The sequence below is a fragment of the Spermophilus citellus genome, assembly GCF_964194105.1.
Source record: "Spermophilus citellus genome assembly, chromosome: 15".
Taxonomy (NCBI): domain Eukaryota; kingdom Metazoa; phylum Chordata; class Mammalia; order Rodentia; family Sciuridae; genus Spermophilus; species Spermophilus citellus.
The window spans coordinates 44276206-44400266 of NC_138195.1; the positions used below are offsets into that span (position 1 = coordinate 44276206).

Sequence of the window (124061 nt, forward strand, 5' to 3'; positions counted from 1 at the left end):
CAGCCCACGAAGCCTGAGGTTTGGTTTTGATTTCAATACTTAGGAGCTCTGAGACCTCAAGGAAGTGCCTTGGCCTCCATGCTATTCAACTTACCATCTACAAAATGGGGGCGCTGTGGTTGGGTTAGAGGGTCCGTAGCTGCTGTCCACTTTTTTTTTTTTTTTTAAGGGATGGCTATTTTGCCTCAAAACAAAACAACGTTCATGGTGAAGACACAAAAGGGGAAAACTGCTGATGTTGAACAGCACATAAGAAACAGCAAATTCTTTCACAATGAGTTTATTTTCCACAATGTATATCACAGGTAACAGGATCATTGTGGAGAAGAGGAGAAAGGAGGCGATTATGATATTAGAGGTGGAGTCCAAGGGCCACCAGACCACACCATGGACAAAAACAACGCTCCCCCTGGGGGCACTCCAACCAGAAATATGGGCTGCTCCGTCTCTAAAATAGCCGGACTTGGAGACAGAGGTACTGGTGGGGGAGAGTGATCACTCCCCAAACAAAGAGTGATTGAGTACCACCTCTGGCTGGGTGACAGATAAACTCATTTCTCCAAATCACTAAACTTGGGTTTTTCCACCTACATTTATTTGGTTGTTTGCACATGACAACAGCAGCATTTGTTGGTGACCGGATTCAAAGACCCAGGCATTGCAGCTAGCGAGAGAACATAAACAACAGGACACTACAGTCAGTTTAGCAGCTTCGGCTGCTTCGGTGACCACAAGCGCAGGGGAGCCTGTGGCTGATGAGGGCTCCGTGTGGTGTTGGATCAAACTAAGTTAGTATCTTTTACTCAAACTGCTGGTATCCCTTCCATCTCAAACCCTTGGAAGCCTTTGAATGTGATGGAAATATGGCCTCGTGGCCAAAACAGCAGTCTGGAGCCTGTGGCTGGCTGGTTTTATTTTTAGGATACCTCCATCAAGCCTCTTGCTTTTCTGCTGAACCTCAGCTCCCATTGCAGGAAGGAGAGGCTGAGGCAGCTTCAGGGAGTAGCCAAAACCTGAGCTTTATGGAACCAAGACATAAGTCTCAGGCTCAGCACCTCCCAGTTACATGATCTATATGTAATTTGACCTAGCTTTTCCCATCTGTAATGTGGGAATAATAAACACCTACTTATTTCATTGCTTCGCTCATCCAATAGACATTTGTTGAGTGCCTCTTAAGCACCAGGCAACATCCTAGATTTGAGTCCACAAGATGAGGGAAGTGGACACAGCTGCTGTCCACATGAAGCTTCTGTTCCATCACGAGAAAGAAAACGACGCACAAAGCCCTAGTACCATGTCTGGCGCTGAATTTTTTTTTATTTGGCTTTGGTTTTGCCTTTTTGTGGTTGCTGGGGACCCAACCCAGGGCCTGGCACATTTGAGGCCAGTGCCTAACTACTGAGGCCCAACCCCAGCCCCAATAAATGTTTTGAGTTCACCAGAAACTTAATTATCATCTATTAGTGATAGGTGCCTCTTAGATTTAGGGAGAATTTTTGTGCACAAGTCTCTGCAATATAATCATGTTTGAAAAGACGGATTTGAAAACCCTTTATAATAAAAGATAAATGGCCAGCAAACACACAAAAGGATGTCCAGCATCACTAGTTACCAGGGAAACCGATGCTACTCAGTGTTGGCAAGAGTGGGGGACAACTGGATCTGCTGATGAGAGTAAAGAATGGTGGAGCACTTGGAAAATGCTTTGGCAGTTTATTACCCAGACGGCATACTTGCCATCCACCTAGCAGCCTCGCTCTGGGGTATTTACCTAAGGGAGTTGAAAGCATGCATACATAGAAGGACTGGTACATGAATGCTCACACAGCATCCTTCATGATAGTCAAAAACTGGTAATGACCATTAATTGACCAATGGATAAACAAAACATCTTCACACACACACATAGAATGGGATACTGCTTAGCAATAGAAAGCAATGAACTACATGGTACCACATCAGTGAATTTCAGAAACATCCTGCTTAGTGAAAGAAGCCAGACCCAAGAGGCTATCTATAGACATTGATTCCAGGTACAGGACATTCTGAAGTCAGATGGGTGGTTTTCTGGGATCAGGAGTGAGGGGAGAGGATTGACTGTAAATTGACACCAGGAAACTCTTTGGGATGATGGATATATCTGAGCATAGTGGTGACTACACAAATGTAAATAATTGCTAAAACTCTCTGGACATATATTTAAGATGGGTGACTCTTACATGAAAATAATGCCTCAATGAAGCTGTTACAGAAATTGAAAATATATAGATAGAGGTGCATAGAAAACAACTATGCTTATCTTGTAGGATTTAAATGTTTTCAATTTTCTTTTCTGTACTTATCGAAATTCTGTAAAATTTCCACAATGATTATGCAATGTGTTTGTAAATAAATAAGTAAATAACCCACACCAACAATAATTGGGTTATTCAACAAGGAATCTATTTTGACTCAACATTGTTTGCTTGTAAGGAAGCCCATTTGGGTCACCTCTTTCTCATCTATCTTTCCTTGGTGGCATTTCTGAGGGGTGAGCTGAGGAGACGGATGCAGAAAGGTACAGAGCTTAATAGCAATGCCTTGTCCACGCAGCCCTCGTTTTGGCTTTCTCCTTGATTTGGGGATGAATACACAGTAGGTTGGTGATGGGGGGCTCCGGTCGGTCCTCCTTTGCCAACTCCACCCTCCATTCCAACCCAAATCAACTCAAGTGTTCTCCAGGCCCCAAGAGAAGATCCACAGCCCAGGGCTGGGCAGACTGTGGTTTGTGGGGCTGGGGCGGGCCCCGCCTGCAGCTCACACTGGTCAGTTGGGTGCCACGTGATCTTGGGGAAGTCAAGGGGCCATTCATCCGTGGAGACCCGCCATGAGAAGGACCACTCTTGTTACACCATGGTACCACAGGACACGGAGTCCCTCCAAAAGCCCCTCTGGGGTGGGGGCACCGTGTCAACAGGCCTCTGGCCCTGTTCCCCCCTCACATGCTCAGTTCATCCTTGAGCTTTCCTCCGTGAATGGACAGTCACCTCAGGAGACCCGACCAAGCCAAATGTGGAGAGTGGCACGTCAGGGAGCCACATGGCCTGCCCTTGAGTGCCTTGGTTATACAAGTCTCCTGACAGGGCCTACGTGTCGGGACACAGGAATCCAGTGAGAATTAAAAAGGTGTAATTATAAAAAGAGCTTCGTGAAAACATCCTGTGGGGGTCTGGGCTTGTAGCTCAGTGGTAGAGCGCTTGCCTAGCATGTGTGGGGCACTGGGTTCATTCTCAGCACCCCATATAAATAAATGAATAAAACCAACATCAACACCTAAAAAAATATTTTAAAAAATCCCATGGGCAGAACATACAAATTTTTAGCCACTCTAATCAAGAAGCAAAGCCCCATGGGAGCACAGAGCTGTTAGGAAGCTTCTCTCTGTCACACATAAATCCGAAGTTGAGAAAGACCTTGGGGGTCTCTGTCCTTAGGGTTCACACAGACACTATTTTTAGGAAGTACTTGCATTCTCTTAAAGCTCCATACATTCACCAAAGCCAAAAGGTGGAAACAGCCAGTGGCCATTGTTGGGTGAATGGACCCACAAAATGTAGAATATAGATTATGAAGCCTTAGGAAGGAAGGAAGGAAGGAAGGAAGGAAGGAAGGAAGGAAGGAAGGAAGGAAGGATAGGAGGTGGCTCAGTGGTAGAGCACTTGCCTCGCATGAGTGAGGCCCTAGGTTCAATCCCCAGCACTGCAAAATAAGAAGAAAAATTTAAAAAGAAGAAGGGAAATTCCAACACATGCTACAACATGGATGAACCTTAGAATAACATGTTGAGTGAAAGAAATCAGTCAAAAAACGATCAATACTGGAGGAGTCCACTGGTATGAGGTACCTGGAATAATCAAATTCAGAGACAGTGGAATGGGGGGTTTTAGGGGCTGGAGGAAGGGGAGTGGGGAGTTGCTTCATGGGTACTGAGGAGGGAGGCTGAATTCTGGACATGGGGAGTGGTATAGTTATATGGCAGCAGGGATGTACCTAAGGCTGCTGAACTGTACCCTTAAAAATGGCTAAACTGGCAAGATTTATGTTGTGTGTATTTCACCACATTCACAAAGAAACAAACCAATTCCCCATCACTCACAAGGCCCCAGGGCTTCACCAAAGCGTCAGGTTGTGTCATCAGATCCAGTCTCTGGATGGGCAGCCTCTGATAGTTTTAAATAAAAAATACAACAAAATATATGGATTGTGAATGCTGTGTGCAGGAATTTTGTTTTCTTCTGCTGGCAGTCACTACCTCTCAAAACATGGCATCTTTAGGGGAAATAAAGCGAAGAGGCCATGGTGGGAAGGTTGGTTTTTGTGAGTGCCTTGGTTTCTGCCTCCCTCTTCCTCCCTCCCTCCCTCCCTCCCCCCCCCCTCCTTCCATCTCTTCCTCTCTCCCTGTCTCTCTCATACACACTTCTGAGAGAGAAATACACACAATGGCTATGTTTTTGCACTGGAGGAGGCCATACTAAAGGAGGCACACCCTGGAGCAGTGTCTCCAAACAGCTCCAGACAGCCACAGGCACAGCCAGTTGGGGTTTGAGATGGCCCTTTGTTTAGTCTATTTTTAGAGCCTGGCGTCAGAATTCTTCACAGAAACAGCCACCAACTCCCAGGTGTGTATGCTTTTCGGGACACAGATATGGCACAAAAAGTGAAGATCATGCAAGGCACCAGCTAAGGCCACTGAGGGGCAAGACCCCCTTCCATCATTCCTAAACTTTTGGAACGGGACAGGGTCATAAGGGATCTCGGCAGCTTGCTCAACACATGGGTCATAGATCTTATACACAGAACAAGTCAGGCCGGAAATTACAAGAGCAAACACAATAGATTCATTTCCCAGCCCAAGATCTTGGGCACCAGGATTCTACTCCGTGGGCTTTCTGTTTCATTATTAGACAGAAAGTCTTTGGGGGAATTTCCAGCTCTCCTTCCTGCCATGCTTATAACCTTCCCTGAAAGGCAGGAAGCTGTATAGGAAGAACAGTCAGAAGATGTGTCCTCACACAAACCCCGCTCCTTGGCCCTTAAGAGCTCACTTTTAAAATGTCAATACCAGTATCACCAACCTTGTTTGTGTGAATGAAATAACACAGTCAGTGTTTGGGGACCTGTTTAGACAACCACTTGGCATTTTCTTCTGTCCCTGTTCCCAGTGCTTAGAATGGAATAAACAGGGTTAAGTCATTGTTATTAAGGAAACAATCAGAGCCTCAGAGCCCTGACCTCGGGAAATGTTTCCTTTTCATTCACTCTGTTTTTAGCAAAAGCAGTAATGGATTGAGGGGGGAAAATGTCTGGTCAACTGCAGATTTTTTGCAGGTGTGCCTGAGGCAACCTAGTTCCTCCCACCTGCTGGAGAGAAGGCGCACTCTTGAGGTGGCACAAGCCACTGATTGAGAGCTGAAGAGAACAGAGGATCTCCTGGCTCCCATTGTTTGAGAGTACATGAGTCATCCATGTGGGGAGGGGTTCAGGAGTCCCCCAGGAGAGCTCAGCTGCAGAGTCAGCCGGCCAGTGTCTATATCCCAGGATGAGTGAGGAAAGGCCTCCATGCTTGGCACTTGCAGCCTCCACATGGGTTTCCAAAGGTGGACAGCAGGAACAGTGCTCTCCCTTCCCCTTTGTCCAGTAGTAAATAAACACACCTCCACCTGGCTTCCCAGCCCCTGCATTGGGTCTGCCGGGCTCTGGGAGATGGAGGTGGGAGATGGACTCTTCCTCCCTTCTCTAGGCTCAAGTCTAAAATGCCCTGTAACAAGCAGGCTCCCCAGGGTGACATCCTGAAAGAGAATGGCCCTGGACACTTCCTGGAACAAGACAAAACAACGCACTGGAGCTGGCAGGTGAGGCACACCATAGTCTCCCAGCAAAAGGCCCAAAGAAGTGGCCTGAGCAACAGAACATACAGACTGAAGGACAGGGTTCTGAGCATCAAAGCTCTGCTGGCTTGCTTCCTGTCTCTTCCCAGCTGCCTAGTTGGTTAGGATTTACAGTTTCCCTGTGCTTCCCTTATGGGGTCCTTTTGGAGACAGCTGGAGACAGCAAAACCATTCAGGCACTGGAGCCTGGCAGGTCCAAGTGAGATTTCCAGCTGAGCGATCTTGGGCTAGACACCTCTACTCTCTGGGCCTCTGTTTCTGCATCTGTTGAAGACAAGGTGCTTAAGAATGCCCATTTCCAAAGCGTTGTGGGAATTCAATGAGATGATGGTTGTCAAATCTACCCCATAGGGAGCGTTTGGGGAGAGTAGGTTTCTTCCTCTCCCTGCCATCTGAAGGGAGAGGACATCAAGAGCAGCGAGCAGCAGCCTGTTGCCTTGTTTTTGAGGGGGCATTTTGGCGTCCTCTTCAAACTCCGCCCCAAGCTGCCAAATAAGTGTCCAGGTATCGCAGGTGCAGTTGGGGCCACAGGCAGGGGACTGCCCTTTCTGGACCACCTCAGATGTTCCATGCTGGTACGGTGAGGGGCAGATGGGAGCAGCCAGGTCCCTCCTCGGGTAAGCCCTGGTGGGCGACCCGCCCGTTCCGCAGCGGTGGGCGGCCAGGCCTGGGGGCCCCACTGCTGGCGCCCGACTCCGACGGCAGGCCCGAGTCGCTGGGCTGCACCTCCACCAAGACCCTCCTGCGCAGGAGCCAGCCGGGCCGCTCCGAATAGGTGCCGTGGTGGCGGCCCCACTGCAGAGGGCAGAGCCGGGCGCGGAAGGCGGCCTGGAAGCCGCGGCGGAAGTTCTCGTTGAAGTAGCCGTAGATGATGGGGTTGGCGCTGCTGTTGAAGAAGGCCAGCCAGTGCGCGAAGGGGAAGGCGTAGACCGACAGCAGGTGCAGCTGCGGCTCGCTGAGCTGCCCGTAGTCGATGAGCAGCAGCAGCGCCCAGAGCGGCAGCCAGGACAGCGTGAAGAACAGCGCCACCATGACCAGCATATGCACCACCCGGGCCTTGCGCCGCGACGCGCGCCCGCCCTCGGCCGCCACCTCCGCGTTGTCGCGGGCCGGGCCCGACGCCTTGCAGAGCTTGCGGGCGATGCGGGCGTACATGACCACGATGAGCGCCAGCGGCGCCAGGTAGATGTGCGCGAAGAGCACCGCGGTGTAGACCTTGCGCATGCCCTTCTCGGGCCAGGCCTCCCAGCACGAGTAGAGCGGGTAGGAGCGGTTGCGGGCGTCCACCATGAAGTGGTGCTCCTCGCGCGTGACGGTCAGCGTGATGGCCGAGGGACACATGATGAGCAACGCCAGGGCCCAGATGACCACGATCGTCACCAGCGCCTTCCGCAGGGTCAGCTTCTCGCGGAAAGGATGCACGATGCAGCGGAACCTGTGGCGGGAGTGGGGGAGAGAGGCAGGGATCTGGGAGGGTCCCCAGGGCCCCCATGGCACCTAAGGCAGCTCAGACAACAGCCCAGACGTTGATCAGGTGAGTTTGCAAGCAAATTGGCTTCTCACCTGGGAGGGAGGCTGCCCGGGGAACAAAGGCAGCGTCAAGATTTACGGAGAGCGGGGAGAAGGGAACCGCAGCCTGGGAACAATGAATTAAACCTTCCCTGCGCTTCTGGGGTACACTGATTCGCTGGCAGCCCGCAGAGCCATCAGTCTGAGGTGCACATCCTGCCCTTGAGAAGGCTCACTGGGGGTATCAACAAATACAATTTTTAGCTGTTATGGATTTCCCAGAAAACCCTGGGAGGTCAGATGTGGAGCCTGTGTGGCAGACTGTCCCTCTGTCATCTCAGCCAGGGCCCCTTCATCACTGCCTTCACCACACGAGGATAAGTCTGCACCATTTATTTCCTCATTAGAATCTTTCAGCAGCAATTATTAATACACCCTTAATTTATAGATAAGGAAACTGAACTCAGAGGGATCAAGCAACTGGCTCAGGGTCACACAGCCAGCAAGTACTGGTGACCACCCTTGAACCCAATTTGTCTTGCTTCACTTGGCCACATCACCAGTAGCTGTAGGCCCTTGTTGTGAGTTAGAATTTCCTGAATCCCACACCCAAAACTCAATTTCTCTAGTCAAAGATCCCAATGTAATTAGTCTGGGAAGCTGGAAGGGGTTTTAGCTTGCTTTGTTTGTTTGTTTGTTTGTTTGTTTGTTTTGTTTTGCTTGGAGGTTCCTGGATGGTTCCAGTTTGCAGCCAGGGTTGAGATCTGCTGCTGGAGGTGGAAGAGGTGCCAATGTGTCCTCCATAGGGTGGTTCATCCCAGGACTTCTAGAGTGTGTTCAGATAAATGCATGGAACTACCCAAAGGGCCAACCACGGAAAAAATCTTTCTGGGCCTCAGTTTCTTTATCTGCTAAATGGGGTCCTACTCTGGAAGGCTGTTGTGAAGCTGAAGTGAGGTCACCACCCTTCTGGAGACATTCTGAATGCTTAATCGTGAGAGAAAGGAGGGGCTCCAACTTCCCAGGAAGTCTTTCAAGGGCAGAAAACAGACTCTGAGGAATGTCCAGCGTGCCTCTTTCATGGAGGGGAACCTGGTCCAGATAGGGGAAGAGACTTTCTCAGAAGGTCACTGGCTCCTTGGGGACAGAGCCTGAGCTTGAATACAGGGTGGAGCTGATTTCCAGCCAAGTGCCCTTTCCACTTCACTCACCTGTATCCTGTCCTGCTGCCTATCCCTCTGTCCTGGCCTCAACACCTTTGTCCTCTCCCATGGCCTGACTCAGCCTGGGTGACCTTGACCCACTGGCTTTTCAGTATCATATCCCAAAACTCTGCAGAGAACAAAGGATTCTTAAAGCATATACTTAAGAGGTGGAGGAGAATCCTGGGATAAAAATCCAGGAAGGCTTCCTGGAGGAGGTGGCACTTGAAGAATATTGCAAACACCATTGGGAGACATTGCACATACTCATATCAATAAAGGCTGGTGGAGGGGAGGGACTTCCCACACTCACCCAACTAGTTAGTGGCTTTGTGGAAAGAGGAACCATCTCCATCACACTAGCTACCTACTTTTTTTTTTTTAACTGTGGATTGAACCCAGGGGTGTTTAACCACTGAGCCACACCCCCAGCCTCCCAAGCTGCTGGGATTACAGGCGTGTGCCACTGCACCCGGCCCAGCTGCCTACTTGACTGGGTTATAAAAAGTAGGTTGAGGCCAGGGTTGTGGCTCAGTGATAGAGCACTTGCCTAGCACACATGAGGCACTGGGTTCAATTCCTGGCACCACATAAACATAAACAAATAAAATAAAGGTATTGTGGGAAGAAAAAAGTAGGTTTGGTGGTTGGGGGGGGAGCGGGTAGAAATAGAAAAAAGATGAGATCACTCGAGTCTAGAAAGGGAGGCCTGAGTATTAGCACTGAGGAGAGGACGAAGAGGAGTGTGAGGGTGTACTGAAGAAGTAATGGTCATAGCTGACCTTTGGACCTTGAGCTGGGAACTGTGCCTAAGGTTTTCAGGCAGAAAAGCTTAGTTGTCTGAAAATGGTGGTTGCCATTGTACGGATGAGCCTACATTGTACGGATGAGGCTCAGGTTAGCTGAGTGACCCACCCAACATCACACAGCGAGGCACTAATGAGCGTAAAAACTACCTCCAGCTCATCTGCTTGCCATATTCCCTGGGGAAAGCACCCCGAGGAGCTCTCAGAGCACCGAGATGCTGGGCAGGAAGACAAGCGCCCTGGAATAGGGAGACTTAGGGCTCAGACCGGTTTCCAAGCCTCCCTGACCCCGGGTTCCATTGCACGCCTCCAGCCACATTCACAGAACCACACTTAGCAGAGAATCTGCTGGAATCTGTGGCTGAAAGACCAGAGGTGGTGGGGATGGGCTGGGGTTGGGGACTGATAAGACCCAGACTGCCAGGGACCGGCAAGCAGACAGTGGGGTAGGCTGAGGGGGCGGGGAGAACCCCAACCCCACCCCAGGCACACGGAGCCCACCCCTGAGCTGCTCCCTTAGCGCTGGCTGCCCTGGTTCCCAGTTCGGCAGGCAGGACCCCCAGGCTCCTCACAGACCCCCAGAACTCCTGTCAAGCCTCCCCAGGGCTCTCTCCAAGCCTTCCAGAGGGGGTGGAGTTGTCCTAGAGCAGGTACCCCAGGCCAGAGGGCAACTGGGCCTCCAACCGTCCTCTTTAGAGCTCAGGATTCAGCCCCCCTCCAGCCGAGAGGCCCCGCCTTCCAGCCAGCCCAGTGGTGCGTGGAGACCCCTCCTCAGGCCAGCCCCTCAGGCCAGGGGTGACTCTCACCTTTCCACTGCGATGGCCACCAGCGTGAAAACAGAAGCCGACACAGACATGCCCTGCACCAAGCCGCTCATCTTGCATGTGGCGTTGTCGAAGGGCCATCCTGCAACGACAGAGGCCCCCCTGGCATGAAAGAAGCCCCCCCACCAGGAGTCCAGACTCTGGCCCTCTCAGCCAGGACCCTCTGAAGCTTGGGTCTTCCCTCCTTGTCCTGCCTGGGCTTGCACACTTCCAGGACGGAGGCACCAGGCAGCCCATGTCAACATGCACAGCTCTGACAGGTGGCCTTATGCTGGCCAGTGATTTCTCTCCACCAGCCCTGCCTGGCTTTCTGCTCCCATGTTTCTGCCCCAGATTCTAGGCCATTTCCTCTTTCATAACTACCCTATCATCCCCTATTTACAGAAGCTGGCACATCCCTGTTATCCTAGAAACCCAGTGACTCCAGAGGCTGAGGCAGGAGGATTGCAAGTTCAAGGCCAACCTCAGCAACTTAGTGAGACCCTGTCTCAAAATAAAAAATAAAAAGGACTGTCAATGTAGCTTAGTGGTAAAGTGCCCCTGGGTTTGATCCTCAATACCAAAAATGTGTGTGTGTGTGTGTGTGTGTGTATGTGTGTGTGGGTGTGTGTGCACTATGTAACTCTGTGTTCATATACATATATTTCCTAGCTCTGTCCCTTGAGAAGACCTAGAAGCAGTGACAGCCCAGAAGCAATAAGCACTCCTGCCTCCCTTGTCTTGGTTTCTAAATACTATTTTCCGATTAAAGGAAAAATGCTCCTCAGGGAAAGGGTTAATTCCAGGGCTGATGGTAGTTAGATAACAGATGACCCTGGAACATTTTGTGGTGTCAGAAAGTAAGAAAATACTCAAAAAAGCATGGCAGCAGGTTGGGAGGACACAGAAGTCAACTGCAAATGCTCCCAATAGCTCAATCTGGCCCAATTTAAGTAACAAAATGCATAATGGTAGTATTGGATTAAAACCCAGAATAGAATTCCAATTACTAAATTTAGGAGTGTTCTAAGTGGAAAATCATTGCTAAAGAAACATAACAGCAATAATTATTGCAGGCAGGCACCACCAACGATGCTAAAATCAGTGGATAAATGAATCATGAGAAATAGGACCTTTGCATAGTCTCAAAGTACACCCCTATGAAAGTAATTATTCAGGGAAAAATAATTGCTTTACAGTTGAAAAACCTGAGACACCACTTTAACCAAGTAATCAAAGAAAACACCACCTCTAATAAACATGTGGCTTCTCAGCATGTTTTTTGTGATATTCTTGCCAAAAATGCATAAACTGGATCCAATTATGAGAAAACATCAGGCCAAACCAAACTGCACAACATCCTGTAAAATAATGGATCAGGCCAGGTACAGAATAGGTGCATGCATATAATCTCACCAACTCAGGAGACTGAGGCAGGAAGATTGCAAGTTCAAGGACAGCCTCAGCAACTTAGTGAGGCTCTAAGCAACTTAGGGAGACCCTGTATCCCAAAAAGAAAAAAAAATTGCCAGAGATGTAGCTCTGTGGTAGAGTGCTTCAATTCACAGGACCACACACACACACAAAAGGCTGATCAGTACTATTCCAATGGGTCAAGTTTATGACAATGAAGGCCAAGGAAGGACCTTTAACAAGTTGGAGGAAATTGGGAACACAAATGCACTGTGCAATCCCAGCTTGGATCCTGGGCTAGAAAAGTGATGCTGATTATATTCCTGAGAATCGGTTTTATGAAAGATTAAAATCCATGTTGAAATCCTGAAAGCCCAAAATTTCCAGCAAAGAAAGGGCTCTGTAAGAGGTGGAAAGTGGAATTCTGGGGAAGGGGTGAGAGCGTGGGCAGCTGTCTGCAGGATACTTGTGTCATGTCAGGCACATGAGTACCCAGACACCTGGTCAAACATTATTTTGGGGTATGTCTGTGAGTGTGTTTCCACAGAAGATGAGTATGGATGGGGAGGATCCACCTCACAGGAAATGAATGAATGCAAATCTGAGGACAGCCATGGCCTCACACAACAACAACAACAAAACCAAGCAGCGATTCATTGTGATATAGGACTTCAAAATATAGTAATGTAGTTAATGATCATGAAGGGTCTACCTCCATCCTATAACCCATAATTGCCCATAACCTATCTCTACAATACACTTTTTCATCTGTTTATTTTTATTTTTTTATTATTATCATTATTAGCAGTACTGGGGACTAAACCCAGGGATGCTTTACCACTGTATATCTCCAGAACTTTTTATTTTTTTTTATTTTAAGACAGAGTCTTGCTAAGTTGCTCATGCTGGCCTTCAACTTGAGATTCTCTTGCCTCAGCCTCCTAAGTCTCTGGGATTGCAAGCATACACCACCACACCCAGCTATATTGAATTTTCTTTTTCTTTTCTTTTTTTCTTTAAATTTCTCCCATTATTTAATATTGTCAGCAGTATTCTCTTTTTTTTTTGGGGGGGGGGCGGGTACTGGGGATTGAACTCACGGGCACTCAACCACTGAGCCACATTCCAGTCCAATTTGGTATTTTATGTAGAGAAAGAGTCTCCCTGAGTTGCTTAGCACCTTGCTGTTGCTGAGACTGGCTTTGAACTCGAAATCCTCCTGCCTCAGCCCCCCCACCCGCCCACTACCAGCTGCTGGGATTACAGGCATGCACCACCATGCCCAGCTGTCAGCAGTATTCTTTAAAATTCACTGTGCTATGTATTTCTTCTTCTCATCATTTGCAATACTAGAGGTACACATCATATAGAGAGAGGCTGGGGATGTAGCTCAGTTGGTAGAATATTTGCCTTGCATGCACAAGGCCCTGGATTCAATCCCCAGCACACACACACACACACACACACACACACAAAAAAAAAAAAAAAAAAAAACCTTAGAGAGTTCTGCTTTGTCTTGTGCATTTTTTGCAAATTTGACTCCAAAAAAGCACACCACCACTGTATTGGCTTTGTGTCTAAGCATTACACGTGTACATAAAAACTTTGCAATATCCTCAATAGATGACAAAATGTCCTGTTTGTACACATGCATTTGTGAAAGATAAATTTCTCAAGATCTCTTTGGGCAGCTGCATGTATTCTGGTGATGCATCATGATTGCAGTTATAAAGCTGGGTGCACATAATTACCAATCTTAGTGGTATGTGTTTATAATTTCTCTTTTTGACTGATTTCTTTATGAATATGATTCATGTGCTCAAAACTATTATACCCTGTGACTGCCATTAGTGAACCTTAGTTTTTGTGTGCCTATTATTATTGCCTATTTATTGTGTAAAGTGGCATTTGATGTGGTCTGCAGTGTTTTTATGTTTCTCAAATAAATTTGCCTTTAAAATTGCAAACAAAATGTATATTAAAGAAATTTTTAAATTAATTTTTTCAAAATTGGATTTTCTAGATTTTGCTCTTGGGGGATTTCAGGCTTTAGAAATCTTTTGGGATTCCAATATTCAGGGTTATGGGTGGCTCAAATCCCTAGAAAAGGACATCTGTGGGAAAACTAGTGAAATTCAAATGAAGTTTAAAGATCAGTTAATAGTATATAAATGTTATTTCCTCGTTTGTATTATTATATTATGGTTATTTAGGAATATTAAATATCCTAAATAAAAGGTGGATAAAGGGTACCTGGAACCTTTCTGTACTAGTTTTGCAAATTTTCTTTAAATCTAAAGATATTTCAAAATAAAAGGAAAAGAGCCAGATGGCACACACCTATAACACCAGCAGCTCTGAAGGTTGAGGCAGAAGAATTGCAAGTTCAAAGCCAGCCTCAGCAACTTAGCAAGGCCCAAAACAACACAATGAGATCCTGTCTTTAAATAAAAAACAAAAAAGGGGGCTGGGGTTATAGCTCAGTGGTAGAGCATTTGCTTTGCATGCATGAGGCACTGGGTTCGATCCTCAGCACCACATAAAAATAAACAAATAAATAAAATAAAGATATTGTGTCCATCTACAGCATATACACACACACACACACACACACACACACACACACACATTTTTTTAAATACAAAAAAGATCTGGGGATGTGGCTCAGTGGTTTTACATCCCTGGTACCAAAAAGTAAGAAAATAAATAAATAAAAATAAAAGGAAAACAAAACAAAAGCCCACTAGGTTCAAAAGCTTATGTATTGTATGAGTCTATTTATATGACCTCCTTGCAAAAGCCAAACTGTATTTTCTGTCCCTACAAAAACTGATTGCTGATTCCAGGGAATGGGGGGGGGATACAAAGGAACATGGGTGCTTCTTGGGCTGACAAAATTTTTCCATATATTGATTGTGATGGTAACTATGACTGTTTTCATCAAAACTTGTGGAACTCTTCCCCAAAGGGTGGATTTTGTCATATGTTAAATTATATCTTTAAAAATAATTTAAATGTGAATACTTTTTTTGGGGGGGGGGTACCAGGGATTGAATTAGGGGCACTCAACCCCTGAGCCATATCCCCAGCCCTATTTTTATAATTTATTTAGTGACAAGGTCTCGCTGAGTTGCTAAGACTGACTTTGAACTCATGATCTTCCTGCCTCAGCCTCCCAAGTGGCTGAAATTAGAGGAGTACACCATGGGGCCCTGCTAAGAATGTATAAAAATAAAGACAAATTAAAGACAATAGGATGACATTCCATGGATCAGAGAAGGGAGATGTAGTGGGATATGAATAATGAAGGGAACAAATAAATAAACAAAATATAAATGAGGAACTTCACAACAAAGTGAAGTCACATGGTGCTATGAACTGTGGCACCAACGTCAGCCCTCTGCACAGAAAGGAAGGAAAGAGGGAAGAGAGGGTGGGAGGGAGGGAGGGGAAGGGAAGGAAAAACTGAAGTTTTACTTAATTGTAGAAGATTCTACTAGAATCAACCTAGATACCATAAAAAATATGCCACGCAATTCTTATCAGTTGTAAAAAAGAATGAGAAACTCTTTTATTTATTAGTATGAAATATTAACATGTAAATTGGTTTAATGGTTCTTATTTACAACAAACATGATCCAGTTTTAAGTAGGGGTGGGGAAAAAGGCATAAAACTGAACGGAAATGTACCCTTTCTTTTTTTCTTTTCTTCAGTACTGGAGATTGAACCCATCTCTTCTTATTTTTTGAGACAGGGTGTCACAAAGTTGCCCAGGCTGGTGTTGAATTTGGGATCCTCTTGCCTCAGCCTCTTGAGTATCTGGGATTACAGGTGTGCACCACCATGCCCGGCTTCATTTCTTTAATTTACTCGTATTTACAAAAAAAAAAAAATACTTTTGGAAAGAAACCCATAAACTGGTCACTTCCTCCCAGGAGAGGAGGCCTGGCTGGAGGACAGGGGTGGAAGGGAGATTTTTCTCTGGTCACCTTTGGGAGCTTCTGATTTATTGAATCATGTGAATGTTTGGCTTATTCTAGCAATTTTTTTTAAATGTAGTTGTGTGAAAAGGACTGGAAGACACCAGCTTCACCAACTGGTAGCCTCACTATGTTGCTGTCGACAGGTGTGTGAGTTTATGGTGCGCGCACCTGTGCGCATAAGCGCACGTGTATGTTTGTGGGGGCCGGATGCAGAGTTAATGTTCAGCATCCCTGAAGGAATCTGGGACTCAGCAGTGAATCAAGGTTCCACCAGGAAGAACCAGGACTCTGCCCTGGCTCCACTTCCTGGGGCTCAGAAGCCACAGAAACTCAAGCTGCGGCTCCCTCCGTGCATCACTCCAAGCAGGGGGGATCTGGAACTGGAGCTCCTGGGAGCGCTGGCTCAAGCAACTGTAGGCTCTGACCTGCAGGGGTCGCCACAGCTCTGGAAAGCAATCCCTCCCCATCTGGAGTCCCAAGGAACCGATTCTAAAACAAGACGAGCCTAGGATAGACAGCAGAATACATCAGACACTAGAATGGCAATATGTAAATCAATGGAAGTGTAACTGATGTGATACAGCAATCTGTATATGGGGTAAAAATGGGAGTTCATAACCCACTTGAATCAAACTGTGAAATATGATATATTAAGAACTATGTAATGTTTTGAAAGACCAACAATAAAAAAAAAAAAAGACGAGCCAATCACAAGAGAGAGTGTGTGCTGGTGGAGGCTTTCAGACATCTGCCGGACACACAGGCAAGAATTTAGAAGCCATATTTCTGCTTATTGCCTTCTACAGATCCCTCCGCAGTGCCTAGCCAGTCCCTAGACACTCCCAGCAACAGGGAGTTCATTACCTACATGACAGGACCCTCTTTTGGGGAGAATCACTCAAATAAGCAGAATTTTAGGTCCTTGTTCAGGGGAAACCTGCTCCCTACCATTTCTTCTCATTAGTTCTATTTCTGCCCGTGGGAGCTTCTTAGGGGTGTGAGGAGGTGGGCTATGACACTTATTAGTTTTGTAACTACAAACCAATCTCTTAACCATTCGGGGAATGCTTCCCCCATCCATAAAATGAGGATAATCACAAAGCACGCTTGGTTGAATTGCTGTGGGGATTAATTAAGATAATGCATGAAGCATATGTAACATAATGCCTGGCACAAAGAAAAATGATTAATCCATTGTATCTATTATTTCTAGTCTAATCCCTCAGCCACAAAACCATCTTGAGAATTTGAGACAATGGCATCTTAGCCAAGAGGCCAGCCCAGCAGAGATCTGTCTTCCATGCATTTGTTTCAGGCTTTAGCTGAAGTTGGGGGCAGGGGACACTCCCACAGCCCCTTGTCCACACTCACCCGTGATGAGGTTGTCCACAAGGGTGGTGGGCATGCAGAAGATGCCCACCAGCAGGTCGCTGACGGCCAGGTTGAGGATGAACATGTTGGTGACGGTGCGCATGTGCCTGTTCTTGAGCACAGTGAAGCAGACCAGGGCGTTGCCCACCATGCAGAGGAGGAAGATGAGTACGTAGGCCACGATGAACATGGCCGCCACCGGTGAAGAGTGCTGGTAGTAGGAGGAGAAGGTGAGGTTGGCAGCCGGGGTGACCTCAGCTTCACTCCCATTCTGACTTTGGGGCCAGCTGCCATTGGGAGGTGGGGAGGGCTCCCCTAGGACCAAAGGAACAGAGGAGTCAGGCTACAGAGGTGAACCTCACTTTATGGATGAGTACCCACCTGTGTGCCTCACCCTGGGCAGGCCCTGGTGCCCTGGTCACATGCTCCACACCAGTGGCGACTGGCAGCACCAATGCCCAGCTTCCAACACACTGATCTCATACTGTCTTGCCCAAGACTTACTCCCCAATATTGGTTATCCTCCATCAAAACTCTCCCCACCCCTCTGGAGGCTCCATCCTTCTGGGCCTTGCTCTGTGCTTCAGGACTCAAGTTAAGGACTGCCTCACCCAGGTTCTCTTGCCCTCTGGCTTCTGGCTGGGTTCAGCCAGTGGCAAGTGCTGAAGGAGATGGAAGGGCAGGAGGAGAGAGAGGTATTAGTCTTCTGGCTCCCTCCTGCCTGCCCCAATTCTGCCAGCAACTGTTTTTTTTTGTGTGTGTGTGTGTGTGTGTGGTTTTTCTCCTAAGAGGGACAACTCAATCCTGTTGGTTGACTCCTTGATGTCGTCTGAATGTTTCTTTTCAAAGTCCATGTGTTGGAATCTAAATCCCCCACATCCTATGTTCAGGGTGTTTGGAGGTGGGGCCTGTGGGAGGTAATTGGGATTAGATGAGGTCACAAGTGGGGCCCCCATGATGGAATTCATGCTATACGGGAAGAGAAAGAGAGAGCCGAGCCAGTAAACTTGCTCTATCTTATGAGCCCTCACCCTATAATGATGCAGCAAGAAGGCCTTACCAGATGCTGGTCCGATGCTCTTGGACTTCCCAGCCTCCAGAACCGTGAGCTAAAAACCTCTAATTTTTTTTATAAATTACTTCATCTTGGGCTTTTTGTTATTGCAACAGAAAATGGACTTAGATGTCCTCTTCTGTGGCTTTAGCACTTGCCAGTGGCATTGTTCCCTCTCCTTGTACCAATAGGCGAGCAAGGTGGGAACCGTACGTATCCTGTGTTCCTGGTCCCACAGTGACATGCAGCCCAGGTGGTCCTGCTCTGTGTTTCTGACTGTGGACCAGGCTTGAGCTGGTGTCTCCCCAGCCATGTTTTGAAGGGAGCGGCTCAGTGTCCAACCACAGATCTTCTGGGAAGTCATTAGCTGTGGTGACTCACGATGTTGTTTCACAGACTCTCCTCCTGCCTTCCTCTGGGACTGAATGTGGCCCATTCTAGGGGACAGAGAGTCTCTGAGGAGTCTTTTTCCTGACACACCCAGAGCTTAACCACTGGCTGGCAGGCCCATTGGAGGTTTGCGACCTGGGAGCTAGAGATACCTGGGAGAGTAGGGACAATGAGCTGGCACAATCAGGGCTACAGGGACCAGAGGGGATCACAGGGGATCCTCTGGTGGGGTTGGAGGAGGAAAAGCCAGAAAGTTCCAGCTCATGGTGAGAGGGGATCACACTGCCCTGTGTAGGCCTTGTAGGATTTCCAGTTGCACCGAAACATCTTTATTATAGAAAATATCGAATATGTACAAGAGAAACTATTACCGTGAACAAACCCTGCAGTATGAACTTTAATGAGCCATTACAAGAGAGGATAGTATAAAGAATTCTCATGTGTACATCATCTACTTTCAACAATGACCAACGCCAACCTTGTTTTATCCATATTCCCACTTTTTGGATGATTTTGAAGTACGTACCGGACATCATTCCTTTTCATCCACAAACATTTCCATTTCTGAAAAGTAAGGCCCCTAAAAAAAATTCTTTGAAAGCCATGATCACACCATTATCAAACCTGACAAAATTAACAATCACATTATGATTGTCCAACATTGTTGTCCTAGTGTCCAACATTCAAAACTCCCTGATTGATTCATAATTTTTTAAGTAGTTTGAGTGAGGGTTCAAACAAGATTCCTTTTTCTATTACCTATTATTATGTGGTGAAGCACCCTCATATTTAGTGGTATGGCACCTTGGCTTGACATCTGGGGGGTTCTTCTGCAGGTCTCTGTCGGGATCCCTCATGTAAGCTGCAGCCATCGGATAGCTTAACTGGGGCTGGAGGGTCCAGGATGACCTCCCTCATGGGTTGGCGGTTAGTGCTGGCTATGGGCTGGGGAGTCTCAGCCCTCCAATGGCCTCTCCTCCTCCAAGAGGTTAGACAGGACTCCTTCAGAGAAGGGTGCTCTCAGGAGTCCAAGAAAGCAAACAAAGAAGCTCTAGGCTGGAATTTTCATATCACTTGTGCCATATTCAACTGGCCAAAGCAAATTTCAAGGGCAGCCCAGATTCAAGCCAGTGGAGAAACAGTTTCTACCCTCTTGATAGGAAGAACAGCAACATTAGGTTGTAAAAGGGTTTAGACCTGACAGGGTGATTCATGAAGGTCTATTATTATAAAATCTGCCAACATCCTCACATTGTACTTGGTTGTTGTCCTCCTAAATCTCTTTTGATTGACAGACCCCCCCCTTTTCCCTTCTGCTATTTATTGGTCATAAAGATTAGATCTGTAGAGTTTCTTGCAGACTGGCTTTTGCTGATTGTTCCCTCATGATGACATTTTACATGCTGTGCTTTCTGCACCTGTATTTTCTGTAATCAGGAGTTAGATCTAGAGGCTTGAACGGATTATGTCTGCTGGTCTCTCACTTGGTGATGCTAAGCTTCAGTGGTTTCAGATGATGTCAGCCTAATCCTCCATTGTCAAGGTCCCCATAAGCTTTTTACTTAACATGTTCAGCAGTCACTAATGAGCATCACCTAGATTCCTGGTTGCATTTTAAATAGGACCTACACTCTTCACCACGGCCTCTAATACACTGCGTGGTCTAATCCCTGTTGACATCTCAGGCGTGGCCACACTCCCCTTGCCCATTCGCTCTGCCACTCCGACCTTCTCTAGGTTCCGGCACACTCTTGCTTTTCCTAACCCCAGGGCCTTTGTTCTTCCTCTCCTTTAACTTTCAGCTTAAACACTTTCTTCCTGGAGAAGTCCCACCTGATCATCTACTCAGAGCAGGTGCCTCACTATTATTTCTTACAGTTCTGTTTATGTTCTTCAATATTTTTTGTCTTTGTTTTCAGGACGGTTGTCTTTTTGCCTGCACTTAAAAGTCAGCTTCCTGTCTTGGCGGCAGCGTTCCTGGTATATTGTGAGTGCCCCACCACAGTCAAGAGTTCAATAAACAGAGGGGATTCCAACATGGCGGCGGGCGCGGAGAGATCAAGTCTCTGACCTCTTCAGCAGTGCAGGCATAGGGAGTCGTAAACAACCTAAATCTGTTTGCTCAGGATCACTAGGCAATGCTGAGCTGACGTGGATCTGGGGCGAACAGTCTGGGCCTCTCAGAACACACACTGAGCCCGGATCGGCTGAATTCAAGCTCCCGTTCGCCTGCTTCCCACAGACAAACAGCTGTGACTCAGCACTAATCCATCCGGCTGAAACAACTGGTCAGCCCTTCTGATCCTACGGAGGTAAATGCCTACCGAGCCTTCATAGGTAGTGGCCACAGGTTTGAAACGGGGCTTGGGAGAGACAGTAAGGACCCACCCGTTGCATTGGTCGCCCAGCAAAGGGAAACAAACTGTTGCCATTTGCAAGAGACACCACTATGGCAGAGAACTGACGTCATCAGACTGTGGCGGAGGAGATAACTTCATTGAAACCTGCGGCTACAGGTGTGTAATTCCCTAGCCTTCCCTCTCCACACATCGGGGAAACCTTAAGGGCCCCTCCCAGCTCTCCCGTGAGCGCGATAGCCAGCCCGAGGGAATCAGAGGTGGCGCGGGACCCGCGGCGCGGAACTACCGCTCCCACCAGGGCTGACTGCTGAGGCCTCTTGCACCAGCTACAGGGGGCGTGGCTACCGGAGGGCAAGTAAAATTTGCTGAGGATTTTCAGCCCCAAGCTCTACAAACTTAGGGTCTGAGGAAATGGCAAACTGGAAGAGTGTGCCCAGTCGTTCATGAAAACAGGGCTCCCGGGAGCAGCAGACCTGGCGTGTAGCCAGTATTGTGGTGAGCGGCACCCATGAGAGGGGCCTGGCTAGAGGAAAAGTGGGAAGTGACTAGACACAAGAGGAGGCCCTAGGCACTCAGGATTGGAGACTCGCCCAGTCTGGGAGGAGCTGCTGCACAGTGATTGGTTCCCGCGTATTGACAGGAGAAACTTGACCTGGTGGGCACAGCGCCACCTACTGGAAGAGAAGTTAATCAAACTCTAAGACTGCATTTATTAGTTTTTTTTTTCTTTTCTCTTTTTTTTTTTTTTTTGATTTGGGTTTTTCTTTCATTTTCATTTTTCTTTCTTGTTTTTTTAATTTTTTTTTACAATTTTTTAAAAATTTGTTTTCTTCTAATTTTAATTTTAATTTTTTTATTATTTTTATTATTATTTTTTCTTTTTTTATTTCCTATTTTTTTTCTTCTTTTGTCTTTTCATTTCTCTTATCCCCCCTTCCTTGAATTCTACCTGCTTACTCTCATTCTCTTTAGTGACTTCTTCCCTTCCCTTCTAATACCTTTCCTCCCAAGCATCAAATAAATTTATAGGAGTATACAGTAACTCAGCAGTCAAACAGAACAAGAAGTAACATGAGCAGCTTCAAAAAGCAAGGAAGAAAAGGAGTACAAACAATGCAGGACAGCCTAAATATTCAGGAGGACCTAGAGTCATCAGAAAAATGGTCATATAAAGAACTCAAGGAACACCTTAGACAGATGGAATGGAACCTTAAAGAGGATACAAGACAGCAAATGCAAGCAGCGAAAGAACACATTGAGAATGAATTACATAAACAGATAAAAGAAGAAGTTATGCATCTTTATCAGGAGATAGAGATTATAAAAAATAATCAAACAATAATTCTAGAAATGAAGGAAATGATAAACCAAATTAAAAACTCAATTGAGAGTATCACTAACAGAGTGGAGCAAGTAGAAGCCAGAAAGTCAGATAATGAAGACAAAATATATCATCTTGAAAACAGTCTAGCCAACTCAGAAAGGCTGGTAAAAAATCACGAGAAAAACATCCAAGAGTTATGGGATAACATAAAAAAACAAAACTTACGAGTCATCGGGATAGAAGAAGGTACAGAGATTCAAACCAAGGGAATGAGTAACCTGCTGAATGAAATAATTACAGAAAACTTTCCAGAAATAAAAAAGGAAACAGATATACAAATTAAAGATGCATACAGGACACCGAGCACACAAAATCACAGTAGACCAACGCCAAGACACATTGTTATGAAGATATCCAATATACAGAACAAAGAGAAAATATTAAAAGCTACAAGAGAAAGGAGACAGATTACATTCAGGGGTAAACCAATAAGGTTAACAACGGATTTTTCATCACAGACACTGAAAGCAAGAAGGTCATGGAACAATGTATTTCAAACACTGAAAGACAATGGATGCCAACCAAGAATTCTGTATCCAGCAAAATTAAGCTTCAGGTATGACAACGAAATAAAAATCTTTCATGATAAACAAAAGTTAAAAGAATTTTCAGCCAGAAAAACAGCATTGCAAAGCATTCTGAGCAAAACACTACACGAGGAAGAAATGAAAAACAATAACCAAAACCATCAGTGGGAAGTGCCTCAGTAAAGACAGAGGGTGAGGGGAAAGATAATCATGGAGAAACAAACTAAATTTTTTTAAAAAAGGATAAATAATCAAACATGGATGGAAGTACAAACCATATATCAATAGTAACTCTGAATGTTAATGACTTAAACTTTCCAATAAAGCGACATAGGCTGGTATCATGGATTTAAAAAACAAATCCAACAATATGCTGCCTCCAGGAGACACATCTGATTGGAAAAGACATACACAGGCTGAAGGTGAAAGGATGGGAAAAAATATCCCACACACACGGTCCTCATAAGCAAGCAGGGGTGGCCATCCTCATATCGAATAAAATCGACTTCAAGACTAAGTTAATCAAAAGGGATAAAGAAGGTCATTATATACTGTTAAAAGGAACCATTCACCAACAAGACATAACAATTATCAATATTTATGCACCAAATAATGGTGCTGCGACGTTCATAAAACAAATTCTCCTCAAGTTCAAGAATCAAATAGACCACAACACAATAATTATGGGTGACTTCAACACACCTCTCTCACCATTGGACAGATCCTCCAAACAAAAGTTGAATAAAGAAACTATAGAACTCAATATCACAATCAATAACCTAGACTTAACTGACATATATAGAATATATCAACCATCATCAAATGGATATACTTTTTTTCTCAGCAGCACATGGATCCTTCTCAAAAATAGACCATATATTATGCCATAGGGCAACCCTCAGTAAATATAAAGGGGTGGAGATAATACCTTGCATTTTATCTGATCATAATGGAATGAAACTGGAAATCAATGATAAAAGAAGGAAGGAAAAATCCTACATCACATGGAAAATGAACAATATGTTACTGAATGATCAATGGGTTACAGAAGACATAAAGGAGGAAATCAAAAAATTCTTAGAGATAAATGAAAATACAGACACAACATATCGGAATCTATGGGACACAATGAAAGCAGTTTTAAGAGGAAAATTCATCGCCTGGTGGTCATTCCTCAAAAAAAGAAAAAAAACAAAAAATAAATGAGCTCACACTTCATCTCAAAGCCCTAGAAAAGGAAGAGCAAAACAACAGCAAATGTAGCAGAAGGCAAGAAATAATTAAAATCAGAGCGGAAATCAATGAAATTGAAACAAAAGAAACTATTGAAAAAATTAACAAAACTAAAAGTTGGTTCTTCGAAAAAATAAATAAGATCGACAGACCTTTAGCCATGCTAACGAAGAGAAGAAGAGAGAGAACTCAAATTACTAACATACGGGATGAAAAAGGCAATATCACAACAGATGCTACAGAAATACAGAAGACAATTAGAAATTATTTTGAAAACCTATATTCCAATAAAATAGAAGATAGTGAAGACATCGATAAATTTCTTAAGTCATATGATTTGCCCAGACTGAGTCAGGAGGATACACACAATTTGAACAGACCAATATCAATGGATGAAATTGAAGAAGCCATCAAAAGACTACCAACCAAGAAAAGCCCAGGACCGGATGGGTATACAGCGGAGTTTTACAAAACCTTTAAAGAAGAACTAATACCAATACTTTTCAAGTTATTTCAGGAAATAGAAAAAGAGGGAGCTCTTCCAAATTCATTCTATGAGGCCAACATCACCCTGATTCCGAAACCAGACAAAGACACCTCAAAGAAAGAAAACTACAGACCAATGTCTCTAATGAACCTAGATGCAAAAATCCTCAATAAAATTCTGGCGAATCGAATACAAAAATACATCAAAAAAATTGTGCACCATGATCAAGTAGGATTCATCCCTGGGATGCAAGGATGGTTCAATATACGGAAATCAATAAATGTTATTCACCACATCAATAGACTTAAAGATAAGAACCATATGATCATCTCGATAGATGCAGAGAAAGCATTCGACAAAGTACAGCATCGCTTTATGTTCAAAACATTAGAAAAACTAGGGATAACAGGAACTTACCTTGACATTGTAAAAGCTATCTATGCTAAGCCTCAGGCTAGCATCATTCTGAATGGACAAAAGTTAAAGGCATTCCCTCTAAAATCCGGAACAAGACAGGGATGCCCTCTATCACCACTTCTATTCAATATAGTTCTCGAAACACTGGCCAGAGCAATTAGACAGACGAAAGAAATTAAAGGCATAAAAATTGGAAAAGAAGAAATTAAATTATCACTATTTGCAGATGACATGATTCTATACCTAGAAGACCCAAAAGGGTCTACAAAGAAACTACTAGAACTAATAAATGAATTCAGCAAAGTGGCAGGATATAAAATCAACACGCATAAATCAAAGGCATTTCTGTATATCAGCGACAAAACTTCTGAAACGGAAATGAAGAAAAACACTCCATTCACAATATCCTCAAAAAAAATAAAATACTTGGGAATCAACCTAACAAAAGACGTGAAAGATTTATACAATGAAAACTACAGAACCCTAAAGAGAGAAGTAGAAGAAGATCTTAGAAGATGGAAAAATATACCCTGTTCATGGATAGGCAGAACTAACATCATCAAAATGGCGATATTACCAAAAGTTCTCTATAGGTTTAATGCAATGCCAATCAAAATCCCAATGGCATTTCTTGTAGAAATAGATAAAGCAACCATGAAATTCATATGGAAAAATAAAAGACCCAGAATAGCAAAAGCAATTCTAAGCAGGAAGTGTGAATCAGGTGGTATAGCGATACCAGATTTCAAACTATATTACAGAGCAATAGTGACAAAAACAGCATGGTACTGGTACCAAAACAGGCAGGTGGACCAATGGTACAGAATAGAGGACACAGAGACTAATCCACAAAGCTACAACTATCTTATATTTGATAAAGGAGCTAAAAGCATGCAATGGAGGAAGGATAGCATCTTCAACAAATGGTGTTGGGAAAACTGGAAATCCATATGCAACAAAATGAAACTGAATCCCTTTCTCTCGCCATGCACAAAAGTTAACTCAAAATGGATCAAGGAGCTTGATATCAAATCAGAGACTCTCCGTCTGATAGAAGAAAAAGTTGGCTCCGATCTACATATTGTGGGGTCAGGCTCCAAATTCCTTAATAGGACACCCATAGCACAAGAGTTAATAACAAGAATCAACAAATGGGACTTAATTAAACTGAAAAGTTTTTTCTCAGCAAGAGAAACAATAAGAGAGGTAAATAGGGAGCCTACATCATGGGAACAAATTTTTACTCCTCACACTTCAGATAGAGCCCTAATATCCAGAGTATACAAAGAACTCAAAAAATTAGACAATAAGATAACAAATAACCCAATCAACAAATGGGCCAAGGACCTGAACAGACACTTCTCAGAGGAGGACATACAATCCATCAACAAGTACATGAAAAAATGCTCACCATCTCTAGCAGTCAGAGAAATGCAAATCAAAACCACCCTAAGATACCATCTCACTCCAGTAAGATTGGCAGCCACTATGAAGTCAAACAACAACAAGTGCTGGCGAGGATGTGGAGAAAAGGGTACACCTGTACATTGCTGGTGGGGCTGCAAACTGGTGCGGCCAATTTGGAAAGCAGTTTGGAGATTCCTGGGAAAGCTGGGAATGGAACCACCATTTGACCCTACTATTGCCCTTCTCAGACTATTCCCTGAAGACCTTAAAAGAGCATGCTACAGGGATACTGCCACATCGATGTTCATAGCAGCACAATTCACAATAGCTAGACTGTGGAACCAACCCAGATGCCCTTCAATAGGTGAATGGATAAAAAAAATGTGGCATCTATACACAATGGAGTACTATGCAGCACTAAAAAATGACAAAATCATGGAATTTGCAGGGAAATGGATGGCACTAGAGCAGATTATGCTTAGTGAAGCTAGCCAATCCCTAAAAAACAAATACCAAATGTCTTCTTTGATATAATGAGAGCACCTATGAACAGAGCAGGTAGGAAGAGTAGGAAGAAAAGATTAACATTAAACAGAGACATGAGTGGGAGGGAAAGGGAGAGAAAAGGGAAATTGCATGGAAATGAAGGGAGACCCTCATTGCTATACAAAATTACATATAAGAGGTTGTGAGGGGAATGGGAAAATAAACAAGGAGAGAAATGAATTACAGTAGATGGGGTAGAGAGAGAAGATGGGAGGGGAGGGGAGGGGGGATAGTAGGGGATAGGAAAGGTAGCAGAATACAACAATTACTAATAGGGCATTATGTAAAATTGTGGATGTGTAACCGACGTGATTCTGCAATCTGCATTTGGGGTAAAATTGGGGGTTCATAACCCACTTCAATCTAATGTATGAAATATGATATGTCAAGAGCTTTGTAATGTTGTGAACAACCAATAAAAAAAAATTTTAAAAAAAAGAGTTCAATAAACAATCAACAATAATGGAATGAATACATATTTATAGGAAGCAGAAAGGGAAGAGAGGGTGGGTCCTGACCTCAGGCGACAGGGTGCTGCCTGCAGCAGGCAATGCTACATTGGAAGGCCTTCTCCAGGCCCCTCCAGAAAGAACCCCAGGAGAGGCCTTTGGGACCCTTCCTAGGCAGCTCACCGGGCTGAGCCTCAACCCTGAATCAGTCCCTATGACTAGGGAACGTCTGTGGGTGTGGATAAGCAGAGAACATTGCCAGAACCTTTCAGACTAGACCCCAGCCTGTCCTGCCCCCCACCACCCTGCTTCCTTTGGCTCTCAAATGAGCTCATTTTCCAAAGCCTGTCCCTGGGAAGTGTCTGGGAGCCATCCTGGCCATCTCCAGTGCCTCTGCTGAGCTTGGACATCTGTCTCTAGACCTAGCCCAGCTCCCAGCACTGCACACTGATCCATTCTCAAGGAGGAAAATCTCCCTATTCCTGGCAAAGCCCTGCCTGCCTCCACCCCACTTGAGCTCCGTGCCAGTAGCCAGAAGCTCATTAACATCCTGGACTTATCCGTCCGGAGATCTGACAAGTGCCCTTGTGGTTACATACTGTGAAATTTTCATCCCCTGAACCCAATTAAGCCGTTCCCCTACAGGTGGAGCTTCCTGGAGGTCTCAGGATGTTATGATGGTTGTGTCCAGGGTACTCTGATGACCTTAGAGAGCAAGCTCTAGGCCACTGAAGGCTGGTTTGGCGAGGTCAGGTCACAGAGGTTCTCAAAGCATGCCCCTCCCCAACCAGCAGCATCAGTACCACCTGGGACTTGTTAGAAACAGACATCTTGGCTTCATCCTTGACCTAGGGAACCGAAAACCCAGACAGCTGGAGCTCAGTTGTCTTTGTTTTAAATTTTAAAGCTTTGGCTGGAGGTGCAGCTGGGTGATAGAGTGGTTGCCTAGCAGGCACAAGGCCCTGGACTACAAAAAAAAAAAAAAAAAAAGTATTTTTAAAAAAGTATCCTCCAGGTGATTCAGATCCCCGCACCAGCTTTGAGAACCACAGCAGGACTTGGACCAACACCTGGCAGTGAATCCAACACACGTGGGGATATCCCTGCCCTCCTTCCTGTTTCCTCACCTCTGGGGGAACTTGGTGTCTCATCTTTAAAATAGAAATACAACATTACCTGGCTATGACCTAGGGCAGGTCGTGCCGCCTCTCTGAAATCCAGATTCCTCATGTTAAAACCAAAAGGGTAAGAGCACCACCCCCGGGCACTCACTACAGATCCGCCTAGCAGCAGTCCTGAGAACCATTACACAATGGATGTGGGTGTAGTATTTTTATAAACCTAGTTTGGGGCCCCCAGAAGCCTGAAGGATGCCTGTGAGAGAAAGCAACTCCCCATAAAGGAGCTTAGCAATCATGAAATTCATCTGGAAAAACAAAAGACCCAGAAGAGCAAAAGCAATGCTAAGCAGGAAGTGTGAATCAGGCGGTATAGTGATACCAGATTTCAAACTATACTACAGAGCAATAGTGACAAAAACAGCATGGTACTGGTACCAAAACAGGCAGGTGGACCAATGGTACAGAATAGAGGACACAGAGACTAATCCACAAAGCTACAACTATCTTATATTTGATAAAGGAGCTAAAAACATGCAATGGAGAAAGGATAGCATCTTCAACAAATGGTGTTGGGAAAACTGGAAATCCATATGCAACAAAATGAAACTGAATCCCCTCCTCTCGCCATGCACAAAAGTCAAGTCAAAGTGGATCAAGGAGCTTGATATCAAATCAGAGACTCTCCGTCTGATAGAAGAAAAAGTTGGCTCCGATCTACATATTGTGGGGTCAGGCTCCAAATTCCTTAATAGGACACCCATAGCACAAGAGTTAATAACAAGAATCAACAAATGGGACTTAATTAAACTGAAAAGTTTTTTCTCAGCAAGAGAAACAATAAGAGAGGTAAATAGGGAGCCTACATCCTGGGAACAAATCTTTACTCCTCACACTTCAGATAGAGCCCTAATATCCAGAGTATACAAAGAACTCAAAAAATTAGACAATAAGATAACAAATAACCCAATCAACAAATAGGCCAAGGACCTGAACAGACACTTCTCAGAGGAGGACATACAATCCATCAACAAGTACATGAAAAAATGCTCACCATCTCTAGCAATCAGAGAAATGCAAATCAAAACCACCCTAAGATACCACCTCACCCCAGTAAGATTGGCAGCCACTATGAAGTCAAACAACAACAAGTGCTGGCGAGGATGTGGAGAAAAGGGTACTCTTGTACACTGCTGGTAGGACTGCAAATTGGTGCAGCCAACTTGGAAAGCAGTATGGAGATTCCTGGGAAAGCTGGGAATGGAACCACCATTTGACCCAGCTATTGCCCTTCTCGGACTATTCCCTGAAGACCTTAAAAGAGCACACTACAGGGATACTGCCACATCGATGTTCATAGCAGGACAATTCACAATTGCTAGACTGTGGAATCAACCCAGATGCCCTTCAATAGATGAATGGATAAAAAAAAATGTGGCATCTATACACCATGGAGTATTACACAGCACTAAAAAATGACAAAATCATGGAATTTGCAGGGAAATGGATGGCACTAGAGCAGATTATGCTCAGTGAAGCTAGCCAATCCCTAAAAAACAAATACCAAATGTCTTCTTTGATATAATGAGAGCAACTAAGAACAGAGCAGGGAGGAAGAGCAGGAAGAAAAGATTAACATTAAACAGAGACATGCGGTGGGAGGGAAAGGGAGAGAAAAGGGAAATTACATGGAAATGGAGGGAGACCCTCATTGTTATACAAAATTACATATAAGAGGTTGTGAGGGGAATGGGATAACAAACATGGAGGGAAATGAATTACAGTAGATGGGGTAGAGAGAGAAGATGGGAGGGGAGGGGAGGGGGGATAGTAGAGGATAGGAAAGGTAGCAGAATACAACAGTCACTAATATGGCAGTATGTAAAAATGTCGATGTGTAACCGATGTGATTGTGCAATCTGTATTTGGGGTAAAAATGGGAGTTCATAACCCACTTGATTCTAATGTTTGAAATATGATATGTCAAGAGCTTTGTAATGTTGTGAACAACCAATAAAAAATAAATAAATAAAGGAGCTTAGTCCAGAACAGGTTTCGGTGTGTCCCTGGGCGCTCAGCCCTAGCACTCAGAACGTCATCGTTGCTGCCACCTGCTGGTTTGTCTTGGTAACGCATCAGAGCTCAGCTACAGACCAAAGACAGGTTCACCCATTCTGGCCAGGCCAACTCCTGAGAGCCTGCAGCTAAACACAGGCACTGGATCCATTGAAGAATGCCACACTAGGGCTGCCAAGGGCCCAAAGCTCAAAATAGGACACATGGATAAGAATCACATGAAACAAAAAGTTCATTGGTAACGTAAGACGTGCCATTTAGAAAAGAACATCAGGGTAACCTTTTCATCAATCAGATTGGCAAAGATGAAAAGCGCTGAGGGAGGGCTGGCATGTGGCTCTGCACAGCAGGGGGAACAACAACCAGCTGAGCCTCCACTGCAGAGGCACATCCATCCAGCACCCTGGCAAGGGACCTGCTCCCAGACCCCGTCATTCCACGTCTAGAGATTTATCCTAAGGACGTCTAGAGACACGGGGGAAAATGTTGACGGTGGGTTGTAATGGTCACAGAATAGTGTACACATGCACTGTGAGTCCTTATTCCATATAAAAGTGTGCATGTGTTCGTGTGAACTGTAGATGAACTTTTAAAAATTAACAGTGTTTGTTCAGAGGGTGCTTCATCAAGTGATTTTTATTTTCCTTTTTCCTAGCTTGCATTTGAATTACCTCATCCAAAAGAAACTCTGATATATGGGATCAAACACTAAGTCAGTGGTTCTCAGCTTTGATTCATATCATAATTACCTGGAATATCACAATGCAGATTCCCTCCCCGACCCACACCCATCGTGAATGAATCAGAATTTCTTGGAGTGGTATTTAAGCATTGGTATTTTAAAAAATTCTCCACTGGTGATATCCATGTACAAATATGAAAACCACTGAATGTATGGTCTCTCCCCACCCAAGGTCCAAGGTTTGAGGGGGTTAACATTTTAGAGGTCACCAAACTCTCGGAGATCAATGCCTTTTCATTCATGAGCAGAGACTTTACTCTTCATACACTGTGGAATGGTCCCTGTCCAGAGGACAGCGCTGGATCCTCTCCCAGAAAGAGTATTCAGCGTCTGACACACTCTTTCAGGCAGCAGTGAGCACTGGAGACCTGGCTCACTGTAGCCATTGCTGTTCTTTCTAGCATTGTGACTTTTCCCTTGGGAAGCCAGTCCTCCTTCATGCTGCTCTTGTCAATCAGGAGTTTGGACCTACGCTTGGCTAAAGGATGCCCAATTGGACTTCTTTTGCTTTGAACTTCTTTTTTTATTGGGGGGGGATACCTGGGATTGAACCCAGAGGTGCTTAACCACTGATCCACCATCCCCTACCCTTTTAAAATTTTTTGGGGGGATGGGTACCAGGGATTGAATTTGGGGCATTCGACCACTGAGCCACATCCCCAGCCCTATTTTGTATTTTTATTTAGAGACAGGGTCTCACTGAGCTATTTAGGTCCTAATCAAGTTGCCCAGGCCAGCCTTGAACTTGCGCTCCTTCTGCCTCAGCCTTCTGAGCCACTGGGATTACAGGTGTGTGCCACTGTGCCCAGCCCTCTTTTGCTTTGAATTTGAATCTGGGTCCTGGCAACCCATCTTTTCCTCTCATTGGATGACCTACCTGATCCCTTCCAATAAATTTCCATTGTTGCTGAAACTACCCAGCCCCAATTTTTGTTGCTTGTAACCCCCGTGCCTTGGCTCGTACAAAGTGATTAAATCAATCATCCTTGGCCCTCCTAGGGATTTGCACAGTTCAGGGTCAGAATCCCAAGGATGAGCCAGGCGTGGTGGTGCACATCTGTAATCCTAGCAGTTTGGGAGCCTGAGGCAGGAGAATCGCAAGTTCAAAGCCAGCTTCAGCAACTTAGTGGGGCCCTAAGCAACTTAGTGAGAACTTGCCTGTAAATAAAATATAGAAAAGGGTTAGGGATGTGGCTCAGTGGTTAAGCGCCTCTGAGTTTAATCCTGGTACCTCTGTCCACACCCCCATAAAAAAAATGACAGTGGAAGAAGGGTTAGGCAGAAATTGTGCCATAGGACCCTAAGGCTTCTGCTCCCCCACTCTTAACAAGTCCTGTGGGCTTCTGTGGACACAGGGCTGCACAGAGAGGCAAGCACCCTGACCTGGAAAGCGTGGCCTGCAGGGCCATCCTAATGATTGCCACTGGCAAGGCCAAGAATTCAGTTTGAAGGAGAAGCTTGGGACTCTTTGTCTTGAAGCTGCTTTTGTACAGTTTAGATAGAGAGACTTTGTGTGTGAGTGTGGTGTGTACACACATCCCTGGGGTTGGTGATGGGGGCTCTAACCCCTCTTCGTACTCGTGTGTGAAGTGGGGAGATCCAGTTCATCCCTGTGTGCTCCTTAGCTCTCAAATGTAGATGCCCGGCGCGTCTCACCTTTTCCCCGCTGTGGGCTCAGAGAGACATCAGACTCTAAAGGGCCTCACAGACCAGGGGCTCTTTCTTGACCGCATTAACTATCTGCCAGGCAGCCATGAGGGAACTGAGGGGCCTTGGTGCTGTGTCAGTTCTTTTGGGTCAGTTCCCAAGGTAGTGAGCTGGGCTGGGTCCGTGTGGGGGGCTGCTTGAGAGAGTGAAAGGCGCAGGGGGACACACAAGGAAGGAGGCCTCTTGAGGCCACAGCCTCCTCCTGCCCTGCCAGAGCCCAGACACTCACACAGCAGCATGGATTTTGTAGGCCTGGTCCCTTCTTGGTAAGTAGGAGCAAGTGGGGCTTCCAAGAATCGTCTAGGTCAGCAAAGGCCAAAGAGTTGAGGGTCAAGTTGCTGGGGAAGCTGATAGGAGCCCCAAACAAGCCGTGTGTGTGTGTGTGTGTGTGTGTGTGTGTGTGTGTGTGTTGTGTGTGTGGTGTGTGCGTGTGTGTGGTTTGTGCGTGTGTGTGGTGTGTGTGTGTGTGTAGTATGTGGTGTGTGTGTGTGTGCGTGTGTGTGTGTGGTATGTGTGTGTGTGTAGTGTGCGTGTGTGTGTGGTGTGTGTGTGTGTAGTGTGTGGTGTGTGTGGTGTGTGCGTGTGTGTGGTGTGTGTGTGTGCATGTGTGTGTGGTGTGTACTGTGTGTGTGTGGTATGTGTGTGTGTGGTATGTGTGTGTGTGGTATGTGTGTGTGTGGTATGTGTGTGTGTGTGTGGTGTGTACACATCACACATGTGCTTTCCCTTGTCTTCTCTGAAGCCTTTTCATTTTTCTTCACTTCCTCCAAGAGTTCTGTGATTTTCTCCATGTTACCCATGAAAACCTATATTCAGAAAAGATTCTGGTTCAAGTCCTTTAGCTCTCAGGGAAAATCGAATTGCCTTTATCACATATTAATTAAGTCTATACTCTCAGTCCATTGAAGGAATTCTGAACCTTAGAAAGTGGGAAGAGGGGTACAAGAGATTTAAGGGGCCACAGGCAAGAGTGCATGCCTGTAATCTCATTCACTGGAGAGGCTGAGAGAGGAGGATTGCAAGTTTGAGGCCACCCTCAACAATTCAGTGAGACCCTGTCTCAAAATTTTAAAAAATTAAAGGGCTGGGGATGTAGGTCAGTGGTAAAGTACCCATGGGTTCAATGCCCAGTACAAGGAGAAGGAGGAGGAGGAGGAGGAGGAGGAGGAGGAGGAGGAGGAGGAAGGGAGAAGGAGAAAAAGAAGGAGAAGAGGAAGAGGAAGAGGAAGAGGAAGAAGGCGGTAGCAAAGGAGGAGGAAAAGGAGAAGATGACATAAAGGAGGAGAGGAAGAGAAAGAAAAGGGGATGAAGGACACAGGATTACCTCTTTCTTGCTCTTGGTAAAGCCAAGTACATCCCCAGAGCTCCCTCTCTGTGTTCTGTGACTGTCTACTACATCTACCTGTAGAGCTACTCACATTTCACTTCTCTTCACTTCTCCCCCCACCCTCCCAGCCATTTTTCCCCCCAGGGCCAACATCTGAACTCAGGGCCTTGTGTATGCCAGGCAAGAGCTCTGCCACTGAGCCAAATCCCCAACCTCAGCATTTCACTTCTTACTTCAGCTGGGCATAGAGGGTTTTCCCTCTAAGTTATACATGCCTTAGGGATAGAAGCCATGCTTCATTCACCACAGAATTGACCCACAGACAAATGGCCTAGAACACAGAGATGATCAATGAGTGTTGATAATTACCACAGGTTCTGAAGGCTATGAATTTTCCTCCAAGAACTGCTTTAGCTGTATCACACAGGCTCTGATTCATATATTGTTTTCATTACTATTAAAATACATTTTGTACAGCACCAAGCTATCTCTGACAAGGACAGGAGAAATATTGTCATTTCACAGAAAATCAAAGCACAAAGACAAAATAAAATAAACATATAAAAAAAACTTGTCAAAATGCAGGGTGTGCAGTAGTGGTGGAGTCCTAGATTTTACTTGACTCCAGATTTCAGGGTCCTCGAACTCTGCATCTGCCATATCCTACCATTTTTACATCCTCTCTGAGTGCCATTAGTCACCTCTAAAGCCTTCCAGTGCCCATTAGCAGCCACAAGGGAACCTTGATTTGGAGAGGACCTTGTCTTGCTGAGCATCCTGCTACAAAGGAAATGCCATGAATACTATATGTATCATTTAAAACTTTGCCTGCAGACAAAGGAATACAGTGGCCACAGGGAGAACCAGAGCTACTGTGGGCTTATTTGAGGAATAATCAAAGAGGACACCTAAGCCCTTTGAGATCCATTCTTCCTCCACCAAGTACTTCCCAATAGGCATCACTGCCCCAAATCTCAGCATCCCTGTCCCGAGTTACTTATGTTCTCTCTCTCCCCATCCTTACTGGGATCTTGTTTAGGAAAGACTGATAAATTTGTTCACATGGATGGGGAAATGACTCACAACAGCTCACAGGGCTGTGTATCTTTTGGCCATTTGAATTTCAAAAGGAGTGAAAACTTCAATCAGAAAATGCAAAGCTCTTGATGCAATTTCAGTTATTAATGAGACAGCAGCAAAAAGCATTTGAGGAGACTGAATTTCTGTCTCTTATGTTTGTATCTTAAGCAGAACTGGTCAAAATGAGCCATATTTTGGGTTCCAGTTATTGTGCCTCAGTTTCCTTACGTATAAAATCAGGGATGAGCAGCCGTTTCCACCGGCCTGTCCTGGTTGTAAGTGCCTGGAGTCTTTGCAGTTGAATGAGCCACACGATGATTCAATGATTGAGCTGAAATACTCAACATCTCCTCAACTCACTGCTAGAAGCAGGACATGGTCATCCCGTAGCCCAGGCCCCAGTGAGAACCCAAACTACACACACCCAGCCTCTGCTTCCCCAGCTGCAGACGATGAGATTCCTCACACCCAGCCAGACAGGAAGGTGCAGGTCTTTAGAGCTGCATGGATGGACTCTGTGGAGGCTGTGGTCCTGGAGTGAGCCCAGGATCTGGGTCATTTGAGCAGAAAGAGTCAGCAGAGCAAGGCAAGCTGTATGTGCTGGGCCTCTGTTTTATCATCTGCTAAAGAGGGACAGTGCTGTCTCCATGCCCTCCTCCCAGACTCGATAGTCAGCTCCAGGGTGATCAAGTGCTTTATGGAAAAGGGGAGGGCACAGTGACTCCAGGAGCAGCATTTCTAAGGGATGTCACATTCCTGGACCTCCAAGAGGCTACTGTGTGCTGAGCTGGAGGGAGACCAGTTGGCTGGCTCCTCTCTCCAGGGGCCCCCTTCCCATGCGTGGTCTGCCTCCCTGCTGGTATGGCCTGGGGCCAGTGTGGGTATACATCTCTCAGTCGCAGAGCTCCCAGGTTGGGTAGGCAGCTGTGGAGGCCACCAGGGGCTTCTAGGAAGCCACTACTACATTGGGGTCAGGATGGGATGGGACTGGGGAGCGGATCTGATTTGCTGTCCTGCTGCCTTACCCATTGCATACACCACAGTCAGGGACAAGCAGAGAAGGTGGAGGTGGGTGGCAGACTCACTGGCCCCAGCTACTCTGCAGGGACCTCAGCAAACTGCAGTGTCTGTCTCCAAGCATTGGGAGAAGGCTTCTGGGCCCTCGGGCATCCGTCTAGGCCACACTTCTGGTACAGCCACCCCAGAGTTTCTCCTCTCCCCAGTCAGTAATCAGACCTCTTTCACACTGGATAATGAGAGTTGGTGAGGAGACAGCTTCTAGGCCAGCTCTGAGTGATGGAAATATCTTCCTGGTGTTGACATGAATTGTTTTGCACGTCAGTTCTTGTTCTGTTCCCTGGAGCTACACAGAACAAGGGGGAGCCCCTGTCCCCAGCACCATTCCCTGAAGCTTACCTTCCCACCCTCACATTCCAGGATCTCCAGCTCCAGAAAGAGGGGCTCCAGACCCATCTCATCATCCACCTTTTTTTTTGGTACCTGAGATTGAGCCCAGGGGCAATTAACTACTGAGCCACATCCACAGCCCTTTCTTATATTTTATTTAGGGACAGGGTCTCACTGAGTTGCTTAGGGCTTTGCTAAGTTGCTGAGGCTGGCTTTGAACTTGTGATCCTCTTGCCTCAGGCTCCCGAGCCCATCATCAACTCATTTTGATCCCCTCCCTCAGTATTTTTTCTCAAGGGCACAAGCCAGAGATCCCTCATGGTAACTGTATACCACTGGCTTTGTGGATCTACACTCAGGACTCCACATTTTCATGTATGTTTTGTACATTTATAGTTTATTTCCTTGCTTTCAACCCAGCATTCCATATATCGTGACTAACTTACATCTTGAATCTGTTGCACTGGGGGAGCTGCGTCTCCTAGCTGCGGATTGGATAAAACATGCCTCTTATTTTCCCTCTAAGGGACCCAGGGACTGCTACCAAATCTTTAATGAAACCCCCATTGTCAGTCCTCCAGCGTCCTTGTCTATCAGTTCACAGGGTTTTCTTGACAGATCTTTGCAGCATCCTGTTAAACTGCTGTAATTCATCTTTTTACCTCTCGGAAACACAGTCTGAAAGGGGAGACTTGGCAGGTTTTGCCTAATTTGTTCTTAGTGAGCTCTGATATAGGCTACTAATGAGCACTATATTATCATCTTTCTTTTTGAAAAGAAGTTGTTTTCTATTTCTTTGGTGCCGGGCATAGAACCCAGGTCTCATGCATGCTAGGCAAGTGCTCTCTCTACCACTGAGTTACAGCCCCAGCTCCGAAAATGTTGGGTTTTGTTTCCTTTTTATTTAAAATGATGAGCTTGTTATAAAACAGTGCTGAGCACAATAAAAGAGAGAGGAAACACCCCTGAAACCTCGCACCCAGAGGTAACCTGGCTGGCTGCTGCGTTTATGATGCTTGGTGCCACCTCCTCTTGGCCCAAAGATTTCAACTGGGGTGGACACTTCCTTGCTCTGCCAATACCCTATCAAGCCTGCACCCCGGGGTCTCTCTGCTTTACTTTTTCTAAAGCCACAAACAGGAATGACGCAGAACTGTAGGAGCAGGGCGACCCTCAACCAACAGGGAGGGACTCATGGCCGGTGACATCTCATTTCACGTGGGGCAAATTACCAGTGCATTCTGTACTTTGCTCAGGGAGTCCCTAGCAAGATGGAGGCCCCAACTGCCACGGCTAAAATTAGTTCATGAATGCACCCATTTCTTTCTTTCCTCCCTTTATTTTATTTATTTATTTATTTTTTCTGTACTTGGGATTGAACCCAGGGGCTTCCATGCACTAGGTAAGTGCTCATCCCTAGCCCTCATACACCTATCCCCTGCTGTTTTCCTTTCCTTTCTCACTCTTTTCATTCCTTCACTTCTGCTTCCCCACATCAGCTCCCAAAGGAACCCCCTGTATCCACATTCTCTTCTTAGGGTATTTTAAAAATAACTTTATTTTACCTATTTTTTTAATGTGGTGCTGAGGATCAAATCCAGTGCTTCACACATGCTAGGCAAGTGCCCTACCACTAAGCCCCAGCCCCAGCCCCAGCCCAAGGGTCTGTTGTTACAAGCAGGAGAATCCAAATGCAGATGTTAGGGACTATCTCTTTGCATGTAAATTCATATTCAGTATAAATTATTCTCTCCAATATAAATTATTCTCTCCAGTAATAAGCCGGTGTAATTTCACATAAAAGGGATCATACATGTGTTCTAAAACCTACTTTTTTAGGACTCTTATTATTTGTACGTCATATAAACTCACATGACATAATCTGTTCCCAGTGGGCAGTGAACATATTTCCATGTCAATAAATAAAATCCAAAGCACATTTAATGTAAGCCATCGTGGATGTGCCTCCTCTTTTATTTAATTTATTTAATTTACAGGCATCTAAATGGCTTCCAATTTTGAACATGCTCAGGCATACGTATTTGCAAGCATGCAGGGCGGCTCCCTTTGAAAAAAATTCTGAGATGTTCGATTGCTTTATTGTCTCCTAAGTGTTCACTCTGTGTCCAATCATTTCTTCTGGAAATTTAATAGAGGTCAATATTAATCTTAGCGCTTTACAGGTTTTTAAAAATACATTATCTTTCCCTCTTTTTTGAAAATCAGGACACTTGCCCATCTTCTGTTTTCAGGCACTTTTTTTATTCACTGTAATTTCCTTTAAGGCAATGATTACATCTGCAAACACCTCTGGCTCTCTGGGATGTCATGTATCTGGGTTTTAAGGGGTGAACTTATTGTAGGTGGCTCAGGGCCCTCTTCCCATCATTCACCGATCTTAGGTTTCAATTTTCTCCTTATGCTCTTCATTTCCCAATGTGAAGGAAAATGGCCTGAGCACTACTCTGCCTGCCCTTTAGCCCCAAGCCCTGAGCAGAGCAGATTCCTTCTTGTCCTTGCTTAGACTGGCAAAGCTCTTTGCTCTGTCCTTTCCAGTTTCCCCCGGTTTCTGTTCACTGGGGCTTCAGTGCCGGTCTTCCAAATCCATCCCTGCATCTATGGTGCGTGCTTTTCAAACCCTAGCTCAATGGAAAGCTACAAGTGCAGCCTTACAGCCTCTTCCATAAAGCCCTCTTCTCACTCTTGACAGCAGTATTTCCAATTACTTATTGGAATGTCAAAATTTTCTTCCTCTTGCAGAGCCTTCTCTTACTGGCATGAATTTGTACAACACATCTTGTCTTATTTTATCCTCACCGCCAACCTGGGAAGCCAGCTGAATGTAAGTTCCTCCATGCAACAGATGGCTCTCCGGTGGCACAGAAAGGTTTAGGCACCATCTCAGAGACACCCTGCAAGCTAGTGGACCAGTGCTCAGTCCTCCAGTTTCTCAGCCTAAATGCAGTTCCCGTCATCCACATGGGCTGAGAGAGGGGTCTAGACCCCACCTGATAAGTTGGAGCCAGCTGCCTGTGCCTTGGGCCACTATCTCCTAAAGTCTGGAGGTTAGGTCCTTACCTCCCCTTCCCCCAGGGAGAGAAATTCTCTCTGCATGGAGGCAATCTCTTCTAGAATGCCATCTCTCCCGCCACCCCCACCCTGCAAACAGGCAAAGTTGGTGACAATTCCCTAAAGCCAATAGCCAAGCTGTCTCAAATGAACCTTTGCTCAGGTATGGGACATTGTGCCCAAGCAGGCAAGCACACGCGCGTGCGCACGCACACACACACACCATAAACACAGAGACACCCCCAGATATCTCTTTCTCTCTCACACACGCATACACATCATGGACACAGAGGCACCCCCAGATCTTTCTCTCTCCCTCTCTATCACTGTCACACAGTGTCACAGTGTCACAGTGTCTGGTTCTGAACAGCCACGGGTGATGAGCTCCCTCATTCCCTTGCCCCCTACTCTTGAATCAATACACCTCCCCACCCTCGCCCCCAGCCCCGGGGTCACTTACCCTCCATGCTTCCCACTCTTGCCTGTTCCGGGACAGTCTCTGATGGAGCCAGGCAGCCGGCAGGGGCAGAGGGTCTCTGCAGGGGCTCGGTTGTCCAGCCCTGCGCGCTGCCTCTGCGCTCCGCGGGTCTGGTCTGGTCCAAGACGGGTGGAGGCGCGCAGGGGGCGCTCGCAGGCCCAGGCCGGTGCCCGCGTCTCGCTCCCCTGGGGTCGGAGCTGACGCTCCCGCGCAGCGCTGCGCTGCTGTCCGCTGGACTCTGCCGCCTGCTGCCCCACGCTTCCCCGGCCAGACGCAAGTGGGGCCGGGGGTGGGGGGGCGGGGGGGACGTGCGGGAGGGGTTCGCGGCGCCGTCGCCATGGCACCCGGCACACGTGTGCCGGCCGAGCGAGGGCGCCCCCGTCCCGCTTCCCCCACGGAACTCTCACCGCAAGGACCAAGCACAACTCCAAAGTATGGGACACACTGCCTACTGCAGCCCTGGCAACCATGCCCAATAACTCCCTCTCCCGTCCCGCGCATCCCAGCCTCGCTCCACTCTTTGTCCGTGCCCCTTTCAGCCTGGCCCAGCCATCTACTCTGGTGTCCAGGATCCTGGGTCCTCCTGAGAAGGTGATGCACCAGAGGTAACTGTGGATACAAGGAGGACTTCAGAGGGGAGATGGCTCCATCAGCTCTGATCACTCCCAGGACAATGGGGATGTCTAGATATGACCCATGGCTTCGGAATTAATCAGCCCAATTAAACAATTAAACACTTGCCAGATGTTTACCCCTGGGCAAGTGTCTTACCTGCACCTGAATCTCAGTTTCTGCATTTTAAAGATGGTTTTGAGGAGAGTAAATGTGTCATTGTAAAAATGTCTGCCCAGCACGCAGTAGATGCTCAGCAAATGTCTCTAATTGTCCATCATCGCCCTCCCTCCATCTCAAGTCCTTGTCAGGCACCCAGCAGATGCCATTTTCTCATGTGAATGAAGATCCCAGGTTCTAGGCAGATGAAATAAAGTGAATGGTCCACTACTTTCTCTAATTAGGAGTCAGGAGTCTGTTCCCTTTTGAAACTTCTTTCATCTCTAGAGACCTGTGGTTCCCAAACCTGGCTCATACATTAGAATCACATGAGGCCAGTTTAAAAAAACAAAATTACCAGTGCTGGGGCTGTGGCTATGGCTCAGTGGTAGAGCGCTCACCTAGCAGTGCAAGGCCCTGGGTTTGATCCTCAGCACCACATATAAATAAAGTTACTGTGTGCAGCTACCACTAAAAAAATAAATAAACATCTTTTAAAAAAAATTACCAGTGCTGAGACTCTTGTGTAGACAAATTGAATCTCACTTGACAATGGGTTCAGACCAATCAAATTGTATCCCTGTGAATAGGGCTTGCGAATTTGTGCGCTTTCAAAATTCCCCAGATGATTCTAATGTGTGAGCAAGGGAGAGAATCACTAGCAGGACATTTCTTGGCTTCTTCCCTTCCACGAGGGTCCTGCCCTCATAGAGCTCATAGTCAAGTGTGGGAGACATGAAGAAAGAGTGAGTGAATGAAGGTTTGCCTTTCCTGTGGCCTGTGCACCGTACCATCCCCAGGAATCTTCCCAAATGTCGTTGTGTCCCTCCCCTGCTTACGGTCCTCTGTGGGTTTCCAGGCGTTTCCTGCTTTAACCCTGACCTCCTCCACACGCCATCCAAGCCACTCAGGACCCAGTCCTACTGCTTCTCCCTCCATCACCAGACACCACACTCCTCCATGAGCATCTCTCTGTCCTGTCTTTTCTTGTGCCCTCTGCCTGAGTACTCCTGTCCACTCCTCTCACCTGCCCATCCATTTGTCCCCTCTCCCATGCTCTGCTCTCTGCTCCCATGTTTTTAGAATAGCTCTTAGGGTGGTGGTTCCCAGACTTTGCTGCACTTTAGAATCATCAGGGAGATTTATATATATACCAGGCAAGCGCCCTACCAGTGAGCCACAACCCGGCTCCTCATCGGGGAGATTTTAACACTCACATTCCCCATGCTCACGTCACAGCCTGGCACAGTTCTACCCACAATTCTGGGGTGGGGTCCAGTTCAGAAAGGGTGTGCCGATCTCCAGTTGCTTCTGGTGTGTGGCAGGGCACGAGAACAGCTGTCTGCCGTGATGCAGTAGTCATTCCTCTTCCTGCGCCTGCCTCCCAGCTAGTGGAGGACCTTCTCCCTTTGTATTCCTCTCATGCGGCTGCTATAACAAATAGCCCAGGCTGGGTGGCTTCATAATTGAAATGTAGTCCATACAGTTCTGGAAGATGGTGAGTCCAAGATAAAGGTTCCAGTCCATTTGTTTTCTGGCAAGGGCTCTTATCCTGACTTGCAGACACCGCCTGTTTCTGTGTCCTCCCGTGGCCTGTCCTTGCTGTGTGTGCATGAGGGAGACACTTTCTGGTATCTTTTATAAGGATGCTAATCCCAGGGAATCAGGGCCCCCACCCTTAAAACCTGATTTATCCTTCATTACTTCCTTCAGGCCCTATCGCCAAATACAGTCACATGGAGGGTAGGTAGGACTTCAACTATCAACTTTGGAAGGACATAAACATTGAGTTCATAGCACCTCCAAGAGCAGAGACCTCTCTCACTGCGGGGTGCCCCATCCCAACATTCTTCCTGGTGTTGACTGAATGTATAGGCCTGTGCCGGCCCCACCCCCACGGTCTTCTCTGAGGAGAGCTGGAGGCCTGTTCTGAGGTACCTGAGAAAGTTGGCAGGTGGCCAGAATAAGGGTTGGCATGAAGCCAAAGAGTGCCCTGTGGGATAGCTCCCCTGTGGTAGGGATGCCAGGCATCTCCCGTGGGAGACTCAGCCTCCTCCTGCTCTGGCTGGAAGTGCACACAGGTCTTTGGGATAAGGAAAGCCATTGGGATAGCAGTCACTTTGAAATGGCTTAGAATCCCGGGGGAAGGGGAAAGGGGTCTTGGGGTGGTAGTCTCTGGGAATCAGATTCACAGCACACTGCCCACAGCATCTCTTTATTGTAGCCCAGACAGGAGTTGGGTCCCTTTCCTGGGAGCAACGAGGTACCTACCCATCACTCTTCTGAAGGAGGCTCTGAGAAGCATTTCCTTCAAAATGTCTTGAAACCCCCCGTACTAGTGAGCTGACCTTGAGAAAGTAGGTTAGAGTCATTATCTGCATTTTTAAATGACAAGGGCACTAATGGCTGACTCACTTCCATGGCACAGCCAGGGGGGCAGTAGCCATGGAGGAGAGGCCAAGAATGCCAAGTAGGGAGCTCCCAAACGCCAGGAACCAGGGAGGGCCAGAGAAAGGCCCGGGGCAGGGAGCCGGGAAACCTGGACCATCGTCTGGGCTCTACCATCAAATCCCAGCATGCTTGGGCAAGTCACTCCATTTCCCTCTGGAACGTTCTGGAATATTCCCTCAGGAACTCGGTGGGAAGAGTGCTCTCACTCTCAGTCTGCCTTATCCTCTGAAGAGTTCAGCTGTAAGGAGTCTTCCTGAGGAGGGGAGGGAGAGACCCTGGAGGACTGGGGGATGCCTGAGGAAGCCCACCTCTCGGCTGGGGTTCACACTCTGGTTGGTTACAGAGCTTCTCAGATGGGCACTAGAAGGACCCAGGCCACTGAGTCAGGAAATACACATCTCTAGGGGTGAGAGAGGAGCCCCTAGGGACAAGGTAGCAGCTCTCTGGGATGGCTGGTCACAGCTCAATGACCTCCTCCAGCTTAGGTGGGGCCTTCTGTAAGCCCCTGCCTGGGCCTAGCACACTGATTCTGAGAGACCAGGACTGTGGTCCAAGCAGTCTTGGGCTTGACATTCAGTCAACACCCAGTGAGGGCCTGCGACCAGGAAGAATGCTGGGATGGGGCACCCTGCAGTGAGAGGGGTCTCTGCTCTTGGAGGTGCTGTGAACTCAACGTTTATGTCCCTTGTTAAAGGGCAGACTACCACCCTGCTAATATCTGACTGTAGCCGGGCCCTCCACCTTCTCCAAGGCTGTCTCTTCACCTGTGCAAAGGAAACAAAAAATGGCAGGGACCTCCCCTTCACTGTGGGGATGAAATGAGCTTGTCACGGGAGAGCACTTAGCCCAAGCACAGACACACCGTGTCCTGGTAGTGGGTATTTTTGTGTTGGCGGCTTTCCACCTCTTCTGATCCTTCTTGTACCTCTGGTTCTTTTCCTTCCCATCAACCTTTGGGTGGCTCCAGTCCTTTCTCTAATAGAAACACTGAGCAGCTGATAAACTTGGTCCTGGGAATGTTAACACTCAAAAGCCACCCTCCTGGGGAAATCTGTTGTCATATGTTTCCCCAAACCTAGAAAAAGAGGCCCAGATGGTGACAGCATGCAGGAAGCACCGTTTAACAGGCCTACCTGTGACAATGTACCGTTGCAATTTCATTTGTTACGATTAACTAAGGGCACAGACTCTGTGAAGTTTCATGTCAACTTGTGATTTGTGTCCAGTAGAAACAATAAGCCCATAGTTGACTGTGCCTAGTAGGACGTTCATGTCCATTAATAATATGTAGGTCTTATTAAAGGGCAGATTCTTAGATTCTATTTTTTTCTTTTCTTTTTTATTGGTACTAGGGACTGAATTCAGGGCCCCCTGCCCTGCTTGCTCAGTGTCCACTCTACCACTGAGCTGCACTCCCAGCCAAGACTCTCCATCTCAAACATACCCCCAGATGCTACTGATGCTGATGGTCTAAGGACCACTTTGAGTAGCAAGGGTCTGGACGAAACTCTTTTTTAGTTGTATATGGACACCATAACTTTATTTCATTTACTTATTTTTATGTGGTGCTGAGGATCAAACCCAGTGCTTCACATGTACCAGGCATGTGCTCTATTCCTGAGCCACAGCTCCAGCCCCTGGTCCAGCCTCTTAACCTTGTCTCTAGAATCCTTGTGTCAATCTTGTCAGGGGCTGAGATGAGATTGCAGGGAGAGGGCAATGCCTGACAACCTCATAATGGTGGGATTTCAGGCTACAAGGCCAGAGGGCAGGGTTGGGGACTGCCTGTCCTCTCTCAGGCCATACCTACTGGATCCTGGCCACTCAGGAAAAGCCATGACTTGCAAGGAAGATTTTCCCCCTAGTTTTTTGCCCTTTTGTGGAAAGTTCAGGTATTTAATGTGGGATCAGAACTTGAGCTGATAGTTCCCATCAGGCAGCAATTCTCTCTGAAGCAGAGGTCTTCAAACATCAGTGGCATTACATTCATTCAGCCAACCAGTAAGTAGACATTGTGTACCTACTATGTGTCACATTGCTCAAGAATTGGAGACACAGCAGAGACCAAGACAAAGATTAAACAGACACGAAGCCACAGAAAAAATTAAGTATGGAGTCTATTAGATAATAAGCACTATGGGTGAAGACAGAGGTGAGCAGTTAAGGGAGATGGAGAGGTGCTGGGGATGGAATGGAGGGTGGCTATGGTTAAGTCTTGATTTGAGCAAAACTTGAAGAGAATAAGGGAGTTGGCCCTGGGACTGTGGGCAAGGAATTTAACGCACAGCCCCTGAGACATGAGTGCTCCTGGGATGTCGGGGGAATGGCTGGGAGCTGGTGTATTTTGCATGCAGGGAAAGAAACCAGAGGGGCAACAGGGGGCAGGTAACAGCGATCCTGGAAAACCACTGTGATGCTTCAGCACTGAAGGAGAGTCATTTGGGACTTGCAGCAGATGATCTGGAATGATCCTCTGCATACTTTGAGTGAAGGTGCAGAGGAACTCTGTAAGTGAAGAGGTATGGGCCTTACAGCAGCGAAGCCATGGAGTCTAACCCAGCCAGAGCTCTGCTCCTTCCTGATGCCTACCTCAGCATCCAGGGCGATGCAGCTGTTTACGGAGGGCTGAGGTAGCTTGGGAATCTGCCTGCAGCTGATCAATCCTCTTACAAATAAATGGTCCAGAGGCAGTAATACCCCTTGCACAGCTTCAGGGGGTCTGTTCTTGTAAATGGCACCCGTTTTGGAGATGGCATTGTGAATGACAACCCCAGAGCTGAACACTAAGGCAGACTCACAAGCCCATCCTGGAAGGCACCTTAACTTAGGTGCTTTCCATTCTACAGGAAGTGAATAAGGTGTGCAGCTGCCTCTGCTGATTTGAGTTTGGATGACTCATGCACCTGGCCTTATCCATTGTCCTGGGAGATTGAACGCGGCTGCGTAGCTATGAGAATGGGACAAGTGGAGAACTGTAATCTCTTATTCCCTCTGGGTCTACATCTCCCATCAGCCCCCAGGGCAATGCAGCATGCAGCTCTGCATTGCCATGAGAGGGGCGAGGCTCTTGGAGGATGCTGAAGGCTGTGCCCACCGAGGGCAGGTGTGGGTGGCCATGAGAGGAGGCTGTCCATGTGTGAAGTGTGTATGTGCTGGTTAACTGGCAGGAGGTGCTGGCATTAGGCATGAGGCACTGTTAGCACCCATTTATAGAGTAGGTTAGGAGAGGCTCAGAGACCTAATCACAGACCCACAACAGAAGAAACAGGGTGTCAGCTGGAGAAAACCATCAGTCACTTATGCTATTCTGGTCGGGCTCTCAAAGGCTGGGCTCAAAGGCCCTGGACTTGCAGCAGCGAAGCCATGGAGTCTAACCCAGCCAGATCTCTGCTGCTTCCTGGTGCCTTGCCAAGCCCCTCAGCCTGGCTCCTCGTCTATTCTGTAGCCATCAAGATGGGTGTTGCTAAAAGTAAGTGAGCGAGATTCAAGTGTCTGCCTAGGCCAGGAAACACTAGGCCCTCCATGAGGGCTCCCCTCTCCCAGGGTTGGGTGGGGCCAGACTGCCAGGCTCTAAGACACCAGTCGGAGCACAGTCTGGCTACTTGTGGGCTGGAGGGTTTTCCTGCCCAGCAGCTCACAGCCCCGCTCTTCTCCTAGGCTGCCCTTCCTGGTGTTGGCAACTCTCCCAGAACCCTGCTGAGGTTCTCTGGGACGGCTGCCAACTCACCCTGCCAAGAACTGCACCCCGCCCCTTGGCTAGCTTTCTGAGAAGGGACAGGCACATTTCAGGTAGGGCAGTTTCAAATCCTGGTTCCAGTGTCCAGTATGGTATTTTGGGGAAACTCACAATCTCCTTTGGCCCCACACAGCTTACTGTCCACATTATATTCCACCAACTTTTTCAACCTAAGTGCACTCTTCCAGGAAACTCTTGCCAGGGAAGTGAAAGTGGTAAATAACTTTATTGTTTGTTCCCAGAGCTTTCTGAAAGAGTCATTTAAAGGAACACCAAGTTGCTGAATTCTCAACAGCACCAAAAGAGTTTACTCCTCAAGACTCTTCCAGCTCTCAGCCTCCAAATCCCTCCTTGCTGTGTCCACTCACCCTAAGCCATGTCATGTTTAGCCAATCCCAATCCAGGTTTCCTCCCTGTGTGGAAAGACCTGTCTAGAACCAGACGTCTGAAGTCTCATCCCCACTTGGACACCCTGGGAAAAACTATGCCACTGGAAATTACCCTATGGCAGGGAGAGGACAGCAGGACTAGCCCTGTTAGATGGAGAGCTTGACCCAGCGATCTTTGTGAACCAGGATTGGACAGGAAACAGCACGTAGGAGTCCTCTCTTTGATCTTTGGGGTAGAGAAGGGCGCATCCACAGGGGACAGTTGTAAATGATAGCAAGACATTCAGAATCTAACAAACAGCGGCCAACAAGTGGTCATGAGATCCTTGGGGATGTCCTAGGGCAGCCATTTCATTTTACAGATGGGCAACAAGGCAAAGGGATTTGTCCAGATTACAAAGCTGGCGGGACTGTTACAGGAACCAGATGAGTTACCATCTGCAATGCACCAGACTCTGCCTGGTACTTGTCTAGCCTCAAATTCAAGGCAAACTCAAGTTGGTCTCAGATTTAAAACACAAAACCTGGCTGGGCACAGTGTCACTTGCTTATAATTCCAGCAACTCAGGAGGCTGAGGCAGGAGGATCACAAGTTTGAGGCCAGCTTCAGCAATGTAGCAAGACCCTTAGACACTTAGCAAGACCCTGTCTCAAAATAAAAAAATGAAAAGGGCTGGGGATGTGGCTCAGTGGTAAAGCACCCCTGGGTTCAAACCCCAATACCCAAAACAAAACAAAACAACAACAAAAAGACAAAAAAACTAACAAAAACCCCTGACTCAAAGCCTTAAGCCCTAGAACAATGGTTCTGACTGCATCAGAACCACCTGGGGCTTGTTCAAACAGGGTACTTAGCCCTCCAATACCTCATCCCTGTGTTTCTGACTACAGGCCTGGGGTGGGGCTGCACATTTGTATTCTTTTCTTCTTTTAAAAATTATTTTTTGGGGGCTGGGGCTGTAGCTCAGTGGTAGAGTGCTTGCCTTGCAGGGTGCAAGGCCCTGGGTTCCATCCTTAGCACCACATAAAAATTAAAAAAAACAAAGATATTGTGTCCATCTATAACAAAAAAAAAATATATATATATATATTTTTAAATTAGTTTTTGTACTAGGGATTGAACCTGGGGTGCTAAGCTACATCTCCAGTCTTCCCCGCCCTCCTCTTTTATGAAACGGTTTCATTACAGTCTCCAACCTGCGATCCTCCTTCCCCAGCCTCCCTAGTCGCTGGGATTACAGGCCTGCACCCTGAGCCTGGCCTGAGGATTTCTATTTCTAAACAGCTCCTTTGTGAGCTCCTGCTGCCTCCCCAGAGACCCTTCTTTGAGAACCATGGACCCAGAGGAATGAATTACTGTGGGCAAAGTGTTTGGCACCACTAAGGGCATCGTGGGGAGAGCAGGTCCCTTCATCCTTCCTCGGGCGAGGCATCCACTTCGCTTGACTGCGCCTCCACCCACACGGGGCTATTCTGAGGGTCCTCATTGAGCTTCCTTTCCCTTGTTTTCACCAGAGGAACAGCCCCTCTTGGCATGGGGGCTGGTGACATTTGGGGTCCTGGTGGTCTGTGTGAGGAGAACCAATCAAACACCACCCAGAGGCAGAGGGAACCAACACATTCTTTATTGCAGACTGAAGCTAAGGGCTCGCTCACACTGTGAGCCTGGATTTGGGAGCTCCTCCAACTGCCCACGCTTCCCCAGAGAGGCAAGGGCATGCTGTCTAAGCAGAGTAGAAGGAACTTCCAGAAGCAGCCTCTCACAGGGCCAGGGATAGGACCTGGAGCAGGCTGCTTGGCATGCAGGGGTAAACCAGAGGTAGGATCCAGATGGCCACGCACACCCAACCCTCATCTCCTGGCGATGCGATCACCCCCTTCAAAGGGAGTGTCGTGCAGACTCTGGAGAGATCCAAGAGGCTACGGGTATCCCAGGGCTGGGTTGAAGGAGGCTGAGCCCCTGGGGGTGGCAGGGGAGAACCGAGAAAGCCTTTGCCCTCCAACCCGAGGACATGCCCAGGGTCACCCCTAGGCCCTCATTTCTCAAACTATAACATACTTGTAGGAATCAGCTGGGAATCTTGTTAAAATTCAGACTCTGCTGCAGGAAGACTGGGGTGGGCCCAGGATCCTGCTTGCAAACAAGCTCCCAGGTGATGCAGCCGTTGCTGGCCCTCAGATCATGCTTCGTGGTGCAAGGCTCTGGCCATGAGATGGCCTCTTCCACCAGGAGAGAGGCTCCAGAGCACGGGGGGGTGGGGGGCAGCCCAGCCCGGGCTGCACTGTAGCCCCCACCTGCCCAGCGTCCACAACTGAACTCAGCAGCCCTGGAAACCCTCTTTCAGAAGGACAGGAAGGCCTTGAGACATGAGCAGAATGGACAAGGTCTCTCTTTTGGGACACTAAATATTCAGTGACCAACAATGTCAGCTCCTTGCCAAGACAGGAGACCGGGAAGGGGGAAGCACATGGGGTGCCTCTGAGACAGGCTACTGCTCTGACAGGTGGTCAGACCTCTGGAGAGCCGGACTGTAGGTGTGGTCAAGTGGCCCAGCTCTGCCCAAGGCCTCAGGGGTCTGCACAGATCCACACCTAGGTGCAGAGCAGGTGGGCTCTGGGGAAGCCCTCGCTCCTCCCACGAGAAAGTGAGATGTAGCCACCTGGGGCATCGGGAAGTCGGGGTTCTCCAAAGCACTGTTTACCAGAAAGCAAGAGCCAGGTGGGGGGGCCTGCCATCTCGACTTGCCCCAGTTTTAGCACTGAAAGCCCCACATCCCAGGAAACCCTCAGTCCCTGACAAGCCAGGATGGCTGGTCACCATACTGCCTGGCCAAACCCTAGACTCCAGGTGAGGACCTCACAATGGCTAGGTCAGCAGGGTGGTAGCTCTGGAGCCAACGATCCGCAGTGTCTTCTGCCCCCAAGGGGCCATGACAAGGGACAGAGACCATGGGGGGGGCAGCTAATTACTCGGACCATAGTCACAGACACAAATGGCATTGTTGTCCCTGGGCCACCTCTCCTGCAGCTCAGGGGTGAGGACCAGGCACAGCTGGAAGTCCTTCCCCCGGGAGGTGTGGAGTGCTCAGAACTTCCTGCCCGCTCAGTGTCCATCACAAGGAAGGACAGAGCTGCCCTGATTTCTCCCCAGGGTCCATCCTCAGGGTACATGGCGTCTGCAGAACGTCTTGCCCTGTTCGAGGCCACGGCCTTCCCGGGTCTCCCGCTCAGGCTCCTGCCGGCCCAGGGAGCCAGGTGGTGGAGGAGGGGCGTGGCGAAAGGCTTCATCCTCAGTTCTCAGGAAGCAGCAGGTGGAGGGTTGTCTTCCACTCCTCTCAGGGAAGCCATTGGCTCTCAGCACTAGAAACAAGGCCTCCAGCCCACGGAGGCTCAGAAGATGTTCAGCTGCACTCATCTGCGGGCTCAGAGGGTGGCTGGTGATTTGAAGCTAAAACCTCCAACGACTCTATAGGAGGCCAAAGCCCTCTGCCAGGATCCCTCCTCCCAAGCAACAAGGCTCAGAGAGGGTAGGGGATCTACCCAAGTTTGCACAGCAGCTGTGTGCCCACTATCCAGGCTCCAGCCCCCACTCAGCCTCCTCCTTCTCAATGCTCTAGGGCCTCTACTGCTCTAAACTAGCTATCCTGGACTCACTGCACCCCACTCCTGCCATACTCTGTTTGGCCTACCTACCCTCAGCCCCCCAGCTTAGCCTCCCATGGGCCTCCCTCCTTTCAGGTGACAGGCCAATGGCCTCTGTCCCTGGGATGGTAATGAGGAGGGTGGTCTAAGGTGGAGGGGCCCGTGCACCCTCTGAAGACATGAGCATATCAAACTTGATGAGTGGCGGGGCGATCACGCGCACCTCGGCATTCAGAGGGTTGGAGCGGAGGTTGACGCTGCGTAGGGCGGGCATGGCGGCCAGCTTCTCCACGGGCACATCTGCTGGGGAGAGAGGGACAGGTCAGAGGGGGTAGGGGCAGGTAGGCGGGGCAGAGGACGGTGCAGCAGCAAGACTCGGACCACATGGTGGTGAGGGGCGGCTCTCCCTGCCCTTGGGGCTCAGCACCTGGTTCCCGCGGGCCATGGAGGGAAGCATCCTTCCAAATAAGAACTGGCTTTCTCAAAGGTTAAACATAGGATTGCTACATAAACCAGCAATCTGACTTCTAGGTGGAACTGAAAGAGTTAAAGACAAGGTCCTCAAAGGCTATTTCGTGAATGTTCATAGCAGCACAATCCATAACAGCCTCATGGAGAAACAAAAATGTGGTATGTGCACGTAATGGAATAACCTCAACCATAAAAAGGGGAAAATTCTGATACATGTCTTATCATGGATGAAACTTGAAAATGTTGTGCTAATGTGTGCTCATGCACACAAAGTGTTAAGTTTTGCTGTGCTTAGCAAAACAAGGAGTTCTGTGAGAAAGTATGAACTCTTTGAACTGTGTCCTTGTTGCTGTCTTAAAAAGATAAAAGAATGATCTGCCAAGTGTAAAATTTTATGTGTGTGTGTGTGTGTGTGTGTGTGTGTGTGTGTTTGCCTGGGAATAACTAACCACAAGTTAATTGATAAGAAACACGGAGCACTGTGACCATAAACAAAGTTTTCCTGAGAATGGAAAAAGCATTCATCCATGCTTGTAAGGATTAAGCTGCCGAAAGGATGTTTTTTCTTTCCCTTTGTTAACAATGCTGTATAAAAGAAGGAGAGAAAAAAGTAAAGATAGTGCTCATTTTCTACTGAATGTGTGTGCGTGTATGCGTGTGTGTGTGTGTGTGTGTGTGTGTGTGTGTGTCTTTCTTAAGCATCTCTGCTGTACCAGGAATTACAAATTGTCAGCGGGTCCGACATGCTAATGAAAGAAGACAAGTGCAGAAGGGCAAATACTGTGTGACTCCACTTATAAGGAATCTAGAATAGCCCAACTCATCAACTCAGAAAGTACAGTCAAGATGACCAGTGGTTGGGAGAAGGAGCAACGGGGAGTGGTTACAATTTCTGTTAAGGTGACAGAAACAGTTTGTAAATGGACAGTGATAATAAGTACCTGGCACCATCAAGATAATTATTACCACTGAGTGACAGGCTTAAAAATGGTTAAAATGGCAAATTTGGGGCTGGGGTCATAGCTCAGTGGTAGAGCGCTTGCCTAGCATGTGTGAAGCACAGGGTTCGATTCTCAGCACCACACATAAATAAAGATCTATTGACAACTAAAAAAATATTTTTTAAGAAAATGGCAAACTTTGTTCTTTATAGTGTCGAAATCTTAAAAATTAACACTGTGCTATGCTACGCCCACTGAACTGTACACTTCAAATGTGTGAAATGTATGGCATGTGAATTACATCTTAGCAGGGCGCAGTGGTGCATGCCAGTAATCCCAGTCATTTGGAGGCTGAGGCAAGAGGATCTCAAATTCAAGGCTAGTCTCTTGCATCTTAGCAAGTCCATCAGCAACTTAGCAAAAACTTGTCTCAAGATAAAAACTAAAAAGGGGGGCTGGGGCTGGGGCTCAGAGGCAGAGCGCTTGCCTAGCATGTGTGAGGCACTGGGTTGATCCTCAGCACTTCATGAAAAATAAGTTAATAAACAAAGATATCGTGTGTCCCTCTACAACTAAAAAAATATTTTAAAAAATGAATAAAATAAAATAAAAAACGCTGGGGATGTAGCTCAGGGATAAAGCACCCCAGTACCAAACAAAAAAGCGAATCATATCTTAACATCTCCAAGAATATTATATGCACGAAGTTAAGAACACTTCTACTGAGAGAAAAGAGGGTGCCTGTGGAAAAAAAATTTAGTCCTTTTTAGTTATAGATAACATTAGGATTCATTTTGACATGGTAATAAAAGCATAGGATATCATTTGCTCTAGGCAAGGGCAAATTCTTATTAACCATGGGAACACCATTCTCTACCACATAATCCGGTCCATTATGCCCCTGAGGAGTCCCCACAGGAGGAGCAAGGGCTAACGTGGCTTCACCAAAGGAAGTCAGTTAAAACTTGGCTTTATCAGGACTCTGGACCCTGGACACCGTGCCCGTCCTATGTCACTGCCCTGTCCAAGCTCTGTGGAAGTTCCCAGCTGGGCCCGGGGGTCAACATCCAAGGGTGAAATGTTCTCTGGAATCAAAACAAACCGATCTCCTGTTACTGCTCCAGTGGAAATCAAGCTTCAAATTGTCGGCCACTCAATTTATGTAAAGATACTAGGGCATTTCTCAAGACTCATCCCAAATGCCACTTGGTAACAAATATAATGATCTGATTAATTCAAGGTCCAACAGACAGATTTCTAAATGAAGAGGCAGCGTAGCATAGGACAGACTCGGAAATTAATAAACCCAACTGAGGCCCCGGCTTTACCAACTCTACCACCCGCCCTGGGTCTTAGTTTCCTAATCTGAAAGATGGAGTCTTTGATTTGGTGTTTGTCATGATGAGATGGGGGGAGGGGGGAGGCATCCTCAGCCTGAAGGACTCAGAGTGGGTGTCCTCCTTGGGACATCACACTGAGGGGCACATGAAGTCCATCTTTAATTTGTGTTCTGATCACTTAGTCAGAGTGGTGCGCGATTTCTCCATTTCTCCACTGCACAATTACTGCTGTTTTCTCCCCCCTCCCCCGCCGCTATCAAGAAGTCTGTGGGAATACTTTCAAGAGCATGTAAATATCCTGCTGCTCACCAACATTTAGCCTCCATTGCCCTGGATTTAGCTTCCACTGCTGATTCTTGCCAATCTGATCTTTATGGTGTTTGCAAAATTATGATCGTTCCCTCACAAACAGAACCTTGACACTCTAAGGAAAGCCAGCCTTCCCTCCTCTATTTATTACCAATATGGAACCCTACGCATCTAGTGATTTACAATTTAACTAGCATTTATTTGGTGCTGAAATTGTCCCAGGCTTGTCCAGTGGGAACCCTGTCAACTTGGGTCCTAGGTCTGTTTTTCCTTCAGTGCTAGGCACTGAACCCAGGGCCCTGTACCTGCCAGGAATACAGTCTACCACTGGCCCTTCCTGTGATTTTGACATGCTTCCAGCATTTGGGGGATATACTTCTTTCCTTCCTTGGTTGATTGACTGTATACTGGGGATTTAACCCAGGGACAATCTACCACTGAGCTATATCCCCAGCCCTTATTATTTTTCATTTTGAGACAGAGTCTCACCAGGTTGCCTAGGGCCTCGGTAAATTGCTGAGGTTGGCCATGAACTTGTGATCCTTCTGTCTCAGCCTCCAGAGCCACTGGGATTACAGGTGTGCACCACCGTGCCTGGCTACTTCATTACTTTCTAGTAAGTCTCACTGTGAGCCTTCCCCTGCGGCAGCCCCAGGGTCAGCCATTTCTCCAATAAGTCCGGGTCCCCTTGGGGGAAGGGTATTCATGCCTGGTATAACAGTGCTGCGTGGTGTCCCATCCAGCCCCAAGGCCCCGTGCACACAGACCGCTGCCTTTGGCTGCTGTTGAATGTCCAATGCAGTGTGTCCCCCTTGCTTCCTCTCGACTGTGCCAGCATGGACACTCAAGGGGCCCCCATCTGTTCCTAAGGACTGGTGTGAGAATGTCTTTACACGTTATGTCCAGGGGCAGAATGGACTGCTCCATCAAAGGATGTGTGTGTACTCTGCCTAACTGGTCTCTAGAATGCCTGCCAAGTCTACTGGGAACCCCAACCACGTTTTCTCTCCAGAGGCTTCCAACAGAGGCCGCCTGGACCTGCCCACCCCCCTCCAGGCCGACGCACACCGAGACCCTGACCTTCAGCATGTTTCTGCAATCTCCTCCCCTCCCCGTGCCTTGTGCACCACGGGAAGGGGTGGTAGTGCCTGGGGCTCCACCACCCAGGAACAGGGTGAGCTCTGCCTTCTATCCTCTGGACAGAGCCCACCTGAAGACAGACACCGTCCTCCTCGCTGGGCTTGGTAACTGGCTGGATGTAGCTACTTGCTACCTCTCCTGGGGGGTAAAGGCAAGGGAAGACACGAGCTCAGGACAGTTTCTCATATCTGCACCCACACTCAGGTTTACGAAGCGCTTCCAGGCTTGATCCTCCACAGCCGTGGGGAGAGCCCCACAGGTGTTCTTCTACCCACTTTACAGACAAGGAGACTGAGGCTGGAAAATCTGTCTCAATGACACACGGCCGTTAAGAAGCAGGGCTGTGCTGTGCTGACACCTAGCTCAGATGATGCTCCACAATGTTCATGATGGACCAGGCGAGGTGAGTGTGGAGGGGAGAGAGCAACCCAAAGGCTTAACCCTGAATGGGCAGGCGGCTCCGTGCCCACGGGGTTCCCATACAGTGGGAGCCTACAGGGCTCTGGGCCTCGGATCTCCTCGGTCAAGTTTTGTTGTTGATGATGGTTTTATAAGTAACGTGTGAGTGCCTGAGTGCGCTCTTTGTGTCAATGAACTTACTGACTCCTCACAAAGGCAGAATGAGGAGCACTGTCATTATCTCCATCTGATAGGTAAGATGAAGGACGGAGAGGTTAAGTGACTTGCCCAAGGGAACACTGCCGGGGGCTAGTGCTGGAAGAGAATGAAGCCAGCCAGGCTGGGCCAGACCCAGGCCCAGTACGCCATCGTCCACGGGTACCCAGCCTGGCATGTGCCACCCTCCTGCAGCCTGAGAACTCTCCAAGGAGTCCCTAGGTTAAGGGAACAGAAAACAGTCTATGGGTCACATGGCATGTCAAAAAATTAAAAAACAAACAAACAACAATAAAAACACAAACCGAAACAGAAAAGAAAGGAAGGAAGGAAGGAAGGAAGGAAGGAAGGAAGAAACCAGTCTGTGTCTAGAGGGTTTCTTGGGCCCAACAAGAGTGTTTGGCTTCCCCAGGCACAGTGGCTCACACCTGTAATCCCAGTGACAGAATGGATAGCTCCATCAAAGGAGCAATGAGTCAGGAGGCTAAGGCAGGAGGATCCTAAGTTTGAGGTCAGCCTCAGCAACTTAGCAAAACTCTGTCTCAAAATAAAAAATAAAAAGGACTAGAGATGTGGCTCAGTGGTAAAGCACCCCTGGGTTCAATCAAAACTCTTGGTTCCTTGGGCCACCTAGCTAGGAACGACCCCCTCCACAGCCCAAGGACATTTTCTCCAAGAGAAGCGAGGACAGCATTACAGGGTCTTAGTTCCCTGTAAGTTCCCAGTTATAGGCATCTCCTGATTTTCCTGGAAATGTACTCAAATTGATTCCAGAATCTTCTGTGCCTCCTTGTTCTGCTCTGGATCCCGGGATAGAACAAATCTGAGCTTTTTTGTCCTGGACACTTTTGCAGCCTGCAGCCTAGTAATACCACTACCTTCTTTGGGCGAGGTGGGGGCTGGGTGGTGGTGAAGATGCATGAGCTGATCTTTGGAGTCCTACAGACTGACTTTTCCAGGACTGAACTGCCTTAAGCAGGGTCTCTGAGCCTGAGGTGTCTCACCTGTAAAATGAGGTCATACTGCCCACTTTGCAGGGAGGCCACTGGAAATCAACAAGATGCCCGTGTGTAGTCGGCCAGCAATAGACATTCAACAAGGGTCAGTTCCTTGCTCCCTGTCACTAGTCTAGGGCCAGCAGAGCAGCACCACCCAAGACCCAAGGGACAAGTCCACAGAGCTGGTCCAGCAACTAGCCTGAGCTGAGCGCTAACGTGAGAAAGAGGAGGGCTAGCCTTGGTTTTCTCCTGGAATTGTCACAGCTCCCTCACCACCACCCACAGGAGGTCAGAGCCCCCGACTGGCCTTGCTGGGATCTGAGAGACCCAGCCAGAGAGTTCCTTGAAGCCCTCATGCTCATGGGCTGTTGCCCGGGGTGCAGAGATCACGAGAGAGACCATCAGAGTTGGGAGGACCCTCAAAGCTGAGGACACTGGGACATGGTGGGAGGAAGCAACTTCTAAAAAATATTTTTTAAAAAAGAGGAACCCCTGGGAACCGATATTTGAGGCCCTATTCTAGGTGGTTCCTCACAGGGATCCACCTTGCAGATAAGAAAACTGAACCTCAGATTCTTGGTGGCCAAGCCAGTGAGGATTGGGGGCAGGAGTTCCTGATCCTAAAACCCATGTGCTCAGCATGCACTCGGAGGGGCCAAGCCAAGGCCAAAGCCTGCTCCTTTCACTGACCTGCAGTCCCCAGAAGGTAATCAGGACAGGCAGGTCGCACCAAGCCACTCAACTTGGGCTGGAGCCTGGCTGAGGGCCTCCTGACCTTGACTTTCAAGACACCCAACCTCAGAGATGGGGGCTTAGCCTGCTTCTCCACTCAGTCTCCTCTTCTGATACTGGGGACTATTTGTCCTGGCTCAGTTTCTCCAGAGGGGGCTGAACCAGGGAGTTGGTAAGGACTCCTCCCCTGCTGGACTCTGGCTCCTCTGTCCCTCAGCCAGGGAGGCCAGCAGCCTGCAGAGTGGCTGGGCTCCTGAGGGCAGGAAAGTTTCCCTGGAATGCTGATGCTGCAGAGCATGGCGCTCAGACCAGGGACAGCCCAGCCTTGGAGCACGCACCACCTGGGTCTCAGCCTCTCTTTCCACATCTACACGGAACTAGCCTCTCCAGGTCCGTGGCATCTTCTGACCCACTCATGCGTCAAAGCTGGCAGTAAGCCCAGGAGGCCAAGAGGGAGTTTCCAGATGAGGCTGAAAGACCACTTATCTTCACAGCATCTCGACAAGAGGGGGCAATGGCTAGAGTGGGGGAGGGGAAGGAGATGATGAGCTGAATTTGGCAGATGGGAAAAGCAAAGTTTGGAGGGATTAAACACCCTCCCCTGGCCACAGAGCACACACAGCAGCCCCATGGTCACAAAGCAGGTCTTTTGGTCTCCACTCTCCCCTCAGTAAGAGGGCCACTCCCAGCCTCAACCACTCATGTCCTGCTGCTCCTCAAATCCCAGCTCAAAGGACCCTTGGTCCACCTCCAACTTCCTAGCACTTTATACCACACTCCAGAGCGGGGCACACGGCAACTCGTGCATGTTTGTTCCCTCTGTGAACGTGATACCTGGGGCAGTGCCCTGGGGTGCTCAGTGCTTACTGGGTGAATGAATGAATGGATGAATGCATGGTCCTACCCCCTAAACTAGACCATGAGTCCCTTCATGCTGGAGACCACCCAGCACCAGGTGCACAGAGGCCTGACCATCACTGCTGCTTCCTCAACTCTGACCACAGCTACGTTCAAGAGTTGGAATCCATCCCCAGTTGGACCCATTCTGTGTACATTTTCCAGACAGGGGCCAGGTCTCAAGGGGCCAAAGTTGTGACAGGACATGGGCCTTTTAGCATTAGTAATCCAACTCAGAGAGTGAGAAAACACTGACGAGCAAAAATAAAGTCACCATGTTCCATTACCTGGAATTAATCGCTGCGAATGTGCTGGTAGGTGGCCTGTCCAAATTTTTTGCGGGGGGCGAGTAGGTACTGGGGATTGAACTCAGGGGCACCCTGAACCACATCCCCAGCCATATTTTGTATTTGATTTAGAGCCAGGGGTCTTGCTGAGTTGTTTAACGTCTTGCTTTTGTTGAGGCTGGCTTTGAATCTGTCTCAGCCTCCCAAGCTGCTGGGATTACAGGTGTGTGCCACTATGCCGGCTCCAACCGTTTAATGTGTTTGTGAGAGTCTATGCACACACATGCGTGCACACACACACACACTTCCAAAATGGCTTCGTGGATACCATGCCATAACATGCTTGTCTTCATAACACGTTGTAATTATCTTTTCAACTTATAAATTGGTGACATTTCTATGGCCCCATCAGATTCATGCTATGGATTGTGCCACCTGCTTCCGCTGTTGGGCAGTGGGCTTGTTTTCAACTTTTCACTAATCCGGATTATGAGAGGCTAGGAGTCCACAAGGCTTCTGGGGTTTGCTCCATCTCTTACAGCCAATGACTACAGAATGTAGAATGTGAGGGTCTAGAATCTTTTTATGAAGCCAGAGGAAGATTCCCTAACTTTCCTGTGGTCCCCAAGTATATGGAGAGGGTGGATAACAAGCTTCCATTCAAAGCCTTGGGTCCTGGGTGAGGACTAAGGCTGAAGACTCACTGTCTCATGGCAAAGAAGAAGGACTGTAACCAGGATAGATGGCACACCTCACTTGACCCTCCTCCCAGTGCAGCCAGCCACCCCGGGCTCCTGTACCTGTGGGAGGCTTAGAGTAATTGATAGGAGCAGGATCGCATGGGCAGTATTTACAGAACACTACTTCCCTGGGAAAAGCCTGACTCCTCTCACTGATCATTAGCAATATTGACTGGTAAACTCGTTTCATGCCAGTGGGACCAGCCAAGAAGCAAGACAAAAATGCTCAGGATGCTGTACTTCATCTGTGGATCCCCAAGGTCCAAGGGGCACTAAGTCTGAGTCTGAGCCCAGGAGAGTGGCAGGAGGTGGTGATCTCCCAGCACAGAGGCCACCTAGCAGAGGTCATCCAGCCTCTGATTCCAACCAGGGCTGACCCGCACCTCAGCCTCAGTGTAATTCTTGGTTCTGGAGACCAAAACCACTAAGATCAAGGATGTCCTGCTGAGCTGAATGACATGGGAAAATGACAAAATGCCACAGGAGACAAACAGGCAAACTATGGTAACCTGGCAGGGACACTTCCGGGCCACACTCATACCACGCATTCCTGGCTGGCCGGGAGCCAGGTAGGGGCAGTGACTAAGCCTCCCCCACCTTCACAGGTCCCTGGACAGAGTACCCCAGTGGGGGTGGGGCAGGAAGTCAACAGAAATAGAAGAGCCCTCAGGGACCACAGAAGATGTGCTGGGCCCCTGATGACCCTGCAAGCTAAGTTCCAGTCTCCAGGGAAAGCTGGGCAGAGACCTGAGCCTACTGCTGAGCAGGCCAGAGCTAGAGACCCAGGCCCCAGGTTGGGTTTGTCATTTAAAGCTTTGCAACCTCAGGCAAGGTTCTGAGCCCCTCTGAAGCTCACCTCTCATCTTTAAGATGGCCCTTCTGCTCACAGGCTGTGGGGACGTGAAGGGGACCCTAGGTTGCTTTCTAAGGAGGATGCGGTTCCCCAGATGCTGAGAGTGTGGTGGGCGGCCCTGCTGAGAGGACAGGAGAGCCCAAGTATTCCAAGGGCCCACTAATGACTCAGAAACACTCTTGTCCCCTGCAGGGCAAGAAAAATGAAGGAGAAAAGCCCCGGCTTGTGCTTCAAAGTTGGGCTGTGGAGCATGGAGTGGGCCTGTCGGCCACGGCCTGCCTTCTGGAGACTCCTCATTTCAGATGTGACATGCAATCAAGGCCCGATCACAACAGTTCCTTTCAGAGACAACAGGGTCTTCTCAGCCTCTCTGGAGACAGCCAAATGAGTAACTCAAATTGCCGGGCCCAGCCCTGGCCGTTAGCTAACCTCCCTCCCTGCACTCCCTTCCTCTGCTGCGCAGCCACACTCTGCCCTCCCGCTGCTGGGAGGCTGGGAGGACTGTGCCCCCCCTCTACCCCAGGCTCTGGCTGACAGACTCTGGGGAGGACCTCAGAAAGAATGAGAATTTTCCTGTCTCTTCTCGAGTGTTTGCCATTCCCCCTCTCACGGCTGATGGTGTGTGTGTGTGTGTGTGTGTGTGTGTGTGTGTGTGTGTTGTGTGCATGCACACACATCTCACCTCAGGATGAGAACCGCCTAATCTGCTGGTGGGTGCCAAGGGCCTGGGTCTGCAGGAGAAGACGGACGCAGGGTGGAGAGGTAACGGCCTCTCCTGGGATGTGGCTGGCTCCTTCCTAAATCCTCTGTGCTCGGGAATTAAAGTTGCTGATTCAATTGTACCAATCTCTCAGAGAAATAAGGCCTCCCTTACAATTGGAAAAAGAAGAAAAGGGCCAGGGTTAACCAGCAGGTGGGATGAGTGCAGGCACCGCCCGGGGACCTGCTCCCAGAAAATAAGATGAGCTGAAGGGGAGACGGGCTGGTGATGGGGGTGCAGACTGAGGGAAGCGGCCAGGACACCAATGACGCCAAGGGTCTGAACCCAGGGCAGGCAGTGAGGAGGACCTAGCCATTGGCACGCTGGCTAATACTTAATAGTCCACTCCTCGGGGAAAAACAAATCAACCCTGATTTGTAGCACTGGTCCATTTTCAATTTCCACAGCCTAAACTGAAGTCACACTCACTGTAGCTGATTTCAAGCAAGTACCACGAGGACCTCTGCACTCCAACGGCTGGGCCAGCTTGTGTAGCCCACCCAGGGAGGGTCGCGGGCCAAAGCTCAGGCTGCTTCCCCTCCACATATGCTGAGATTCTTCGGCATAAACTTATCTACTTGGGGATTGGCCCACGGTTTTGCTATCTGTATTCTTAGCTGTCTTATGTTTAATAATAATCATTCTTCTAGAAATTCCAGGCTATGCTAAGGGGAACTAGGGAAGGGGGTTCTGGGGCCTGGGGCAGCAGAGCACCATGCTTAGGATCCGGGGACAAACAGGTGAAGGAAATAAGAGGCACGTCTTCAGAGCTCAGCTCTGTCACACTTTAGTCAACTGTCAGCTCCCATGGCTGGGCTTGTCACTCTTCTCCAGAGGTAGCTACATGCACACCCCCAGAGACACAGGGGAGCTGGTTTTACAGCGTCTGTGGGGGCTGGAATGAGGTCTGAGCAGTGTATGTTCATGGTACTCCCTCTGGGTAGGTACACCTCCAAGAAAGAGAGACCCTCTGGCTGGGGCAGAAGGTGCTTGTTGATGGAAGATTCTAGTCTAGCTCAGTGGCTGTCTTCCCTGCCCATTGGAATCATGTGGAGGGTTTTAAAGAATCATGAACTCTGAATCCCACCATTAAAGATTCTGATTGAATTAGCATGGGATACGGTCTGGGACATGGTGCTTAAAAGCTTGCCAGATAATTTGAATGTCAGCAATTTGAGCACCACTGATCTCCTCGGTGAAGATTATGAGAGAATCTGGTGAAAATCCTTGCAGAGCATTTTCACCCTGGGATGCTCTACCCCACTAGCTCTCTGTGCACGACTGCATCGCCATGGAGCCTCAGGAAACCTGCCTCATTACCCTCCACCATTTCCTCCACCCCAAGGGAGCCTCCTTCCGACTAGTCACATGCTTCTGTCATAACCTCCCTGTGGCTTTCAATCTTCCTGCAGTTAATGTGTAAAACCCTCCTTTCCCTGCTCAAAGCGCTTGCTGAATAGCTGAGGATCTAGAGTGAGATTGCTTGCGTTGGAATCCTGGCTCTGCCCACACGGCATGACCTTGACCAAGTTCTTTTTTTTTTAAAGAGAGAGAGAATTTTAATATTTATTTTTTAGTTTTCGGCGGACACAACATCTTTGTTTGTATGTGGTGCTGAGGATCGAACCCGGGCCGCACACATGCCAGGCGAGCGCGCTACTGCTTGAGCCACATCCCCAGCCCTTGACCAAGTTCTTTAACTTCCTTGTGCCTCAAGGTGGTAGGGAAGGTTAAACAAGAGCATCCTTGAAGAGAGCTTATAGAGAAAAGCTGAGCATAAACTGGACGGTCACCAAACACCAGCTAGCGTGGCCCCCCTGGTGCCAGGAGCCCTGCAAGAGCAGAGCATGTGCCTTGTTTATCTTTGTGTCTCAGCTCAGTGCCTGGCACCAAGTAGGACCTTCAGCCTGAACCCAGTCTGTGCCTCCGCCAGCCTCTCACATCTGATGAAGCCATCCCTGCCAGGCTGGGCTCAAAGACCCAGAGCGCGAGGCTGCTCTCCAGCAGTCTAGACAGAGCCGAGGCGGGGGTGTCGGAGACTGGCAGGTGAACAGAGCTTGGAAGTGTTTTGTTGTGTTTTAAACAAGTGTCAAAGAATTTCTTACTGTTTGCTGGTGGACTGCCAGCAGACTGCCAACAGGATCCCGGAGAATTGGAAGTTCTGGTTTATCAAGGCTTCACCTCGCCACAGTGGTTGGCACATAGAGTGCCATTTAGGCAGAGACAAAGTATATGAAATGTCTTTTGCCCAGACTGGGATTGCTAGTTCCCTGTGGGTGGATGCATGAAGGGCAGGGGCTGCAAACAGGAGCTGCTCTTGGCCTCAAGCAGGGGGGCTCCGTCTTATTTGTACTCACGGCTGTTGAAGCCTGTCTGCTCTCTCTCAGGGCCCCCTGTGGGCAAGGTCGCACAGCCAGCAGGTGCTCCCAGCACTTATGACCGCCTCCGCCTGAAAGACACTGCACCAATTGTGCACCACCTGTGGGCACAATCCAGCGCTCTGTGGGTGCTGGGCCAGGGACTGCAGTGCAGAGGGGCTGCGTCTGCTGTGACGAAGGAGGCCACCAGCTGGGAGGGCAAGTCATCCTTCCCTGGGAAGTGGGCTGTGCTCAGGGGGAAATGCCAATCCCATGCCCAGGGAGGCGGAGCTGCCTTTCCCCCTCCAAGACAGGAGACCCAGATCAGGGACAGGAGAGAAGTGCTGTGGTTTGGTTTTGTCTTCCAGATGTGCCCGCCCAGAGGGTCCCTGTCTAGTCACATCCTTGCCAGGCTTGGAGGCTGCACCATGGCCACCGCCTCTTCTCAGATACCAAGTGACCATCTCAAGTCCCTTTTACAGATGATGCATGAAAGACCGGGAGGGAAGGAAGAAGGACCCCCACTGAAGGATATGGAAATATCCTTTTAAACACATGTCCCAGACCCCAGGAAAAAAAGGAGGACAATGGGGTTCCAGGGACAGAAGGAAAACATGGGCTCTGGACTCCCTCAATTTCCTGCATCTACAACTGTCCCCCCAACTGCCCAACCGACACATTCTGCTGTGAATTAGTCTCACTAAACCCTATAAAGCTCAGATCCCTGTTGTAACCACTTGCCATTTTCTCTCTTGAAATTGTGCTTAATAAAGCATGGCTGATCTGTCGAGGTCTCTCTCTCTCTCTCTCTCTCTCTCTCTCTCTCTTTCATTTTCCACTAACTGCCAGGTCCTGGCAGCAGACTGCCATTCTGTTTTTTTTTTTTTTTTTTTTTTGCTGTTGTTTTGTTTTTCTGTGGTGCCGGGGATCAAACCCAGGCCCTCACACATTCTAGGTAAGTGCTCTACCACTGCGCTGCACCCAGCCTGCCATTCTGTTCTGCCCCAGCTGCTGGCTTTAATCTTTTACACTGCATCAGGGTCACTGTAGGACCATGGGCAACTCCCTAAGGTCTTTCCCAAGTCTAACAGTCCATGATTCAATTCGGCAGGCCCGGCTCCGACCTGCCCTCCATGTCTCCCCTGTGGTCTGTTATTCTCCCCATTTTCCAGAGGAGGACTGGAGACTCTGAGAGACTGAACACCTTGCTGGAAAAATAAGCCCACACTCCCTTGAGCCTCTGCAGTTAGGATCAGTCAGTCAAAGCTGGAGTGGTGGCAGGTGTGGGTTTCTGCCTCAGTGTCCCAGAGTCACACCCAGCTGCAGCAGCCTCTAGACTCCCCCACCACAGCTCTGCCAAACGTCTCGGCCTCCAATGTTGCCCCATGGCCTCCCGTTCTCTGCCTTCCTGATGACGGGAGTCACTCCCTCCACTGAAGCTTTCCACCGGCGGCTGTCTGAGTAACTGGTGGTCCAGGCTGCAACCCCTGCGATGGCATCGATGCTCTTGTAAGCACCTAAGTCCCCACATATCCCTTTCACTTAAAACTCCACGTGGCTTCTGTTCCCTGGTCTTCCTGAGCAGGTGCCTGGGGGATCAGGCGCAGCACATGGGGAAGGAGCTTTGTAACCAGAAGGCATCACATGTACCTGTGGGGGGTCCTCATAATTATCTATGCAGCCATGACTTAAAGGGCTCCTTTAAACACACACTCACATGGGAAAGAGTTGACAATCTTCTACAAGTTCACAGAAGGACCTGACACTTTATAACAGGGCACTGCCACCACCGTTGGATCCTCTGACAAGGGCGGGGAGGATACAGATGAGGACTATTCTCACTTCTCAGCTGAGGAGGCATTTCCAGTGACAGGACCACATGCGGATACTAAGTGGCAAAGCTGCAACCCGAACATAGATCTTCAGGTCCCCAAGCAGTACCTTTCCCACCATCCCAAAAGTGCCAAGTGGGAAGTCCCTCACCTGTCGATTACCTCCTCAGCAGAGATGATTTGCCTGCCCTCTCTGTGAGCCAAATGGGACCCAAGAGCAACGGCAGAAGTGACAGATCAGCGTGCTTCAAGTTGTGTGTGGCGAGGGGGAGGGGCTGGTGCACAGTTGCACTGGGGCCAGCCACTCACAATCCTTCAGAAGGACAATGGTGGCAAGCTCTCCCTGGCCAGCTCACCCCTGCCCTGTGCCCTGTGGCCCACTGGTCAACCTCCCTGAGCAGCATCTTCTGCCTCCTGTGTCCTGACGCCTAGGCACGAGCAAGAAGTGGTCCAGCAGGCTGGAGGGCAAGGGGTGAGGGAGGCGGCGTGCAGCCAGGATTGGAGTGGGCCAAGTGGCAGGAGGACGGGCACATGGCGGGAGGTGACCACAGCAAACCCTGACCACAGCCCTGAGTCCAGGGGAGGAACCATTGTCCCTGCCTGCAGATGAGACAAGGCAGGCTGGCAGAGATGGGCTGGCCTGTTTGTGCTCATGAATGTGCCTGCTGGGCCTTCAGACCTGGGCCCTTCCTGCTATCGAAGCCCAGGCAGGGAAGGCTCCCGGCAAGCGCTGGCTGTGAAGAGTGGTCAGGGGTGAGTGAAGATGGACGAAGAGGCTTTCGCCCAGCAGGGGCCATAGCTTGTCAGGAGAGGAGCAGAAGGCAGAGGGGAGGGGCCCAGATGTCTGCTTTTGTATCACCATGGGGGGTTGTCTCTCTTTCTGTGCCACCCGGAGAAAAGACAGGCAGGCAGGCCCCGGGGACACACTGACAAGCCTTTTTTACCCATGGCGTAGCTGCCTCGTGGGCCCAGGGGACGTTCTGAGAGCAGCTGGTGCCAACAGATCTTAAGCTACATCCACAGTGGAGCTGAGGCCATGGTGCGGTCTACTTTAACATGACACCTGGGAGGCGGTCTCTCCCACAACACCTTTGACCAAGCAGGACCAGGACTTGGCTAACCCTCAAGCAATACAATGTAGAAAATGGTGCAGCTCAAAAGAGGTGATGAGTCAGATTTCACATGCAGTTTGTTTCACAGTCTGAGCAGAGGCTGCAGACAGAGGAGCTGTAGGTGCCAGAAGCCACAAAGTGTGCCATATGCTAATCCACACTGACCGGACCAGTCGCCTAGGGTGTGGGGGGAGGCAGAGGAGGGCAAGAGAGCAGCGACTCTGCTTTGGCCTTCTTAAGAGCCAACAGCCTGACATGGCAGGCAGCAAGCTATAGGAAGAAGTGTTTGCTTTTGCCAGTGACCCCTCCCCAGCTACCAAGGCCTTGCAGTGTGACCCCTGCCAGGGAGCGCAGCTGTCCCTGCACCTGCAGGACTCTGGCCATCCCTAGAGAGAGTCCATCCCTGTGCACCTGCCAATTTTATGGGGCAAACAGTTGTGAGGAGTCTAGCTGGCATGTGGCTTCGCTCATTCTTCCTTATAGCCACAGAGATTATGATTCAGAAAGTGCGAGAAAGAACCTAAGGATATGCTTTTTTTTTGGTACAGGGGATTAAACTCAGGGGCACTTGACCACTGAGCCACATCCCCAGCCCTATTTTGTACTTTATTTAGAGACAGGGTCTCACTGAGTTGCTTAGTGTCTCACCATTGCTGAGGCTGGCTTTGAACTTGTGATCCTCCTGCCTCAGCCTCCTGAGCTTCTGGGATCCTAGGCGAGGATATGCATTTTAATAGACACTTGGGATCATGGGGTCATGGGGTCATGGGCTCTGAGGAACATGCAGCTGCAAATCTGCACTTAGGAGGAGCAGTTGCGCTTGGGAGGATGAGGAGGCCGTGACCAGTGAGCTGCCTCCAGATGCTGCTGTTTTAGGAAAATGCCCTGAACGAGCTCTTCTGAGTGTCATGCACACAAACGGCCTGCGGATCTTGTTCAGGTGCAGACTCTGATTCAGGAGGCAGAGCCTGAGGTTCTGAATGTCTATCAAACTCCCAAGGGATACCTGGGCTGCTGGATGATACTTTGAAAAGCAAGACCCAAGCAGGGTTTCTCAAACTTCATGCCTCCAAATCCCCACAAGGGAGACGTGGCTTGTTGACAGACCGCTGCTGCACCACCCCTCCCCCCAAGTTTTGGATTGATAGGTTTGGTTTGGGGCCTAAGAATATGCATTTCTAACCTGTTCTCAGCTGCTGCTGCTCTTTTGTGGTCCCCACTTTGAGAAATACAGGCAGGGACAATGAGAAGTGAAACAGTACAAGAGCCAAATGAAGCAAATGCAGCCCAAAACACCCCTTCGCAACACAGAGGCTCTTTCTTTATGTGCTGTTGCTCCAAAAAAAATGTTTTTTTTTTTTGTACCAGGGATTGAACCAGGGGCATTTAACTATTGAGTCACATCCCGGCCCATTTTATTTTTTATTTAGAGACAGGCTCTCACTGTGTTGCTGAGGACCTGGATAAGTGGCTGAGGCTGACTTTGAACTCGCGATCCTCCTGCCTCAGCCTCCTGAGCCACTGGGATTAGAGGGGTATGCCACTGTGCCCAGCTCTGGTAATTAAATTCTTAACTAGAACTTGTTTTCCTATGCTCTTTTGCTCTCTCTGGAACAGGGAGCGTGCATAGAGGAAAGAAAAACAGAGTATCAAGGGCTATGGAAAGTAAAATTCTCATTTAGTCGAAAAAATCTCCTGCTTAGCAAAATGAAGTCTCCCTAATATGTGCTTTTTCTCTTCACTCCCAGTTGTTCCAGGACTGAATTGCTATGTAGCAGCAAGTACTTATGAGCAAGTGGGGAGAACTAATGACTCTCCTGTGCCCACCTTGAAGCATATGGGTCAGCTACTGTGGTGAAAAGGCTGATTTCCCAGTCTTCACAGGATGGGTGACCCATGATGACCCCATGTCATCACTCACAGTCAGACTAAATGCCTCACCTCCTCTGAGACCCTCCCTCATGCTCTGGGGAGCCGCCTCCCACATGGTCACATAGTCAGCCACCCCCTGGCAGGGGCATCCTCTCTCTGGCAGGCCATGGCACATCTCGCCTCCCTGCACTATGACCAGGTCCTCTCTGGTAGCCTCGTATTGCTCACAGTAATGCTGTAAGCACCCTGATGTCAGGACCTGTCACTCTTTGGTCTTTATACCCCTACTTGGACAGAGACTGCCTTTCACCGTGTAGTCTTGTTCATAAATACTTAAAACCTTCCATATATAGTTGGCTCTCAGTCTCTGTGTTCTGCATCCAAGATTGAGCCAACCAGAGATGGAAAATATTCAGAGAAAAACTGCATCAGTACTGACAGGTACAGCTATTTTCCTTGTCATCATTCCCTAGACAGCGCAGTAGGAGAACCACGTATACAGTACTTACGTTGTATGTGCTCCAGAGAGTATTTGAAGTGCACCAGAAGGTATGCCTAGGTTATATGTAAATATTTGCATTTTATATAAGGAAATTGCGTATCTGCAAATGTTGGTAACCTTGGGGGTCCTAGAACCAAACCTGTGGATACCAAGGAATGATTGCACCCTTCTGGTTTGGAAAATAAAAGAACCATCCACATCTCAGAAACTTGTAAGTGGCTATTGTCTGAACTACACTACAAACCCGCTAAGCTACAAACCCTTTTCTCCCTCTTAAGAATGTCCAAACCAGCCAGGTGCAGTGGCCCATGTCTGTAATCTCTGCAGCTCAGGAAGCTGAGGCAGAAGGATCACAAGTTCAAAGCCAGCCTCAGCAACTTAGCAAGGCCCTAAGCAACTCAGAGAGACTCTGTCTCTAAATAAAACATAAAAAAGGGCTGGGGTGTGGCTCAGTGGTCAAGTGCCCCTGAGTTCAATACTCCCCCCCAAAAATGTCCAAAGCAAATAGCCATGTCCTGACAGCCCAGTCTCCAAGATCCCAGGAAGCTGCTCATTCCCATGGGAAGCATCTGCTGCTGGGTGTGTGTCAGGGCGCCAGCTGCAGGAGGTAAGATGCCCCCTGACCTGCTCCATTTCCTGTTCAACTGAACAGCCCCAGACCTTCAGACCAAGAGGATTTGGCCAAAGGTAGAGGGAATGGTAAGACATGAGGAAGGACTTCCAGACAGAGAACACAGGCTATGTGGGGGGGGGGGGCAGGGGACAGGGGTCTGCATAAGTGGTTGGGAGCATGGGCGGGGGAGGACAGGTGGCTTGGCTGGCCAAGAACAGACCCCCACATCTCCGTGAGACAACGTGTAGGAGTACCCTTTGATACTTTTCCGCCATGACCCATAATAAGAAGTACAATTTTTCATCATGACCCAGAATACATACCTGTGAATGCACATAGTAAAACTGAAATTAAAAGGCACAAAATAGTAATTATTATGCTCCGTGTGATGTACCCTGGCATTTTCTATTCTGCTCCATTTAGAAATTGATGGGCTCAGCCCACTAATTTGACATTACAATTCACTCGTGGATCACAACCTGCAACTTGAAATAATCCGCCCTTTTGTGTCCCCACTATTTTAGAGGAGCTTCAGGGCTTTCAACTTCCTGCTCTACGCCATGCTCCCAACCCGCTGAGCACCTGCTATATGCCAGAGGCTCACTGCCGCGGGAACGGGGAACAGGTAGCTCCCGAGAGGAGAGGACATGACCACCCTCACACAGAGAAGGGTCCCACATACAGACCAGAGGGGTGACTGCATGGGTGGCAGCAGCAGAGGCAGCCACATGTCACAAGGACAAGAGACGTGAGGGCACTCAGCCACCCTGAACACCAAGGACACGAGAGAAGTCTGTTCCTTGCACCTGCGGAGGACCCAGCCCTTGTCCCCTCCAGGGAATGAAGCCCTCGATCCTCCTCTTCCCCCCAAATGGCCCAAAGGGTGGAGGAAGATCAGAAGCAGCGCTGTTCAGGAACAGAGGGTGACGGGGCAGGCCCGAGGCTCCTTCAGGAGGTCCCTCGGGTGGAGTCCTTCTGATGGACCTGGGGGATTGCTTCAGAGCCCCCCATCTCTTCTCTACTCTCGGTTCTAAAGCTTTATGACAACTCATATGTCTCAAAGTTTTCTCTCATAAAAATCTGGTTTTATTTTTCCAATGCCCTGAAGACTCAGAAAAGCAAAGCCACTGAAGGCACCCAGGCTGCTGCTGATTATCCTAACGAGATCCTGCAGGAGATCGGGACAACCTGGAAAAGTCCAAAGGGCTTGGCACAGTCCTCACCACTGCTGTGGTTCTAGGCCCCCACCCAGCTGCCCTGCGCTGCTTGCCCCCGTCCATGGGGCTGTGAAGGGTGGAGCGCGGCCCTCTTACTGGTTTGGGAAGAGAGAAGCCACCCAACGAACCAGAACGGATCAGGGAGAGGGGGCAGTGGGGAGAGTCCAACCAGGGGACAGTGACTGCCTCCATATCCCTCTGGGGGCCAAGGGAAAACAACCATGGCCTCCTGCCATGGAGTGGCCTCCCTGGGGTCTGCTGAGCATCTGCTGGACAGGGGCAGCTCCCCCAGCCCTGCCCCTGTTCTGGCATCACCATAGACCCCAGAGCTGGCAGAGACTGGGCTGCAGGAGGCTCGATTACCTGACCAGGTGTGCACAAGCACTTGACCATGAAGGCTGGGTGAATCATCTGTCAAATGGGGGTGATCGCCCTGTAGATGCCCAAGTATGCACAAGCATCGTGGGTAACCTACAAGACGCTTCTGTGAGTAGTCATTACTGTCACTGCAGAAGGCAGGGAGCCAAAGCAGCCTCTCTCTGCTGAGGGGCTGTTGCTCTGTCCTGTGGGAAGGGAAGCAGTAGGAGGTTTGCCCCCCAACCCCACTGCACACTTTGGTGAAAGTCACTTCATGAACTGCAGGCGGCACAGATGCCCACCCCACCTGCTCCCCTGCTGGGGGGACAGTCCCCTTCTCATCTCTGTCCTTCTTGGGGTGGTCTTATCTTTCAAGAGGAAAAATGAGAAGAAACCAAGGCACAGAGAGCTGACGTGAGTCTTCCAAGGCCAGTCGGGAAGTGGGGATGCCCCAGGCCGGGTTCTGTTCCACCCTCCTGTCTGCCAGCCACATGCTCAGCTCTGGCCTTGGCATGGCTACTAAGGCCCTTGCTGGGTTCTGTCCTACTGAGATAAGCAGTGGAAGGAGGCAGAGACACAGGAAGGGCCTTCGTGACAGAGAGGCATGGGAGGGAGGACCCGGCAAGGAGGGCCTGGCCAGAGTGCAGGGGCCAAAGGGCCCAGCAGCCAGAGCCTAGAGGCCAAGAGGGAGCACTTCTGGGCATGCTCCTTCTGCTGCGCAGAGACCCAAGTGACTGGTGAGCTGGCCCAGGCGCAGGCTGCTCAGGGACCCTGGCCTTGGAGCTCAACACTGAACCACAAGTCCCTCCCCAGAGGCTTCCCAGAGGTCAGGCAACAGCCCCGGAACCTCACAGGTCAGCAAGGCCTATGGCCCTGCCCGCAGCATCCCTGACTCACCGCTGGCATGAGGCGCAGGCCACTCCCCACCAGAGAGCCCAGACCCCTTGAAAGGCTCTGCTTTTAATCAAATGACATAATGACTGTAAAAGGACTTAGGAAAACAGGAGCAAAACTGAAGGGGATTAGAATTAACACTGGTGACACGAGAACGGCATTAAAATTAGAGGCAAAATGGGAGGGTGAAAGGGGTCAGGGCAGCTGAAGGAGGGGCCGAGGAGGAGAGGACGTGAGGAGACCCTGCGACCCAGCGGGCGCCCGCTTCTCTCTGGGGAGACTGGCTGCTAGGCGAGAGGACGCTCAGCTCTGCAAGGTCCTGACGAGGCGGCAAGGTGTATAATTGCTGCCGGAGGAGGGAGGCCGCTCCCCTGGCTCAGCAGAACCCAGCCCCCGCGGCTGCTGTTTGCAGAAGGCACACATCAGACACCATGGGTGCCCGATGGTGAGGGCCCTGGGAGGCCGGGCTCAAAGAGGACCGTGGTGTACCCTGGGAGGCTGTTCTGTCCAGTGGTCCCTGTTTCGCAACAGGGAGGAGCTCACTGTGAAGGCGGGAAGGCAGTGGGCGTAAGCGTACAGAGGGCACCAACTGAAGAGTCTTGGAGACATCCAGAGACTCAGAGAGGGACAGCCTGTGGTCCACAGGGGCCCAGCTGGTTCAGGGACACACTGTAGGAAGCTCTGGCTATCTACCTCCCAGTGAAAGCCAATGCCCAAGTCATCACCTGGCAGGTGGCAGGACCACACACTGGTCACCCTCCCAGGTCCACAACTTTTTGCTCAGGTGTCTTGGACCAGTAAGCCCACGCTTCCCCTCATGCCTGTGACAGCCCAACTCCAGAGCCCTGTGCCCTGCAGGGCCTAATGTGGCAACTCCAGGTCAGAGGGTGGCGCCCACTCACCCACGATCTCATTCTCCTCCAGATTGATGGTCTCCAGCGAGGGCAGGGTGGTGAGGTGCTCGGGGAAGTCTTGAAACTGATTCCGAGACAGGTCAATGACCTTGAGGTGCTGCAGGCTGCCCACCTCAGTGGGCAGGCGGTGCAGGAAGTTCCCCTCCAGGTGGAGCTCTACATGGGGGAAAGGAGAGGAGGTGAGAAGGGAGCTGCCCCGACACCGCGGGACTGCTGCCCGGTGGTGGCCTAGGCTCAGCAAGGAAGCCCCAGGCCCCAGAGGAAGTCCACTAATTGGCCCACTCCACGTCTGCTGACCCTGTGGAAAGAGTGATGTTCCACCACTGCCCAGAACCTGCCATCATTCCAGCAGAAGCCACCTGCTTCTGGCTTTAGAATGAAGGCTCTCAGCAGAAGCCCGGGCCTGGACAAAGAGCCAGGATGTGCTGCTTCCCATCAGACAAGGCCTGGATGGGGCGGGTCAGGATGGGCAGCCCCCCTAAGCAACCCCACTCATCAAGACCCTCTCTGCTCCAGGGGCCACCAAGGGTAGCCAGTGTTTCCATGTCATGTGTCCTTGCTCCCTGCCCAGTCACAGGCAATGAGCCTTGGCCGTATTCCTGCCCCAGAGCCGCTGCTGTGAAAGCTGGCCAGCAGCCCATAGTGGAACCTGCGGGAGAGGGGCTGGGCCAGCGGGAGTCCTCCACTGAGAACCTGGCCCAGGCAGTGCTGAGGTGGACCCAGGTGGAGGCTTAAGCGGAAATGTCTGAGACAGAGGCTGGGGAGGCCATAGAGACCCTGTGCAGCAAGCGAGCAGGGTGAGGGGCAAAACCAGGGTCAGTGACACAAAGGGAGGATAATGCAGGGCTACAAGAGGGGGATCCGGAGTCCCCACTGCCTGGGTGCAGACCCCAACTGCGCACGTACAGCCGTTCACGCAGAACGTCACTTGGCCTCAGTTTCCTCATCTGAACAAGGGAGCTGATGCTCATCTCTGCCTGGTAAGGCTGCTGGGCAGGAGTCACAGAGCAGGGGTGAAGAAGCCTCGGGGTGGGGTGTCCCGTGCGCCATCTTGAAAGGCTTCATCATTTTGCCCTGGTAATTTTGTAAGGAGTGCTAGGGTCACAGTGCTGAGCTCAGACCTGGCCTGCCTTCCTGCAACAGGCCCTTGGCAACTGCTCCCCTGTTCCCTGGGGCCCCAGGACCTACCTGGGCTCCCCCTTCCCCTCCCTGCTCTGTGACTCTTGCAACCCACCACTCCCAGCAGGGAAGGTCCAAGTCAGGCCTATAGGTCTGGTGCTATATCTGGGTGGAGCATGGTGACAACTGGTAGCCCCTCCTGTCCAGGGCTCAGGGACAGCAGCACCTCGGTAAGCTTGGTGGGTGACCCGCTGGAGGATGAGTCTTGGACGGAGTGAGCCTCTCACCCACCCTTGACCAGGTCCTAGCAGGTCCTGATTCCCAGGTTTAAAGATCCTTGGAGTTGCCCATCTGCTATGGCTTAGGGTGGGGGGAACTTAGGAAGGGGAGACACCTGGCTCACCTTCCCCAATCACCCCTGGCCAGGGAAAAGAACAGTAATCTAATATCTGGTAGGAGCAAACACCTAGCCACCATCAGATCTGAGCGCAAGTGTACGTGCGGGGAAACGAGCTGAGCACTTGTGAGTCTGCACCAACTCTCTTCCTCCTTCCGCCTCCCTGAGGTCAGTGTCAGTCCCCTTGTTCAGATGAGGAAACTGAGGCCCAACTGGGTCGTGAACAGCTGAGGACGGCACTGCTGGGGTTTGCCCTCAGGCAGCGGGGACTCCCAATCCCCCTCAAGTTGCTCCTTCTGGCCCACTCAAAGCACCCCTGGAAATGAGCCACACAGCACAAGCCGTATAATTTCTTGATTTTACATGCTGGTTAAATGCTCTGAAAAATGCACTTAAAGCCAGCATTCTAAAACACAAAGACGAATGGCAAAAACTCACGCTAAGTTTTTATTTTTCCTGGCTTTGAATGACAGGAGATAGCAAATGGAAAACACCCCAACATTCTAAGGACAGACAGCAGAGAAAGGGAAAAGCTTCCTGTGGACTTTTAAGGCACTTTTCCCGGAACAAGAATCCCGTCTTTGCTCATGCTCACGCAGAGCTCCATGATTAAAGCCTGGCTTGCGGAGTCACTCCGAGGGTTCCCCACAGTGAGCAGAACCCCTGCCTCCTCCCCAGGGCCCCTCCCACCCCCCCCACACACACACGTACAGAGGACAGGCAGGAAGTGCATCTGATTCATCTGGTCCCTACAACCAGCCTCCTGCAGGGTACCTTGAGGTCACTCAGCAAATGTTTGATGAGTCATAACTCTTCTCCCCTCAGGAGGCAAACAGAAGGCGGGGGAGGCCTGGAGTGCCCCCTGCTGTCCCATCCTTGGGGACATCCTGAACTCAAGTTCCATCGGATCACCTAGGTTGCCTTCAGCAGTCAGGTTCTGAGATAACCCCACCCCAATCAGAAAGCACCCCATCCGGGCCACCATCAGAAGGTCCCAGGGGTCGAGGTGACACTGCACAACATCTAGTCTGGTGTTTCCAAGTGTGCCTTTGCCAACAGCATTTCCTTGAGCACTCGTGCAGGCTGCTGCCTCAGAGCCTTGAACTTGAGGTTCCCTCTTTTAAAATGCTCAGGACCTATTTACATACAAGGCTATCTGTTGTGTCTTTACTGATTAAAGACAAGTCGCATCATCTATGTCTTTACTTAAATGTCTCCCTGCTAAATCCCCTGCCCCTGATTGCCGTCCCCTTCCCCTGCAGAACTGACCTCAGCAGTGTCCACTGCTTCCTCTCATATTGACCTGCTTGGACACAGTCTGCCTCCTCCTGGGAACTCAGGCTGCACACACACACCAGGCTTTGCCCCAGTTGTAGAAAAACACAACCCCCGCCCAGTCCACAGAGGGCTCTCCATAAATATTTGATGAGCACACAAATGAACACATCGATGAATTTCAGTACTAAAATTTCTGCCTCACATATACCATCATTCTTCCTTAAATTGATTTGTTCTTTTTTATTTATACAAAAAGAAAAAATTGTTATTGCTTTCTCTAAAAATAATGTTGTTCAGTTCTCACTGGACACTGTTGCTGCCAGAAGCATCTGGGCTCTAGGCAGATGATCCAGGTGGACGGGGGTGAGGAGAGCACATTCCAGGCAGGGGCAGCTGCTCTTCAGAGGCTCTCAGAAACCACTTCCCCTTGAAATGGGCTCTCCATGAGAACAAATCCCGATTTCCTGGCTGGTTGGTGTTTCTTGAAGCTTTCATGTTCTAGGAACATGTGGCCTCCATCTGTGTGGTTTGGCTGCCCACGACACCTCCAATCCCCAGTCCACAACCTGTCTGCCATCGAAGCCTGAAACAGGCCATTTAGGGAGCCAGGCTGGCTCGGCCCGGGCGGCGGTCCTTGGAACTGAACCCAGGGGTACTCAACCACTGAGCCCCATCCCCAGCCCTTTTTATACTTTTTTTTTTTTTTTAAAGAGAGAGTGAGAGAGGAGAGAGAGTGAGAATTTTTTTTTTTAATATTTATTTTTTAGTTTTCGGCGGACACAACATCTCTGTTTGTATGTGGTGCTGAGGATCGAACCTGGGCCGCACGCATGCGAGGCGAGCGCGCTACCGCTTGAGCCATATCCCCAGCCCCCCTTTTTATACTTAATTTAGAGACAGGGTCTCACTGAGTTTCTGAGGGCCTCGCCAAGTTGCTGAGGCTGGCTTTGAACTCGTGATCCTCCTGCCTCAGCCTCTTGAGCCTCTGGGATTCCAGGTGAGCGCCACCGTGCCCAGCTCACAGGGCATTTTTGAAGACAGAATAGAGCTCTGCTTGCAGGTGTTCAGTGCTGCAGACCAGGCAGTAGCCAGTGTCCCCAAATGACCAGGCTTATTTTCATTTCCATATTTGGGAATATCAGCGTGCTTATGTCCCCACACCCTAGCCCTCTCTCCTCCCTCCCCAGAACCTGCTGTGCTCTGCTCGATCTCATCTACTGGCTTCGCAGATGTCCAGGGCACAAGGCCCATGTCCACAAGTGAGGGTGTGACCCCAGGCCCAGGGAGAGAGGCCCCCTGCACCTTCTTCCCAGGGCTCACGGAGAGGGGCTGGACAGCATGGGGGTGACATGCAGGCTCTGGAGCCAGATGTCCTGGGGTTCAAAATCAGACTCTGCCACCTCCTGACTGCGCAGCCTCAGGCGAGTTGTTCATTTATCTTTGCCTCAGTTTCTTCAACGTAAAGGGAGAATGGTAATCGATACAGGGTTGTAGTGCTGTTTAAATGAATTAAGACACAAAAACAGGCTTTCAGAAGGGCTGGCTCACAGTGAAGCAGTAAGCACGCAGAACAGAAAGACAGACGGACAGGCAGGTAGATACGGCCCCTGAGAGAATGAGTAATCTGGTTAGTACTCAGTTACCTACTAGACTCGAATCACTAACTGCCTGAGCTTAGGCTCAGAAGAGAAGAACGTGCTCTTTGCTTGAAGCTTTAGTAAACACCAGGCCACCCTGGGCTGTGTGGGAAAGCCCCTGCAGGGGCCAAGGCACTAGGGAGCAGGGGTTTGCAGTGAGCAGATAAATGTGGCCACACCATTAGCCTGAGGGGTCTCAGAACCTTCTGGCCCAGTCCCCTCAAGAGAAGAGGCCAGACCCCACAGCTCAGGAGGTGACCGGGGGAACTGGTGGATAGTGGGGAGTTTGTTACCTATAATTTTCTGACATGTTCAGAATTCTTATTAAAAAAAAAAAAAAAGATCAGGGTGGCGCATGCCGGTAATCCCAGCTACTCAGGAGACTAAGGCAGGAGGGCCACAAGTTTAAGGCCAGTTTAGCAGTTTAGCAAGAATTTGCTTCAAAATTTAAAAAAAAAAAAAGTTAAAAGGGCTGGGGATATAGCTCAGTGGTAAAGCGCCCTTGGATTCAATCCCCAGCACCAAGAGATAAAGAAGGAAAATAAAACAAAACAAAAAAGATAGCCTTTATCACACGATTCAGGGTTGAGTCTGATCATAACCCCTAAGTGACTCAGTACACAAGCATCTCCTCCCAAAGGTGGACTCCCAGGGCATTACGGGAGCTGCCCGTGGGCCTGGCCTGTACTGTGGGTGTTCCCGAGTACGCGGTGTCTGTTTCCATCCATGGATTTACCTCCCATTGGTTCTGTCTCTCTGGAGAATCCCAGGGTGCTCTATGGAGGTCTCAGCGGCCTGACCAGAAGGTCCAGCAGTGCAGCCTGACCATAAGGACCTGAGGCAGCATCCGGGCTGGGTGGAGCCTCTCTTCTCTCCCAGGGCCTGGGGCAGGAACTTCCTGCCACGGATCAGCACAGGGATGACAGAGGCAGGGCCACCTCATCAGGAAGCTTAGAGCCAAGAGGCTTTGTTCAGTGCTCTGGAGATGAGAACCCGGGTCACAGCCAGTCTAGGAAGGTCCTGGTGTCCCTCAGCTGCTCAGTGGAGCACGTTTGGTCTTCCTTATAACTGTGTTAAAGTCAACGACACTCTCGAGAGGTCTCAGGGTGACCAGAGAGGCTTTCCTGCCTGCAGCTCCAGTGGGTCTGCCTCCTAGGCTGTTCACGTGCAGCTTCAGGGAGGGTGTGAGGCAGGGGACAGGGTGTGTGGCCCTCTGCCTGGCTCCAAAGACCCTAGACAGAAGCCAAGCGAAAGGATCTTTGTCTGTTCCTGCTTGCTACCCACGTCGTCCTCACCTGGGACAGTCTGCTCGCCCCTGGTGTCCCTGAAGGCTCACTGGAGCCCCCACGTTGAGAGGCCTCAGGAGCTGGGTACGGTGGAGCATGGGGGCTCCTTGTTCCCTAGAGCTGCCTTACGCTGACCATCGGTGAGGCCACTGCCCCTCCACCATGGAGACCAGGGAACTGCTGGTTAGCAAGTATCACCCAGAGAGAGCAAGGCAGCTCCCCACCGAGGACAGAGGGCGAAGGACCAGCACTGGGGCAGTGAGAAACAGCGGCCATGTGGGGGTGCTGGATAGGAAGGGTTGACATGGCCCAGCAAAGGGGATAACGGTGCCCCAGGAGGCCCCTGGGCTGGGTTCAGGAAAAGTACGGAAAGATGTCAGGCTTCAGCTCCAAGAAGAAAGACTGAAGCTGCTGTGGATCTAGACCTGGGCCGGATCAGGAGCCCGGGGGTTCAGCTGGGACCCTCCATAGAGAGCCCAGGGCCTGAGGCAGAGTGGGCACTCGGGAGATGTGTGCTTCACAAATGAACAAGTAAACGGGGGGACAAACGAAGGTGACTGACCTTAAACTCCCCAGTTCTCCCTACTGCTCCCGGGTCCAGCACACGGCTAACCCTGCAACAGGCTGTTGTCCTTCCCTGGCAGGGCCAGGCCTTCACCTCCAGGAGAGCTGCCCGCCCCAGCCTTTGAGCATTATCATTTTTAGTACAAGGACACCCCAAATCCGTCGCGGGACATATTCACATTACCAGTCATTCCCTGCTCGTCTGAAATTCCCCTCTAAGTGGGTGTCCTATACTTTCTTTTGTCCCACCTGGGAAGGTGATTCTGGTGGCCCCGCCTTCACGGGCCAACCTGGGGTCGGCCATGCCCTGCTCTCCAGCCCCCAACAATCACTGCAGTCACCGCGCTCCCAGGGAGAACCCCGACCGCGTCGCTGCTTTCCCCCTGCCGTCTCCACCAACCCCACACATGGCCCCCTGGTCTCCAGGACCACATCACCCAGCCTCTCACAGACAAGAGGACGAAGATGTGGGAGGTTCAGTGCTTACGGACAAATCCTGCCACTGCCACTGGAGATCATCACGTGCAGCCCACTTCTCCTTGTGCCATCCCCCAAGACCCCCTCGGCATTAGCCAAACTTCTGGCAACCAGATGGCCCACTTCCCTGGCGAAGAGTTCAAGCCAAGGTCCTGCCTCGTGTCTGCCTGGAGGTGGGTCAGAGAGGTCACTTCTCCCTCTGAGTTTCAGGGTGTCCACTCCCGAAGGCTTGGCCTGGGATCTCGGATTCCCTGGGTGGAGACAGGTCTCTGTGGCTGGCCCTCCTGCTGACGGTCTGGTCAGACTTGTAAACCCCACAGCATCCCCACCATCTCAGCATCGGAACCACCATCACGAGAACCTTCCGCCTGGCACCTTGTGTCCATCAATCCAACCCCACAAGACCCTGGGTGGAATGGGGAGGTGTCTTCCCACACTACGGGTTAGACAATGGTTTGACTATGTCCCCAGAGCTTCCTGCGCTAGAAGGCTAGACCCTAGTGTGGTGATGCTGAGGTGGTGGGACTTTTAAGAGCTGGGTCATGTGCAAGGTAAAGAGGTCATGGGGACACCGCCCTTAGGAAGGATTGATGCTGGTCTTATGGAATGGATCAGTCTTCAAGAGAGTGGGTTATTACAGACTGAGACCACCCTACGCATTTGCCTCCTTCTGCACGCGGTCCATTTCCTTTTGCTTTTCAGCCATGTTGTGACGGGGCTGCAGGCCCTTATCAGGACACCAGCACCATTCTGTTGGATCCTCCAGGTACCAGAATTCTGAGTCAAAAGAACCTCTTTACTTTATAAATTTGTCAGCCTCGGGTATTTCGTTATAGCAACACAAAACAAACTAATATACTCCACTTCTCAGGGAAACTGAGACCTGGTGAGGTCAATCAGATCAACAAGGAGGATGCTGATGAATTTACTTTCTTTTTATCTCCTATGTGGCCTGCCCTGGGCACTTTCTCTGCTGTTTCCATTCAGAGGAAGAACAACAGTGAGGCCCATAGCCTCAGTCACCTGATCATCTCCTGTGCCAACTTCCCAACTGAACACAGGCATAGCAAGGCCTGGTGTTGCTCCTTACCCTGGGGTCATGGCACCCCACCTCCTGCCCAGGGTCTCCCAGCCCTTCTCTTGGGCAGAGAGGGCCAAGGGCCTCAGGTCCCTGGGGCCACATTATGGACTCCCAAGGTTCCTTTCTGCTCTCTTCTTACAAGGTTCACAGTTGAACCAACTGGGCTCTCGGGACGTACCCACGCCATCCCACTGCCACGGTGTCCTGGCCTGAGCCCCAGTCACGGCACGTCCTCATGTCCTACTCCTGCAGGACTGACTTCTCCTTCCCCCAGCCCCCGATTACTGTGCACGTGGGCCTCACCTGCACAGCTGCCAGGCTGGCTCCGAGTGCTGAGGTCCACCTGGACAGAGGGGGGACTCTTGCTGACTCCGTGAGGCGCGGCGAGGCTGGCCTGCGGTGGTCACACAGCCAGTCCTCAGGGACAGTGCAGCTCCAAGCACACCTGCCATCAAGGGCCAATCAGTCCCTCGGCTCTGACCCCGTGTCACCGAGCAATCACGCCCCCACCTCCTGGATCCCCCAGAGGGCAGCATCAGACGTGGAGTCTGGCAGTGAAGGGTCCTTCAAATGGCCCGTGCTTAGTGCAAGAGGACTGCACCCAGAGACACTACTGCCCGCAGGGTCAGCGGGTAACGAGGCAGGAGAGAAGTCCCGAAAGCCACTCTGCTCCACAGTAGGCCTGCAAACACTCCTTTAACTGGGTCAAGGGCGAAAATGAGGCACTGAACATTCTATCTCCAAGAAAACACTACGGCAGCTCTCGCTGTACCAACGTGAGCCAAGATCTAACACATACCACCAAGTCCAAGAAGCAAGACATAAAGCCGTGCAATATCCTACTCCCATGACCAGCCTATCAAAGAGCTCTGGGTCTGGAGCCATAGTCCCGACACCATCTTCGCGTGCTGTGTGACCTTAGGTAAGTTACTCACACTCTCTGTTTCAGTTTCTTTCCTCATATAAAGAGAGATACTAAGAGAATGTACCTGACAGAAGCAAGAAGATTTGAATAATTTTATACTTGTAACGTGACTTCAACGACGCCTGCCCATAGAATGGCAGGCTACAAATGCTAACAGCAAATGCTCGCAGAGGCAGAGGCTATCTCTAGAACTGGCAATGGAGGGTGCCTGGACAGGGAGCTGGACATCTGAGGACAGGACTGAGAGAGCCTTATTTTTCCCGAGTGTCCTTTTCAGCTCTTGGCCTGAATGCGTCTAGTGCCTGTTCAAAACATAAAGAAGTATGCGGGACACACTTTTACAAATGAAGCCGTGGAGCGGGAGGGTATGGCAGGGACGGGAAGGACGGTCCAAAACTGAATGGGCAGTGGCGGGGGGGGGGGGGGCATCCAGACCACAGCGCGCAGCAGGGGAGGCCGGCACTTAGAGCTGGAGGGGGGAGGGAACGGACAGACCATGACTGCAAAACCCTGTGTCACACAGGGTTACGTGAGCTTGGGCCCTGGAGGACAGAGGCATCAGAGTCATGATGTCCCAGTGTCCCAGGCGTGTCCCCTCTCCATGAGCACTGCATGAACCCCCTGCGGGGTGGGCCGTGAGGCTGCCAGGGCCTGTGAGTGTGGCAGGAGTTCCTCTCCAGGCCGCGGCAGCTCCCTCCCAGGGGGACTGAACGCACTCCTCCAGCTCTGCAGCTGGCGGCCTCTGCCCAGCGGTTCTTCAGTTCTCCGCAGCACAGCCTTCTGGCGCTCGTGCCCTCTGACCTCGGTGATCCCACCTCTGGGTTCCAACCTAAAGGTGGGGAGGCCCATGGACTTGGGTCCCTCTAACTCTGCCGGGAGGGCTGACCCCCGGCCCAGAAGCATGCAGGGGCCACGGCTGGGCCTCTGCTGAGGTCATCTAAGTAACCCCAGGGGCCAGACCCCCTTGAGAAGGGATGGCAAAAACTGATGGAGGAGATGGCCCCGTGGCCTTTCCCAAGAGGGCTCCTCGCTCCCCGGCCTTATCTTGTACAGGGGACACCTGCTCCTCATCCCCCCAGAACACCAGGAAAGATGCCCTTCCAGGCCCCTGGTAAGTACCTCCACCGTCCACTGTCCCTCTCGGCCCCTAACACCTCCTAAGATCCCTGACCCGTGTGGACAGTGGCAGCTTGGACAGAACAACACAAGGAAGAGAGGGTCCCGCCTGTCCCATTCTCCCTTGCCTCAGTGACCCCAGCTGCTTCACACTAGTTCCTCCATGCCCTCTGCCCACACCCACTGGGGACACCGGCCATGGAGCAAGGCTGGGGCAGAAATGACCTGCAGCCCTCGGATCCAGGCAGCTTGCCAGAGGGGAAGAGAAAGCCCTCCCACCTGCCCTGCTGGCTGCGGCAAAGAGGAAAATTGCAGTTTTCTCTGGCAACATGCAAAGGAGCCGCTGTGGGAAGAGCCCTGTGGCGAGGTGGGTGGGCTGCCTGGGGAGCAGCAGGGGCCCTCTGCAGACAGGCCTGGCAGGGTGCCCGCCTGCTGCAGGCCCAGAGCCTGGGGAGGATCCTGCGCGTCCTACCCGGGTTGATGGCTGGCTGGCATCTCCTGCCACACACCGAAGGAAACATTGAAAAGGGACCAGAAGCCCGTCACTGCCACAGAATCACAGAGAAGGTGCCACAAGCCCAAGAGAACATCTCAGCTCCACCTGGCCAGAGGTCAGAGTGACTGCAGCCCCCACCCTCTGGGGCCAGCTCTGACCGCTGGGCCTCTGCTGGGCCGGGTTTCCTCCAGCTCCAAGACCCTGGGGTTGGCTGGTCTCCATAGGGGCGCCCAGCCCCACTGCCCAGAACAGCCGGGACTTCGTGCCCACCTGGACCAGCTAGAGCCCTTACAGTGCCCACAGCAGCTCCTCCCCCTGTGAAGGGCAGAGGGGCCTCAGGATCTGGAGGAGGATAAAGCCTGGGGCTGGGCCTCTGAGGCCAGCCATGTCCCCAGCCTTCCTGACCCCGTGCCTTGCTGCCCAAGGCTCCTCCTGTCCTCATGTCACTCTCTGCTTCTTGGCTACCCCAACCATCCCTCCAGGACCCTTCCTGAATGTTCCCCAGGTGGACAGCTCCCAGGGCCAGGCCCTGACAACCCTGTATCCTGCTGGTCTACAACATTCAATCTGGTACCATTTTTTCCAGCTGTTTCCCAAACGCTCCTTTTCTGAAAGATGCTTTGAAAACTCCCCCTTATTTATTCGGCAAACACCTACCCATCTGTCAACCCCGGTGTTCAGCTATTTCCTTGGGAGGCTTTCTGGCTCCCCACTCGCCCCAAACAGAGCCCACTTCGCCTCCTCCGCGCCCACTGTGGCCTCAGCTCTGTCACTCACACCGTCCTGTGCCCCTCACACCTGCCTCCCTGCCAACAGAGGCCCCTCCGGGACCGCGGGCAGCTCTTAGCTGTCTTATCATCTCCAAAGAGTGTGGGCGTTACAAGGATCTAACACCAAGTGTGGGGCTGGGAGGGCCTGGGTATCCTGTCCTCCCTGGAAGGACAACGGCCTGAGGAGTCAGACTGGAGGAATCTGAGGCAGCAAGCCACTGAGGACCCTGTGAGGACCAGCCTGGCTCCACTAATGACTGACAGCTCCCTGATTTCTGTCTCCACTTCCAACCATGCCCCAACCAGAGAACCAACGGGCCCCCAACAGGCATTCAGGATGGCCCACTTCCGAGGAGCCGCTGCCCTCCCCCACACCAGCAGCCACCACTCAGACCCGCAGCCTTCCCTCTCCTCTGCCCGCCTTCATGTCTCTGCCAAGTGCAGGTGAGAGGGGCCGAGCCCAGTGCAGAACAAGAGGCCTCTGTGTTTCCCACTCGGGGGTCTCGGTTCACCTCCACAGCTGTTGTCTCGTATCCTCATGGCCTGGCAGGCCCAGGACCACTCACTCTAAAGAGCTGAGTGACCAGAAAGGAAGTGGGGAGACAGGAGGAGACAGCAGAGCCACAGCTGCACCCCGGGGCCCCTCTGCACAGGGCCCACCTGCCATTCCAGCCAACCTGTCTGGGCCCGGGGCCTCCTTGGTCTTGCTTCTTCCTTCCCTATGGTGGGTCCATCAAGGGGAAGGAATCACTTAACAATGACCCAATCCTGGTGGGGGGACATGAACCTCACAGAGGAGAGTCCCCAGTGAAGCCCTGGGAGCAGGCAGATGGTTCTCTCCTGTGGGGCTGGCGTGGCCTCCCAGGGCCTCCTCTTTACACATAAAAGAAGAGGGTTTTTCTGATCAAAGAGAAACCACAATGAAGACTCAGGCCAGAGCCATCTCGCTGAGAGCAAGTAAGACCCTCGGCTCCATCCCCGCCCTGGCCAGGACGTCCTGCCACCCACAGTGTGGAATCCCATCGGCAGGTGCTCTGGCCACCTTCATATCCCGGTGATGTGGGGGCGTCAGGAGGATGGAGCCCAGTACCCTCCAACAGACTGGACGGCAAGGGGGTCAGGAGACACGTCTCCACAGCGGGTTCTGAGAGGCGTTCCCAAGGCCCTGCCGACCAGGCTGCTGCACAGGCCCCACTGACTGATCCCAGGAGCCACCACCGCAGCCTCAAGTCCCTGGAAAGCTCCTGCCCCACACCCGCCCAGCCACGCCACTCTTAGGGATCGGTCCTCTTCCGGCAGTGGCCTCCCGCACTCCATCCCCACCCGCATCCCAGGCCTCAGAGTCTGTCCTGCCAACCTGGGCTCCTTCGGGGTGACACCCTGGCGTGCTGGCCTTTGTTTCCCTGCTGTAGACCCAGGTGTGGAAGGTGGCAGGTGCTCGAGGGACGGGTAATGGAAGACGGGTAAGCACGGAGGCCCTCTCGTCCTGCCCAAAGGAAGCTCCTGCCTGGCTGAGCTCTTCCTGGGCCCCAAGCACCCCCACCGTTCATTTTCAACCCTCTGTTCTCCTCTGGAGGGCAAAGGTCCGACCCTGCCTTGGCAGATACAGCACTAGAGGACACTCGAGCTGACCCAGGTGGCCCAGAAAGGCAGCGCTGGCCGACAAGGTGAGCAACTGCTCCGAGGCCCTGGACAGGCCCTTCCTCCCTGACTCCTTTCTCTGTCCATGAAGTGTGACGAGAGAGGCCACGCTGATGTAGCACAGGAAATCTTTCAACTGGTGGCCCGTGGGATAAATCTAACTTGCAAATATGTTTTATTGGATTTCACTTTATGCAAAACTTAGGAAAATTCACATAAAATCCTCATTTCCTGCTTCATTAAATAAGCAGAAGTGTGGGCAATGCCAGCCCTTTTCCTCTCATGATGCCCCTGGCTGATGCTGAACAGAGCATGGACTAGTTTGCCATAGTCCCCACCATTCTCTATTGCCACATGCCCAATCCAAGTCACTCAATAAATGCTAACCTCTTAGGTATTTATGTTTATAACCCTTAATTGTGACTGACAGCACTTTAGAATGGCTGGTGCAGGTACTAATGAATGTACTAATGAATGCCTCGGCCCAGGCCCACACAGATATTCTGATTCACCTGATCAAGAAAACAATGTGCCAGGTATGGTGGCTCACACCTATAATCCCAGTGGCTCAGGAGGCTGAGGCAGGAGGATCAAAAGTTTGAGGCCAGCCTCAGCAACTAAGCAAGACCCTGTCTCAAAATATAAAATAAAAAGGGCTGGGGATGTGGCTCAGTGATAAAGAGAACCTGGGTTCAATCCTTAGTACCAAAAAAGAGAGGGAAAATAGATGACAGTATTAACAGAAAAGCTCCTCGTGTGATTCTAATCCCACCAGGAACGTGAACTACCGGTCTGGGGAGCTGGCTGGCTCTGCAGCCCCATCTCTCCTGCGTAAAGCATCAGCTACAGGAAAAGAAAGGAGGGAGGCCAGGCCAGGCGACAGCACCTGTGGGAATCCCTGGGCAGCAAGCCTTGCCAGGGGCCCGCCCCGCCCCAGCCACAGGTGCTTTAGCAATGAGCTCTGTGAGCGTCCCTCAGAAGTGAGGACACAGACGAAGCCCTCCTCCTGGCCCCTCTGTGTGCACCTGGGCAGTGGCCTCTCCAGGTCCTGCCTGGCTCCTGCTGGAGTCCTTGCATAGGCCCCTCCCCTTGCTGAGTCATGTCTGCTGATCCGTGCCTCCCTCTCCCTTGTGGGCTCTGCCCCGTGCCCACGCCTCCCCAAGAAGCTGCCCAGCTCAGCTGGCTGAGACCTGCTTGCTCAAGCGGTTGAGGCAGCACCAGCATTTTGTGTTACTCATTTCTCTAAACAGGTCTCAGACCCTTTCCGTACCCCTCAATGGGGAACTCCAGGACCACCTCTGGCATTTCTCCCGCCCAACAGTTCACAACACACAAGCACCCAGGCTGCGGCTCCACTCCACAGGTGACAGAGGATGGAGGGACTGTCGTCTAGAGACGGGAGGAGGGCCACAGTAGCTGGTGCTCACTGCTCATCCATCCAGAGGAGCCGTTTCAAAAGAAATCACAATGCCCGTCCTGCTAAGCTCCCGCCTAGGTGCCTGGCCAACTGTTCTGTGTGTTCAGAGAAAATGCTCAGAGACATGTGCCAGCTCGCCTGGCCCTCGTCACTCCTGAACCCAGGAAGCAGCTCAGGAGAGCAAGGAGCCTACGGAGGATTAACGCTTCCTGTGCCTCAGAGCAAATGCCCCGTTGGTCTGCTCAGAACAGCAGACCTGGCCGGCAAGACACAGAAGCCGCCCTGGAGATTTCTAGGCTGCAGGGAGGACACAGGCCCCTCCGAAAGCCTTCCCCGGAAAGGACTTCGTGGGTGATTCATGACTGGGGACTGGCTCTAGAGACATCACTCACACAGGGTCAGTCTAAAGGAAGATGGCTGGTCACGCCCTCCTGCTGGGCTGACTGCGGCCTACCTCGGAGCTGACTGAATGTGGTCATGAACTTGCTGGTGAGGGACTTGAGCTCGTTGTTAGCCAGGGTGATGAGGTGGATCTGGTCGGAGACATTCCGCAGGACCTTGTAGATGCCGATGGGGAAGGAAACCAGCTTGCACTCGGCCAGGTCTGCAGCCAGAGGAGAAAGACGACAGTTACCTACCTGGCTGCCCAGGAACGTGCCCCAGACCCACATGGACCCTAAGCCCATCTTCCTGCCCAGCCTCCTCACCTCCGGCCTGTCTCTCCAGGGACAGGCTCCAGACCCCGCCCTCCCTCTCCAGGAGACCCCTCATCAGCATTAACTCACACCTGTCCCTCCTTCACAGACTGAACCTCAGGATTTAGCCGCGCACCTTCTCCACCACACAGACTACTAGCTGCAACACACTGAAGGCCGGACCTGCTGGCACATCGACAATCGGCATTCATAGCCGCGTCCTTCAAACCCTGAAGGACTGAGTTCCTTTGGAATCATCAGACTCAGCAGCGTCTTTGGACCACTTCAGCCAGCTGCTTGACAACATGAAATGCACACAGGCTCCGCGGCCTGACCTTCCAGTCCCATCCCGCTGCATTCAAGCCTCGGATAAGTCGCAAGAGGGAAGCTGCCCCCCAGGACAGCCCGGCAGCTCCCTGGTGTTAAACACGCTCCTACATATCAAGAGAAACGAGGACACATGGCCACGCCACACCACACACAGGTGCTCACACCAGCACCATGCACAGGAGCCTGGAAGTGAAAACGACCCAAGGACCATCAACTGCAGAACAGACCAACAAAACGGGATCGAGCCTCGTTAAGGAATATTATTCAGCAACAAAGACATGAAGCACCAGACACACTGTAATGTGACCAGACCACGGGAAACACGCCATGTCCCAGAAGTCCATCACAAAGCCCATATGCTATATGCTTCCATTCACATGGGATGTCCAGAGCAGGCAAACCTGTGGACAGAAAGTAGGTTAGGGGGCTGGGGCTGGGGCTCAGTGGTGGAGCACTTGCCTAGCATGTGTGAGGCGCTGGGTTCCATCCTAAGGACCACATAAAAAATAAAGTTACTGTGTCCATCTACAACTAAAAATATTTTTAAAAATTGGTACCCTTTAAAGGCAGGAATTATACAGTACATGAATTACATCTCAATAAAGCCAATAAATATATATATATATATATATGTATGTACACATATATATGCATACATACATACAGCAGTAGGGGGGCCCCAACAGCATAGAGGCTCACAAATTAGGCTGTCCAGTTCCTACAAGTCACTTCAATTCCCTGAGCCTCGGTTTCCTCATCTGTAAAATGGGGATATCATCATCTGCCTGGCAAGGCCACTGGGAAGAGTAAATGTAATCAAATGATAAAGTGCCTAGCAGGTACATCGCCATGTCGTCCCTCTCCTCCCAGCCCTCCCCCTCTATCCAAATCCTCTCTATGCTTCCAGGCCAGCTCTCACCCCACCTCTTTCAGAAGCCCTTCAGGGCCACCCATGTTGCTTCCTAGCCCCAGGCCCCAGACCCCTCACCCACTGACGGCACTGTCCCTCTCACTCGGCAATTCTTGACTTTCCCCCCAAAGATGCCAGACTCTCCCAGGCCTCTGGGCCTTTGCAGATTATTCCAAAGCAAATATGCAAAATTCAGTGATATTCTCATTGCTAGCAATGAAATACCAATTTTAAAGGTCCTACTTCTAACACCATAATAAATAAGTATGTGGAAATCCCAGCTGAAGCTCTCACCCTCCTGCCCCAAGAACTTCTCCTCTGGCTCCAAGTCCCTGTTCAAGGTCAGCTCCTCTGGGAGCCTTCTCTGCCTCCTCAGCACGTCTGCTCCAGCCCCTGAGCCTCAATGCAAATAAGACCTCACCTTTGTACACCTCACCTTGCACAGCACTAAACTTGATCTTTTTAAAAAAAATATTTATTTTTTAGTTTTGGTGGACACAACATCTTTATTTTATTTTTTTATGTGGTGCTGAGGATCGAACCCAGTGCCCCCCACATGCCAGGTGAGCGCCTTACCGCTTGAGCCACATCCCCAGCCCCTAAACTTGATCTTGCGTCTGTTTTCCCCCTGGTCTGGGAGGACGCCAGTGCGCGGTGCCAGAAGCCCCGCAGGTTGGAGCAGAGCAGGGGTGCTAGTGACCTCGCTGACACAGTGTGAGAAGGCAAGAGGACAGCTGGCACAGCTGGGAAAGGGTGACAGTTCAAATGGCTGAGGATTCCCGGCCTCCCCCTCTGGACAACACGTTAAGAAGCCTCCTCGGGTCCAGGGCGCCTCAGCCCGCAGGTGTCCAGCGCCAGGCACCGGCTCTTATGTCGGGAAGTGGGGTGGGCAGAAAAGAGCACCACGTCCTTCCAGGGAAGGGCACGTCTCTAAAGGTCAGACTTCAGAAGAGGGATCAGGGCCCGGCTGGCAGCAGACCGGCACCACAGGTCCAGAGTTTGGGGCAGGCTGGGGATTCTAGAGAGGGACACTCTCAAACAATAAACCCGCTTGCGCTTGGTGTCAGGCGTACAAAGGGCCAGAAAGGAGTTTTTATTGTGCTTTTGGGTGGGAGCAGCGGGTGTCATCACACACACCAGAAGCAACACAAGGGAAGGCAGAAGCTTCCCTATAAAAATAAGGAGGCCGTCCATCACCAGTATCCCTGAAGACGGCCTCGAACATTCTGGCCAATGAGCAGAAGGTACAGACACTAGAGCAGACAAGATGATCATGATGCACCAATGAAGTGACCGCAGGACCGTATCAGAAGTGCAAAGCCGTCACTTGAAAAACTATTTGAATTAAAGAGAGCCCAGTAAAGCTGCCAATCAAAATAAACAGGAAAGACAATAATACTCGTATACGTTGGCAATAAAGTCTTAAAAGATCCAATTTCAGACAACAACATAAAGTACTGAGAGACGATCATCGTGGGAAATACAACCAACCAATATGAAGAAAAAGAGAAAAAGCCACAAAGATACTTTTAAAAATGCATTTGTACACCAGACACAGCACACCCCTGCAATCCCAGCAGCTCAGAGGCTGAGGCAGGAGGATTGCAAGTTCAAAGCCAGCCTCAGCAACTCAGCGAGGCTCTAAGCAACTTAAAAAGAAAGACCCTATCTCAAAATGTAAAGGAAACAATGTTAAAGGAAGCCTCACAAATAACTTGGGGAAGGTAAGGATTAATTAAACTATGTCAGAATAACCATTTAACAGTTTTTGGAGAACAAAAAAAAAAAAAAAAAGAGAGAGAGAGAGAAACTCAGTCTAACAATCAAAAGAAATCCTAGGTAGAGCTCAGTGGTAGAGCACTCGCCTAGTGTGTATGAGGCCCTGGGTTCGATTCTCAGCACCACATATAAATAAATTAATTAAATAAAGGTCCATTGACAACTAAAAGGTATTAAAGAAAAGAAAGAAAGAAAGAAAGAAAGACAGACTACATAGAGTTACACTGTGAAGTATTTTTAAAAATCCAACCAAAAATAATCAAAAGTGGTCTTGGGTTGTGGCTCAGTGGCAGAGCACTTGCCTAGCATGTGTGAGGCTCTGGGTTCAATCCTTAGTACCACATATCAATAAATAAAACAAAGGTCCAATGACAACTAAAAAATATATTTTTTAAATAATCAGAAGTACATATACTCAAATATGTGACAATGACTTTCCAAACTCAGGAGCCACAAAAAAACTGCAAAGAAACTAAGTAAGAAATAAACTGCATTAAAAAATAAATAAATAAAACCCTCGGACACCTAAAAACATAAGGTAAGCCAGGTGCAGTGGTGCATACCTAGAGTCCTAGCTACTCTGGAGGCCAAGGCAGGGGGATCTCTGGAGCCGAAGAGTTTGAGGCCAGCCATGACAACAGAGTGAGACCACTGCAAACAAAAAAGTGAGCAATAGATGGTGAAAAAGGATCTGTAAATAGGGTATATGAGTTCCTTTTATTGTTGAAAATGCTTGAAGTAATTGAATAAAGAAAACTGATCAAGATATAAAAAGGACATAAGATATTCACAAGGGAAAAACATAATTAGTAAACAAATATATAGCCCCTTGCTGTTGCTTCTGGTGTGTGTGATGACACCCGCTGCTCCCACCCAAACAGCTTCTTAGAATATTTATGCCAATTTACATACAATCTGCTCAACAAATAATAAGATCATTAGGGAGGAAAAAAAAAAGACCTCTGCTATTATAATCAGGAAAATGACATCCCTTTCTTTAATTTGCAATGATTTCAGTAATGAGACTAATTATATGTATAGTTAATTAATCATTTTTACTCTCCCAGTGGACAATCCTGCTGGTTATAGAGACAGGGTCTCACTGAGTTGCTTAGGGTCTCGCTAAGTTTCTGAGGCTGGCTTTAAACTTGCAATCTACTGCTTCAGCCTCCCAAGCCGCTAGCATAGTTCCAGGGACAGGAATGACCTGCTGGGTAAGCCACACAGCTTATGGGGAGAAAGGCGAAAGGCGTTTTGGCAAGTCACACCCCATCAACCTGTTTACTGCAAGCACCAAACAAGACTCCTCCCGCTGAGCCCTTATCCCTGCCTTTGATGTGTTCCCCTTAAATTGGGGAATGGGGTCCTGTTTTGGTTGGTTAGTTCCAGCTCCTATCAGGACTGGGAGGCCCGCCAGGCGCTGCTCTTTTTATATCTGATCTCTGGCTCTGTCTGTATTTCTTACTGATTATTTCAGACTTTTTATTTTCCCAGGTGGCTCACACCTCCTGGGCAGGAACTTGCCTTATTGGGGTACTGGTCACCTCGACAGGAACTTTCATTGGAAAAAAGCAATCTGGAAAAGTCAAGGAAAATTGAGGGCGGCCAGTTCCATATCAACAAGAGAAACAGAAAAAGAGCTCGTGAGAGAAAGCCAGGGACCCTGATTAGATGGGGATAAAAACTGCAGAATGACACCTGCTGGCCTCAGACATCACTGAAGAGTCACAAAGTGGGCCCCGTCTCCAGAGTGGGGAGAGAAAGAGTAGTAAGGACTCAAAGCCACTGTGACCTCGAAGGTCCCACTGGACTCAAACACAGCCAACAGCACCATTTACAAGGCGCCAGGCACTGCTTCTGTAGTAACTCATTTAATTCCCCCAACCTGCGAGTTAACCTCACGGAAGGAAATGAAGCCCCCGTTGACAGGCGAACTGTCCAAGGCCATTTTGCCAGGAGGACACCAAAGAAAAAATCCAAATGCAAAGATTCCAGACCAAAGGGTCAAGTCAGGTGACCAGCAGGGTAGCTTGCTCAGGGCTCCCCTAATTTAAGCGCTGAGAGTCCCACCTCCTGGGGAAGCCCTCCCCTGGCCTAGGCAAATAGGGATGTTGGGTCACCCTAAATTCAGACTGACGGATGACAGATTTCAACAGAAGAGAGAGGCGGCAACCTGGGGGCGCCCAGGACTTTCTCCTGGGGGCTTCTTACCTTCCTGCCCGCCCCTGCCTTCCACGATCTCCGGAGCGCAGGGAGGAAGGCCCCTGGCACCAGAACGGTGGGGTGTGACCTGGGGTGCTCGTCCACAGACCCCAGCAGGGGCAGGAGAGTGGGGAGGGGAACAAACGGGGGCTCTGCCACCAACACCGGCTGGCAGCTGGACTCCAGCATCTGTCCCCAGCACCTCCAGCTGCTGGTACCAGGCTGCAGCCCAGATCGGAGAGACCCCTGGAGAAGGCACAGGGCATCATTATCCCATAATTACCATCATTGCAAGAGGGCCACACGGCATGCCCCAACCGCTCATTAGAACAGTCCTCTGCGTTCCTGAAGAAGCCTCTTATTCAAAATGCAGGGGTCTTTTATGAATGGCTACCTCATTAATCCTAATGAATGCCTGATGAAAAGGATCGGGCAGAACCCAGCCAGAGCGAGCACCACTCGGGCAGCGAGCACCACTGGGGCCGAGCTCGCGCCTGACTCAGACAAACAAACTCTGACCCCTGCCAGTCCCCCTGGGAGGTAGCCTGGTGGCAGGACCCAACACAGGGGCAGAGAGGGTCATGGGGCCCCAGCCAACAAGACACGGGGCTCAGATGGGCTTGTGGCATGGTCAAGAAAAGAAAGCTGTCAGGGTTACAGGAAGAAACTGGCCAGCGCGGCCACATCCATAAGAAATCTTTCCGCATGTAATCTTAGGATTAGGAGGGGACTAGAGAGCACTTAGCCCAAGTTCCCAAACTCCCAGTAAAAACCCTATGGAGCCAGGCACAGTGGTGCACACCTGTAATCCCAGAGGCTTGGGAGGTTGAGGCAGGAGGATCGTGAGTTCAAAGCCAGCCTCAGGAACTTAGCAAGGCCCTAGGCAACTCAGAGAGACCCTGTCTCCAAATAAAATATAAAAAAGGGATGGGCATGTGGCTCCACGGTATGGTGCCCTGGTTCAATCTCCAGTACCAAAAAAACAACAACAAAAAAATTCCTCTAGAGAGGCTGGTTCTTGCCTTCTCCCCCAGAGATTCAGCGGGTGCGTTGGGGACGTGCCAAGGAATTTGTTAACATGTATCCCCAGATGATTCTCATCAATGGGCAAACCTGAGAAATACCAAATGATGAAGCCTGCAATCTGAGACCTGAGATTCCCCGTCTCCACTGGAGGGCAAAGAGCCCCCCTCCAACACTGCAGACAGGGCGCCACGGCCCTCCACAGAATGGCTCGAGCTGTCAGAGACTCTTCATAAACTACGTTGATAACGGCCCCGGTCTGCGTCAAGTTGCTGTGACTGTAATGAACTCTCTAATACTGGTCCTTGGTATAAAGCAAAGAGGTTCATCAGCCTGCAAGCAGAGACTGAGGGCTCTGGTGCCGGGGAGGCCCTCACGGTGGAGGCATGAGGACAGCAGGAGTGCGCCTGGGGCTGGTAAGGCGGCAAGGCCGGAAGCCAGGGCACGGGGAGAGGAACCACCCTCCTGCTGGAACTAGTCCAGGGCCCCACGAGAACGCAACCCCTTCCCGGGCTCGCCACCAGTGACCCAACGACCTCCCACTGACCCAGCTCTTAAGGGTCCCACCACCTCCCACTGCCACCCTGGGGCTCAAGCCTTCGACACTCGAACCTTTGGGGGAGACACTTCAACCATATTCAAACCAGAGCAGCCACCCCGCCACCATCACCATCTTGCCACCCTCCCCACCCCACACGGTGTATCTGCACCCCCCCCAACGGCAATCCTTTACGCCCATGAGCATGGAGGACATTGTCAACTTTTATCTTTGTTTTTTTGTTTTTTTTTTGTATCAGGAATTGATCCCAGGAGTGCTTAGCCACTGATCCCCATCTTCAGCCCTTTTTACTTTTTATTTTGAGACAGGATCTCACCAAGTTGCTGAGGCTGGCCTCAAACTTTCGATCCTCCTCCCTAAGCTTCCCCATTTGCCGGGATTACAGGCTTGAGCCACCACGCCCAGCCAAACTTTCTTTTCATCTGTGATAAAATACACATAACAAAGATTTAGAATCCTATCAGGCTTTCCAGGGTGGGGGACAGAGGGATGAATAGGCAGAGCAGAGTTTGGGGGGCAGTGAAAATACTCTATGATACTAACATGGTGGACACGTGTCATTACACATTCTCCCAAACCTACCTTAATGTACAACAGCACAGTGACCCTGGACGTAAACCACGGCCTCTGGGTGGCAAGGATGTGTCCAGGCAGGCTCATCACGGCCAGTGTTAATGGCAGGGAAGCTGTGATGTGGAGGTGGGGGTATGGGAACTCGGCACCTTCAGTTTTGCTAGGAATCTGAAACTGCTCTAAAAAAATTGACATCTCCATCTCTTTAAAAAATTACTTCCTTACCATTTTTAAGCATCCTTGTAATATCAATCTCCAAAACTTTTGCATCTGGCAAAAATGAACCTCTACCCTTATTAAACAACCCGTCTCCCCAGCCCCAGCTGCTGGCGCCCACACAACACATAAACTTCTATAGGCAAAAACATTCCAGAGCAGGGCACGGGGATGCATACCTGTCATCCCAGTGGCTCAGGAGGCTGAGGCAGGAGGATCGCAGGTTCAAAGCCAGCCTCAGCCACTTATCCAGGCCCTAAGCAACTCAGCGAGACCCTGTCTCTAAATAAAATATAAAAGGACTGGGGAGGGGGCTCAGGGGTTAAGCACCCCTGGGTTCAATCCCTGGTACAAAAAAATAATAATAATAATCCCAGAACCTTCAATCAGATCCTTCCAGATGCTCCACTTGAGAAGCAAGACCTGCCCAGCTCAGCCAGCAGAGGTCCCTCCTGTGCTCACCTCCGCTCAACATTGACCGCTGCCCCTGCCCACGGATGGCAGCTGGGGGCCAGGGGGCCAGAAACCACACTGCTTCAGACCTATTATTTCCTTGACTCCCTGAAATCACTCTATGAGATCACCACCAGGCTCGTCCCTATCTAACAGACAATGAAACTGAGTTACAGAAAAATGACACAAGTTGCTCAACATGACTTATCCAAGGTCACCCAATGAAATAATAAAGAACGTTTCCAAGGGGCTTCCTGTCTGCAAGTCCCAGCACTCAGCTCATCGACTCCTTATCACCCCAGGAGATGGATCGTCACCATTCCTGTTTTCTCTAGTGACACAGACACAGAGCGGCTGGCCTTGGCTAGTGTGAGGCAGAGCTGGGCCTCAGGGTGTGCCCCTAACCACCGTCTACCCGGCTTCCTGGGGTATGTAACTCTCCGGGGATGGTTTGCTGCTGGCAAAAGAACAAGGGCTCGTGCGTTTCCAACCAGCAGAGGGAGCAGACCGGTCCTCATGCTTCAGGGTGGGGTCCTATGAGCGCTGGCACCCCGCGGTCACCCCGGAGCTGAGCCAAGGACAGACTGAGACTTGAAAGAGCTGGTGAGGACTGTTGGGGTCCTGGCTTTGTCACCGATGGCCCTCGGCCCACAGCTCCATCACAGGCCGGGCTGTAGCCCACTGTTTCAAGATCCCAGTGGCTGCCATTGTGACACGGCCAGGCACTGGAAGGACTGCGGCAGCTGGACCTGATGCCACAGTGTCCCTCCCACAGCAGGGGACTCAGTTAGCAGGGTCTGGATCTTGGGAATCACGGGTTTTCAAAACTCCCCCAGGTGACTCTGACCTGCAGCCGGGGTGAACGCCACCCTCCGTCAGCACCTCCGGAACCGTGACGAGGGTTTCCTGCTAAGGTGCAGATTCAGGCGCCGTACAGGGAGTGAACCCAGGGAGGGGCGCTTAACCGCGGAGCCCCGTCCCCAGCCCTTTTATATACTTGATTTAGAGACAGGATCTCACCCATTGGCTTAGGGCCTTGCTAAATTACTGAGGCTGGCTTTGAACTTGGGATCCTCCTGCCTCAGCCTCCCAAGCCACTAGGATGACAGGCACCATCGCACCGGGCTGAAACCCAGTTCTTTTCTCTTGCCCAATGCAGGAACCTTCATGGGGGACACCTCATATCCAAACCCTAACACCTTCAATGTGTGCCCCTTCAATGGCATACCACTTCCCCAGAACACGAGTGCCATCCTCACACAGGTGACAAAATCAAAACACTGAGTCAAGTGAGAGAAGCAGGTCACAAAAGGTCCAATACCGGCTGATTCCATTTCTGTGAAACGTCCAGGAGAGGAGAGGAGACAGGAAGGGTGGCCAGGGCCCAGGGGGATGGGGAACGATGGCCAATGGGCAAAGGGTTTTCTTGGGGGGGGACAGAAACGGATCAGAAGGAGACAGTGGTGAGGCTCAGCAATCTTGTGAATATTCTAAAACAGACTTTAAAATGGGAGTTTTATGTTACAGGAGCAGGACTAAAACAAAAACGAGGACAAGACGATCCCAGGACAAGGCTGTTGTGAGCATGAAATGAAACGTCTGCACAGTGCTTGGCAAGGTGTCCGCAGACAGCCCACAGGAAACACCGCTGCAAGGCGCGAAGATCCCGCCTCGGCTTGGGAATTCACGGCACAGGTGCCTTGGGCCCGTCCTGCCCTGGGGACGAGGCCACCTGGCAGGGCACTTAGTCTCGACATCTCAGGACAAGGGGACAACCACAGGTGTGAGCATGGGATCCGGAACTTTCCAAAAATATCCTGTCCTTCCTGGCAAGCCAGATGACAATTTGAAGACAAAACCACCCAACATTTAATTTAAAACAAAAGTTAATTCCATGCCCAGTGCAAAATCAAACGACGCACCAATTTGACATTAGATTATCTTAATTTAATCAACGACTCACGGCAAACACAAAAGGGAATCAGAACAGCAGCCACCCTCATGCCAACAGCGTGGCCACCAACAGCTCTGAAGGGACCTCAGCTGGCCCAAGTAGAGGCCATGTAGTCAACCCAGACCTTGGAGTGGCCCTGAGGTCATCTTCAAGAATAAAAGCAGGTAGCACTGTCATTTTATGTAGTCCTGGCAACCACTTCTAAGGAAGAGAGTTATAATCAATCCCCTTTTGCAGATAAGGAAATTAAGGCTCAGAGAGGTTAAGAGTTTGCTCAAAGTCACACAGCAAGTAAAAAGGTGGAGCTTGCTTTCCTCTTGAGGAATCCAGATTCTAATCTGCTGCTACCCTTCATTCATCAGGTCACTGTCAGGGCCTCACACTCCCTATCTGTGAAATGCCTGGTGAGGAACTGAACCTCTAGTGGCATTTTCGCTGGCTCTGTGAGGGCCCTGTCCTGTTGTCGCTTATGTGAGGGTTTTTGTTTTGTTTTTTCCTCCACCGAATGAACGTGACAGTTATGAATGCATTTGTCTTGCTTTTCCTGGCAGGACAGAGAACTCCTGAGGGCAGAAATCGGGTCCCACTGAGATGGATTGCATATTTAAGAGAGCATGAAACTCAAGTTCAAATTCCAGCACAAGATTTGCCGGCTGTGAGAGTCTAGGCAACCCCTGCCGATCGCAGAGCTCAAGCTCCCCTTCTCTGAATGATGCCAAAATCCCACCTCTCCAGGGCTGCTGGGGAAATCAGGTAGAATCATTTGCCTGACGAATATAGGCACTGTCCAAGGAAGGACGGTGAGCAAGTCAGAGCCCGGCCCGCCAGGAGCGCATGCTCAGAAGCGAAGAAGAGCAGTGAACAGGGACGGGTACCCGGGAGAAGGCTGTGCGGTGACCACTGCCCCCGGGAAACCAAATGGTATCACGAGACAGCAGGTCACAGGGGTGGAGATGGGAAAAACCTTACCAGGGTGGCCAGGGAGGGCTTTTGGAGAGGGTGCGACATTTAGCTCGGGGCATGGCAAGATTCGAGGAGAGGATGATTCAGACGAAGTAACAGCAAGCACCACAGCCTGATGGGACACCTGTCCGCGCCCTAGTTAGCTCCCTCCCTCCTCCCTCGCTCGCTTGCCCATCCTGTCCTCATCCTGGTGGCAGGGCGGTGCACAGACAGGCACAGCGGTGGCCCTCAGTGAATGAATGTTTGCCTGAAAGAACTTGACAAAACAAGGAACCTTGGGGATAAATCGGAACATGACAAAATGCGCATCTTAGCAAACGCAGTCATCCAAGACCAAGCAGCTGCCAATTAAAAGGATCTTAACTTCCCCCTCATCAGGAGGCTACTGATCCTGGGCTGCACCTGTCCCTGAGAAGCAATCGCAATCCCCTAACCTCTGCAGCAGATGACAGATTGCTCATCGTGTATGTGTGACCACACCCGCAGCTCAGGGTGTGCTAAGGCCCGATGCCAGAATGACTGGCTTTGCTAATCCACCCCCAGCATGCACTTCTGTCCCCCGCCACCTCATCAGAGCCATGTTTACATTTCTGTCAGTATTTCGGTTTTAATAAACTCCTTGGCCTTGTTAAACTTCCTCCCCAAGGCAAGAACCTTCACACTTGAGCCATGCAAGCTTTTAAGGCGACAGTTATCTACTTGGCGGTCTCCCTGTGGTGGTGCATCTTTATTCTGCCAACACACACCTTTTCAAGCTGCATAATTACCCATGCAATTTCAAACAGTGTTGTTGTGCTTCCCCCTCAAACACGCTGCTCCAAGTGCCAGAGACACATGGGGCGGGCCACTGGGGCAGGGGCTCTTCTGCAGAATCTCCGGCTCCAGCAGATGGTGCCATCTGACAGTCCCCTGCTATGTGCTTCACTGGTGTCCCCTGGGGGCCCCAGTTCATTGGAATCCACCTATCCACCCCAGATGGCCCAGAGGTCTCTATTCCGGTGAAACATGACCAGGTTTCAGACTGCAGGAGCAGACAGCCACCCAGCTGCCCCCGGCCACGGGCAGCCACTGTCCTGGGTCTCCACCCACAGCCCCACCCCACCAAGGCACCAGATCATTTGTTCCCTGGATTCCCCGAAGCTGCTTCACGTCTGTGTCATGTCCTGCAGTGACCTTCCTAAACCCGCCCCAATTCCGTCACTGTCCTCAGAAACCACCAGAGACTCTCACCACCACCCAGATCAGGGACAGCAGAAGCGGCTCACGCACTCATTTAACTTCCTGAACTCAGTGTGCGTGACTCCAGGCTTGAAGACACATATTTCCCTACAACATGGGTTTGCTAGTCACAAACCAGCCACGTCACCTGGCTCCCAGCCAGCAAAACAGTGGCCTCCGCTGCCCTTGAGGGCCTGGGTTTAACCCCCTCCCCACCGACACTTGGTAAATGTGGCCTGGGAGAAGTCGCTTAGACCTTCTGTGCCTTGGTTTCCTCATCTGTAAAATGGGAGGGACCATTTTACAGCTGGTGGATGATTAAATCGCAAGGCCGCTGTGGGGCTGTGGGGCGAGCAGCGGGGACGCCTGGCCCCCGGGGGTGGGGTGGGAGGGGTATTAAATAAATGTGAGCTCTCAGTGTTACTCAGAGGTCATTTTGACTCTGAGTTTTCAGTCCTCAGATCCTCTTTGTTTTGTTTTACTTTACTTTGCTTTTGGAACTGGAGATTGAACCCAGGGGCACTCGACCCCGGAGCCACGTTCCCAGCCCTTTTTATATTTTTTTTAATAGTTGTTGATAGACCTTTATTTAATTTATTTATATGGGGTGCTGAGAATCAAGCTCAGTGCCTCACACACATGCCAGGCAAGTGCTACCGCTGAGCCACAGCCACAGCCCCCCCCCCTTTTTTATATTTTATTTAGAGATAGGGTCTCACTGAGCTGCTTAGGGCCTCACTAAGTTGCTGAGTTCAAAGTTGGCTTTGAACTGGTGATCCTCTTGCCTCAGCCTCCAGAGCCACTGGGATTACAGGCATGTGCCACGTGCCACTGTGCCCAGCCAGACCCTCTTTAGATCCCAAACCTTGTGCACTGCACCAACCAGCAACATCAGAAACCAGCAACTGAGGGTCTGCCCTATGGTAGTCAGGGTGACACTGTATGCCCACCTCTACCCTCCTGTGTCACAGCCCTGCCCCTCCCCACAGGGAGCCTTCCACTCAAGGCCGCCCAGCCTCTGCCCACACAGACCCTTCACCTAGACTGCCCCCACTCCTGTCCCCTGCTGCCAGCCTACCCCCCAATTCTTCCTTTAAGGATTGACAGCAATGTCACCTTTTCCATGCAAACCCGTCAGTGTGGCTGCTTAACTGATGTCGTGTGTGCACACGGTTCAAGACAGCGAGGGCAGGACTCAGTCCTCCCCAGCTCACACTCCGTTCTGCAAGTGTCACATAACCGAAGCGCCTGTCCAACCATCCAGTGACCTGTCTCCAGGCTCCAAAGTCACTGCACCCTCTACGTCTCAACCTCCTCACTGTGAAGGGACTGTCACCATCCTTGGGAGACCGCTCAGGTCAGGCCGGTTCTCACACCTGGGGCAATTTCCGCAGACAGAAGAGTGAGGCAGGGAGAACTGAGGGTCGGGCCCATGGCACCAGGAATTCCTTCACCCAGTCAGTAAGGGTACCACAGGTCACCTGCACCAGCGGCCTGGCAGGAGACAGACACCCAAGGAACAGGCCAGCTGTGCTGGGGCTCAGCCACTCACCCCACTCCTACTTTGTGCTTTTGAGTTGGCTGGGATGGAACCCAGGTGCTCCACCGCCGAGCCACCCCCTCTCTCCATATCCCAGGGTCCATCTGCTCTTCCTCCCTCCCAGGAGCCACAGGCTGTCATCAAGCGGATCCCCTTCCCGCCATGGCTCCTCCTGTCCCTGAGGCTGCGGGGTCCAGACAGGCTCCCAATGAGTCCCCAGTGACCAGGGAACAAAGAGGCAAGACTCGACCCAGGCCTGGGGGCAGGGTTTGCCAGAAGCCCCATCCGGCCCTCTCCTCGCTCCTGAACAGTGCGCTCTGTACCCCCAACACGGGGACATGGCACTTGGCATCCACTTTTGCAGGCACCAGCTGCTCTGGTGTCCAGTCCAGAAGCAGTCAGAGCGCCCCAGGTGCCCAGGGGAGAGCTGGCACTCATCACACATCCCAGGCCAGGCCCTGCCCTCTGCCTCACTGGCTGCCACACGGGGCCAATCTCTGTCAGTGAAGCTGTCCGACTCCCTGAAAGCTCTACTGATTTTCCTTTCCAAGCTGGCTCTTTGCCTCTGAATAACGCCTACACACACACCGGGTGTCCCCTACGTCCCTTTCTCTGCATTGGCTCATCCTGCCAGGCTCACACCCCCTGGTCCCCCCAAGAGTTTACTGACTGCCTCTGCAGCCACGGACAGAACCCGCAGGCCACTCTCTGCAGACCCACTGGGCATCCACCGCACCAGCTCTCCCTGTCCCCCCGTGCCACACATGTAGCCAGAGCCCAGGCCAGCCTGAATGATGCCTTCCCTAGGGGCACTCACCACCCAGAGCCTGGTGCACACTGCACACCAGGGATGCGCGAGGAACGGTCACAGCAGCATGGCGCGTCCACATACGGTGGCATGGGTTGAGTTACTGGGGTTTGTGCACACTGTAGAACATTATACAACCGTGAACAAAAGAACAGACTACGGCTACAAGTTCCCCCATGGAGGCTTCTCAAAATCACAAGGCTGAGCGGTAAACAGACAAAGCTATATGCCTTACAAATCCATGTGCATGGAGCGTAAAAACAAGGCAAACTCAACTATACAGAGGTGCAGACACACATGGTAAAACTAAAGCAAAGACAGGGGAAGGCTCATCACACAGGACACTGGCGACCTCTGGGGGTGGGAGGAGCTTCTGCTCATGGTCTATGTCTACACCTGGGTGGTGGCGGTGCTGAGCGCTGCATTGTTCTATTGAACAATGAACTGTTCTATTGTTTTATGGACTTTCCTGTAAGTACATAAATTTTTATAGCTTTATTAAGAAACATGACTGGATGAAGCACACTTAGAGGGGAAGGTCTGGGAGAAATGGCCAAAAAACAAGCATTCAGGCTGGGCCTCAGAACTTGAGAAGGGCTCAGCCACAGGGGGCCCAGGGAGGGGAGCCCTCCACAAAGGGAGCAGCATCGCAAAGGCCTGAGGCTTTTTTTGGTACTGGGGATTGAACCCAGGGGTGCTTAACCACTGAACCACATCCCCAGACCTTATTTTTTTTTAATATTTTTTAGTCATACATGGACACAATATCTTATTATTTTGTTTGTTTTATGTGGTGCTGAGGATCGAACCCAGTGCATCACATTTGCAAGGCAAGCGCTCTGCCACTGAGCCACAACCCAGCCCACATCCCCAGCCCTTTTTAAGTTTATATTTTGAGACAGAGTCTCTCTAGGGTGCTTACAGTTTCACTGTTGCTGAGGCTGGCTTTGAACCTGCAGTCCTCCCGCCTCAGCCTCCTGAGCCGCTGGGATTACAGGCCTGCGCCACCCCGCCCAATGGGCCTGAGGCTCTGTGCTACAAGTTTGGGCTTTACTCTGTAAGGGGAAGCCATCGAGGGTTAACACAGAGAGAGCTGCAGCTGGCCAGGGCTGGAGTCCCATGCTTTACAGAAGGGAACCTGGCCCATCAGCTAGGAGTCAGCCCGCGGTTTGGGACCCCCAACTCCTAACCTCTAGGTGGAAGCCCTTCCTATGAGAGAGCAGCTGTCTTCCTGCAGCTCACCAAACTCCACGTGGCAAGAAGCCTGCCCTGCAGAGTTGCCAGCACCAGGCCCGTGCTAACAGCTTACAGGGTGGCCTCCTAGAGAGGGGTCTCAGCCAGGGCCATTTTGCCCCCTGGGGACATTTAGTACTGTCTGGAGACAGCTCTGGTAGTCACAACTAGGGGAGGGGGTACTACTAGAGCTACAGACAGAATGGTGCTCCCCCAAATTCATCGGTTAGAACCTAATTCATAAAAGGATGGCCTTTGGAGGTGGGCCTTGGGGACGTAAGTAGGTCGTGAAGGGACCCTCGCACACAGGACTAGCAGCCTCAGAAGAGAGACCCCAGAGAGGTCCCTCCCCCATTGCACAGTGAGATTACCCTGCAAGAAGACAGCTGGAACAGAATCTCTCCAAGACACCAAATCTGCTGGCACTACAGTCCCGGACTTACCAGCCTCCAGAACCACGGGAAGTACATTTCTGTTGTGCATAAGCTGCTCAATCCATGGTGCTGTGCTAGGCAGCCTGGACAGATGGACGAAGACAACCAGCAGTGGGGGGCAGTGGCTGGGGAGGTTGCTGAACCCCCCACACAGGACAGCCCCCACCACCAGCAATCCAGCCCAAGAAGGCTCATTAGTGTCAGGACACAGAAAGGCCCGCCCAGAGACTCAAAGCCTGCCTTTCAAATAAATACTGAGCCCTCAAAATAGAAAAGCCCTCACAGGGGAGATGACGTGGAGGGTCATTCTTGGCCTCCCAGGACCCTCAATCCAGAGACCGTGTCTAAAGATGGCATTTTAGGAAGAAGGTTTCTGGTGACCCCTGACATCGTACCACATGGAGCAGGGCTGGGAGAGGGCTCTCCCCTCAGGAAAGCAGCAGGGGGCTCTGCAGTGGATACCTCCGTCCCCTTCCCTGCCTGGCCAACTCGCAGCCTGCAGCCCCAGGAGAGGCAGGGAGCAAGATGGCAGAGCCAAGAATTCAGCCCTCGAGGGGAGCAGAGACAGGAGCCCCGTGTCTGGGGGCTGCCCTGGGAGCCCATCCCTCCCCTGTGCCCACAAAACATCTACAGGTAAGGGACATGCAGGTGGTTAAGCGGCCTACTCCACCTGGCTGACCCTGAGGACTCCCCAGGTCCACACCCTCCACCCCCACAGGTGACAGCTTCCTTCCTTTGCCCTAGAAATGCAGGCCAACAAGCCTCGACCAAGGCCAAGGCCACCACTCAACAAGGCAGACAAACTGCTCCTGCTGTAGCCCTGGCTACTCGCCCTCCTCAGTGTATGTGTGAGAGACAGACAGACAGACAGAGTGGTCTGCTTCCCCCTCCAGACTGGACACTCTGCAAGCAGGTTCTCTGGGCAGAGCAAACACAGCAAGTACTCAATGTGTGTTTAATTAAGTTTTTTTGCTTATTTATCTTGGGGGGTACCAAGGATTGAACCCAGGGACACTTTACCAGTGAGCCACATCACCAGCCGTATTTTGTATTTTTATCTAGAGACAAGGTCTCACTGAATTGCTTAAGTTCTCACTGTGTTGCTGAGGCTGGCTTCGAACTCACAATCCTGCTACCTCGGCCTCCTGAGCTGCTGGGATAACAGGTGTGCACCAAGGTACCCAGCAAGAAGTGGATTTTTTAATTAAGAAGGCAGTTATGATCCAGTTATCGGGTATTAAACTGCTTCCTGAATGCTCTCTTTCTAGGTACCCTTGTTCCAAAAAGCAGGTTGTAAGCTCACATCCCTGCAGGATCATCTTGAAGTGTAAATACAGGAAGTGAGCTGGCGGGAGGGGATGCCCTTGTTAGGACCTAGCACTCACCCACCAACAACCTGGTCAGGGCTCAGGTTCCCTACGCCTGCTGGGTGGTGAAAGGGTGCCACCTGCTGGTGGGTCTAGGACAACAGCACTTTGGCTGAAGTGTAGGTGAGCCTGGGAGAGAGCAAAGGCAGGTGTGGAGGGGGATATAACCACACACCACCTTACCCCTCACTAGCCCTGGTCTCCCTACTCAGGGATTTCATGGCTCCCAGACTAGCTGCTGATTCTCAGGAACATGTCATATTCATATTCTCTCTCACATACACTCACACACACCCAGAGCCCTGCCCAGAAATCTCCAAACTGTAAACAGTAAGCCAGGAATTCTCAAAATGCAAGGTTCATCAAATGTACATCTCCAGGCGCTCTCTCCGAGAATGTACCTTCCAGAGCTCTAGAGAAGGACACATGATCCATACAATCACCCTGGGGCCAGGGCTGCAGCTCAGTGGTAGAGTGCTTGCCTAGCACATGAGAGGGACTGGGTTCGACCCTCAGCACCACATAAATAAATAAAATAAAGATATTGTGTTAATCTACAACTAAAAAATTAAAAATAAAATTTAAAAAAATGTTTACCCAATAGCCAAATACCCAGATGATCTGATAGGAAGAAATCTTGTGACCTTGAGCTAGCCAAAGATTCCCTGGATATAACAACAGAAGTGCTGTATTATTAAAAAGAAAAAAATTAAAAGAAATGTATTTACAATGTAGTTAAGGGCTGGGGCTGGGGCTCAGTGGTAGAGTGCTCGCCTGGCATGCATGGGGCACTGGGTTCGATCCTCAGCACCGCATAAACATAAAATAAAGGTATTGTGTCCACCTACAACTAAAAAATAATACATGAAAAAAATGTTTAAATAAATGTATTTAAAAGAAAAAAATGAGGGCCGGGTGCAGTGGCCCATGCCTATAATACCAGCATCTTGGGAGGCTAAGACAGGAGGATTGAAAGTTCAAAGCCAGCCTCAGAAACTTAGCAAGGCCCTAAGCAACTCAGTGAGATCCTATCTCTAAATAAATTATAAAATAGGGCTGGGAATGTGGATCAGTGGTCAAGTGCCCTTGAATTCAATCCCTGGCATCCCCCTCCCCCCCAAAAAAAATTGATAAATTGGACTTTACCACCAAATTAAAAATATCTGCTTTTCAAAAGACACTGTTAAGAGAACAAAAGACAAGGCAGAGGATGGAAACTGTACTATCAAAACACGTACCTGATAATGAATTTGCCTCTAGAATATATAAAGAACTTTGCAACTTAATGAGAAAACCCATTCTTTGAAATGGCCAAAAGATTAGAATAGACATTTTATCAAAGACAGCTAGATGGCCAGGAGGCACATGAAAAGACGTTCAACATCATTTTTCATCAAAGAACCGTAAATTAAAGTCACAAGGAGATGCCATTATGCAACTAAAAGAATATATAAAATTAAAAACCACACAGAGTGTTGAAGAGAGCTAGGCGTTGGTGACACACGCCTGTAATCCCAGCGGCTCAGGAGGCTGAGGCAGGAGGATGGCAAGTTCAAGAACAGCCTCAGCAACTCAACAAGACCCTGTCTCTAAATAAAAACTACAAAGAGCTGGGGGTGTGGCTCAGTGGTAAAGCGCCCCTGGATTCAATTCAGAACAACAACAACAACAACAACAACAAAAACCAACAGTGTTGAAGAGGACAAGAAGGAATTGGAACTCTGGCTGTGAGTGGGGCTGGTTCTAATAGCCAAACATGCTCTCACACAGGCAATCTAGCAATCCTACCCCCTTATGGGCCCAAGACAAATGAAACCTGCCTTCACCTGTATGTGAACATTTACAGGCTTTAACTTATGATGGAAAAAACTGGAAATGATCCAAATGTCCTCCAACAGATGAATGAATAAAGAGAAGATGGTAATCTATGCGGCATAATACTACTCAGACCAAAAGGAACCCTCTAAGCCAGGTGTGCAGGCATGGCCCACAGTCCCAGTCACCCAAGGCTAGCCTGGGCAACTTAGTGAGACCCTGACTCAAAATAAAATAAAAGGGGTTGGAGATGTAGCTTGGTGGTAAAGTGACTCTGGGTTCCATCCCCAGTATGGGAAAGGGGCAGAGGTCGGGGGGAAAAGCAGAAGAAGCGGGGGAAGGGGGAAGGAAAGGAACCCACCTACTGATTCACACAAACCAAACACAATATGCCCAAATACAAGGAGCCCCGCCTGAGGTGCTGTATACTATAGGATCCCATTTGCATATTTCTTAAAAAGGCAAAAACATAGGAATGGGGAAAAGATGGGTCACTTCCAGGTACAGGGAACAGAGGCAAATTTGTTTGCAAAGGAGCACGAGGGAATTTTCCGAGGTGCTAGAAAGGTTGGGACCCATGATGTGGTGATACGTCATTATATGTCAAAACGCTCAGGATTGCATACTTAAAATAATAGATTTATATAAATGATACCATGATAAAATAAATAGTTCTCTCTTGGTATCCACGGGGGACTGGTTCTAGGATTCCCACCAATACCAAAATCCAGGGATGCTCAAGTCTCTCAATTAAAATGGCATGGCAGTTGCATATAACCCCACATCCCCTCCTGTAGACTGTAATCTCTAGATTGCTTTCGGTACCCAAATGCTATGAATGCTACATAAATCATCACACTGCCTTGTTTTTAAAATGATGGCAAGAACAAAGTCTGTAGTGTTCAGAACAGGCCCAGTTTTTTCTAAGCAGTTTCTATCCTTAGTTGGTTGACTCCAAGGATACAGAACCTGTGGACAGGAGGGCACTCAAGGTCTAGGAGAGTTACCTGGGAGGCTGGCTAAATGGCAGACCACTCCCTTCCTACCCACAGAGATTCTATTTCAAAGCTCTGGAGCAGAGCTCATGAATAGGCATTTTAACCAGAACTGATTCAGTCCTCAGACCAATGCCCAGGACCGCCCTTTGGAAGACTCTGCAGGAGTGGAGGAACTGACCAAGGGACATCTGCCCCGGGAAGCGGCCCAGGGGGTGTCCCCACTGCCTCATCACCACCTGGGTCATCCTAACAACTCTGTTGACATCAGGCACAACAGTAGATATTAGCCTCTGGTTTTTTTGACTTGAAAAAAGTCAAAACTGGAAAGGTGTTTACAATGATGCCTGGAATTTCCTAAGAGCAGGCCCCACAGAGGAGTCTGGGAGGCAGAGGGTGGGCGGGTGCAGATGCTCCAAGGCCCTGGGCTGGTAGGTCAGTCTGGGTCACCCAGGGGCCTAGGTTTCAAAGCCCAAAGGGGCCCAGAAATGTCATTTTGAGCCTGGCTTGAGGTGGGGAGTCAAGACCCCTGCGAAAAGCTGGGGTTTGAAGGACCACCTTCTCAGAAAAAGAATAAACCGGGGGAAATCTCCTTTTTGATTACTGGAGAGCAGTCCGGTCTTGGCCTGGGCACTGAAGTGAATAAAACACCTTCCCCAAAGATTCTGAAATCACAGGCCTATCCTTAGGGTTTGAGGAGTCACCACCCCTAAGGCCCAGAAACCGCGAGGGCTGAGAAGTCAAGAGAAGACAGGCTCCTAGGCTGTCACTCACACAGTCACAAACACAGCTCCTCGAGGACACAGCCCTTCAACTCAGGATTACACAGAAGAGGCACTGCAAGGCCCGAGCCCAGGGCCCAAAATTACCTAAGGTTCACCCAGAACAACCCACTGTGACAAGAGTTGGCGGGACAGCAGACCTGCACCCTAAGAACACCCTTTTACAGAAGAAGTAAAGTTCCAAAAGATAAGTACAAAGAACTCATAGTTAGAGAAATAAGAGTTGAACACTTAAGAAAGAAATGATGTTATTCCTTTAAATCAAATTCCTTTTTACATAAAATTCATTGGATCCGAAGAGAATCCAGAGCATATTCAATCAGATTATTAAGAGAACCAAATAGAACTTTTGAAAACATGGAATTAAAAATTTTAACTGCAATGGAAGGCTCAGTGGGTTAAACACAAACAAAGAAGCAAAGAGTGAAATGGAGGACAGACCTGAAGAAATCCCTCAGCTGTGGCCCAAAGAAAGCAAAAAGATACAGAAGGAGGCCGGGTGCCTCAGCACATGCCTGGAATCCCAGCAGCTCAGGAGGCTGAGGCAGGAGGATCTTGAGTTCAAAGCCAGCCTCAGCAACTCAGTGAGGCCCTAAGCAACTCAGTGAGACCCTATCTCTAATAAAATACAAAATAGGGCTGGGGAATTGGGGCTGGAGCTGTAGCTAGTGGTCCAGCGTCTGCCTGGCACATGTGAGGCACTGAGTTCGACTCTCAGTACCACATAAAAATAAAGAAATGAAGATATTGTGTCCATCTATAACTAAAAAAAAATCAAAAAGGAAAAGAAAAGGGCTGGGGAATGTGGCTTCGTGGTCAAGTGCCCCTGAGTTCAAGCCCTGTACCTCAAAAAAAAAAAAAAAAAAGGAGATACAGAGTAGGGCCTGCAGGGATTCCTGACAAAAGAGACTCAAGGAATGGGTAAGAGCAATATACCAACAGCTAGTAACCAGGAATTCTCTATAAATGAACAGACAGGAATCCTCAGAGTCAGAAAACACAAGACTCTTGAAAGCATTAAAAAGTACCAAAGGTGCCATCCAACACTGCGGCCCAAGTGAACTTGGTTCCTCTCTTCCCAGCCCACGGCAATGCCTCCACGCAAGGCAGCCATGCCTCCTGGTTCAGTTTTTAGGCCTTTCCACGTCCTGCTTTTCTGCTGTAATGATCCCACTTTAAAGTCACCCCAAGTCAGGGGTGGTGGCGCTCACCTGTAATGCCAGCAGCTCCAGAAGCAGAGGCAGGAGGATGGCAAGTTCAAAGCCAGCCTCAGCAATTTAGCAAGGCCCTAAGCAACTACCTTGTCCAATCCTACCCTGTCTCACAATAAATATAAAATAGGGCTGGGGGGTGGCTCAGTGGTTGAGTGCCCCTGCGTTCAATCCCTGGTAAAAAAAAAAAAAAAAAAAAAAAAAAAAAAGATGAGCACCCCTGACTTGTGTTTTTTCCACCTGCTATAGTACCAGGTAGTCCTTCTTAAAAATCTATCCTCCTCTAGTTTTAAGAGAAATACAAGGAACTGGGCACCATGGTGCCCATCTGTAATTCCAGTCACTCAGGAGCTGAGGCAGGAGGATTTCGAATTCAAGCCTAGCTTGGCAACAGAGCAAGATCTTGTTTCAAAAATTAATTAAAAAAAAGAAAAAAGAAAAAAAGAAATGCATTATCATAGAACATTTATAAAATACAAACTATTGTTTTATAATTTTCATTTGCATCTTGTTTTGTTTCCTTTCATTTTCTCTTCTACATAAATACACATGTTTAACATATTTGGTATATTATCATACACACAGTTTGGGATCCTTGTTTTTTTTTTTTCCCCCAAGCACATCATATATAAGAATGTGCTGGTCTTTATTTAAGCATACATTGGACAGTTACTCACCATTGTTAATGGCTACACAACTGACACTGTACAGCTGTGACAAAATTGATCTAAGCCATCGTCTAGAGCGGGATGCTGAGGCTGCTTAGACTGTTTGCTGGTTCACATAGGAACCATACTGAGTCACCCAGTTCCATTTCCACCTCCTCCAGAAAACTTTCCTGGACTATATGAACTCCCAGCCGCACTCCTCCTCTGAATTATAACCTGGGCTCCAGCTGATGGCCGAGCCTATGCGTCGCTGCTCTCTATCTCATGGGTGGTGGGCTGGGCTCAGGCCCAGAGCACTACTGTACACATCCAGTGAGCTCTCCAGCACCTTGCACACAGCAGGTGCTTAATACTCACTGACTGCTTAGATCCCAGACCTCCCAGGCTGCATGAGCCTGGTCAGCCCCACTTCCCAAGGGTCAGGACTTTAGGCACCCACAGTGGCCTGCGCTGATATTTTGCTTCTTCTCTGACCACTATAGAGGTAAAAAGGCTCCCTATTGTCCAATCCTACCTTTAAAGGCCTGGTCCCCACCGCCTGGGCGTCTCCACCTTCAGCCAGGGCCACCATGGCTCATGGCTCTCCCAGGTTGGAGAGGGCTTTGCCACACTCACTGAACTTCCACACCCACCGAGGGCTGCGTGGTAGGGCAAAGGCCTAAGTCTGGTGCCACTCAGTTAGTGGCCTGGCAGGGAGCCAGAGGCCTGGCTTGAGTTCCTTGGTGGGCGTGGACCCTGGACGGTGCAGAGGAGCTACTGTGGCACTCCTTCCCCTAAGCGCCCCACACACCTCACCCAAGGCAGCTGCCAACTCGCCAGTTCACAGAAACCCCCAAGGGGCCCATGGGGACATCTGAGTTTACAATCTCTGGTCCACAGAAGCTGAAGCCCAAACTCCCCAGCAAAGCCAAACCATCTACCTACTGGGTACCATCCCTCACCCCCTGCCCCATGCAGCAGTGATACCTCGGCAGGGGCCTCTCTCTCCCTCCCACTGCCTAGGATACCTGTGTCCTCATAGCTGTCCCCAGGAAGCCTCCCCTCCTCCCCCTACCCCCGCAGCCCCTGTACCCTTGCCACAACTGAATGAGATAGAGTTGTATATGTCCCTCTAACCTGTGACATTCTAACATAAGTGTAGGTGATTCGACCCAGAGATTTATCAATTTGTACTGAAGTCGCCAATAGAAGCTGGCCCAGCAGAGAGAGACCTGGTTGGCTGACACCTGGAGGTAGTGTTTGCGTCACGCAGGATTTGGGCCCCACCTCTAGCTTTCAGTGATGAGAAAAAAATTAAAAATAATCACTGCCATCTACTGAGCTGCCTACATACCAAGCACCTTACAGGCATTATAATTGCTCCTAACCACCCTGATGAGGTAGACACAATTACCAAGCTCATTTTACAGATGAAGAAACTGAGGTTCAGACGGGTTAAGCAATCTGCAAAGGTACTAAGCTAGCAGGTGACAGAGTGGGGATTCACCTCCAGGCCCCCCCGAGAGCCAAAGCCTGGCTGTCAGCCACAGTATCAGTGGTGGTCAGCCTCAAATACTGGGCCAAGCACAACCATGTCAGAGAGTAGTGCAGAATCCAGGACTCCTTGACTCAGGGCCCACAGCCAATAGCTCCCCACCATGCGGCTCCCCAGAGCTTCCTCCAGAGCCAGCAATCATCGTCAAGTCAGTCTGCTGGTAGAGGAGACCCTCGCCCTCCTCGGCTCAGCTCAGCCAGCACCTCCCTATGCAACACAGCACCTGACCCTGTGCTGGGCTCCGGCTGGGGCAGGGAGACAGGAGCAAAAGATCACAGGGTCCCTGACCTCTAGGGATGCTGGCTGGGTGCTAGAGAGCAGGAAGCCAGCAGGGGTGAACGGGGTCAGGGTGAGGGCCTCCTGAAAGAGGCCCTGACCAAACCCATCCTAAAGACTAAGTGCCCTTCCACTTCTTGAGCCATCACCCCCTGCCTTGGGAGCTGCATTCAGACACGCCTGGCTGCTCACAGAAAGGCCAGGGTCTGGGTCTTTGCTCGAGCAGTAACCAGTATAGAAATGCTCCTTTGCCAGATGGACAGAAAAACATAGACAGACAGACGTGCACACACACACACACCTGCCTATGGAATTCCTTTCTTTGTGTCAAAGACTTAACTCAAAGCCACCTGACTATTTGCATGATCATCCCCAAGAAAAGACTACCCTAGTCCTCTGTCCTCTGGGTTCCCAGAATACAGCTGTGGCTCTGCAGTGGTGCTTACACTCCAGGGATCGATCTCTCTCTCTCTCTCTCTCACACACACACACACACACACACACGCATGTCATTCATGTACACACACCTAGGTAGATGCACAGCATCCCCTGCTGACCCTTGTCATAAGTATCTGTTGATTAAACGGGATGGTCTGTCCTGGGGTACCTGAGGAGCTACCAGGCTAAGAGCAGTTCAAAGCGAAAGACCCCTGCGGCAGGCCGGGCGTGGTGGTGTGTAACTGTAATCCCAGCTGTATGGGAGGCTGAGCAGGAGGACTGCAACAACAATTAAAAAATAAAATGTAAAATGGGCTGGGGATGTAGCTCAGTGGTAGAGTGCCTCTGGGTTAAAAAGAAAGGCACATACGACACAGTTCAAGCAGTGTGAAGGGAGTGCAAAGGGGCCTCCTGGCTGAGTGATCTCAAAAGAGCCCACTCTGCCTGTGCTCCTGCATCTTCTCCTCATCTGCAGAGGGGGGCTGGGCACACCCAGCAGGTATGATTCATCACAGGGAAGTTCAACAAGAGAACACTCCGAGGCATCCAGCACAGGGCCATGCACAAGGGCTACTCAGCCAGCGCTGGTGGCCCGATATCTTCGGCTGGTCCAGGGGCACACACACACTCAGAATCATTGCAGTCCAAGGATAAGCACACACTCTCCATTTTCTTTTTCTTTCTTCTTTTTTTTTTTTTGTACTGGGGATTGAACCCAGGGGCACTTTACCACTGAGCCACATCCCCAGCCCTTTTTATTTTTTATTTTGAGACAGGTCTAAGTTGCTGAGGGCCTCACTAATTTGCTGAAGCTGGCCTCAAACCTGCAATCCTCCTGCCTCAGACTCCTGAGTTCCTGGGATTGATTACAGGTGTGTGCTACCGCACCCAGCCTCAGGCTCCATTTTCTAGCACTATTTTTTTTTTTTTTTAGTTGTAGTTGGCAACAATACCTTTATTTTATTTATTTATTTTTATGTGGTACTGAGGATCGAACCCAGCGCCTCGAATGTGCTAGGCAAGCGCTCTACCGCTGAGCCACAACCACAGACCCAGACCCATTTTCTAGCATTTTTCAAACCTCTTTGGCCATATCCCATGGTAAAAAATGTGTCGTATGCTGGGACCCAGCATGAACAGACTAACACAGTTCCACCACTACAGGGAAAGATCCATGACTCCCTCCTGACAAGGCGCACCTGAGACTGACCCCTTCAGCTCTTTCTAGACCATCTCTACACTGAACTCCACAGGTCAGTTGGAAAAGCCTTGTCCCCACTCACCCAGAGTGTCAGAGCCGCTCTCCACCGTTTCGTTGACCTTCCGTGCAACTCTGGCCACGGCCTCACCCATCTTCTTCAGCATGCAGACTGGGGTATCCCGCTGCCAGCCCCCAGGCCGGTCTGCTGCTCACAAAGGGGCCTGTGCCTAGAGGAAATGCAGGGCCATGAAGCACCATCCTGCTGGGGCTCGCCCCATGCACCTCCTCCCCAGGAACCCAGGAAGCCTACAGGGGGCCTCAGGCCACTTACCTCCTCTCTGGCCACAGGCAGCTCAGCCTTTGGAAGAGCTGATGCGCCTGTCAGAGGGTGAGGGCAGCTGGGCCCTGCTGCTTCTCTGGGAGGATCAACATGTGTGACCTCCTCAGTTGCCAGGTGGGTGTAAGGACTCAGATGTGCACTGGCCTGTGATTCAACAGGTGGCGCACCAAGGAGGAAGCAGGACACAGCCAAGGGCAGGGGAAAGACACCTGTCCCTCCATACTGCGACCTCTGAGTCAGGGCTCTATGTGCACAATTGCTCCAGCTCCCCTGTTCACCCCACCCACATCTGCCAGGCTCCCTGTGCACGGCAGGAGGTGGAGACTCCAAGGCAAATTGGAGCTCAGTGTGACAGGTGGATGGGTCTCTAGAAATTGCCTCCCCAAGTGCCAACAGGAAGGGAAGGTTACAGCATCAGCCTGCAGACCTGATTATCAGACTGATGCTGGGTTGATCTCCAAGAAAAGGGGGAGGTGCTAGAAACGAGAGAAGGGGACCTGATCGCCAGGGAGGACGCCTTTGAGAAGGGTAAGGGAGATAAAATAATAAGGTATTAAGATATAAAAATGTCCTCAACCCTCTGTTTATTACTGAGAAGGAAACTAAGGCATAGGAAGTGGCTAAGTGGCCTGAACAAGGTCAAAGGGAGTGAGTGACAATGACCAGGCCTGCTCCATATTGATAACAGCAGCACCCCACAAAGAGAGAAGGAACTTGAGGTCAAGGTCTTTGTCCCTAGGCCCCAATCCCAGCTTCCCAGATAACTCAGGGATTCCAGGGAGCTTGTTCGAGGGCAGATGGGAAAGGCAGGGAGAAAGGGAGGGAGACAGTGCTCAGAGCTGCTGGCAGACCGAGAACAGTGCCCATGGGCTCAGCTGGAAAAGCAGAGCAAGGCCAAGCCCATCTACCTGCCCAGCAGAGTCAATGGTGTTCTGCATGTGTGTGTTTCACCAGGGAGGCTGACACTGAAGGCCAGAGACACACGGGTGCAGGGGGAAAGCCTGTTTGATAGGCAGAATGTCCAACTCCACCATTAGTAGCTAAGACAGCTTGGGAGAGTTTTTTAACTACTCTGAGCCCCAGTTTCTTCTAGTAGGTCTAGTAATACCCACCTTGCTGAGTTAAACACGACTGAACAAAATCTATAGATCTACCTGAATACTCCATAATTCCAGTTGAGAGGATAAAGCAGCACATGGGCAGGCATGGCAGCAGCATCTAATCCCAGCTCATTGCCCATGAGAAACTGAGCAAGTCATCTCTGAGGAATGAGAATTCCCATCTCTCCACCTCCAGGAAGTCTTCCCTGATTGCCCCAGCCTTCAGTGTTCTCTCTTCCCTGTGAGTTTCCACAGCACTTAATGACTTAGCACAAGTCATCTGGGTTGCTTTTGAGCTTTTAAAAACCAACAGACACACATACCAACATACACATTCAACTGGGCATTGTGGCACATGCCTGTAATCCCAGCTACTTGGGAGGCTGAAGCAGAGGAAGTCCCAGGAGTGGCAAGCTCTGAGGCCCAGTGTTGTGGATCAGAGGGAACAAAAAAGCCTAAACAGGATCAACATGTAAAGTCTGAGTGTCAGAATAGTTCACTAGGAAGAAGGGTTTCTAATATTCCAAACCATGCTCTGAGCACAGCACAAAGGTGCCCTAGATTTCCAAAGGGGATCTAAAATCATCACTTAAAATATTAAGGGCTTAAAATCACCACCCTTGGCTAGGAATCACCCTTTCTTCACCTAAAACTTCCTTGTCCCCCGACAAGGGAGAATTAAGTCCATGGGCAGTCCCTCTCCAAAGCCAGAGGACAGAGAGAGGCAGGGCTGCGAGATGGAAGGGCGGCAGGATCCCATGTTATTCGGGGCCCAGTTCAGGGTCAGAGGGGTCCAAACGAACAAACTTGGGATAATGAGGAGCTGGACTGGGCCTCTGGGACTCCAAAAGGGCATGGACAAGATCAGCCAAACACAGAAAATTGTCCAAGTCATGCAAGTGGCAGAGAGCTGCGGGCCTACTCTGGACTGAGGACAAAGCCCCTAGGCAAGGCTGCCCCTAGGTTGTGGGGGCCCCTGTCTAGATAAATAATCTGAGTCAACAACCTACAATCTGCATGTCAGCACCATCTGAACAACTGGCACATAAGGCAGCCCCTCCTGGAACCAGAACCCAACCACAGGACTACAGGACACCCCATAGGCCCAAGTGTGGAGCTCCCTGAAGCATCTGGTCATCCCCACGTGCAGGAGTGGTGATAGCAAGGAGTCAGAGAACATCCCAAAGGACAGAAACAGTAATCATCAGCACACATGGGTTTAGCCTAGGCATGGAATGTTCCAGATAGATGGTACTACCAATCCCAACCAGTTCCAGGCACTGGAAGGGGCTTTGGACAATGTCAAGAAAGCACTCCAAACCCCAGAGACCCCTGGACATAGGGTCTTAGCCCATACTCACACTGCTCCTGTCCCCATATGGTCCTCTCCACACCGCCCAACTCCCCTTTCCTATGAGTGGGCACCATGGTCCCAGGATATGTTTAAATCCAATGAACATCTCGTGGGGACCTTCTTTAAGGCACACACTGAGAAGTAACAGGACAGGGACAGGGTATGGGCCAGAACAAGCTTCCCACCAGGAGGCAGAATGAGCCAGATGCCACTGCAGCTATGATGCCAGGCCCAAGGGACCTCAATGAAGGCATAAGGCAAGATATGAGCACCAGCTACACAAAGAGATGCAGGAGAGAGGGAGCCAGGCCACCACCCATCTGTTACCAGAATAATTCATGCACAGTTTCCAGGACTGTGAAGGAGCCCCATTTGCAAAATGGAAATACCACCTTCCTTAACTGGTTATAAAAAATACCTGATACAGCACTTTTGAGAAAAGACTTTACAAACCATGAAGTACTTCCCACAGGAAGGCATTTCCAATGATCAAACAGGTGTAGACGGGAAGTTTGAATATAATAAATTGAATGCCAGAAAAAAAAATCGTTGACTTTGTGGGAACTGGCAATACTGGCTATTAGCCTACATCGGAACCTGGGTTCATCTCAATTCAAAGCTGGGGGTGGGGGTGGGGTGTACTTAAACCCTGACAGTGGTCCTCTGACTCAGCCCTTACCAGCAAAAACTCTACCTTTGGGGCTGGGGATGTGGCCCGGGTTCGATCCTCAGCACCACATACAAACAACGATGTTGTGTCCGCCAATAACTAAAAAATAAATATTAAAAAAAATTCTCTATCACTCTCTTTAAAAAAAAAAAAAAACTCTACCTTTTCGGCAGTCCCAAGAACTCTGCAAAGGAACCATTGCGACACCCCCATCTGCACCAGCTGCTCCTATATTTAGTTACTGGTGTGGTCAATTGGGAATTTTATAGCCTGGCAGCCACTCCGAATGACAACCTGAGCCTCCTCAGCCATGTGTTTCAAGCTGCTCCCACCCATGGCTCTAGCCAATTCTCTCGATGGTGCCAAGCTAGGGAACGAACGGGTGGGGAGTTGAAGGGCAGAGGACTTGCTTGGACCCCACTAGCTCCAAAGGCCCACTCAGGCCAGTACAGAGTTGACCCACTTTCACACCCGGGGGAAAGAGCCTGTTGGGCTGGGAACGGGACGCCTTGTTTTTTGTGCCACGGGATTTGAGGAGACCTGTGCCAGCTCCCTTATGGACTTCTTGACATCCTCGGACTGCACCTTCCAGGACTGCACTGTTGGCCAGGCAGGGGCCCGCCTAAGCCGGATGCCCTCTGTGACTCCTGGTCGCGGGCCCACCGCTTGCCCGGCAGACGGGGACTGGAGAAAATAAAGCCAAGGACTGAGGCATCCCCACAGCGGCCGTGGGGCCAAGAGGCAGCTCCAGAGCAGGCATCTGCAGCTCTCCAGGGCGGAAGCAAACCCCGAAATTGTCACTTGGGGACGAAATACACAGTAACCTCTCCCAGCTCAGGCGCCTCCCCAGGGGAACGGAAGCCCGTCCGGGAGCGCGTCCCCAGATTCCCTTTTCCCTGGTAGCGTTGCACCCACTCCCCATGAGCTACTGCGATGCAGTCGCTTTGTGCAAACAAGAGCCGGCGCCTCCTGGCCAGATGGCACCGCAGGAGCCGCTGCCGGTGCGCCGCTGCTCCATTCCACCGGGTGACCTGGGGGAGGGGCGGGGAGGGGACGAAACATAAACCGGGGTATTTCTCTCCCTCTCTCCCCCAGCCCCTTCAACGCTTGGCTTCAATACTACGTTTCCTTTGCGGGGCACGAAGCGTGTGGCCCGATTCCGGACCGCTTTCGGCTCCACTTACGGCGACAATGCCTCCTAGCGCCCTGCGCAGCGCAGTCACGCTCCCTCGGCCACCGGCGGCGCCCCATGCAAGTTCCGAGCCCGCAGGGCGGGGCGCGCGGGGCGGCAGGCTTCGCGGTAGCTCGGATCAGCCAATCAGCGCGCCGGGACAGGCGCCGGGGCGGGAGCGGGGGCCGCGCGCACCCAATGAGCGTTCCCTCCTCACGCCGCGCGCGCCCGAACGCACAAAGGAACCGCTTTGTGTGCGGCTTCTGGAGAAAGGAGCGCTGGCGGGCCCCCGCGTGTGGACTCGAGTGTGCACCGCATCCCGGAATCAATAGAATTGAGGTCCCAGATTTGGTTTTCTCGAGAGATGGACTGAATTAGCCAGATCCCGGGTACTTCGGAAAACGTGAAGTCCGAGAATGGGGAACTTTTCATCTGGGGCTTTCTGCCGCCCATTCAGGTTTTTAGAAATAATAATTCTGGCTGTTATTTCGCCTCTTGAAAGCCCAACGTGTTCATCTATAAAATAGGAATTAAATATATAAATACCTACTTAACGGGGTTACCGAAGGGATTGGTAACATCGAATGCTTAACCCAGCGTCCAAACCAAGCCATGATCCCTGGCTCAAAGGTCGCTGCCTCACTGACCTTCACTTAGAGAGGACACCCCATATCCGCTAAAGGCTATGTGGAAAGACAAGAGGGTGCCCTGCCTCGACAGTGAAAATTGGAAAGGCTAAGCCTGTCAAATGCTCCAATAAGCAAAAGCATGTCTTGAGTGTGCTGAGTCCTGAAGAAGTAGTAATTCGGCCTCCAGAAGCTTCAGCAGTCTGACAAGGAACATATAGTCCCTTGGAGATTAATGAATGCTATGGGTTGAATTGTGTCCCCCAGAAAAGACTTGTTAAGAGCCTGATCTCCGAATATGACCTTCTTGGGAAATAGGGTGATTGCAGATGTAATTAGTTAAGAAGAGCTCATACTGGAGTGGAGCACACCACTAATCCAAAACCACCCTTGTTCCTAGAAGAGAAGGGACACACTTCTCAGTGGAGCTGCAGCTGCCCCCCAAGGCTGCAGCCCTGGCCCACCTGGATAGAGGGAGGCCCCCCCCAACTGCAGGGAAGACACTGGCCATCATCTTGGGGGACAACCCCAGCCCAGTGAGTGAACTGGTGGTGGGGCTACTGCCATGCCCCTCCTACAAACAGTCAGATGTGAGGGTGGAGCATCATGGTGGTCAACAGACTATCCAACAGGTTTTCTTCCTTGGTCACAACTATGCAGGCTTGGGCCAATTGGAATGTAAATTTAAAGCTGGTCCCTACAAGTGGTTAGAGTGCCTATACACACACCAAATGGGCCTTCATCCTGAAGTCCCGAATCACCCTGGACCCTCTTCCTCTCTTCACTTCTCACCCCAGGATTCTCAGTACAGTGTACGAGGGAAGTTGATGTTGTCCTCCCTCTGGACCCACCTGGAGTATTTAGTAGTATAAGAATTTTTGATGTTGGGTTCAAAGGGTGAGCAAGTGGCCTATGAAGTCAGTGTCCAGGAGTGTCTGTCTGTCTGTGGTATAGATTCACCCAAGACAATGATAGCCCAATATTTGGATAACAACTATGGAGTTGGCCATAACAGCTAAGGCTTGGTGCAGGGTGCAGACCTCTCCTATCCAGCCACAATGGTGAACATCCATGTATTAACAGGCAAAGGGAGAGCTCAGCTGCTCTCAGGGGCAGCGTATTATTTGAGGAGATTCAGGGACTACCCCTTCAAAGGCACCACAATTACTTTGAGAGTCATTTCTATGGCCAGCTAAAAAAAAGAAGAGACACGGCACTTACAATGAGACTGGAATTTTGTGTCAGGCCAAGGAATGCAAAGAATCCTTGTAAAGGATTCCTTTACAAGGACTAGAAACAAGAACAGACAAGGAACAGATTGTCCCTCAGATCCTCCAAAAAGGAACCAGACCTATCAACAATTTGATTTCAGACTTCTAGCTTCCAGAAATGTGGGAGGATGAATTTCTCTTCTTTTCAACAACCCAGTTTGTGACAATTTGTTATAGTAACCCTAGAAACACAGTTGAAGCATCCGTAATCCAAAATCTGAAATTCTACAAAATCTGAAACTTTTTGAATACCAACAAGATGCCACAAGTGTGAAATTCCACATCTGACCTCATGTGTTGGGTCACAGTGAAAATATAGATGCACAAAAAAATCAGCTCAAAATGGATCAAAGGCCTAGGAATTAGAACAGAACTATGCAACTCCTAGAAGAAAAGGTAGGGTCAACACTCCGATATATAGGTACAGGCAATGACTTTGTCAATAGGACCTCTAAAGCTCAGGAAATGATACCAAGAGTTAATAAATGGGATGGCATCAAGTGAAAAAGCTTCTGCAAAGCAAAGGAAACAGTTAGGATTGGGAAGAAATACAGAATGGGAAAAAATAATCTCTGTTACCTACTCTTCTGATAGAGGAGTAATATCTAGAATATATAAAGAACTCAAAAAACTTTCAAAATAATCAAGTAATCCAATTAGTAAATGGATAAATGAATTAGAAACTTCTCAAAAGAAGAAATACAAATGACCAACAAATAAAAAGTGTTAAACAGGGCTGGAGATGTGGCTCAAGCGGTAGCGCGCTCACCTAGCATGCATGAGGCACTGGGTTCGATTCTCAGTACCACATAAAAATAAAAAATAAAGATATATATATAAAAAAGTAAAAGTTTAAAAAAAATGTTAAACATCATTTGCAATTAGGGAAGTGCAAATCAAAAATACATTGAGATTTCATCTTACCCCAGTCAGAATGGCAGGCATCAAGAATACAAATAATAATAACTGCTGGAAAGGATATGGAAGAAAAGGAACACTTTTACCACTTTTACACTGTTGGTGGAATTGTAAATTAGTACAACCACTACAGAAGTCTGTTTGGAGATGCATCAAAGACTAGATATGGAACCACCATATGACTTAGCTCTACCACGCCTCAGTATTTAGCCTAAAGAATTAAAGTTATACTACAGTGATACAGGCATACCCATGCAGCACAATTTGCAATAGCCAAACTATGGAATCAATGGATGAGTGGGTTAAGAAAATGTGAGATATCTCTCTCTCTCTCTCTCTCTCTCTCTCTCTCTCTCTCTCTCACACACACACAGTGGAGTTTTTTTTGTTTGTTTGTTTTTGGGGTTTTTTTTAATATTTATTTTTTAGTTTTCAGCAGACACAATATCTTTGTATGTGGTGCTGAGGATCGAACCTGGGCCACACGCATGCCAGGTGAGCGCGCTACTGCTTGAGCCACATCCCCAGCCCCACAGTGGAGTTTTATTCAGCCATAAATAAAAATGAAATTATGTCATTTACAGGAAAATGAATGGAACAAAGGAACATCATGTTAAGTGAAATAAGTCAAACCCAGAAGGTCAAGGGTCATATGTTTTCTCTCATAAGTAAAAGCTAGAGAGGAAAAAGAAATGAAAGGTATGTGTGGGAGGGAATCTCATTAAAATCAAAAGGAGAGGAGCTGGGGTTGTGGCTCAGTGGTGGAGCGCTCGCCTAGCATGCACAAGGCACCGGGTTTGATCCTCAGCACCACATAAATGTAAAATAAAGATATTGTGTCCATCTAAAGCTTAAGAATAAATATTTTTTAAAAATCAAAAGGAGATCAGTAGAGGAAAGGGTCCAAGGGGTAAGATTCGAGGAGGAAGAAGGGAAGTACCAGGAAGTGATATTGACCAAATTATATTGTTATATTGTGTGCATGAATGAACATGTAACAACAGATCCCATCATTATGTACATATATAAAGCACCAATAAAAAGTGGGGAACAGATAGGAAACTGCAGATGCACTAAATAGATTGTGTAAGGTACATAGGAAATATAAGTGAATTTTGTGTTTAGACTTGGGTCCCATCCTCAAGATAGCTCAAACTATGTGCAGATATTGTAAGGGTCCGGTGAAACGTCGGAGAAGGAGAGACCACATGGACTAGCTCCATGCAATGGCAAGGGGGATTTATTGGGGATCCATTCCAGCGCGCTGGGGCTCCGTGCTCACTCAAGAAGGGAGAGCAGCCCAGAGGTCAAGCAGAGCTTAAGTACACTTTTTGGAGAGGGTGGGGGGCTTTGCATACATCAGAACAAATCATCATGAGGCGCGGGAAAATTGAACAACAACTCTGATACATGATTAGTCCATTCATTGGCAGGAACAGGCTGGGCAGGGGTGATTGGTCACTTCTAAACTGGGTACACATTCAAACTGATTGGTTCAGGCCCTGTGACAAACTGCACAGGGCCCTAGGCTGAATGGCCAGTAGGGCGTTGTCTTAACTATCTCAGGAATCTGGGTGTAACAGAGGAACTTAATAATACCTAATCTTTTACATTTTAATTCAAGCTTTCCAGCTTAGAAACTTTACCCTTTCAATATTAAAAAGAAATCCAAAATCTAAGACTTCTGGTCCCCAGCATTTCAGATAAGGGATACTCAAGTTATATAATGGGTTTATAGGAAAAGGAAGAGAATAGAAATTACCTCTAGAATAAATCTTTCAAAACTAATGCCCAGGATATGCAAGATCCCTGTGCCTCCAGATACACTGAGATAACTCAGACACAGACCCTACTCTCAAGGAGTTTCTAATTGAGCAGAAGCCTGAGAAGCTACGGTTTTTTGACCCCTTGAACCTCCCCAGCAAGACTTATGAAGGCCTCCCTCTCTCAATCTTCCCTCCACTCCTCCCACCCCCACCAGATATATACCAAGCACCAAATATAAATAACAAATTGGTAGTCAATTTTGCCCAAGCCAAGAGACTTGTTACTCTGGACAAAGCAGACACTGATATTTTTGTTTCACTTAAAATCAGCCTTAGAGCACTGGGTATAGCCCAGTGGTAGAGCACTTGTGCCGCAGTCTGGCTGGGCACAAATCATGAGCCACTCAAGCAGGAACTCCCACAGTACTCCGCGCACACTCCCCAGG

The 124061-nt window shown here is 49.9% G+C and overlaps 2 protein-coding genes across 4 annotated transcripts; both read right to left on the reverse strand.

The window, feature by feature from the left end:
• Window positions 1-6488: 6488 nt before the first annotated feature.
• NPFFR1 (neuropeptide FF receptor 1) lies at window positions 6489-40432 on the reverse strand (the record flags this gene model as incomplete). The annotated part of the gene is made up of 4 exons (XM_081268791.1): window positions 40259-40432; window positions 17019-17333; window positions 10254-10353; window positions 6489-7365 (listed from the first exon to the last, which is right to left on the reverse strand). Exons 1-4 carry the CDS (start codon window positions 40263-40265, stop codon window positions 6489-6491), a joined length of 1299 nt encoding a protein of 432 aa, XP_081124917.1. The 5' UTR covers window positions 40266-40432.
• Window positions 40433-51410: 10978 nt separating this feature from the next.
• On the reverse strand, window positions 51411-119164 carry LRRC20 (leucine rich repeat containing 20; the record flags this gene model as incomplete). 3 transcript variants are annotated; one of them, XM_081267113.1, is made up of 5 exons in its annotated part: window positions 119048-119164; window positions 114482-114626; window positions 87677-87826; window positions 73007-73174; window positions 51411-51565 (listed from the first exon to the last, which is right to left on the reverse strand). In XM_081267113.1, the coding sequence occupies exons 2-5, from the start codon at window positions 114561-114563 to the stop codon at window positions 51411-51413; spliced, it is 555 nt and encodes a 184-aa protein (XP_081123239.1). In that variant the 5' UTR covers window positions 114564-114626; window positions 119048-119164. The 3 variants fall into 3 exon arrangements, with proteins under 3 accessions (XP_081123239.1, XP_081123240.1, XP_081123238.1); XM_081267114.1 differs by lacking the exon at window positions 119048-119164 and adding an exon at window positions 115894-116049; XM_081267112.1 differs by lacking the exons at window positions 51411-51565; window positions 119048-119164 and adding exons at window positions 69478-70824; window positions 71329-71416 and having other exon boundaries at window positions 114482-114578.
• Window positions 119165-124061: the final 4897 nt, after the last annotated feature.